This window comes from Hibiscus syriacus, unplaced genomic scaffold (genome assembly GCF_006381635.1).
Source record: "Hibiscus syriacus cultivar Baekdansim isolate YM2019G1 unplaced genomic scaffold, ASM638163v2 tig00111506_pilon, whole genome shotgun sequence".
Taxonomy (NCBI): Eukaryota; Viridiplantae; Streptophyta; class Magnoliopsida; order Malvales; family Malvaceae; genus Hibiscus; species Hibiscus syriacus.
The window spans coordinates 100,054-232,279 of NW_024063109.1; the positions used below are offsets into that span (position 1 = coordinate 100,054).

At 33.6% G+C, this 132,226-nt stretch overlaps 13 protein-coding genes, 1 non-coding gene and 2 pseudogenes across 16 annotated transcripts in view; 7 read left to right on the forward strand and 9 right to left on the reverse strand.

Moving 5' to 3' along the window:
• The first annotated feature begins 2,712 nt into the window (after nt 1–2,712).
• On the forward strand, nt 2,713–3,378 carry LOC120164216 (pectinesterase inhibitor 9-like). The gene has a single exon (XM_039173975.1). The coding sequence runs from the start codon at nt 2,716–2,718 to the stop codon at nt 3,361–3,363; it is 648 nt and encodes a 215-aa protein (XP_039029906.1). The 5' UTR covers nt 2,713–2,715; the 3' UTR covers nt 3,364–3,378.
• A 4,771-nt stretch (nt 3,379–8,149) lies between these two features.
• On the reverse strand, nt 8,150–9,237 carry LOC120164220 (auxin-responsive protein SAUR36-like). The gene is made up of 2 exons (XM_039173980.1): nt 8,966–9,237; nt 8,150–8,863 (listed from the first exon to the last, which is right to left on the reverse strand). The coding sequence occupies exon 2, from the start codon at nt 8,837–8,839 to the stop codon at nt 8,330–8,332; it is 510 nt and encodes a 169-aa protein (XP_039029911.1). The 5' UTR covers nt 8,840–8,863; nt 8,966–9,237; the 3' UTR covers nt 8,150–8,329.
• Nucleotides 9,238–14,482: 5,245 nt separating this feature from the next.
• LOC120164222 lies at nt 14,483–16,457 on the reverse strand (annotated as a pseudogene).
• An 8,418-nt stretch (nt 16,458–24,875) lies between these two features.
• LOC120164199 lies at nt 24,876–26,388 on the forward strand (annotated as a pseudogene).
• Nucleotides 26,389–53,693: 27,305 nt separating this feature from the next.
• Nucleotides 53,694–54,633, reverse strand: LOC120164202 (zinc finger protein ZAT9-like). Its single transcript, XM_039173958.1, has one exon. The coding sequence runs from the start codon at nt 54,631–54,633 to the stop codon at nt 53,695–53,697; it is 939 nt and encodes a 312-aa protein (XP_039029889.1). The 3' UTR covers nt 53,694.
• A 5,061-nt stretch (nt 54,634–59,694) lies between these two features.
• LOC120164203 (cyclin-U2-2-like) lies at nt 59,695–60,636 on the reverse strand. The gene is made up of 2 exons (XM_039173959.1): nt 60,109–60,636; nt 59,695–60,022 (listed from the first exon to the last, which is right to left on the reverse strand). The coding sequence occupies exons 1-2, from the start codon at nt 60,564–60,566 to the stop codon at nt 59,830–59,832; spliced, it is 651 nt and encodes a 216-aa protein (XP_039029890.1). The 5' UTR covers nt 60,567–60,636; the 3' UTR covers nt 59,695–59,829.
• Nucleotides 60,637–64,664: 4,028 nt separating this feature from the next.
• Nucleotides 64,665–65,421, forward strand: LOC120164294 (F-box protein At5g51380-like). The gene has a single exon (XM_039174053.1). It carries the CDS (start codon nt 64,720–64,722, stop codon nt 65,419–65,421), a length of 702 nt encoding a protein of 233 aa, XP_039029984.1. The 5' UTR covers nt 64,665–64,719.
• Nucleotides 65,422–65,745: 324 nt separating this feature from the next.
• On the forward strand, nt 65,746–66,091 carry LOC120164204 (protein transport protein Sec61 subunit beta-like). Its single transcript, XM_039173961.1, has one exon. The coding sequence runs from the start codon at nt 65,754–65,756 to the stop codon at nt 65,997–65,999; it is 246 nt and encodes an 81-aa protein (XP_039029892.1). The 5' UTR covers nt 65,746–65,753; the 3' UTR covers nt 66,000–66,091.
• A 1,669-nt stretch (nt 66,092–67,760) lies between these two features.
• Nucleotides 67,761–67,863, reverse strand: LOC120164350. Its single transcript, XR_005519719.1, has one exon. It is a non-coding gene; the product is annotated as a U6 spliceosomal RNA (small nuclear RNA).
• Nucleotides 67,864–72,589: 4,726 nt separating this feature from the next.
• On the reverse strand, nt 72,590–80,927 carry LOC120164183 (GATA transcription factor 4-like). Its single transcript, XM_039173937.1, has 3 exons — nt 80,922–80,927; nt 73,286–73,504; nt 72,590–73,182 (listed from the first exon to the last, which is right to left on the reverse strand). The coding sequence occupies exons 2-3, from the start codon at nt 73,502–73,504 to the stop codon at nt 72,622–72,624; spliced, it is 780 nt and encodes a 259-aa protein (XP_039029868.1). The 5' UTR covers nt 80,922–80,927; the 3' UTR covers nt 72,590–72,621.
• Nucleotides 79,497–80,214, forward strand: LOC120164184. Its single transcript, XM_039173938.1, has 2 exons — nt 79,497–79,672; nt 79,876–80,214. The coding sequence occupies exons 1-2, from the start codon at nt 79,575–79,577 to the stop codon at nt 80,135–80,137; spliced, it is 360 nt and encodes a 119-aa protein (XP_039029869.1). The 5' UTR covers nt 79,497–79,574; the 3' UTR covers nt 80,138–80,214.
• A 4,293-nt stretch (nt 80,928–85,220) lies between the features above and the next one.
• On the forward strand, nt 85,221–97,150 carry LOC120164295 (pentatricopeptide repeat-containing protein At1g02060, chloroplastic-like). The gene is given in 8 exon segments (XM_039174054.1): nt 85,221–85,321; nt 85,402–87,024; nt 87,026–87,169; nt 87,171–87,548; nt 87,665–87,748; nt 88,562–88,872; nt 88,973–90,038; nt 97,135–97,150. Coding segments are annotated over 7 exon segments (3,600 nt in total). The 5' UTR covers nt 85,221–85,229; the 3' UTR covers nt 89,941–90,038; nt 97,135–97,150.
• Nucleotides 92,299–114,189, reverse strand: LOC120164246 (autophagy-related protein 3). Of its 2 annotated transcripts, XM_039174001.1 has the most exons (11): nt 114,172–114,189; nt 95,140–95,306; nt 94,874–94,944; nt 94,643–94,759; nt 94,394–94,560; nt 93,938–94,023; nt 93,786–93,837; nt 93,606–93,671; nt 93,324–93,451; nt 92,934–93,053; nt 92,299–92,598 (listed from the first exon to the last, which is right to left on the reverse strand). In XM_039174001.1, exons 2-10 carry the CDS (start codon nt 95,298–95,300, stop codon nt 92,951–92,953), a joined length of 951 nt encoding a protein of 316 aa, XP_039029932.1. In that variant the 5' UTR covers nt 95,301–95,306; nt 114,172–114,189; the 3' UTR covers nt 92,299–92,598; nt 92,934–92,950. The 2 variants fall into 2 exon arrangements, with proteins under 2 accessions (XP_039029932.1, XP_039029931.1); XM_039174000.1 differs by lacking the exon at nt 114,172–114,189 and having other exon boundaries at nt 92,299–92,588; nt 92,945–93,053; nt 95,140–95,442.
• LOC120164247 (ethylene-responsive transcription factor ERF035-like) lies at nt 102,367–103,358 on the reverse strand. The gene has a single exon (XM_039174002.1). The coding sequence runs from the start codon at nt 103,267–103,269 to the stop codon at nt 102,484–102,486; it is 786 nt and encodes a 261-aa protein (XP_039029933.1). The 5' UTR covers nt 103,270–103,358; the 3' UTR covers nt 102,367–102,483.
• A 6,067-nt stretch (nt 114,190–120,256) lies between the features above and the next one.
• LOC120164296 (transcription factor DUO1-like) lies at nt 120,257–121,615 on the reverse strand. The gene is made up of 3 exons (XM_039174055.1): nt 121,388–121,615; nt 121,038–121,287; nt 120,257–120,751 (listed from the first exon to the last, which is right to left on the reverse strand). Exons 1-3 carry the CDS (start codon nt 121,582–121,584, stop codon nt 120,257–120,259), a joined length of 942 nt encoding a protein of 313 aa, XP_039029986.1. The 5' UTR covers nt 121,585–121,615.
• An 8,901-nt stretch (nt 121,616–130,516) lies between these two features.
• The window catches only part of LOC120164262 (homeobox-leucine zipper protein HAT3-like), a 17,391-nt gene continuing 15,681 nt past the window's right edge, over nt 130,517–132,226 (forward strand). For both annotated transcript variants that reach the window (XM_039174020.1, XM_039174019.1), the window contains exons 1-4: nt 130,517–130,897; nt 131,259–131,563; nt 131,645–131,724; nt 132,222–132,226. The exon at nt 132,222–132,226 is cut by the window's right edge. In XM_039174020.1, coding sequence (XP_039029951.1) covers nt 130,750–130,897; nt 131,259–131,563; nt 131,645–131,724; nt 132,222–132,226 — 538 coding nt within the window. In that variant the 5' untranslated portion in view covers nt 130,517–130,749. The remainder of the gene's footprint in view (nt 130,898–131,258; nt 131,564–131,644; nt 131,725–132,221) is intronic.

The window sequence follows — 132,226 nt, forward strand, 5'->3', positions numbered from 1 at the left end:
AGGGAAAATCAAATCCTTGTAACTAAATTTTATTGTATTTATTATTAATAAATGGATTAAACGCATGCTTTAAAATTGAGGATTAGAAAATTGAAATAGCCTGCTCTGGAAACTGTGCCAACAATTTACCTTGACTTGGCCGTCTAAAGGCTTGGGGAAGGTCAACAAGCGGAAATGGGTGTGGCGCCTTGGAATCCCAACTAAGAAAAAGGGGTTCCTTTGCTGCGACAATTTCAACAGAGATGCTGAAGGGTCAAATTCTTTAGGAAGACTATAATTACTTAGAGTTTCAAAAATAGACCTTAAACTTTAGGAATTTACAAAAAAGTTTTGGCATTTTCAAAAATTAGAATATGACCCCAAATCCTTCTAAATTACAGATTTATCCTAGGAATTTCACACATTGAACAATTTAGTCCAATTGTTCTTTATTAATTACTGACTTAGTACTCAAGTTTTGAATTTATTTAATTAAACCCTATAATTTCGATTTTAAGTTGATTTTATTTTAAAATATGATTTAATTTGTAATCTCGATTTTGATGTGTGACAAAAACTATAAGAATTTATCCAAACTAAAACACTTGAACCAAGAAAATAACCTGAAGCCAGTGCGTGTTTCTCCGCATGATTCTCACTTGGTTGCTGAGATCCAATGACGACTGATGAGTGCTTAATATTGCATATATTTATTGTTATCTACTCCTTATTTTTTGATTGAATATTATTAATTTATCTTTATTTTGGGTTTATTTTGGACATGAGCTCTATTGGATTAATTAGCCCAAAAAGTAGTAGATTTTGGTGGTCCATATAGCATATTCCAGAAGACGATCAGAATTATCTTGAATATTTAATTGGAATTTACTTGACACAATGTTATCCATAAGATGAAGCAGAATTTAACTAGAAGTACAAGACTTAAATATTTATTTTTATCTTTTGTGATAAACTTTTTAGATTTAAGATTTTTAGTTTGATTATTTTATTATTACTTTTTTATTTAGGATTTTTAGTTTAATTATTTTATTTAGGAATTAGTTATTTTATTATAACTCTTGGTAGGATTTTTAGTTTGATTAGGAATTAGTCATAACTAAATTCCAGGGATTGAATTTGGAAATTAGTTCACAGAAGAAAAAAACAAGTTACAAGGGTTGGGCCTTATAGATTGTAACCGACAAGAATCACAAAGTAAAATTTATTTTAGTGATCGGAATAAATTGAGGCAGAACGAAGCTGGAGGCCATCTCTCATCATAACTATTTTCAATAATCTATTTTTCTTATTTTTAATTATTCAATTTATTTTGCTAAACCGTTTATTTTACTTTTGTTGTTTTCTTAGATCAATATCAATTTAAACCGATATTGGAAATTTCTAAGTCTATGCCGATCAATCCTATCTTTTCTATGCTACTTTCTTAACTTATTTGTTTGAGAAAAAAACTTTATTTATTTGACAATTTCGACGTTTTTCAACAACCGTACCTCTTGAGAACCTATGAAGTTATGATAAAGAAGTTCCAATATGAAATTTGGAATAAGGATTCAGAGATTCATCAGTTGCGCAATAAATTTATCTAACTTTTTAAAATTGGCTAAATGTATCTGACTTTTGCATAGGGTAGCTTTTAACGTGAAAATCTTCCAAGTTAGAAGGGAAAGTGGAATTGTGGAGGTGTAAATAGAAAGCGTTGCGAAGAATATGATAATTGATGAAAATGACCAAAAACCTAACGTTGGGCTAATACTCATGCCTGGCTTTTGGATTGCTGGCAGTGTCATTCAATGCCGAGTTTATATTTCGGAAATGAAGGTTAACGAGTAATTACTATAACTATGCAAAATCCTTTGTTCCAATTGTAGTAATTTGATAATGGATGAAGTTGACCAGAAACCCAAGCACTTGTTATTGATGTACTCTTGCAATTGTAGTATCAAGATAATTAACTCTTTATTTCACCACCAACTTCCTTTGCCTTACATGCTTAACCACTTTAACCCTTCAGAGTTGATTTATCATGATGTTAACGAATACTCAATCGATTGAATTATTCATATTAATCAAAGGATGAAGCTTGAGAGGGAATCTGATAAACATTACAGATATTTGAACAAGAAAAATATATGATTCAGGATATTGATGATAGATATTTTAAGGTTCATCTATTAGAAGAAAAAAATGACCCATAGGGTCATGCTTAAGTGTGGGTACTATCTTAATCTGATAAACATTACAGATATAAATTAGAGAATATATGGTTTGATGAAAGATATTCTAAGATTCATTCACCGGAAACAAAGGTACACCTTTGATTGGTTTTGTGGGTTTGATCTTTGATAAGACACTCAACCTCATGATCTTTAGGTGCCCCCACTTGCTACAGAGTCAAATAACTTATCTTGCGGTTGGCCGTGGGCACCGCCGCTTGTTCTCAGCCTCATGGCTCTCATATAATTCATTGTTTATTGCTCACGAAGCTCCAAATACTGCGCCGTCGGCGGCGTTTTAATATAATCTGACAGTCAGTTGTTCATAAACCATTCTTAATTAATTTATTCTACATCACTGTCTCGTTTCACAATTATTTGCTCTTAATCCACGTAAATTGCAAGCTACCAATGGCTTCGCATGTGCAAACCCCTAAGGTTTCTATATATACTTGTCCAACTTTAAGTCTTAATTCAATTCTTCAAGTATAGCCTTAGACCAATGGCTAAAGTCAGCCACTCCATAGTGCTCACCTTTTTCTTCATCTTTTGCATTACCGTTGGCACGGTTGAGTCATTAACGGATACCGGGAGACACTCTCGTCGTTCCCGAGCCAGGACCTTCATCGAGGCCTCGTGTCGGAGCACCAGCTATCCGGCCCTATGCATTAAATGTCTCACCGGACACATTAATTCCACTACTCCAAACTTGCAGCAACTGGCCCGTACTGCGTTGACGATGAGCCTATACCGAGCTCGTTACACAAGGTCGTACCTAGTGAATGTGGCTAAAGATCTCAGGGCAATGAAATCGAAGGAGTATCGACTGGTGAGAGATTGCTTGCTGCAGATAGACGATAGCGTCAACCAGCTTAGCCAATCGATCAGAGAGCTCCAGCGATTAGATCCCAAAGCTAAGATGACCGATGACATATTTTGGCACATAGATAACGTGGATAGTTGGGTTAGTGCTGCCTTAACTGATGCTAGCAGCTGCGTCGATGAGTTCCCGGGGCACAGGATGAGTAAAATGAAGGCCACCATCAAGAGCAAGGTCTTGAACGTTGCACAGCTAACAAGCAACGCACTGGCCTTATTTCACCAGTATAGTGCAAGGTATCGAGGAGCTGCCATTGAGCAGCACCCATAAGGTTAATTGGCTCGTTTTATGAAGATTTGAGCTTGCTTCTGTATGATCAATTAAGGTGTGAATATGGGGGTTTTGTTAAATGGTACTGGTATGTAAACAATGATTATGTAAATCTTAACATGCAAGTTCTGAAAATAAACGAAAAGCTTTAGGGTATTAATTTTTTAAGATCATATATAAAATGAGAAGGCAATTCAAATGAATAAATCTTAGATAGCAGCCTTCTAGTTGTAAAGAAGCCCCATAAGAGTAGTGACAAACCAACCCTATCTAGTTAATATCACTTTCCATGCATTTCGAGAAGTCAGCTGTCTGCAAATCACCCCTGCTATGCCGTACACGGTGCCTTCTGGTGACGTTGAGCTTCTGTTTCCAATAGCATAGCTATTTTAAGACACTTGAGAAGATGAGCTAAGGACTGATAATAGATGAAGACGTGTCCATCATGGTTTTCTTGAAAGCAACCAGCATAGATGAAGATGTGTGCTTTGACAAGAAGACCATAGCTGAGACAGAGGGAGAGGGAGAGGAAGAGAAAGAGAAATTGGAGCGTGGAGTAAAACTGAAGGATAACATTATCTATGAACCCTTAAAAGATAACTGTCTTCCTAAGAAGTGCGAATTGCGCATTCCTCAACATAATGTTAGAGTTTAATTAGAATTAGATCTGGCACAAATTGATTAAGAAAAATAGTTAATCTAATTTGATTGAAAATTGAATGTCTATTCTAGTGTACCTTAATTAAGGGTAGGAAACATAATTAAAGTAGACTCATAACTATGAAATTTCATGTGTAATGCAAAAATTATCTCTATAAATAGATATTAGAGGTTAGAGTCAGATGACAAGTTCACGGAAATTCCTCTTGTAGTCTTATATTTTCGATATTAGTCAAAATTCTTCCATTCTACCTGTGATTTTTCTCAATAGGATTTTTCATATAAAATATTGATGTTTGTTTTATTGTGCGATCACTATGCATGTTATTATGCATAGATGATGGTGTGAATATTTAGACTCTCTATTGCAATGAAAGGATAGAGAAAATTGTTAAATTTTATGTTATGTAAGGTTCAATAATTCTTGAAGATAAAATTGTTTTTTTTATGTGTTAGATGATAACATTATTAGTAAGCACGTCTTGCCTAATTCAAATAAAGGAGATTTTTATGTTAAACAAAATAATTATGGATATAACGATTTTAGGAAGCATAATAAAATTCAATTTCGTGAGTATAATGAACTTGAGAAGAAAAATATAATCTAGTTCGTCACAATAAATATTAATAACGAAAAAAGATAGAGTTGTCATTGATGATCGAGCATGTGTTGTTCATAAATACTACTTGTAGTAATAGAGTTGTGAGCAAAGTTGGTGCTTATGATGACTTTACCGATGTGAAGACTAAGTTATCTTGTACATTAAAGTTTGGGCAAGACTTGGTCTCGATTGACAATAATTGTTGAAAAATGCATTTTTAAAAGGTTTCGTGGAAAAAGTGAAGAATTTGTTTGTCGATGTGAAGATTTGATTTTTTTGGGTTTTGGTGTTCCATCGAATTTAGAATTTTGTCTTAAACTCTTTGTACTTTTAGAATTTGTGTAAAGGTGGAGATTGTTAGAGTTTGACCTGAATTCAAACTATCTCAAACTGATTAGAAAGAGTAGGAAACCTAGTTTGTTCGAAAATGTGAAGTCTGTTTTATTTTATGTTAATTGAGAGTATGGAACACAATTGGAGTAGATTTATTTTCATACAAATTTTCTTTGTAATCAATTAACTATCCTTATAGATAGACACTAAAGACGGGAGTTAGATGACAAGTTGTTCATGAGATCCCTGGCAAAATCAACGAGATAATGCGTTGAATTTTTTTTTTCACGAGATAGTGCCCTCGCCAGATTAATTGCTCAGATAGGGTGATCTCTACAGTCCCACGTCTCTGGGGGTAGGTCGCCATGCACGCCCAGCGACCTACCAGGTCGCCATGCACGCCCAGCGACCTACCAGGTCGCCATGCACGCCCCAACACGCTGGGCATCCGAGACCATCCGACCGAGGCCATCCGACCGATGCCATCCGAACGAGCTATGCGAGGGCATCCGAGGGCAACCGAGCGAGCTATGCGAGGGAATCCGAGGGCAACCGAGCGAGGGTAGGTCGCCCGGAGTGCATGGCGACCTACGTAGGTCGCCATGCACTCCGGGCGACCTACCCTCGCTCGGTTGCCCTCGGATGCCCTCGCATTGCTCGTTCAGATGGCCTCGGATGCTCTCGGATGGCCTCGGATGCTTTCGGATGGCCTCGGTCGAATGGCCTCGGATGCTCAGCGTGTTGGGACGTGCATGGCGACCTTTGGGGGCTGCATGGATTGCATGGCGACCTACCTAGGTCACTGGGCGTGCATGGCGACCTGGTAGGTCGCTGGGCGTGCATGGCGACCTATATGGGGACTGTAGAGATCACCCCATCTGAGCAATTAATCTGGCGAGGGCACTATCTCGTGAAAAAAAAAATTCAACGCATTATCTCGTTGATTTTGCCTGAGATCCCTATTGTTTTCTTCTATTTTCTGTAACCCCCCAGACCGATGCGGATAACCCGATCCGAACCGGGGTGTCACATTTGGGCCACCGGAGCGACCCACTGTAAAAATAGCAGAAAATTTCAAACTTTTTAAATTACATGTAAACTAATAAAATCAGTTGTCACTATTTAAAAATAAAACAGATTTCTAGACTCGTATATAAACACTATGACTATCATTCTCTTTTAACATATAGTTTCATTTCAAATCCTTTCTTTAGGTAGCAATATACAAATTGTAAAGGAAGAAGCATATGTTCTTAAAAACTCTAAATTGACACAGGGCATGGCTTTGGGAAAAGCATCACGTCTCCATAAATGAATCCATACATCTAACGTTTTATTACGATTACAGATAGCTTCTAGACTTTTTTGATGTTATGAACGCCCATTCAATCTTTTTACGTAATAGACTAAACCCAGAATCATCTGCCAATCTGATCCGCAAGAACAAAAACGTGCATTTAGTTTTTCAATCATCTTCTCGATAATACAACGATGACAACAAACACACGTGTTTATTTCTCCTATATATAGTTAATGCATGAATAATAAAAAATATCTCATAAACTTATCAAATAAATACCATGAATGAATCTACAAAATTGTGACGGAGTTTTACCGCTACATGGATTTGATTACTGGTTCCACTATAAGGTTTGGCCACTACCAGATGTCCTGATCGGTACATTTATGGTGACAACCACTGTCACCCCCTTTTTTTATTATTATTTTGAAATATCTAAAAATAAAGTTTAAAGGTTCAATAGACTAAGATCAATTCAGTATAATTTTCAGAAATTAGCCATTCATAAAAGAAAAGTATTCCACCTTTGCAGAACTAACAAATTAACTTGTTCATTTTTATGAAGTGAACTTTGGCCCGTGGGGCAGAGTTTGCCTGGGAAGAAAACCCTAAACCAAATTAGGATGCCATAATTCTTTTCTATCTATCGCCTATCAATGCCGATGGAGCTCTAAACATACCAGTTAGCATCTTTCAATTGATGATTGTTTTATCTGCATTTTAGTCTAGCTGAAATTTATAGTGTCAAGACTGGTTATAAAGTGGCTATCCCTGAGATGAAAGGACGGTCGCCCTTTAAAAATTTTAAATTCTCTTATAATTTAGATATTTTCTTTGTATTTTTATTTGGTAATCTGTTTTTACATACTAAAATTTTGTAAGTTCATACCCCCAAACATAAAATCTTACGTTTATCCCTTATCGTCCCTTGTTTCAGATGTTCATTCTTGGTTCACTAAAGGTCCATGGGGAAACTTTGAGCTGGTGAGCTACTGCCAAACATAAATCTATTGACGTGGGTCTATAAATGGTCATTTCTTATTCTTTGATGTTTGATCTTATTTTGATTAATGCATTATGTTAGCTTCTTTCAACAAATAACTTTTTGGATAAATGCTAATTTCATTACCCAAAGCAGCAAATATCTGCTACAGTTTTTCAAAGCAAACAAAGCTTTACATCAGACATCTAATTTTCAATTTGTACAAAGAAAAAATTAGCTTTATCGTTCTTAATCTGATTTTCTTTCCATGTCCCTAGACACTAGCTGGTGATGACAGTCTTAAACAGATTATCTATTAAGGAAAGGTAAGCTAAAATGAAGATTTCAATTGACCTACAATGTAAGCTTTTGTTGTAATAGTATAGAGTCTAGAGATCATTTGTTTTATTATTGTGAATTCTCTTAAGCTGTATGAGGTGATATATGTAACATCCTTGTTCCAATTTCAAAGTCGAAGAAGTCTGAGGTTGCAATTAAGGTTGAGACATCAAATTCATGAATCTCTCAGGCTTGGAGGACATGTTCTAATAAAATATAACCTATGTTAGAGACAAATCATCAATAAGGATCATAGGTTGTGGATTTGGTTCATTTAGAGGATTCATAAACTCAATTGACTCATCAATATTTTTTAAAAGTTATAAAAAAAATTGATTGTATTAGTCATATACTAATTATCAAAATAACAAATTTTAAATTTATTTTTTAATATATAATTAATATCTTCATCTCTTATACGCAACATGCATATTACACAAATTGCTAAAACTACTCTAAAGAATGGACTTCCGCATAATAATTATCAACATTATCTCGACCAAAATCTTAATTTAGTAAATCTCCCTGTTAAAACCACACAGCAGAAATAATCAAATAAGAGTAAGATATTCTCTATAAATGTACGCCTGACCCATTACAATAAAAGTATTTATAAAAGTAAGATGAGAAAATGTAAAAAATTCTACTTTTAAAACCAAAAATCCCTGAAACATCATTATCATAGTGACTGAACATAATTATCGTCTTCATCAACAATTTTTACCATCACTACCGGCATCGTGTAGCCTCTCAATGGTAGTGGTGGCGCTTCCACGCGAATTTCCTTACACCGGTTCCGGTGGCGATACGGGTCTGAACTCTCTCGAACTCCGAGAACCGGCAGGGAATGGTGATTCCACCTTGGTGACTAAACCCATACTCCTCTTCAGCTTCTCTCAATAGCTCGCCGAACAAAGGGTGGTTGAAGTAAACAATCGGCACCAAAACTCTGTGATAGTCGCCGTCTTTCTGGCCGACGTAGATTGCCAAGTGTCCTTTCGGAACTTCCATCAGCTTCTCGTTGGTTGGGTCTTGACCGATATGAACGTAACCCGCCCCGGGTTTGGCAGAGCATATGGATTTAGCCCCTTTAGCCAAGCGGCGACCCCAACTGATGAGCTTCGAGACATGGTTTGAATTAGAAAATGATCCTAGTCGTGTCAGGCGACAGTACCCACGTGGGTTTCGAGCTTTGCGGAAGAACCATCTCGAGATCCGGACAAGTCGTTTCCCGATCTTGAAACCTCGTATCTTTCTCATGGAAACGGGTACAACGATAATAAAGAGAAGAGCTTTGGGTTCTGTGTAGCTTTGTCGCTGTTTGTTTGGAGCGTAGAAGAAAAGAAATTGGTTAGGAGAAGTGTAAAGGCAAGGGGAAAGAGGGTAAGGCAGAGTTCAGAGAGAGAAGTTGGTGTATTTGCCATCTTTATGCCTTTCCACAACCGAGAATTTCATTCGGAAAATCCTAGATGTCTTGTTTTCTCTCTGTTTAGGCTGCCTCAAGAAGAATCTTATAGGTGTAGAAGCAGGGGAGATGAAGGAGCTGCCCTATTTATAAATACTAGTACGATTTAAACCAAAGAAAACTCGGGGGTGGGAGTCAACAAGAGGAGGAAACGGGGTTTTGAGAAGGGGCGGGGCAGTGGCAGGCGCAATCGAGTGTTGAAACTTGGAAGGAGAGGATTTGTGGTTTAAATAACAAGGGAGGTTTAAATCATATGTGGCTGCTGCCTGCGGCAACTATTATTCTGGTTAATAATGAGTATGATAAATCTCATATTTTAATTTATTAAAAAGTTTTGATTTTTATAATTATTTGCGTGAAATGTCGACATTCGTTTGGAATATAAAATGTTTGAATTTTATTTTTTATAATAATATAATTATAAAATCGTATTATTATTTATTTATTTTTTAATTATTCATAATATATAAATATATCATATAAATATAATTTTCAAAATAAATTTTAAAAAAGAATAACACTCTTTTTTATAATTAAAATCATCAAGTAGTTTATTAAATTTATTATTTAAATTTATAAAATTAAGATTTATCATTCAACTTTGTTATTGATTTGTATATATTATAAAATTTTTAATTTTATCAATTATAATATTAAATTTTAGTTTTACATTTAATTATATCATTTTACTGTTAAATATGTAGCAAGAAGATAACATAGTCAATAGTTACTAACGTGATCTGTCACCAAAACAACGCTGTTTTGGTATAGTTATTTTTATGTCTAAAATGTAGTTTTAGACAATAAATTTTAGGGGTGTACCAATTTCGTCACTAAATTTTTAAACATATTACATTTTTGGCATTGCACTTTATGGTCGTTGATTGCGACCAATCATTGATCATCTTCCGTAATAATATTGTTACCAGAATATTTGTATTTCACTCATCTCTCCTCTCTTAAAATTGGTTTTCCATGAACACCATTTAAAATCGATGAAATTAAACAAAAAAATTGTCATCTTTTTAGATGTTTGGAGGTTTTCTTAGAATTATGACATTTGGGATGTTTGTTCAAAATTTTGAATGGTGAGAAACATTATTTCAAGAAGATAAACAACATATCTCAAAACTAATCTCATCAAACGATCATTGGAAGATATCGGAGTATTAATACGTCAAACTTTTAAATAGATATTCGTCAATTTTGACTAGGTTTCATGGAAAACAAATCTCAGGAGAAGAAAGATGAATGAAATTTAAACATTTTGGAATCTATCTTGCAACGAAAGACGAACAGTGACAGTCGATGATTGGCTGACGCTAACGACGGAAAATTGTAGTGCTAAAAAAAGTAAATTATTTAAAAGTTTAATAACAAAAATGGTACACCCTTAGAGTTTAATTCCAAAAAGAAAACTGTTTAAAAGTTTAATAACAAAAATGATACATTCCTAAAGCTTAGTGCCTAAAACGACATCATTTTATACATCAATAATCATCACTAAAATGACCTTGTTTTTATATGATAGGCTAAATAAATAATTGTTAACATTGTCATCATCTTGTTAAGTACTTCATATTTTCACTATACAAATAATAATTCTACAATTTTTAAAATTAAATTGGACCATTTTCAAAGAGTAATTATTAAATTAATTAAAATAAATAAAATTATAAAAAATTGATATCTCAATTTATCAACACTGATAGAAGAAATAATAAGAGGGAATGTCTCTTCTTATGTGAAAGCTTGAGAGGGCATTAACATATTTCCAGTATTGAACAGATGTTTGTTATCGATTTACGAAAATTTTACTCCCTCGTGTATCACGATTTTAAATTATTTAATACGCACTAATTTGCCACCACAACAATGATTCACTTCAATACGACACTAATACAATATCTATTTATGAACAAGACTTTAAGGGACTAAATTTACAAGTATTTTCAGTAAAACAATATCCATTTATTACTTACTTCTACTTTGAGTAATAATTATTTTCAGTAAAACAATATATATATATATATATCGAATATCCATGACACAAGACGTAAGACCAGCAATTAATTATGGGTCCATTAATCAACCCAAAAACCACCATCATTCTCTTAAATATATAATTATATTTTTTAATTATAAAATTAAATTTGATGATAAACCAATTTAAATTAAATATTACAAAAATTAATATAAATATTTTTTCAAAATTATTTTTTAATTATAATAACAAATTTTAAATATAAATATTATTTAAATTTGAATTTACTTTATTCAATTAATCTGTGATAATTACAATATAGTATTTATTTAAAGATAACTCTTAATTATTTAATATTGAACGCTGACATCATTGACACTTATAATGCTCGAACTTGAATATGAAGGAATAATAATAATTTTTACTGTTATTTAAATTTGGTAGTAACATATTTTCCTTTTTTTTTTCTTTTAAAATATTATATTTATTTTAAATATTTGAAAAACTTTGGGCGGTGGGTGGGGTTAAAGTGGCCGTACACCGTATTCATGAAAAAAATGGGTCCCGCTAATGGAATATCGTGGTAATAAAAACAAAAGGCCACAATGCTTAACAATCTTTATCATATTCCCCCACTCTCACAATCTTCTTTTTCATTGGTTCTGACGATTGTATGATTATCTTGACAACATTAAAGGAGGACACGACATCTGATTTTTTTTAAGCGTTTAATTTTATTCGATTTAAGGTGTTGAATAGACTAATAATATTAAGAAAAAATTGTATAATTTAAAGTTTCTCAAATTTATTTTTTGTCTCCAGAGCTCCAAATGTCCTTGAACTATATAAAAAATTATGCACGTCCTTATTTTCTTTATTCGGTTGAGTATTCAAACCGATCAAATAAATTATTTAAATAAAATGCGACTATTAACTTTACTAAGTAACAATCAATCTTGATAGTATAACAATCAACGTAGAAGGATAACGTGACAAAAAAAATTTAATTAATATTTTAATTAAAAGTTCAAAAAGTTAATAATTTTTCAAACTTCGAGTGTTTCTTTAAGTCTTAAACATAAAATTATAAATTCAAAAATGTTTATAAATATTAAAATAAAATTATTTATATAATTAAGTACAATAAAACATAATTTAAAATTTATTGAAATAAAAAAATAAAACATGTCTTTCAGAAAAATAAAGAAAAACATTTGAATATTAAAAATTAAAAATTCAAACTCAATTTATTATCGTTCTTCAAATGTATACGATGCCCGTTATCTTTTATAATAGGATAGAACCTTGTATGAAATAGTCGCTGCAATATAAGATTGATTTCATTGAAAATATATTTAAAAAACGATAATAGATTTAGAACGACGAGAGTCGGATTTGCACAAAGAAATTCAAACTTTTAAACCTTTTATTTTTACAAAATTTAATATTTCAATTCTTACATTTTTATCGATTTCAATAAATTTATAATTTTAATAACTTTTAAATATTTAAATATTTGTTAGTTATTAAATAATTTTAGTTTATTTAAAAATATTTTTGAATAATTTTAAATTTGTGTATTTTTTATATTTTTTGTGCTTAAAATAAACTCTCACGTTTTTCACTTTAAAAAAAAATTAATTAAATCATTACACCACATCAACATTTTTGTTGTCTATAACGTAACCAAAGTTGATTATTATGTCAACAAGATTAATGGTCGCACCAATCACACCAATATAGTAACGTTCAACATTGATCAAAAAATCTTTTTGATTCATTTTATCAATTAGAATATCCAATTAGATGAAAAAAGACATAATTAATTTTATTAAATAATTGGAGGTCATTTTAAACCCTAAAACCTTTATTTTATAAAGTTTGTACATATAATAAATTTATCACCAATAAATGTAACTTTTTAGTTTGTACATTTAATAATTTTATCGTTGATCAATGTTTGATGTAGTAGTAAGATATATAAACATTTGATAAAATATATTTTATTAAAAAAATTAAATTTATTTTATAAATTTTATTTATATACTAATTTTATTATGGTAAATGTTAAATGTAATAATAAAATATATTATGACTTCAATAAAAATATTATTTCAAATATCAGAGATATTATTACTGAAAGCCATGAACCGAGCAATAAAACATATGTGAAGAATAAAATAATAATAATTTTATGAATAAATTAAAAATTACAGATGTTTATATTAAAAAATCATCTTACTTGAAATTTATTAATTTGATATTTGTGGATCAACTCTTTGTTCCGTTAGTTGTTATATGTACGGAGAGGCCTGTACTGTACCTGCATGTTACGGATGAAGCTCTCGAGTGCTTCCAAGGGATAAAAGAAGTTGCTAACATTATGTCACATAGCTTTACCGAGCCATAAAAAAATAGTTTTTACTGATCCATCAACTCATACCAAAACTTCACTTTGCCCTATTACTCACATTCTTGAAGATTAAGATTTTTTTAAAGAATTTAATAAGCTGTGGAGAGAGGCTGGCGTTCGGTTGAGGTCGAAGGAGGTGTCGCGTGTATAGTCAGTAAGCTCATCAAGCCAAAGCTGGGTCTCTCTGTAGTGGGTCTTCATCTTCAAGAACCGATTTGGACTTGAAAATTGCAAGAGAAGGGGCTTTAGTTTTTTTTTGGCACTGTTTAGTCGGCTTAAATGGATTAAAGTAATGGACATCCTTCCAAGGAGATCACAATCACAGATAGAGCAATACACAATCAAGCAAGCAGCTACAATTTATATCAGACAGGTCAGAATGGTGGACCAAAGTAAGATATCATTAGGTGGAAGAAACTACTTGGGAAACCAAAGGAATCTAAGAAACAGACGAGAACACTTGTATCAAACATGACGTGCAACTATTAACACACTTCATTAAAGAATTGCTCCTACACTTGCACAGAAAGGCCTCCTGATACAGACCAGAGAGAAATAACCGAGCACTAGTACTCGTATAGCTGCAACTTCCAGATGAGAAAAAAGCAAAGTTTCACAAGAAGAAAAGGCAACCAAACACCAGTAAATCCATAATCTTAGCAACATAGATAAGTTTACAGATACATCAAATCCAAAATCTTAGCACAAAAGATTAGTAAATTACAGATGCAAGAAAAATATCGGTTCATGCATATTTGTTTCAAGTAATACGTGACTCGAATATGATGTCCCATTGGACAAAATAGCATCAAAAGAACATAAGAAGATAATTTGCATCCTTCAGATTGGAAAGAAAGGTAAGATGAGTAGATAGTAAAACAAAGATTTGCAAGAAAAGAACAGTATTAATCAATAAGATCTGATTCAACTGATTCAAGAAAAAGCAATGAAAGTGAGTCTAGAACCGATCAGAAGATACGATCCAAACAAGTCATCATGCCAATCTAAAGCCATTAAAGAACTCGACCGCATTAACGTAGCAAACTAGCAATGCAAGTTTGATCAACATATTTGCTTTAATCAGAGACAACTTTGAAGTGGAATGATACATAGTCAAACTCTGTAAGTAACAACTATGTAGATACACATATGAGGGGGAGTGCTTTACAGTTTAAAGTGATTTCTAAATCAAACTCACACGAGAATTGTAAGAAAAGAAATTTACAATCTGCTGATGCTGTTAAGCATGGGAAGATAGCCAACAACAAGTGAAGATTCCAGTTTCTTTTAAGTGTTTACACATCTTCTCGAAGATCATGGTTTACCAACAATCTCGCCCTTTTGAGGATTGCAGCCAAACCAAAATAACCTTTCCTCCAGAATCCACTTTAGAAAGAAGAAGATTTATTGTAACTAAATTCTCTACATGGTGCAATATTCGAGCCACTACTCTGTACATTTCAAACCATTTAAATAAACCAGAGACTGAATCACAGTCCTCCCAATTTTAAACCCTGGAATCACTGTGAACCCCACTTTCACCCTATGTTGGCCAGGCGAGTTAAGTCTCTTGGTGACATCTTCCATGTACATCATTGAGAAATCAACTCCTCTTTCGACTCGAAATATCTCAACCACGGGATCAAATGAAAAGGCCAGCTTATGAAGTGTCCATATTGAACAAGCCATGCTAACAAATGACTCGTAGAATATGCTCAATGACCGCCATGAATTCAGAACAGCTTCGTTTTTATCCAAATTGCTAAATATCGAAGACTCCATGGTGGGATGGATAAGCTCTTGATACTTCTTCTCACAAAATCTTGAGTATTCACAATTCTGGTCCCTACTCAACAACTCCATAGGGTTGCTAGATACATGCTCGAGTAATTGCTTCAATGAGCAAGTAGCATTATCCCCAGTACACAGAGGTTCATTCTCACTCAAACCAAACCCTTCAACATCGAAACCCCCAAACATTCCCAAACAAATGTAGGACAAAAAAGCAAACCTATTGTGCCCTTTCTTCGCGTAATCAATATCAGGGTAAATCGAATTGGCCACCAAATCAAGCTCCCAGCCAGCTTTTCTCATCAAACCAATCAAAATCTTACTAAACTTATGTGTTGCTCTACAAGCATCATGCAAAACAGATTCAAAGACCCTAACAGTTAATAGAACATCACAAGCTGAATTCAAATTACCAGACAATTTTCTTGATAATTTCGTGTTAGCCCACTGAATCTCAGCTAATTTATTCCTCAAAGATGAGACTTGATTGTCCTTTTCATCAATCTCTTCTTGCAAACGGTTTGAAACTGTTTCCAAAGTTCTCAACTTGCTTTGATTCTCTTGCACTTGAGCTTCCAAGCATGACCCAAGAGATAACCCAGCTTCAAAATGGGGATTCTTCGAATTTCCCGAAAGAACCGCTTCAAATCAGACAACCTTTGAAGATGAGAAACCAACGCTCTATCAGCGGATTTCACACCTTCCTCCTCGAACGGCACGTGCGAAGTCTGTAAGTGAAGATAGGAAGCTTCAAAGGAAGAAACAGCAGCAAAAACCGAAGAAACGAGCGAATTGGCTATCTGGGTATCGATGGTTATGCTCTGGAAACAGTTATCAATCGAGGAAGAGGAAGAAGAATTCGGAGGCGGGTCGGGCTTGACGAAGACGACTTTCTGGTCGGCGATGAAGTCTTCGGTGGAGTCGAGGAGGGAAAAGCAGTCGGATTCATACCGCCGGTTTTTGTCGTTGTCGTCGGCGAAGAAGTCAAAAGTTTTGGTCTTGAAAGCCAACGCGAATTTCTGAAACATTTCAGAGATTTGTGGGGGTTTGGGTGTTATTGAAGATTGATTGCCATCCATTTCTCCAATAGAAATGGAAAAAGAAAAAGAAAATACTTGAATTTCCGTTGGGCTTAGTTTGCTATACGAAAGAGAGAGAATTGTTTGGTTTTGTGGAGGAGAGGGGAAGACTGTTGTTTTGCTTTTAGTGTTGTGCTTTGGATGCCTTGGAAGGCAGGCATGTAATCTCTCTATATCTTCTTTTTAGATTTTAGGAGATATGAGTAACGGTAATAAGGCGGAGAAAGGCTAAGGTGACAGCTGACTGTGTTTTCTCTTTTTGTTGACCCATGAATCTAATCAATTTTTACTTTTTTTTTTATATTTAAGTGATTATAATATAATATTTATTTATACTTTTTTTAAATCATTAATTACATACAAATATTTTTACAGATATAATAACTTGAATTTAAGAGTTTTAAAAAGAATAACATTTTCTTAACTACTAATGTTATTAATGGGTTACGATTATTTCCTTTTAAATGTACAGAGTTTGAAGGTTGACTTCAAGTTAAGGCAACGTAACTATGGAAAATAGCTTTTATGAAGGGGTTAAGGAAGAATAAACTTTTAATCTAATATATTTTATGTTTATTTTATGATATATATTTATGAATATTGTTTTTAATATACAATTAACTTTTAAAAATTAATTTACTTTTTTTCATTAAAAATATAATGTATAACTCCATGTTGAATGCAACCATAAAAATGGAAGTCGAACATTGATTTCATAATAATTTTGAGAAATGAAGCAACACTTGCTTAATATAAAATATGATTCTTGATTGTCATTGGTATTAGGCTTAATATAAAAAGAGTACTTAAATTATATCTCCTTTTAAGCATTTAATTTTTTTTATTAATGTAATTGTTTAACGTTTACGATGTTGCTATTTTAAGTGCTTGATCCGTTACGGTTGTAAAAAATCTATTAAAATCATTCAACAATCAATATATGACCTATGGTCTAAGTTTTAATTTCCTTTAATTTTTTAAAATCATATTTAAAAAAAAAACTCCAAATTTTCCCATTTTTCATAAAATACCTCAAAATTCATAAAACTCTTAAAATATCCTTAAAATCTCATTGTCGACCATCATTACCGTTGACGATCACCCGTTCACCTTTCAACTATCATTTGTAGCCTTCGCGCAACCCCCACACAAAGGAATTTGGGTCTTGAGGTTTATGATTTAGATTTAGAGATTTGAGTTAAGGACTTTAAAATTGTAAGGATTGAGGCTACGATAATAGAATGATCGATCAACGATGGGTGGATAGACGATCAATGGTGACAATAATGATGAGAATGCTAAGGGTGGGGATTGATGCTTTGGAATTAAGGATTAATTTTAAAAAAAACATTTAAGGTTTATTTGAAAAGTAATAATAATTTTAAATTTTTAAGAATAAAAATTTATAAATACACAATGGATCAAATTTTGAGTATAAGTCTAATCATCAATTTATACATTAAAAGTTGGTTCCTATCTAACTCAGATTATATTTAAAGTGTGAGATCAAATTATAAATGTGTGTCTCTATTGTATGAAAAATCGGATTCAAAAATATTTTTCAGAATGAACATACATATATTAATAACATATTTTTTTAATTGTATGGGTTACAAATAAAATTTAAGGTGGACACAATCAATAAAATAAATAATTAATATAATAAAATTTATATTTTAAGGTAGGCATTTACATATCCTAAATATAGAATTAATATTTCATTGCATATGCTTTATTTAAATGATCATAAATAGAGGTGAGCACTCGATCGAGTCAAGCCTAAAAATTTTGAGTTATTCAAGTTGACGAGTATTATTTTATAACTCTATCTTTATTTGAAATTTTTTCGAGTTGAGTTTATGAAATTCAAGTTGAGTCGAGTTCTATTTAAATTTAATTGTAAATATTCATAATGTTACAGTTCAATTTAATTTCAATTTAAATGATTTTTATAACCATATATATATATATATATATATATATATATATATATATATTTCTTCATTTTTTTCTTACGTGATATACATATATCATGCATAATTACAAGGCTAGACTCGTACTTGAAAATCAATCCACTAATCACTAAAAGTTTCCAGTTATTTGAATTTTAATATTTTAACTCAACTCAAATTTGAAATTTTATTGAGTCGAATCAATTCAAATCGATGTTTTTAATGTTGAATCAAGTGGAAAATTTTAATTTTTTTTAAATCAAATCGAGAATCGTAATTCTTAAACTCTAACTTCTAATTTTTTTGAAATTGATTGTTTATTAGAACTAATTATATATATATATATATATATAAAGATAAGATCTTATTATACAATGTAAAATTCTTTTAGTTTTACACAGTTTTAATACCAAATGATAAGTAAAAATAGGTGGCTTAAATTAACAGTAATAAATGAGAAGATATTAACTAAAAAATGAGTCAATCTGTCATATATTCACTCATCTAACAGTTATAAATATATATATAAAACTAAAAATTTATATAAGTAGATTTTAACCCTATATACATTATTAATATAAAAAGAAACGAACGGAGAAAAGACTCCATCAAATGACTCAATTTGGGAAAGTTTGAATCATCACATCAAACATGATATCGAAAAAGTCACCAACTAATATTCCAAATTCAATGCTTAGCTAACTTTCACCTACGCATTTTATTCCCCATATCATCGATATAACAACCCTCATAAATTTGTTTCGAATAATTTAAAGTGATTATAAAAATATATATTTAAAATTTTATTAACTTATTGATAACGCACACAAATTTCGTAAAGACAATTATTAGAATCTAAAACTTCTAGAGACGATAATATTGTTTTTTACCACTGAAGTCACATATGTTTACAACTCTCGTAAATTTATTTTGACGTTAAAAATACAATTATAATTAAGAAAGCATGAGATTGAAGTGAAAAAAAAGTGCAGTTTGAACAAACTCTTACTGTTAGTGAAAACATAGAGCAATAGAGTTGGTACTTAGCAGTAACTCAAGCAATAAACTTGGTTTTACAAGTAGGTTGGGGTTTCCTCCAAGTAAGCGGTTGATTGTAAACAAAGGAATATCTGTTTGGTGAAAATTTTGAGCCATAATTCGCAGGTAGGTTAAGGACACGGTTAAAGACAAAGGCTGGTAAAAAAACCATGAAGCAAGGGGATCATGGAACAGTTTTCATGATTGGATTGTTGGTATATATACGAAATCGGTACTAAGTTTAAAATGGCAGTTAATTATGTACAAGTTAAAGGATTCCGTTGCCATTTGAAGTTGTTTTGTAATTATAAATACAAACGCAAGTGGCAGCTGCATGCAATGCTCGGGTTGCTTCCTAACGTTGAACAAATTCACACCTAAGTTAAGATTATAAGAGATACAATGAGGGTCATAATCTATCACGTGTGACAGAGATTTCTGATAATCTTGTCTTACACATCATGGTCTTCCTCTCATTGTTAGCTCACTGACCCTGAATTTCTCAAAGCTTCCATTTTAGTTCAGATATGAATTAATTCTCAAAATTTATCAAAACTTGTAATCCATATACAACCAGAAAGCTTGGTCTGATCCTATTCTTAATGTTATCAACAAGGATGGGACACTAAATGAGGTTGTTGGACTGTAGTGTTGCCTTGATCGGTTTGAGACATGGAAGGCACTGTGTTCTGATCTTGAGGAGACCGACTTAGCTGTGAAAAAGGAACCCCACACTTTACAAATACCAACATCTCAACGTGGCGGGGAGATAATAGAGTAGAGCCACTAGTAATCAAGCAGTGGTTTGTAACCCTTAGCTGAAAAGGCAGGCTCCTCGTACAGTTGAAAAGGGAGAATTGATTATTATTTCTCAAAGATTTATATCCATTGGTTAGCAAATATCAAGGATTGGTGCATAAGCTGACAACTGTGGTGGGGACACAGCATACTTGCTTGGAAAAGACTGTGAAGAGGTATATAGACTATATTTGCTGAGCAAGCTCTTAAGAAGGCTGGTGATTTTTTTCTAATAATATGTGGTAATTATAAGAAAACATTTATATAAAATCTTTTTAGTCATATACAACATATACACACATTATATACGTAACTGCTGACACTCGAGATCTCTAACACTCCCTTCTACCATTAGGTACACTCAATAGGTTGTTCTTAAGGCCGGTGAAAAATATGGAAAAGAAATAGAAGTTTATCAGGATCCTTGACCCTTGGTTTTCAAGTGCTTTGTGGTCATTCAGTACTCTTGGGTGGGCAGATGAGTCGACAATTGTAAGCACACTGCATTTCTGTATGGCCGCTATTTGTGACAGAATCAAGCAGTCAGCAGAGGGGGCTAACCTAGTTGCTATTGAGTGAAACTGATGATTCAAGGACTTGTCATTCCTTGTTCTCAGCTGCAAGGCATGCATATTATTGAGAAGCTTTTGGAGCTAATTTTCTTCATTTTTTGGCTGCTCATTCGGTTTTCAAGGCTTTGTCTTAATTAATTCGGACTAACTCGGGTCGCACACCTCATTTTAAGGATTTGATACACACCGTTATATGTTCCTTCAATATTATGTGCCGTCGTTGAGTCTTGTAAGAAACCATGTCGTTTCACTGTTTAGGGAAAAATGTACCGAAAACCGCTTAGGCTACCTCGTTCCTGGTTATGTAGTGAATGAAATTAAATGTTGTTCGTGAGCAGCGATTTCAGAAATATTTTTAAGAGTGTGTATGTATATATTAGTAACATAATATTTTATACAGATAAACACAAATAAAACTTTAGGAAATAATGAAAAGGAAGAAAAAATTTTGAGCATTTAAACAACTTAGAATCTTGGAAGTTTTGTACGCATGCAATCCCAGTATGTTGTAGCTTAATTTGGAAATAGTTTTATTCAGAATGCTACATGAGAATCAATTTTGTCGTGCTTCGAGTTTTTGTGATAATATAATGAAGGCCAGAAAAGTTTACCATGACTGCTCCTTCCACGCATCTGTTTTTTTTTCCTTAAAAAAAAACCTTACATTCCAAATAGATGGATGCAAAATTCCCAAGGCGACTGAAATTTTATCATCCATGAATGAGAAGAAAAATAAGTGAGGCATAACCATGATCATAACACGACGTGAAGCTTCGTTTTCCTATTAGCTTACGAGATTTTGTTCATACTTTATTGCATGTTTTACATCAAACTATGCAGGTTAATGAAGATTTACTATAAAACCCGTGGATTAGATTTAAAAGGAAAGCATGCAAAATGGGAAAATCAATCCTTTTAACTATTCATTCATTTTTGTTCCTTTCTTTATTAACCATGGACGATTGTCGGTGATGCAGCTTCTTGTTAGCCAAGCAAGCTTTTACCATACCACTAGATATTAGTAAAAGCATGAAGCTCTCTCTCAGACACATATTATGAATGTCCTTCTTCCTCCTCCTCCTTTTCAATTTTTTTCTTTAATTCATCCATCGTTTATATTAATTTGATTAAGACCAATAAATAATTTATTCATCAACGTCTTCTATTTTACATCTTTTTTTACAAAAAAAAAAACTATAATATGGTTTATACATTTAAATTTTTTTTTCTTGTTTCTTTAATTTTTTTCTTTATTATGAAAATAGTGAAAAATATTATTGTCAGATCCAAATTTAAATTTTATTTTTTTGTATTTATTTTTTTCCAAAGTTAGATTTGTGTCATTCCTCAAGTGGATGATGTTAGATTCTTCTCTAACATATTTATTTTCCTTCCATTTAGTGGGATGTTAATAGGATGACGTATTATTTTATTAGAGTAATTTCATTTCGAATAATTATTTTACTTGATATTTTTTTTGTAATAATTTATTAAAAATTAAATTTAATATTATATGTCAAATGTATAATTGCCATAATTATCTAGTTTCAAATAAATGAATTTCGAGTAAAATTAAATGATTATTACAGATTGTATTGTGTAAATTTAGATTACGACTTAAGATTATTATAATATAAGACTATTATTACTGTGTAATATAAGATATAATCTTATGTCATCAGTGTTGTTGTTAAGCCCGAACAGAAAGAACACATGTCCAAAGTCCATAACTAAAAATTGTAATTTATAATTAATTATTATTTTAGCTGTAGATTTGATTATAAATAAATTTTAACCATTATAATTATTTAACAGTATTTTTATATTTTTATTTATATGATTTAAAAAAATTAAAATCTTATACTTCCACAAATTTTAATACTGTTTTCTTTTTCATAATAATTTGTATAATAGATATGATATTTCTTTTAGAATTCACACTGTTATAAATAACTTTGTCAAATGAATTAATATCGACTTATGGAGTTTTCAAATTTATCAAAGTTGCGTATTCTCATCTAAATATTTTAATTACTTATCGAATCTTTTTAACTATGTCAGTGATAATTGCATATGCATAAATAAATTTTTCGAAGTTAAATTTATTGAAAATTTATTTGAAATTATCATTGTCGCCGAAAATGTTGAATGGTCTAATCATTTTATGCATTAAGAAAATTACATTAGACCATATTAATGTAGACAAATTTTATTCGTAATTTTACGTTTAGAAATATTTTTAGAAATTATGGAGTGAGTAATTGGGGTTTTAATATTTTTAAAATTATTTATTTAAAATTTGATATATTTATTAGATAGTTTGTCGAGTGTAATAAAAATAAAATTTATAAAAAAAATTAATTTATTTTCACATATTTTAAATTTTAAATTTTAATAATTATTACTAAAAGTCTAATTTTTAAATTTACCCTTAAACAATATAAATCTAAATAACGGACTTGCAAGTTATCTCATTTAAATATTCATAATATAAGATTACATGTATAATGCTAGATTTTTATTTAAATTTTTATTTTAATATTTTTATTAATTTAATCATTTTCAAATAAAATCTAAGTCTAAATAAAAATAAAATCAAAAGTATATTATTGTACATACTCTAATGATTTGTTTCTAAATTATTTAATTATGATTATAATATTATTTTATTTTTAATATAAATTTATAATAAAATATACAATTACTTGTCTCAAAATATCTTAATAAATATAATCAAACCAAAATAGTATTTTTATTATTTGATAATTAAAATTTGATATTGTATAAAAACACATCATGAACATGAGATAAATTTATTAATAATATGTGTGGGTGTGTGTGTGAAAATACCTTAAATATAAATATATTAATAATCCTTAGTTTACTCTTTGTTAAAAAATTATACTAAAACTTTTTATATAAATTAATAATGAAAACTTAAAATAATAATTTACTTACTTATTTTTAAGAAAAGAATAGTTGAAATGTATAAAAATAATTTAAAGGTGTTATTTTTTCTTGAAGCTTTATGTACACCAAGTACAGGGTAAGGGATAAGTTTTAATTATTGTATGGGCTCAATCACTGTTAGAATAGTAAAAGAAATAATGGAAAAGGAAAGGAAAGGAGGTGATTATGATAAGGGGATGGTTTGATGGTGCTTGGGTCAGTGGCAGTGCTGCCGCTGCAGTTGGCTGCTGTTCTTTCGTACCATTTTTGATGCCATCTCTCCCCTCCTCCTAACCCTCTCTTTTGTCTCTATCCCTATCCTTTTCTCTTCTTTCCTAATTTCATCTATAAACACCTTCTAATTATGGCCGACTAATCAATTTCAAAAATTTTAAAAATTATGTTAATTGGATGTAATGGGCTTTTGTCATGTTTTCATATTGTAGTTAGGTCCATTTTGACAATGAATTAAGGTTTTTTTTAATTAGTATAGAGTAAGTATAATATAATATTTATTTGAGAGATTTTTAATTATTTGATAATTAATATTTAAATATATTTATAGATATAATATTTTCAAAATCTTTAAAAATAACAATAATGTACGAATGAATTCGGTGATTTTCACGGAAAGGGAGGGTGATTTCATGTAATGGAAACGGGCACTAGTGATTGATGGATTGGAAACATATGTCCCAAAAAAAAAATTCTTTCTTTTATATCGTCTATGCCTCCAAATTCATCGTCAAAACCACTATTCATATCAGCCTCTGACCGCATGAACATGGTTTTTAACTATAAACATGAGATATATTAAATCCATGCATAATGGAAACTAAAAGGGCAAGATATTCCATAATATCAAAATTGGGGTCGCTTTCTAAACCCCCCCCCCCCACTTGAATTTTTTCCACCGTTTTCCCACCGAGAACTGAGAAAAGTTTGGGGTTTATGGTCTGTCATTTTGCGCCAAGCACAGGAAAGAGAGGAACTCAACCATCCAGAAAGAACCAAATGGTTAGGTTTTTAGGGTTTTTGGGACATGGGCTTTTAGTAAACAGCGATATGATAACAAAAACAATGATATTTTTTCATGCATTCTACTCCTGGCGTCCCATTTTCCAAGCCCGCCTGTAATTAAAATATTGATTTTTTGTTTGTAAATAACCTTGCTTTACACTATGTAGACTACAATGATGTACAAAAGAAAGGCAGTGCACCTCTTTAAATGAGGCCAGCCCACATTGCAGCAGTTGCCAGACGCCGTTTCTCTTTCCTTGTACCCCCTCCTCTTCTCTCTCTCTCTCTCTCTCGCATCAATAATGGTGAGTCCACCCTTTTCTTCATAAGCTCCTCACTTTCTTCAAAATTCAAGCCACAAAACCATGGTAACTGTTCCCTTTCCGTGATTTTATATTTCTGGGTTTATCTCACTTTATTTGTTACATATGAAAAGCTAATAGAATTAGGTTTTTTTTACACAACAGTTGTTTTCTTCACATCTACCTCGTTGGCTCCAAGTTCTTCTGACAGAGAAGTTCTTCAATGCTTGCATAATTCATGAAGATGCCAAGAAAAACGAGAAGAATATCTATTGTTTGGACTGTTGTATCAGTGTTTGCCCTAACTGCTTGTCCCCTCACAGCTCTCACAGACTCTTACAGGTCCCTACTGACTTCAAAATTCACTCTTCTTTTCTTCTTCTTCTTCTTCTTCCTTAAATGTCTTGATGAGAGACTCATTGGTCTTTTTTTTTTTTTGCAGATAAGAAGGTATGTGTATCATGATGTTTTAAGGTTGGATGACGCAACAAAATTAATGGACTGTGCTTTCGTCCAAGTAAGTCATAATTCAGATATTAAAAAGCCTTCTCCCTCTGCATGCTTAGCTACCCATGAAAAGTCTTTGCTTTAAAATTCAAATTATGCAATCACTTCTTCTTATTAACAAAAGGAAGCTGGAATTTCCAGAAAGAAGAAAGAAGTGGGCCTGTTTTTGTTGTTATAGTTCAATGACACTGCTTCTTTTATGTATTTAGTCATACATAACAAATAGCGCAAAAGTGATATTTATAAACCAAAGGCCACAAACAAGACAGTTCAGAGGCTCCGGCAACTTCTGCAGCACCTGCGACAGAAGCCTGCAAGACCCTTATCTCTTTTGCTCTCTCTCCTGCAAGGTTCCTTCTTTTTTCCTTTTCATTTTCCTCCATGACCCCATAATAATTATTTATTTTTATTTCAAGCAGGTTAATTATCTGTTAAGAACCGAAGACGGGGTTTCGAAGTTCCTGTTCGAGTGCAATTTCTTACCTTTATCTGAGGCGGGGTCGGAGGATGGTTTGGTGACACCCGACTCGGTCCTCGAGCCGTCTGGTTCCAGCAAGACATCTTCCGGGTCTGGTGCGTGCGGCGAGGTGTCGCTCAATTCCACCGCCACGACAGAGATCGTGAGAAAGAAGCGGAGTAGCTTAAAGCATGTCGTCCGACATGCCCTCCGACAGTATCCGAAGTTTCGGGAAGTTTGATGAACCGGAGAAAGAAAACTCCAACGAGCTCCATTGTATTGAATTTGTTTTTCTCTGGATCGACAGAGAGAAAGAAGATAGAGGTAAGGGAGTTTGGGACACTGTTGGTATTTTGTAATATTCCATTTTCAAAAAAGTTTATTTACAGATGAAATGTTAAAAAAGAAGAAAAAACCATCTCCCAAATCCCAATTTTGTTCATGTAAAACTCTCCTCTCTCCCATTGCAAACAATTATATTTCTCCGTTTACATAGTTATATATATGAAATGATGGAAGAAAATTAATTACAAATCCAAGAAAGGTCTCTTTCTGGTTCTTTTTTCCTCTTCGTTTTCCCCGGACAGAATAGGGACAAAATTGGAAGCTAAAATTAAGCCAATTTTCAATAATTTACTGTTCCCTTCCCCCAATGTATTGACTTGACTGGTCTATAAACACTAGTTTTGCTTGGAACTTGATATGCGTTAATGTAGTGATGAATTTTTACTTTATTTAGGGGGATCTCTTCTTTTAGCCTATATTTGTAGAATTATTAGGCTTACTACTTTGAGATATGTGTAGACCACTCTTCTACAGTTCCTCAGACACGTACTGTTTATTTTCTTGATTCTTTTCCTTTTTAATTATTGAGATCTCCTAATTAATATCAGATTCAAAAGTTGGCATCTTTTCATGAAATTTTCCAGCAAAATTTTAGCTTTTTGCAGTGCAATTGTGTATTTAGCCAGCTTAGATACTACTTTTTTAGTTCACTACTCTTTTCGATTGTTTAATTTTTTTTAAAAAAAAATTAAACCCTCTTTTCTAAAAAGGCAGGACAAGAACTCAAGATTAAATTTATGGCACTTGCATTCAAGATCGACGGCTATATCATTGACAAAAATTCTCAGCACATGGGATCAAGTTGGAGCCATGAAAAACAGTTATAAGAAATAATTACTTTTTTGTTTAACTTATCTATTAATAGAATAATTTACATCAGGTGATGTTGAAATTTAATATAAGATGATTTTTAATCTAATTTCCATTTATAATAATAAGATTCGAATATTAATAAATCATTAATTGTTTGGGGTTTATGAAGGGTGAAGGTCTCATCAATTTGAATGATTAGTAAGTTATATCCAGCATGTTCCGTCCTGCCATGTTTTCTACAAATTCCAATGGACCCCTTGAATAATGTTTGCATGTTCCATTTCGAATAGCATTATCTATATTTCTCTATATGAGACAGTCACACTGGCCATTATTGTTTCCCTCTTCTATAAAGATTACACCTCGGTCCTTTTCTTTGCCCAAAGTAAATATTTCATACAAATCTGATTAAGGATTTCATAATTGAGCCGGACTAAATTCTATCAGTTGTGTTAATCAATTTTTTTGTTTAGTTTGCTGAAGCCTTCATATGATAAGGACAAAAGGAAAATTTGAGGCAAATGATCTCTCGATTATATGATATTATTTTGTTAAATCTCCCGATTATTAAAAGTTATAAGATAATTATCAAATTATTCATATGTTCCAAATTCATCTTTTCTGTTAAAAAATTAATGATTGTCTGAACTGAATGTTAACTTACTAAATGAGATATGATTAAATTTAAGTTGTATTTTGTGGATTGAATAAGTGCTTGAAATATTATACAGTCAAGTTATTGTTTAAAATATTATATCGTCGAGTTAGTGCTTGAAAGCAATGGTGGTGTCTATAGACATTTAAAAGATGATTTTATTATATCTCAATTAATAAATTAACATTCAGTTTAAAACATATAAATAATTAAATGATTATTTTATAATTTTTAATAGTGAAAATAACAAAATAGCAGCGAAGACCATTTCTATACTTAAACAAAATCGTAAGGTAAGAGAGGAGGATTTTTTTTTGTCACCTGAAGCAAGGACAAGTGTTTGGAATTTATTGACCCTCTCCTGCTGTGGGCTACTGCCACTTATACGTATTGGCATTTTGTCATTTTCTTCACCCTGCAAATGTACACAAGTTGATCAGAATAGGGTTTGATTTTTGAAGCATGCCGACGTTTGTATTCGAAGAAGCAAGGGAAAAACAAAAGCAGTGAGCGGCAATTCCTGGCTTTTATTTCACCATAAATATAAATGGTCCCGAATCGTAGGCCTTAAAGCTTTTGCTTGCACAAGTGAAACAGTTGATCGCCATCAATCTAATATTTGTATCAACATTTATGTGCTTGTAAAAATGCCATTGCTAGGCGTCGTTGATTGTTCAAAATCTCTGACAGGAAAAGGAATGAAGAGTGAATCGATTCTCTTTTGCTTCACACAATCTAAATATGGGTCCAGAAGTTACAGTAAGGTTGCCTTCGCATCGGCTGCCGTGTTTACACTATGGCTAATGTTGGATCAAATACATTTCACACCTCACATATTTTTTAGCTCACTGTGATTGACTATCCTGCATACTCACAAGCCAAATCTCCAATCACCTGTAAAAAACTACACATTAGGGTTAAATTTTAAGTTAGGGGACATATGTTAGACGTACAATTGATGGACAATTACCGAGTGGAAGTGACTGATAGCCACATCCTGACAGCATGAAATGAGCTGCCACCCATTCTAAGAGTCAGATACATAGAACAGAGAGACCACTTGGGAGGAATACATTATTAGATCATAAACTTGATCTATTATAGAGTATAAATATAAACCTAAATTAAATTAATGTCATTGTTTACATCATTTAAGTAAAGATGTCATTGTTTACACCATTAAAGTAATGATGACATTGCTTACATCAATTTAATTAAGTGAGAGTTACGTATTTGTTGAATTTGTAATGATTTAAATTAGTTTATTTGTGTGGTGCAGAATTATTCTTGAGTAGTATAAATACCCCTCCCCATTTTAGTTTTAAGCATCAAGAAAAATTAAGAGATCATAAGTGAGTGAGAAACAAAGTTTTATAATAGTGAGTTGTAGTTCTTGGTTTTGAGTGATAGTGCTCTTGTAATATTTGTTTGAGTTTCAATAAAAGTTGTTTGTGTGAGTGTTTTATTTCCAACAAAGTGACATCAGAGCGAGTTGGAAAGATCGAAGATCTCGATGAGAGGAATCTGCTGCCGCAAGAATTATCTCAATCTAAGTTCTAACGTACCGCCACACACACCGAAACACTGCTGCCAGAAAATCAAGTCATTATATTGAGATATATGACAATGGTATGACACCATTCCAAGTTCTGACACTAAACAACAACAACTACGACAATTGGAGTATCAAAATGAAGGCACTTCTTGGATCACAAGATGTGTGAGATATCATAGAGAAAGGCTATGACGAGCCTGCAGATGATGATGCTTTTGCTACTCTTACACCAGATCAAAAGATAACTTTGAAGGATTCAAGAAAGAGACAATAAGGCTCTCTACCTCATCTATCAAGCATTAGATGATGATGGTTTTGAAAAGATTTCAAGTGCAAGCTCTAGCAAGGAAGCATGGGAGAAGCTGCAAACCTCTTACAAAGGATCCGAGCAAGTAAAGAAGGTCCGTCTCCAAACATTAAGAGGTGAATTCGAATCCTTACACGTGAAAGCATCTGAGTCTATTTTAGATTATTTCTCAAGAGTAGTAGCTGTTTTTAATCAATTAAAAGAAATTGTGAAAAGTTAAAAATGTGAATAATAGAGAGATACTTCGTTCGTTAGATCCAAAATTTGAGCACATTGTTGTGATGATTGAAGAAACTAAAGACTTGGAAGAAATGACGATCGAGCAACTCCAAGGATCATTGCAAGCATACGAAGAGAAGCATAAGAAGAAGTATGAGTTTACTGAGCAACTCCTCAAGCTGCAACTCAAGGATATGCATGAAAGCCAACGCAATGATAAAAACCAACGTGGCCAAGGCAGAGGTAGAGGCCATGGACGAGGTGGAAGTCGAGGTTGTGGACCAGGCTGGAATTACAACAACAACAATTCCAACAACAACTATAAGAAAGGAAAAAACTCAACACGAGGCCGTGGAAAATCAATCCGAACTCAATGCATGACAATCTCAAGTTCGATGTTATAATTGTCAGAAGCTTGGGCATTATGCTTCAGAATGTAGAGCTCCCAACAACAAATTGAGGAGAATGCCAACTACGTGGAGGAAATGACAGAAGGCAAAGAAACTCTTCTTCTAGCACGAAAAGAAACTGATGGTTACCAAGCAAATTCCTGGTATCTTGATAGTGGTGCAAACAATCACATATGTGGAAGGAAAGACATATTCGTGGAGCTAGACGAGTCAGTAAGCGGAAATGTTTCATTTGGAGATGATTCCACAATAGCAGTGAAAGGGAGAGGTAACATTCTTATCCGTTTGAAAGATGAGAGACATCAATTTATTTCAAATGTATACTATGTGCCCAATATGAAAAGTAACATCTTAAGTTTAGGGCAACTGGTAGAGAAAGGTTATGATATTCATATGAATATTTATAATCTTTCTATAAAAGATGATAAGAATAACTTCATTGCTAAATACCGATGTCAAAGAATAGAATGTTCTTGATCAACATACAAAATGATGTTGTAAAGTGCCTGAAAGTTTACTACAAAGATGCATCATGGCTTTGACATCTTCGATTTGGGCATCTAATTTTGGAGGTCTAGAGCTACTATCTAAGAGGAGTGGTGAAGGGACTACCTTGCATCAACCATCCTGACCAGCTTTGTGAAGGGTGTCTAGTTGGGAAACAATTCAGGAAAAGTTTTCCAAAGGAGTCAGAGCCAAGAGCCAAGAAGCCACTCGAGCTCATCCATACCGATGTGTGTGGACCGATCAATCCAAATTCTCTCGGTAACAGTAACTATTTTCTTCTCTTCATTGATGATTTTTCAAGAAAAACCTGGGTATATTTCTTGAAACAGAAGTCAGAAGTTTTTGAAGTCTTTAAGAAGTTCAAAGCAGTAGTGAAGAGAGAAAGTGGTAGAAAGATCAAGCCATGAGATCCGATCGAGGTGGAGAATTTACTTCCAGGAGTTTCAAGAGTTCTGTGAAGCAAATTAAATTCGTCGACCAATGACATTCCTAGATCCCCCAGCAAAATGGTGTGGCAGAAAGAAAGAACAGAACAATCATCGACATGGCACAAAGCATGCTCAAAAGCAAGAAACTACCCAAGGAATTTGGGCGGAAGTAGTAGCGTATGCAGTCTACTTGACAAACCGATCTCCAACAAGGAGTGTATGGGGAAAGACACCACAAGAAGCAGGAGTGGAAGAAAGCCTGACATTTCCCACTGAGAACCTTTTAAAGTATAGCTCATGTTCACGTACCAGACGAGAGAAGAATGAAGCTTGATGATAAAGAGAGAGTTTTATCTTCATCGGCTATGATGCTAAGGGCTACAAGTTATACAATCCAATAATAAGAAGTTCTGATTAGTCGAGATGTGGTCGTCAACGAAGGAGGAGAATGGGATTTTAACTCTCATACAGATGACTTCAATTTCTTTCCTCAGTTTGAAGAAGATGAGCAGACAATGAGGGAACAACTAGATGAATCTCAACAAGAGCTTGCAACTCCACCCACTTCACCAACATCAACCACTTCACCAATATCAACCACTCAAGGAGACTCATCACCTTCGTCATTGTCAAGTGGGAGTCAAAGTGAAAGAGTTGTGCAACGCACAAGAAGCTTAGAGATCTCTATGAGGTAACTGAACGATAAGAAAATCTTACATTATTTTTTCTGTTGCCGATTGTGAACCAGTGAGCTTTCAAGAAGCGGTACAAGAAAGAAATGGAGAGATGCGATGGACGAAGAAATCAAGGCCATCGAGAAGAATGACACATGGGAACTTACCTCACTTCCCAAGGGACATAAGGCGATAGGTGTCAAATGGGTGTACAAAACAAACGCCAAAGGAGATATTGAAAGGCACAAGGCGAGGCTAGTTGCTAAGGCTATAGTCGAAAGGCTAGAATTGACTATGATGAGGTATTTGCTCTTGTTGCTCGATTGAGACTATCAGACTAATCATTTCTTTAGAAGCTCAAACAAGTGGAAGATACAACAGATGGATGTAAAGTCTGCATTCCTAAATGGAGTTCTTGAAGAGGAAGTTTACATTCAGCAACCATCAGGCTACGAAGTCAAGGGCACGAAGACAAGGTGTTGAAGTTGAAGAAGGCTCTTTACGGGCTAAAACAAGCACAAGAGCATGAAATAGTCGAATCGAGAAGTACTTCTAAGAGAATGGCTTCAATAAATGTCCCTACGAGCACGCTCTATATATCAAGATCAAAGATTGAGATATTTTGATCGTGTGCCTCTACGTGGATGATTTGATCTTCACCGGAAGTAACCCAAACATGTTTAACGAATTCAAGGATGTGATGATGAAGGAATTCGAGATGATAGACATGGGGCTCATGGTGTACTACCTTGGCATTGAAGTTAAGCAACAAAAGGATGAATTTTTATTTCACAGAAAGCTATGCAAATGAGATATTGAAGAAGTTCAAGATGGAGAACTGTAAGAAAATAGCACACCGACAGAATACGGGATCAAGATGTCCAAACATGAAGAAGGCGAAAGTGTAGATCCAACATTCTTCAAAAGTTTGGTGGGAAGTCTACGCTATCTAACTTGCACGAGGCCCGATATTCTTCACTTAGTTGGATTGGTTAGTCGCTACATGGAATCTCCAACAACCACCCATTTTAAAGCTGCATAAGAAATTCTTCGCTATCTGAAAGGTACATTGACTTCGACTTGTTCTATTCAGTTTCCAATGATTACAAGCTTATTGGATATAGTGACAGTGATTGGTGGAGACATAGATATCGAAGGAGCACTACTGGATTCGTATTTTTAAGAGATATTGCGTTCACATGGATGTCAAAGAACACCAATTGTCACATTGTCCACTTGTGAAGCGAAATATGTTGCTGCTACCTGTTTGGTCATGCAATTTGGCTTAGAAATCTATGAAGGAGACAGGTTTTGATACAAGAAGAGCCTACCAAGGTTTGTGTCGACAACAAATCAGCCATGCCTATCAAAGAATCCAGTATTCCATGATCGAAGCAAGCACATCGACATTCGCTACCACTATATAAGGGAGTGTGTTGCAAGAAACGATGGAAGTAAATACGTGAAGTCACAAGATCAAGTTGCCGATATTTTTACCAAGCTACTGAAAAGTGAAGACTTCATAAGATTAAGGAACTTACTAGGTCTCAAGATCAAGTTTAAGGGGGGTGTTGGATCATAAACTATCCATTATGGGAGCCTAAACCAAACCCAACTAAATTAATGTCATTGCTTACATCATTTAAGTAAAGATGTCATTGCTTACATCATTTAAGTAATGATGTCATTGCTTACATCAATTTATTAGGTGAGAGTTAGTATTTGTTGAATTTGTAATGGTTTAAATTAGTTTATTTGTGGTGTAGGATTGTTCTTTAGTAGTATAAATATCCCTCCCCATTTTAGTTTTAAGCATCAAGAAAAATTAGAGCTTCTAAGTGAGTGAAGAACAAAGTCTTATAAGAGTGAGTTGTAGTTCTTGGTTTGAGTGAGAGTGCTCTTATAATATTTGTTTGAGTTTCAATAAAAGTTGTTTGTGTGAGTGTTTATTTCCAACATACATGTGTATCAGAAAAGGTATGACGAATATTGTGAGCTTAGGTTACATTATAACCACTGTATGCAAATTGCTGATGTGTAATGGGTGGTGTAAATAAATCAAGTTTAAATGAATATAATTATTTTATATTTATTTTTTTATCTTTTAAAGTATTATATATTTTTTATTTATTTAAAATTTAGTATATATTTTTTTTTATTTAAAAGATGTTTGTGGTTTTAAAATAATATGAATTATGATCACAACACAATATAATTATATCATAAATTTTCAGATCAACTAATTATAATATTGTCGCAGCACAATAAGAAATTCACATCTTGACTTTTAGATATGAAATTATGTGTGATGTTGCAACGTAATAAAATCTCTAAATGACTCGAAATATAAACTCCATTGATAAAACACTCCAAGTTTTCGGAGTTTGTAAAAGTAAAAAAATATTGAATAGTACTAAACAATTAGATACTTTTGGACTATTTATTTGTTATTCATTAAAATTATGTTTTTTTTTTTACTATGAAAGTAAAACAAGTTGAACAAAATAAAAAGCAAAGCGACCATTCGCGCTTCAAGCATCAGCTCTCTCCTACAAATGGCGGTCTGTTCTCAAGCAACAAAGGTTGGAGTTCAGATGGTGGTCGTAGGAAAAGCTGGCTGCCAAAGGGGTTCCCATGCGATCTTGGCCATGCTATCCGCAATCTTATTTCCTTCTCGCAGAACGTACCTAAGTTCCAATCTCCATTCAGGTCGGAACATTTCTTCATATGCTCATACCTTTAATACTATTCCTAATACCTTTAAATTTGAACCATGCTCATAGCGAGAGTGGTAGTAAATTTAGCGATATTAAGAGGGGTTGTATATATATAGCTACTACTGAACCAGCTGGTATGGAAGATAGGGTCATGCAATGGTGGTTTTAGCGATATTAAGAGTGGGTTGTATATATAGCTACTACTGAACCAGATGGTATGGAAGATAGGGTTTCCCATGCAATGGTGGTTTTAGCGATATTAAGAGTGGGTTGTATATATATAGCTACCACTGAACCAGCTTCATATTTGAACATCAGTGCAAGTCCGAGAAATATACTTACTTGTACAAGATGTAATTCAGCATGTAGCAATTCGTTGATGCTTTGATCACCCGATATTGTCCAATCCGAACTCTCACTCACGATGCATTAAGTTTTTAATGTACCATATGAAGTTAGTACCTACGACCCTTCAGCTGATATAAGAAATAATTAAATAAGCCCAAGTTCGAATCCATCAGTTTAACTCCTGGGATTGACCTCTGGCGAATCAGCCGGCTCATTGTTTGAAGAGCCCAGATTAGGCTGTTGTCATTGGTGTGGTTTAGAAGCTTCTGCAACTAAATTGAGACCCCAAAACAAAGTTACATATTATTATTTCCACATATACATGTCTCTAACATCTAATGTATTTTAGGCATTGCTCGTGTTATTGTTATTAGTTCTAAATAAGTTTGGATTTTTCTCTAATAAATCATATTAGACTATGGTGCGAATTTTGAGGAATTAGTGATTATATTTTGAGAGAGTTTTGTTGAAATCGTCTACCTCTTTTTCATATACAAAATTTTCAATTAGGTCATCATTCAAATCCAGACTGTGTTTTAATGTTTGTTGATTAGAGGTATACTTTCACTTCAACATTAATCTCAAGGATTAAGATATTATAACGAATATTTTAATAAATTTCATATAAAGAAGGAATGACAAGCCGAAATTCATTTTTTTTCCTACTTACATATTCAATTCACTAATAAGATGTGTAAATATTTCATTAAGGAAGCAAATTAGCACTTTTAACAGAGTTTATAAGGTTGGAAAGGCTTATCAATTGCAGTAGATAATTAATTTTTACCTCTAACGAAATCTATTGTTTGAGTAATGGTCTTTACCAGTAGTATTTGTTTATAATTTTTTTAATTACTACAATGTACACACATACATATGTTGTTGCTTAAATTTGAGACCTTTAACAAGAAACTCCCTTTTATTATTGGAGCCGCTCGATAGATTCACAAAATGATATAGGATTCAAATAAATAAAAAATATAAGCTAGGGATTAAAATATTATTTATTAAAATTAAAGGATTAAATACGTATTTATCCTAAATATTATTAATAGAAAGGACTAAAATAAATAAATCCACAATTAAAGAACCAAATTATAAAGATCTAAAATTAGGTTCAGTGACTAAATATAAAGTTTAAAATTCAGAGGACTGCGGAAAGGATTTAACCTTTCTATAATTACGCACAGGTCCTCCCTTAAACGACGCCGTTTAAGAGAGGGTATAAATACCCTAGGTTGGCTGGCCCTTCGGGCCAACATCTCATTTCTCCTTTCTTTCTTCTCTCTCAAACTGAGAGAGAGATTCTCTCTCGCCTCTCTCTAGGTTTCCCTCACCGGAGGGAAACCGGCAGCCATAGGCCACAGTACTCCGCCGCCGGCCACCGCCGCCGGCCACCGTAACGGTGGTCGGAATTCACCAAAAACACCCCAAATTGTAGATCTAAATGCCCTAAGACCGATTCGGTCTTTGTTTTCTCTAAAAGACTCTAATCGGAGTAAATCTAACAAAACCGAAGGGTTCTACCTTCTTAACGGTGGTTTGGCAACGTTTGGCTTCCGAGGGCCACAAAGGCTCAAGGGTAAGTCTTCTTCTTCTCTTTTCCTTTGGTTTACTGCTGTGGTTGTAGACTGGGATCGTTGGTATAGCTTATTTTTTTTCTTTCTGTTTTTTTTTTTTTTTTTTTTTTTTGTTTCTGTCTCTGCGGTCTCTGTTTTTGTCTCGCAGTGTGGTGGGGCTTTTAGCCACCACGGTGCGGTCATCGGACCGGTCCAAAGAGAGGGCTTTGGTGAGTCACCGGACTACCAGTGGTGACTCACCCCGTAGCCTTGGCGTGGACGGCCGGCGTTGATCTTCTGGAGCCTTCATTCGGGACGTGGCAGCGGCGGAGGCGTCGGCAGTGGGCCATTGGACCACTGGCAAGAGGCGGCGGCGGGATCTGGAAGCATCAGAGGCGGCGGGGTGTGGCTAGGGTTTAGAAACCCTAGCTGAAACCTTACTAATTTGTTAGGGTTTCTGGTGGTGGACCGGTTCTAGTTGGCTTGTAACGGGCCGGTCCAGTTGTAATATTTATTAAATAATAATAATATATAATAATATATATATTAATAATAATAATAATATATAATATAATAATATAATAATAATAATAAATGCTAATAATAATAATAATACTAATAATAATAATATTAATAAATAATATAATAATGATAATAATAATATTAATAATAATAATAAATATAATAAAATGGATAAAAAAATAGTATCTTCAGCTGCCCCTCTTTGCTCTTTCTTGTGTTAACAAGAAAGGGCAAGATGAAAGATAATAAAATTTTTATCCATTTGACTTTACTTTGATTAATGGAGATATTGAGTAATTCTTTTCTCTCTCCAAATAAGTTCTTCTTATGAACTCTCTTGCTGGGGATGATGATGACCTCCTTTCTGTGATAGAGTCATTCAAAGGTTGAATAAACTATTGATGAGTTTCTTCTATTATGAACTTTCTCTTCTTTCTTTCAGATGATATCAAACAAGGTTGAACAAGCTCTTCTCATTATGAACTTATTCTTCCTTCTTCAGATGAGTTCTTCTCATTCATGAACTTTTTTGGCCATGTTGACCATCAAATGATGAATTTAAACAAAAAGTTGAACAAGTTCTTCTCATTATGAACTTCTTCTTCCTTCTTCAGATGAGTTCTTCTCATTATGAACTTTCTCTGGAAAAGAATGATCCACCAAATGATGGATTCAGGAAAGGTTGAACAACTTCTCATTATGAACTTCTTCCTTCTTCGATGAGTTCTCTCTTATGAACTTTCTCTGGAAAGATGATCCACCAAATGATGGATTCAGGTAAAGGTTGAACAAATTCTTCTCATTATGAACTTCTTCTTCCTTCTTCAATGAGTTCTTCATCATGAACTTTCTCTGGAAAAGATGATTCACCAATGATGGATTCAGGTAAAAGGTTTGAACAAATTCTTCTCATTAGAACTTCTTCTTCCTTCTTCAGATGAGTTCTTCTCATTATGAACCTTCTCTGGTAATGATGATCCACCAAATGATGGATTCAGGTAAAAGGTTGAACAAATTTCTCATTATGAACTTCTTCTTCCTTCTTCAGATGAGTTCTTTCATTATGAACCTTCTCTGGCAATGATAATCCATTAGATGATGGATTGAAAAAAGGTTGAACAAATTCTTCTCATTATGAATTTCTTCTTCCTTCTTCAGATGAGTTCTTCTCATTATGAACCTTCTCTGGCAATGATAATCCATCAAGTGATGAATTCAAACAAAAAGTTGAACAAGTTCTTCTCATTATGAACTTCTTCTTCTTTCTTCAGATGAGTTCTTCTCATTATGAACCTTCTCTGGCAATGATAATCCATCAGATGATGGATTTGAACAAAAGGTTGAACAAATTCTTCTCATTATGAATTTCTTCTTCCTTCTTCAGATGAGTTCTTCTCATTATGAACTTTCTCTGGAAATGCTGATCCATCGAATGATGGATTTGAACTTTGCTAAAATCTTTGAAATTCCTGTCAAATATTCAACATGGATAAAATGAATGAAAATGCTCCTATTTTGCAAATGTCTAAATATGATGCATGAATGTTGATGCAATCTTCGTTTAACTTCAAAATGGTGAACTCGGTTTTCCTCCACTTCATCATTTATTGCCAGGGTCACCTCTGGATATCAGTGTAGCAACTTATGCTATCAAGCTTGCATTTATGAAGAACCATCTGATCAACTTGTATCTTTATGTCTTCTTTGCTTCATGAAAGTTTTAGAAGAATTGTTTCATTTGTGGAACTCTTGTCATAGTCAGAACTATGACCTTGATGCCCCATTTTGTCTTGGATAAAACCAACTTTCTTTGCTTGGAGTTGTGCAGAAATCTGATAAAGCTTTCATCTTTGAAAAGAGAATCTGTCATCTTTAAAAAGGGAATCTATCATCTTTGAAGAGTGTAGATGTAGATATGCCTGACTCAGCAAGGATTAATTAGGAGAGTAGAGTCTGTTCTGATTTGACTCTTGAAACACATCACAAGGAAGATTTATTCCAAATTTTTTTCATATCTCCACATATAATCAGATCTCGAATAAGGCAACTTGGACCATATCATGTCGAGATGCTTAACAACAACTTGTCGTTTAATTAGTTTCTTGTGGTTAAAATTTCAGCTCTCCATATGCGGAAAGAAATCTTCATCATATCTCATCTTATAATCTTGAAGTTGAAAAAGACAAACTTCATCTTGGATCAAAATGGAAACCATATGATCACAACATTGGTTCATCATCATAATCACTGGGTCGTAAAACATTTGATAACACATTATCATCTCATGTGGCTTCTGCTTGGATGTAAAACATTTGACAACATTCATTCTTTCTTGTGGTTTCTGCTAAGATTTCTCATCATTGAGGCTCTTTTCATGGTGTTCAAAGTTTTTGTATGATGTCATAAGACCACTTGAGAACAAAACTCAATGGGGATTCAAGTGTAATGATATGACCAAAAGTTGGTCAATTCACAAGATATGCTAGTGTGAATTGAATAGGAGACACTAACTGATCTTGATATCATCTCGGGCAAAGACAATGTGATACTGATCACGTTTTCTTTCATAATGAGAATTGTAGGAAGTAGAAACACATCCGCTATAGGATTTATGTACAGAAAGAGGTCATGAATTCTTGCTGCTGGGGATAAAACGCACATGATAACCCAAAATGATAAAAACTCAGTTCTGCCTTGTTAGCAATAATGACCCCAGTAACAACGGGAATAACAGTAATGTAAGTGAGTCAAGTCTCAGAAGAATGTCATCAAGCAAGTAAAAACTGATGTGAAAACAACTTCATAATCCCAATAGTATGGTTGAAACTAACTGACAGGAACCTCAAAGAAATATTTTCAATTATCACTGATACAGAGAATGCAAAATTCACGCTGAGATCTTGAGGAACTGAACCCTGGATCGAGTAGTATCTACTGGGGACCATTTTTATCTCTGTTGGGTAGATATTGTTCAACAACAGGACCCTGATGTAAGTGTTTGATGAATGAAGAAATTATGTATAGTCAGCTCAACTGTCACTGTTTCATCATTTTCATTCTTCATACCTTTCTGTCTTATTGTAAATATTTGTTCAAGTCAAATCTTGACATAGGATGATGTGGGCCTTCAGCATGCCCCAATATTTACTGATATGAGCGTTCAAACTACATCACATTCTTCATTCTGATTGAAAGGGCTTTCAGCATGCCCTGACATTTGTTTCTTGTTAATCTGAGCCTTCAAAATGCCCACATGGATCTGTCTGAAGGAACCTTTAAAATGCCTCAACATTGGCTGATACAGATGCTAAAGTGTGCTCAACATTACTTCTTGTTGAGATGAGCCTCCAAGAATGCCTAAATATTCATATTGTTGTGAGCCTTCAAAATGCCCCAATATCCTATTTCTGGTGAAAATGAGCCCTCAAGATGTCCCACATGAAACATTTCTGTCTGAAATGGGCTTTCGAGATGCCCAATATTCTGCTTATGATTTACTCTTACTGTCTGTTTGACTGGAATATCATGATCCTCATGAGGTCTAATTTTGACAATGCACTGTTGTAGGTATTTGTAGATTTATTCGTGCCCCAAATCTGTTTATCTTGAATGTTCTTATTATGGTGTCACTGAACAGCAGTATTGTCAAGTAACTGGAGGAATTCTCTTTATGTTGTCACCAACTTTAGAAGTACTCAATCATTCTGACGGAAATGTCTGAGATATGTGTCTTCTGAATGAGGTGACCATTTTCTGAATCTAGAGGGATTTAATCAGATAGAGTGGTAAAATAGCTTGGTAATCCGTTCCAGGCTGACACAGTGGCTTATCATCTTTCAGTGAAGGCCATCTCTGAAATATACTTTTCTGTGGGAGAGAAACCATTTATGCAAACAGTAATACGATGCAATACAAGACTACGTATACAGTGATACAGGCTCTTCAAAAATCCACACCCATGCAACATGTTGATTCTGATAACAACTCATCTGATTATGAAGCGATCTTTCAGGATGGTTTCACATATATTGATAGTTCTTCTAATATCGAGGAAATCATGAATTCTGATTCTGATGAGGAGAGTAAACTGTTATACTTGACAAAAATGGGATTCTCAGAGGCTGAAACTTCAATAACCATGGAGAGATGTGGTTCAGATTCATCAATTGCAGAATTGACAGATTTTTATGTGCTGATCAAATGGCTAAGGTTACTGACGTACTTCTTATGGTAGAAGATAGGAAGCCATTATGCAATGATCCCAATTACAAGCAAAGGCAAACTTGGGCTATGATTTGTGGAAAAGGAAGAAGCAGAGGAAGCTTGAAAAGAAGCTTCTCAATGAAGATGATCATGCAGTTCATCTTTCAATTCCAATGACGGTTCTGGGGTTCCTACCGAATCAGATCAGATAACTCAAAAAACACTTCCAGAAGATGCTATTGAGTCTCCTTATTTCTACTATGAGCAAATTCATCTTCCAATTCAATGATTGGTTCTGTCCAACCAGATTAGATAACTCAAAGAACACTTCCAGAAGATGCTATGAACAAATTCATCTTCTAAATTCAATGATTGTTTTGCCAAACCAGATCAGATAACTCAAAGAACACTTCCAGAAGATGCTATGAGCACATTCATTTGTTCCATTAATGTTTGGACTGGGATATCACAGTACTTATTCGATGTAAAGCCAGAATTTGTAGATTCGAAGCATTTTCATGCTGTCACACTGAAAATAGGCTATATTCATAATCTGCCAATTAAGAACAGAGTTTCTCTTATTCTGCTTCCTCCATGTGCTGATGCTTTTCCATTGACAAAGAAATGATGGCCTTCTTGGAATCCAAAACAAAGTTGAACTGTTTATAAACATGTACAGGAAGTGCCAAATTGACAGAAAGGATCTGTAAGGTTCTTGAAGCTTATGACAATGAGCCACCTTAGAGTGTCCAGAAGTATGTTCTTAATGAGTGCTAAAAATGGAATCTAGTATGGGTTGGAAGGAATAAAGTTGCTCCACTTGAACCTGATGAGGTGGAAATACTTCTAAGTTTCCTTAAAAACCATACATAAGGATCTGTTTAGAGACATGTTTCCCAGTGATATCAATGTCCTGTTTCCTTTTTGCTGGAATCAGTGCTGCAAAGATCGCCTTCTACTGTCTTAGTATATCTTTGAAAACAGAGGTGCAAGAACTGAATGGTGATCGGTTGGAGCAATTGATGAATAGATTTGGCGGATTCGACCTTGTTGTCGGTAGCATCCTGTGTAACAATCTTACCGGAAGCATAAACATCATCAAGATGAACTAGAAGATTTTTTTTTTTTTGGTGCATTTTCTTGCAATGATTGCTACAACAAACTGTCTCTTCTGCTGCTTCAATATATCCCACTCTTTTCGAATTATGGAACGGTTTAGTTGACAGTAAAATTTGTCATCTTCAACTTTTGGAATCCTGTAACCAATGTTACCCTATATAAAAGGCCTATAAGGATAGATTCTGTTCCAATGTCTTATTCTGTGCCATAAGTCCTCAAATTCAAATTCAGCAATCTTCTGAAGGACATAATGAATATCATCTTGACAAAGAAAGTGATTGACATAGAAGAAGTAGCAATGATGTATCAAGACTTGAGCCAACATCACGGTATAACCAGAGTGCAGGTAGTGACTTGTTCATGGTTCTATGATGTAATCTTCTAGAGAACATGAATTGATGGTTGGGGAAAATAATCTGTTTGGTGATGCTTATCGCCCTCAGCATGAGATAAACGATAATCTTTCTTGATGGATTGTTAATAATATCATAGGAGAGTGTCACAAGTTTAATTCTCCAGACTTTCTGACTTTTCGGACCACTTGCCTTCAAAAATGTGAAGTGCTTCATTATTATGGCCTCGTTCATTCTTTTTCTATAACAGAGATAGAACATGCATCAACTTGCTTCAAGGACCTTTCTCATTTGAGACTGCCCTATTTGAAAATGTTTTTTCCTCCTTTGTTTATTGAAGAATGAAAGAATTTTACAAAGTATTGCCCTTCTCAGGTTCACAATAGAATCAGATCATAAACAATTAGTTTAATAAATATCAAATAAATCAACTACACTTTTAAATCATTCAAAAATCATAGTCCTATGGCAAGTGTCAAAATTATTGACTGATTTGAGGTGTAAGTTGATTCTGATAAAGTAAGGTCTCTCAGGTTCTCAGGTTAGTCCAGCATATATGTCTCTTTGGGCTAACTTGAAGAAATGATTGTTATGCTCATCTTGTAGAGATACTTCTCGTTGTTATGCTCATCTGGTAGAGATACTTCTTGTGTCTGACTCTCAGGAACATCTTTGGGATGTGTGGTGCTTCATTAAGAGGTTAAGATCGTCTCTTATGTCGTTGTTGCACCATTCAATATTCGAGCCGCCTTTTCAGGTTTTCAACTCGAATCCTCCTTTGGTTTCAAGATGTTATTTAAAAATTTATATCTTGAACCCACCTTTATCATTTTTCATATCATGCATTAAAGATTTTAAAAACTAATTTTTGCAAATAAAAATCAATCTTGGAAGGCGGAATGAATTCTAAAGATATCATCTTTTACTTAGAAACCCATGTATGATTAGAATGGACTTTTCAGGTACGTAACGTAGGCCATGGCTTATGGTTATGAAAAAAAGGGATAAAAAGGCCCAAATAAGTGTTTAAGGGTCATCAAACCAAGGATCAATTCATTCTGATGCCGTCAATCTTGTTTTGTTTGACTTGGATCTGCCTTGCTGAGGAATTTTCCATCAACTGGATCCCTCTAGAGTGCCAAATTTTGGATTCATTTCCATTTTCTCATATCTCCAGCATTTCTTGCTTTTCTTGTTTGTACTTGATCAACCTTGTAACTTGAGGCTCAATAAATCACCCATCTTTATTCGATTTTCCTTTTTCTCTTTTTTTTTTCTTTTTCTTCTTCTTCTTTCTTTGCTGGATGAGTATAATACTTCAATTGCTTTGAGCACCTCTTTTTCCTTTTGCATTTTGGAGGTTTTCCATTATTCTTGATTGGATTGATCTTCAAGCACTCTGTATTTGACATACTTTGTAGTTCAAAACTTTCATGACTTCATGGAAACTTGTCTTCGTAATAAAACTGTATTGACAATCTTTATTCTTGTGAGCCAATATCCTTTACCTTGCCCCCTAATGTAGAGGGTGATCCTTGGTTAGGGTTGAATTAGAAAAAACATTATTCAGGCTCAAATGGGGACAACAAAGGATATATATATATATATATATTAAAGGATAAATGAAACAATGCCGTTCATCATCTCATACACAGAAACCTTTGTAAAAAGAGGTATCCACAGGGGGATGAATATTCAAGATTAACTTTATTTACATGAAAAAATGTAATTAATGCATGATATATTATTTCAATCAATCACTTTCCCCTTCTTCTTTGAGTATGCCCTAATCACTCGAAATTATCATCAATGAGTTGGTCCATGATGCCTCATCTAGTCTCTTCTTGCAGTAAAATTCACGAATAGTTGAAAGTTTGGGTCTTTTGGTTTATGATGGTTTTGTATTTGGAAGGACAAATGTGTGACTTATAAAGTCATGTATATGGTGGAAGTAGTATCATCAATCAATCGACTCTACCCGAGAAGGTAAACATCTAGAGTTTGTGTCTCAAAAACAGGTAGAGACATTTCTTCAGAGTCTCAGATAAATGTAGTGTCAGGATTTGGTTTTGGTAAAGGTCGAGTAATTGGTGTTGGATGGGATATGGAAGATATTTTATCACTTGCCAATAGATCTATAACTCTTGCAAATTTAAAAGAATATATAATCTACTTGATACTCAATAATCTCAAGATTAAAACTTGATTCTTTGCTCATAACCATAAAAACAACACATATTTATTTATTACACAAAAGGCGGAGAAAGGAACAAAAAACATATTCAAACAAGATGCTGAAAATAGAAAGTACTACAGTGGTAGATAACATTTCCACTTGTTTATGCATCATTATTCCTCTAATGTTAGGTGTGTACTTAGCCCAGGATTTTTATCCTTATTTGCCCCCCATTTCTTGATCATTTCTTGTGTCAAGACTCCCTTATCAACGAGTGTCTCAATTTCTTTTAACAGTGACCAACAATTCCCTATTGAATGTCCAGATACTCCCAAGTGAAAATTACAGAAGCTATTTTGATCATAGCAATGAGCATAAGGACTTGGTGACACCTTCACCAATCTTGGTGTAATGTATTGACCTTTAACAAAATGAGGGTACATGTCTGAGATAGATTCTTGAAACACCTTTAGAGCTTTTCTTGCTCGCGAGGCTATCACTTTCTTTGATTGTTCTGAACGAATGAATGCTCTCATGTTATTGAGGGGGTTCTGCATGCTCATTTCAGCTATAATTGGGGTAGTATTAACCAGACTCCTTAAGTTTCCCCTTGCCTTACTGGTTTTCAGAAAATCTGATATAGGTATCTGAGGTGTCTTCTGGGTTATATCTGCTTCATTCTTTCTTAGACCTATAGGCCAATCTCGAATTACATCCATGGGAGCCTTTTGATTTCTTTTCCCATTTTCTTGTGCCTGATATTCTTCGTAAGATTTGGTTATATTAGTTTTTGTTGCAACAATGGTTTCTGAACATTGAACCTTAACCCCTTCTTTTATTTTGCATTTTTGAATTGCTTGCTCTAAAGGGTCTTGGAAATTTCCCTTAAGGTTACCAGGAACCTTAGCTGAACAATTTGGAATTCTAGTCTGATTTATCCAATGAACTTCCTTATAGGTCCAATTCTCATTTAGAGGCCATTGTGATTGATCAAGTTGTGGAGTAATTGATCTGGCTGAGAGCATTTTTGGATGCAACTTTTCACTCGAACAGTGGAATGGAGGAAATTGAAATCCCTGCACATTCTTTTTCTTCTTGATCACTCTATAAGATTTGGCACCATGTTTAACTGAATAAAACCTCACTGTATTAACCCCAGCTTCTTTCTTGACTTTAGTATTGTCAGAGCCTCTTATCTTGCCATTCTTGATAGCCATTTTGATGATTTCTCCAATTATGATGATGTCAGAGAAATTATTAGGGACAACCCCTATCATGTGATTAACATAAGGAAATTTTAATGTGCTGATGAACAAAGTAGTGAACTCTTTTTCAGTCAATGGTGGATGTACTTGAGAAGCAACGTCTTTCCATCGTTGTGAATATTGTCGAAAGCTTTCATTACACTTCATATTCATGCTTTACAACATTGTTCGATCAGGGGCCATATCAGTCATGTGCTTGTATTGACCCAAAAAAACTTGAGTTAAATCCCTCCAAGAACGTATTGGAGTACATTTTAGCTGATTATACCATTTGGATGCAGACCCAGATAAACTGTCTTGGAAACAGTGGATCAACAATTTTTCATTCTCTATATAGCCAGTCATACGACGACAGTATATAGTGATATGATATTCAGGATATGTGGTCCCATTATACTTCTCAAAATCTGGAATTTTAAAATTTGGTGGGAGAATTAAGTCGGGGACCAAGTTCAGTTCTTTGGCATCAAACTCATAAAATGACTCAACCGTCTCTCTAGAAGTAGTACAGAATTCATTTGGCTTTAACCCAGAAGCAGTAAGACAGTCAGTAGGGAATGAAACTCCAGCTTGATATTGTTGTTTCTTAACAGTGAAGTGAACTGGTGATTGGATTTCCTGACGTACAGAGGTGTGCTCAGGAATATGAGCAGGCGTAATACCCAGAGGATTTGTGGAGTTTTCAACAAGATTCTTTCTAGCAATCAAATGCTTCTCAATCATTTCTTTCATATTGTTCAGTAGATCGATCTGAGAATTAGCTTCGATTTGTGCCTACTTGCTCCTCAACTCTTCCTGTATCTCTTTTTGCTCTATCTTTAATTTGGATAGAATATCCTCAGTTTCTTTAGACATTTTTCTTGTGTCGTGCTGAGCGTTCTTGCTTCAAGGAAAAACCAAGATCACTTCGTTTGAAATCCTTATTTTAATGAATGAATGTTTTAATGTATTATGACATAAAAATGCAAAGATGCCAAATGTAAATGTAAATATGTGAATGTAATAACAAGAATACAAATTGTGCAATACAAATGCAAAGATGCCAAATGTAGATATGCAAATGTAAAAATGTAAATGTAAATTATTTAAAATACCAGAATAGGACATCCAGTTATATTAAGACTGCCCTTTTCTTTGATATTGAAAATAAATAAAAATTATTATTTAATCAAATATGTTTTAATGCATGATGTAAATTTAAAAATGTAAATGTAAATACAAACGTAAAAATGTACAAATGCAAAATACAAATGCATGTATGAAAAGGTGTTACTCAAGAGTGATCATCTTAGAACAGATTTCATTGAACGCAAAAGTTTCGGTACATCAAACAAAACTTTACATATAGGGATATTTTTTATTCCTAATTTCTCCAAAGCCAAATTAGTTTATCAGCTTAAGGGACATATTGTTTGTCTGGACTGCAACTTCTTCCATGACATTCTCCTTCATCTTCTGTGTCATTTCTCGGAGTTGCTCATTTTCCCTTGTAAGAGAACTTTTCTGTCCAAGAAGTTCTTGAACAAGATCTTCATATATGTTGCAGCTCTTTTTCATCTTGGTGACCCCTGTTATCCATTCTTCTGGGGTACCTCCTAGGCCAGCATTTTGAAAGGCTTGACTGATCTTCTGAAAATCTTCATGCATGGTTTTCATTTCTGTGCTCAATTTCTTGTTTTGGTCGTTCAAGTCCTTCAAATAATATGCTTGAGCTTCATAAAAATCTCCACTACTCTGAATGCCCTGACTGATGCTCTTACCATAGATTGCTTTTGGTATCAATCTGGTAGGATCTTTGTTTAATACTTTTGGTATTAATATAACCGGTTCTCTATGTACAGAACTTCCCTCGATCCTCGTAGTTTCTTCAGGACGTCTTTCCTTGGCCGCGTCATATTTTGTTCGATCATAAAACTTTTTATCCATTTATGATTTCTTTCCAATTGATGAACAGTCTTTCAAGTCAACACCTTTTGGTTATGCCATGATCATGCAATGTAAACAAAAGAAATCAATATAAACATATTAGAGTAATATAACATGCATGAAAAAAATAAGAAAAAATAGAATAATTAGTACCAACTATAAAAATCTATCTATCAATGTATAAATCTTAACCTCATGCTTTCTAGTTCCATGCTTTGTTTGGAAAAATTAACCTAACTGCATGATTTCTAGTTCGCATGCATTTATTCAGGAAAAAGAAACAAATTAAAAGCTAGAGTTTATTTCTCCTTTGTGCATATCTACTGACAGAATTTCGGCATGGTTTCAGATCGGGAGAGTTTCTAAGGTTTTTTATATGCAGGGTTTCAGATCTAGGAGTAAAGGTACTCGAATTGTCCATGTTAGTGCCCCCTTAGGCTGCTAACCCTCAATCCTAGTCCATTACATACTAAAGTGGATCGAGTTCAATTCGAGGGGATACATTTCTCTATGCCTGACACGGAGAATAAATTCTCACGAAGACATAGAGCATATGAACCCCGGAAGTTAATTGCTAGGTCTGACACGGAGAATAAATTCTCACGAAGACGTTGCTTTCACTTCCACTTAAAAGGGACAACTCAATTATAGAGCTTTATGTTATGCAATGCAAGTGTTGTGTGTGAGGAGAAATGCTCAAACCTTTGACATAAAAATAAATACTGAAATAAAATATTTGCAAATAAAAATGAAATATTAATAAGAAAATATATACATATTATGAAAATAATAAATATATAAAAATTTAAAAAAAATCATAAATTAAATATATAAATTTTAATTTATAATTAATAGAGACAATTTATAATTGATTTTAAAAGTTTGACCGGTCCCCAGCAGAGTCGCCAAGCTGTCGTAACCGGTTTTCGTCCGGGCATGAAATATTTATTTTAGTGGGGAAATTGATGTTAATAAATAATTTTTGAAAATAATTTGAGAGTCGCCATCGGCCTTTTGGGTCAGGTAGGTCGAATACCTAAAAATTTTCTTTTAAAATAGTTTTTAAGAAAACCATATTTAAAAGATGAACTGATCTGCGTTTTATAACCAAAAATTTGTTCTTTTTAATAAAAAAGGGGTTCGTGGTCGGTTACGTTTAGGGAAGGATTAGCACCCCTACAACGCCCAAAATTGGTACTTTTTAATTATAAATTGTCTTTATTTAAAATTTAAAAAAAATCAAAAATATATTTAATTTATTATTCTATTATTTCAAAATTATAAAAAAAAGATATTTATTTATTTAAAAATATCAGAAAAGAACTTCTAGGTACCTTAAGACAGCTCTTTTCTTTGATATTGATAAATATTAATTTAAATAATATTGTTTACTTTTTAATTTTAAAATATCAGAATAGGACATCCAGTTGTATTAAGACTGTCCTTTTTTTTTATATTAAAAATAAATATTTTAAAAGTTAATATTTATTATATATATTTATGAATATATATCAAAATATTTAACAATATAATAAAAGAATAATTCTATTAAAACAATATATTTAAAAACAATAAAATAAATTAAAACATATAAATGACTAAATTGCAGTAAAAATAAAATTAAAAAATCTAATTCATAATTAATCAAAACTATAGGGATTAAATATGTTATTTTTTTATTTTTATTTATTTAGTGACTAAAATAAAATCATCTAAAATTCGGATATTAGATTCAAATAAATAAAAAATATAAGCTAGGGATTAAAATATTATTTATTAAAATTAAAGGATTAAATACGTATTTATCCTAAATATATTATTTAATAGAAAGGACTAAAATAAATAAATCCACAATTAAAGAACCAAATTATAAAGATCTAAAATTAGGTTCAGTGACTAAAATATAAAGTTTAAAATTCAGAGGACTGCGGAAAGGATTTAACCTTTCTATAATTACGCACAGGTCCTCCCTTAAACGACGCCGTTTAAGAGAGGGTATAAATATCCTAGGTTGGCTGGCCCTTCGGGCCAACATCTCATTTCTCCTTTCTTTCTTCTCTCTCTCAAACTGAGAGAGAGATTTCTCTCTCGCCTCTCTCTAGGTTTCCCTCACCGGAGGGAAACCGGCAGCCATAGGCCACCGTACTCCGCCGCCGGCCACCGCCGCCGGCCACCGTAACGGTGGTCGGAATTCACCAAAAACACCCCCAAATTGTAGATCTAAATGCCCTAAGACCGATTCCGGTCTTTGTTTTCTCTAAAAGACTCCTAATCGGAGTAAATCTAAACAAAACCGAAGGGTTCTACCTTCTTAAACGGTGGTTTGGCAACGTTTGGCTTCCGAGGGCCACAAAGGCTTCAAGGGTAAGTCTTCTTCTTCTCTTTTCCTTTGGTTTACTGCTGTGGTTGTAGACTGGGATCGTTGGTATAGCTTATTTTTTTTTCTTTCTCTGTTTTTTTTTTTTTTTTGTTTCTGTCTCTCCTGCGGTCTCTGTGTTTTTGTCTCGCAGGTGGGTGGTGGCTTTTATAGCCACCACCGGTGCGGTCATCGGACCGGTCCAAAGAGAGGGCTTTGGTGAGTCACCGGACTACCAGTGGTGACTCACCCCGTAGCCTTGGCGTGGACGGCCGGCGTTGATCTTCTGGAGCCTTCATTCGGGACGTGGCAGCGGCGGAGGCGTCGGCAGTGGGCCATTGGACCACTTGGCAATGAGGCGGCGGCTGGGATCTGGAAGCATCAGAGGCGGCTGGGTGTGGCTAGGGTTTAGAAACCCTAGCTGAAACCTTACTAATTTGTTTAGGGTTTCTGGTTGGCTGGACCGGTTCTAGTTGGCTTGTAACTGGGCCGGTCCAGTTGTAATTATTTATTAAATAATAATAATATAATAATAATATATATATTAATAATAATAATAATACTAATAATAATAATAATAATATAATAATAATAATGCTAATAATAATAATAATACTAATAATAATAATATTAATAATAATAATAATATTAATAATGATAATAATAATATTAATAATAATAATAATAAAATGGATAAAAAAATAGTATCTTCACTATCATCGTAACCTAACTTAATAACCATATTAGATAAGTTTTAAGTGCTTGAGAAAAGGTTAAGAGAGTATTACGTTGGGTAAACAACAATTAGTTTTACGTTGGATCAAATTGTGATATATTCTCTCATATTTATTAGTTAGTTTCTTTTTGATAATTTTATTAGTTTACACTGTTGGAATGAATGATTATGATTAATAATAAGAAATGAAGAGAATACTACAAAAAATGAATTATCCTTAAATTTAAAAAATTCAATCTCAATTATTAAATTTACTTAATCCAATGATAAAAAAATAGATAAATTTTTAAATTCTACGCTATATAAGTGGATCATAACTTATACTCCCTTAAGTCGTGGGTTCTAGACACACTAGGAGCACTTCCTTTCCTTTCCCTAGAGTTCCCCTTCACCCCTCCAGATAGGATTATGATTAAATTTGAAATTTATCTTAGCTACATATTTTCACTGATCCAATAGTTCTAAATTTATGTTAAACTAAAGATTTTACATTGTGTAAAGAATCCTAACCCATTATATATATATATATATATATATATATATATATATATATCACCCATTTATTTAGATTATTATCCAATTGAAATAAGTACTTAAAATATAATTCTAATCACTTTAGACTCGATCATTATCTATGTTGTTTAGGAAGGCGTGAAACAACTAAAAAAATGCCACATAACATCATCAAAAAGTGTTATGTGACAAATTTTTTTTTTTAAAAACCATATATATATATATATATATATTAAATAGTCTGAAGTGATTACAAGTAGTATTTATTCATAATTTTATTAACATATTACAACACATGCACACTCTGCAAACACAACTGAACAAACCTGAATACTTCAGAGAAAACAACAATCCCATGGATTCTAAAATTTATATATATTTTAAAGTTTTTAGTTTATAAATATTTTGAGTTACTTGCCACATATATTTTTACTTTTCTTTGTAATTTATAAATTTTATATTATGAAAATTTATGATTTAATTTTTTATAGTATCACATAATATTTTTTTATTATATTAAACAGTAAAAACAACATTGGGTTTCAAAATTATTATGAATTATAATTTAGGTATATGATTTAATCAAAATATAATTTAATTACCTAATAAAAAAGTTGGTACATTCTGATGGTAAGTAGCAACATAAACAACGGTGAATGCTTGAAATTTGCAGCTGCCAATAAAGCTGATCCCCCGAGTCCAAGAGCGCATAGAACCTCTTGTAGCTAAACAGCAACGTAATTGACCATGTAGCGGTCACAGGTTGCCCATTTCTCGTAATAAGCATCAGACAGGTGGCTTGAAGGGAATATGAATGGCATGGGAGCATATGGAAGTGAATTCAAATGACAAAATACAAGGCAATTCAAGGATCAAATTGAGCATCTTGTATAATGATAATTTTTGCTTTTCCCGCTGCTTGCTATGAACAGAATGGAGATCACATGTGAGACACAACCACTGATGATGATGATGATGCAGTGTTTGTTAGAACCTTGATGATGAGAAAGAACAGTGGAAAAGGATCACCATTGTTGACCTCCGATGGTCTTTTTGAACTCATAAGCCGGCGATGCCAAATCAAGTGGATGCCTTTGCCTTCCATTTTTCTCCTCCCTTTTAATTCAAACTCCCAACCCCCACCAGTGGGACTGTTACTTAATTAGACTACCAAGTAGCATTCACTCCCTTTTTCTCTTAATCTTTCATCATCATTAATCCTTTGAAATTTGCAAGTGTGTTTAGCTTTGGTAAAGGGACCAATCCCCCCCCCCCCAATTGAAATGGTCCAAGGAGAAAGCTCGAAAACTAAAACCCTCTTGCTTCAAAGATAGCACTTTTTCATGATTGTCCTCACTCCCTAAGATCTCACTGGTTTTGTAGTTTCAAAAAGGATTGCCTCGTAGATGAGTAAGTTCGTATCCTTGAAATTTTTAAATTTTTACATAGTTTTGATATTTTTTAAATTTTACTAATTATCTAATTTTGTAGTCCTGAAATTTTATAATTTCATACTTTATAATTTTTAATATAATTTCTTAAGTTTGTATTTATAATGTCACGCCCTCAGAACTTTCAAGCCCTCCAGACCCAAAGATCACGACCCATGACAATAACATAACATTTTATGTCTATCTTAGTCATCCTTATTTATCACTTATAAGGGTCCATGAGGCAGGTCCAACTGCCATGGCTTGGAATTACTTAAAGTTTGGAGGCATGGGCAGCCCCCCCTGCTTGCCAACAATTAAATGAAAAACTAAAATATCCCATAACTTAAAAAGACATTAATTACATATTTAATGAATGTAACTGAAGTTTTAGGGTAATTGCTTTAGCCAAGTTAATCCAGACACATTCTCTCTGTAAAAACAGACAATGGCAGTTAACTTTTCAATGAAAAAACTATAAACCCAGAAGCATTGTTCGAATTTGGCCCTTCATTAGAGGTTTTAAAAGGCCATTCAGACAGTTACAAGTTAGAACAGAGTAGTTTGACCATAACAGACAGGTAAAAGCAACCAAAATTATTTACCTTTGGATCAAACATGGTTGTCAACCACCAACATAACATTTGTTCGACTATTTCAGCATTAGAAACCCATCGTCTTCATCGTTATCGTCATCCACCGGAGCAGGAAGATTAAGGTCTATCAAATTAACTGCCAACTTTTTGGAACTTTTAACGAAGGTTTGGGTTGTTGCTGCTGCTGCCACTCGACCAGTTACAATATGTGATCTTTTATGTCCTCCAAGAGCTTGTCCCGATGAGAAGACTCTATAACAAACAGGACATTCATGTGTTTTCTTTTCCGTCATTGAACGAGTACCCATATTTGGTGGTGCCAACTCTGTTTCGTGAGCTTTGATCTTTTTGTGACTCGCTCTGTGCCCACCCAGTGCTTGGTACGAGTTGAAAGCTCTGTTGCATGTTTCACATATGTACTTAGCTCGGGTTGTGAAGTACTCTTCTGGTTCATCCGTATCTTCTTCAACATCGTCATCTTTATCTACTTTGATTTTCCATTGGTCCCTTGAAAGCATCATGAGACAGAAAGCGACATCTTCATCATTAGTGGTGTCGGAGATGGAACTCACCGGTTCAGGCTCCTCCCAAGACTCTGTTTGACTCGGTTGGTTGGTTTTGACTTTAAGCTTCCTCGTTTCTTTATATTGCTCTAGTGTTTTCCAAGTGCGTTTAGATTGCCTCCGAGTTGGGTTCTTAGACGACTCGGTCTCACTTTCTCTGGCTTGAAGAACAACCGAGTCAGCATCAAAAAATTCAGGGTCTACTAAGCGAATACTTCTCTTTGGATTCCCTTTAAGTCCATAAAGTTGCTGTTTTTCCTCCCCTTCTGTTGAAGATGATGAATACGAAGCTGCCTCAGACTCTTCGCAGACTTGAGTCGGTGGTGCTTTCGGAGGAATTGGAAGATTCAACATGTTAGACTTCATATGAGTGCCCAAAGGTGTTCCATTTGGTAAGCTTTTCAAGCAAAGCTTACACTCGTCTTTCTCCATTGTCAAAAACACAGAGAAACAGAGTTCAGTAACAGATCAGAAGTAGATGTTTCTGTTTATGTATGTCTGAAAGTGAAGGCTGTGAGTTTTTCTTGAGGCGGAGAGTTTAAAAGAAGAAAATAAAGTAGGTGACTAGCATTCATCCATACGTACCTATACACAGACACAACGAAAATCTCAAAATAATAATAAAAATATATATGGAAAATAAGTTTTTTTAAATTAAAAGGGTAATTTACTCTGTTAAAGGGAAAATATGAATAAATAATGATTTAATGAAAGCGTATGCATGAAGGGAGAAAGAGCGACACGTAACATGCGAATACTTTGCCCGTTTATGTAAATCATCACATGCCGAAACTGCCTTTTCTTACCACTACAAAAGAACTGGTTTATTAACAGGAAAAAAGAGAGGAGATTCCAGGAATGAAAACCGGTGGCTCTTCAATTTGGAACTGCTTGTACGATGTCAAAACAGAACTGTCTCCGCTGAGTTTGATGTAACGATGAACCGCAATATGAATCCAGCACTGTCAGTGTTGGAGGCGGATCGCCCTTGTTGGTTATTTCCATCACATATAGTTTTATATACTGTGTTTGAATTAACGACTTTATTATTAACGATGCAAAATTACTAGGTTTATCGTATTCATGCATTAAATATAAATTTATATAATGATTAAAATAATATTAATCTAATTCAGAATTAATGTCAACTGTGTTCGGGGTAAACTTTCCATTAATTTTGTTGAAATGTCATATCGAAATGAAGAGTGGGGGAAATGGGCAGGAAACAATAACTAACTTGTCACTGGGAAAATTGATTTCTATACGGGCAGTAAATGCCGTTTTCTTAGGGCTTGAAACACTCGGTCCCTGTCCTATTGCTTGTCCAATTGGCTGACTTCCCATGTGACATGCGTAATGTTTTCATCGACCATCGCCCCAACATCATCTCGAAACTGCTATCAGATCATGTTTTGGATCTGATAATCACTGAAATTGATATATGCATTTCAAGCTTACCATACTTTGGAATCCACAATTGCAATTAAACCTTAATAATATTACAGGCTAAACTCTTTAAACACTGCATTTAAATCATAATCTTAGAATACCAAACTAAAGTTGGTTGGTTTGATTTAGATGGACAAAAACAAGACACTTGTGATAATTAATTGACCATTCATTCATGTTCTAACGTAGGGCAATTCAACTGTTGTTTTCTCCTTACAGATACGAGTCATACAAGTAACTTCCATGCATGCTCGTAGTGTATACTTGGATTTCTTTAGGATAAACTTAACGATGACAAATCTTAGTGATAAACGTAGTATTAGATTTGGACGCATTCCCTGGTGTCGTAATGATGGGAAAGTTTCGTCCCAAGAATGAGTAAAAAAGTATATTATACGATCAGAGATCACATGAAAATAAATAAATAAATTTTCAAGATACTGATTATCAAAATCATGAGATGTTGATGTAACTCGTGAGCTATGTTGTATACTTGTCGCTGGGAATTTAGTGTAGTCACACACAAGCCATGGATTTTACAACAAGAAATAGGCTCGCTGATTTTCAAAGGTGGGGCGAATTCCAAGTTTGAATTACACCACAAGAAGGCTTATTCAACTTCAACGGAATTTTGGACTAATATCATATTTGGTAACTAATTACTTTTACAAAGTATATAATATAATATTTATATTTTAAAATGTCTACTATGTACTTTGATAAAATATTAATAAATCAAGGGGAGGGAATGAGTGAGAATAATCGTTACTTAAAAATTTAAAATGATAATATATTTTATATATTTTCTTTGTATTTTTTATATTTAAAATTTGTCTTCATTCTCTAGAATTTTAGAAGTTTGTTCTCTCTGGAGATGGACACATAATTTAATATTATGGGATGAATTTATAAAATTTTAAGGGACTAAAATAAATTTTCAATAGAAAATATATATATAAAAAAGATTTGCCCCCTTCGATCCATCCTTGTTCCCTCCCTATAATTTTATAAGTTCGTTTCTCTAACATAAGATCTCGCGTCCTTCCCAAGAAATATTAAATATGATAATTTTATTTTAATAAAACGTCTAATGTGATATATATATGTATACTTTTAGAATGTTCAAGCTGATACTTATATTTTTTTTTATTGAAATGTCGAATATAGTACTTGAACGAGGGCAACCGTAATTGGGACCTGCCCCAAAATTTTGAAAAACCAACATTTACCCCCTCAAAATTTTAAAAATTCTAATTTGGCCCTCTCAACAATTTAAAAAATCTTATTATATTTTAGATTTTTAAAATATTTTACATTAAGTCTCCTCTTAAAATATTAATTTTTTTTATTAAGTCTAAAATTTTTTTAAAAAATTATTTGAATCTTTTTTAAAACAAAAATAAATTTTAAAACAAGGAGCAACACATTTATATTTGGATTCTATCCAAACAATTAATAGATGATGGAGAATGAAGATATACGAAATCTAAGCGTTCAATGTCAGATTTGTGGATTTTAGAGTGTTTTTCAATTTAACAGACACTAAGATCACGTTTATGAGGACGAAATAAGTGTAATAAGAAATTTTGAGATTCATTGGTTGCCATAGAAGATGATAAACTATGGTTGAAAAAATAGCCAACGCGATGGTTGGAATCCATGTTGGTTTAAGAAGAAGAGGAGAAAAGGAGAATGAGAAAGAAATAAGAAAAAAAGGAAAAAAAGATTTTTATGGACCCAAAATGATGTTTTGACGTAAATGTAACTTTTCGTAAAGATTCAAAACAATGTCATTTTGATGTAAATTATCATGTCATCACAACTTTTATGACATAATAGAAAAAAATCAATCTTTACAATTAATAGATCAAATTGAAAACTTTCAAAATTTAAAAACTAAAATAAGAGTAGTATTAAAATTGGGTTATAAATTTTACAATTTATCTTTTAAAGGAAAAAAAGGGTGGTGACAATGAATGAATTTGAATTTGACAACAATCAACTGAAAAAAAAAGAAGGATAGAAATGACGTAGAAGTGGCTACGGAAAGCCGCCACCGCTTCAGTTGACGCAAAAAATTTGTGATAACTATCAAATGAGAAGTAAGTGCGACAGATGTTTTTTTCTTCCATTTATATTTTTGAAGGGAAATAGGCTTTTTTTTAGTACACAAAGGTAAAAAGGATCTAAGCTAATTTACTATGTTTCTTCTTCGATCGTTCATCAATAGGTTTCCAAGGAAAATATGCTTTTTAAACCTACATAATGTGTTTATAGTTTTATTTATATAATGTCTATTATAAGAGCAAAATTAGGATTAAATATTAAGGTTTAAATATAAAAATTAATAAAATGTGGGTTTGGCTTAGGATTAGAGTCTAATTCCATAACTAACCAAGATCTAAAAAGTATTTCAATTAAAAAATGGTGTCCAAAACTTAATTTGTCTAATTTCAAAGTTTACAAGGACATAAAAACTAATTAAAACCTAAAAAACAATTAATTGTGACTTAATTTATCTAATTTTAAAAGTAGTAAGAATCAAACTTATTAAGTGGTCTTAATAGTAAAAGATAATATTATTCTATTTAAAGGACTTGAATTTGAGTAGATGTGTCTGTATGGTGTGTTGTCAACAAATTAAAAAGAATTGAATACATAATACCTTATAATCACCTCAAACTGTTTAAAAAACTGATAAAATTATAAAATGTAAATATACTTAACAAATAGAGAACCAATATTTAGTTTACTTAATTTTAAAACTAATAGTTACTTAAAAATGAAGTCTAATGTTTGATAAGAAAGAAGGAAAAAAGTCCAAAACCAAGGGTTAGTGTTGATAGGGTTCAGGGTAATCGTTTGAAAGAAAATGATAATTTGAGTTCAAAGGTGCATGTAATCAAAACTATAAAAAAAATCTAATATTAACTTTTCCAATCCTCCTTTTTTGGGTAAAAGATATTTTTATATTTAATAATCATACTAATATTAATTATTTCAGATTTGAATAAAAAATTAAATTAAATATAATTATGAGTATTCAAACTAAAAATTTTATTTAAAAAGACACTGGACCCAAGCGGCATCTTGTGTATGTTGATACATTGATTATCTGTTGAATGTTTCAGAGTTGAGAGCCCAATCAAATGGTAACAGAAACCGATTTAGGGCCTGAAAGGTCCAGAGCCCTTCAGCTTGGTATTTAGTGCAAAGGCCTTCATTCTCATGTTAGTGCCCAAACTGCGTAGAGAGTGGAGACATTGCCGCCTTCCTTTTAACTCATGTCACTGTCGTTTTCTACAAACCAAACCTACCTTTTGTCTATCTCTAAAATCCTGCTCGTGATACATTATATTATTAATAATTTCGGAAAGATGATTACTTTCTTTTTATATGCAAAATGGCCACCATTTTTTGTCTCAATGCCAAACCCTATAACCCAACAATATTGAGAGAAAAAAATGGGAAAAGATATGTCTTTGCTGGGGGAATTAAGGCCGTACATCACCATCGTTATTCGTTAGTGGACTAACTCTTTTAACCTACTGCAGCATCTCAATGATTAATTGTTAAGCATTATTTGCCTCATGTTTATATGCTGAACAAGTGGGCTAATCGCTTCATGATTTTAATTGCAGTTTGTGATGGAGGCTTTACCTTTTGCTTTAAATAAAGAGTATAGCTTTGTTACATAAATTTAATGTTCTTCATCCCAGTTTTAACTAACTGCATTTTATTACATCAATGAACATGTCATTTTCTGCTTTAAGTTTAAACTACTCAGAAGTTGACAGCTACATTAGCCTTAACAACTTCAAATGTACATTAATGTTTCTGTATTCTACTCTTTCACTCATTTGTTTCATTGGTATAGGTCTTAACATATTTCAATTGTTTAACAGTTTATACTCGTAATTATACGGATATATTTTTGTATTTATAACTAGTCTTTATTGTAACTTCAGACAGACCATCACATATATACATCAAATCTTTACAAAATAAAAAATAAAATAAAAAAACAGAGAATGACTACTCCGCAAGTCATAACACCATTGCAAAACCAGAATGGGGAGAACGAAAATTCCCTGGATGATGTAATTATTACAACAAAATACGAGCAATGGAGTTGTGTCTTGTTTCTTTAACCTGTCTTGATTTGATTTCTTCAGCACATCATAGAGTCTTCTCGATGTGGTATCCTCCTCCAATGCTCACTTCCCTCTCCAAGTGACTACAATAACTCTCGAACACACTCACATTCACATGTAACTTGAAATCTATCAAGAATAAAAATTCAACCTCCAACTTATTTAGTTCCTTTTTTGTCAATCCCCCTACTCGAGCAAAGTACGAATTCCTGTAGTTCCTGCTCCACACGAAACACCAATACCATTAGAGCATTGTACTGTAAAAAGATACTTTTACAAGAGAAGAGGGAAAAAAAGCACTCACGTGTCTTCAACACACTTGGAAGCGACCATGATGATGGTTATGAGAAGCCTGTGTACGTTTCTTGCATCGATACGAAACCATGGATTTGCTTGGCAAAAGCGATCGATATATACGTATGCGACTACATAAATGGATGGTCCGGCTTTGGTGTACTTGAAGATCCTTTCTAGGTAGGATTGAATTGTCATGTCTGGTGTCTGGTGGCAATGGAAAACTCTGCTTCTGAAATCTTTTGTGAATGCCCATTTACAGTTGTTGGAAACCCTTTGGTTTCTGGCCATTGTTCTCTCGATGAGAGAAGCCAGGACTGAGATCACCAATGGGGTGTTTGCATCGTTCTGATAGGAGTAAGAGTAAAGATCTGATCGAAGCTTTCTTGGAGAGGTTGTAAGGGAAGATGCAGTCATTTCTTTGAGTTGAAAAAGACACAGGGTGTGAACTCTTAAAAACGAAAACATGAAGGGATACACATTCTGTGAGGTTTAATGAGGGATATATAGTGGGATTGAGTTGGTAATGTAAAGAAAGATGGGACAGTGAATAAAGAAAGACAGATGAAATTAGGTTGGGTGATTTTGGAAGGTGGGTGGAAGCCAAGATTATTATAGGTATAATTAGAGTTAATGATTCCGCCATATGAAGCCGCGGTTGAGAGTAAAGACAGAGCAGCTAAGCTTGATGAGTTTTGTGTATCCTTTGGTCAAATACAGAAGAGGTGACCGACAGGGCGATGAAGGCAAAGGATGGGCAACGAATGATAAGAGCAGCTTCGTGTTGTCAAGGTTTGAACCCATAAAAACAAGACGGCATTTATTAGTATAGCTGTTTCTTTGAAATCCACAAGTAAGACTCGTGTGTTTACACAATTGCACTGGCTTTTCTTTTGGTAGCTATTTTGAAGACTCAAGTCTCCAACTGAACTCCTCCTGTGCTACCCATGTGCACTGGCTTTTCCATTAATTAACTAATTCAGATTAGTGACTTTCCGTCCCAGTTATCTCATTCACAATATTAATGCTTAAACTTTTGACTTTACTTAAAGGACCTAATACTTTATCTCACTAAATCAACTAGATTTTTAGTGGTGTTCCTCTAATATTTAATGTCTAACTATCAATGTTTGTAAAAAAAATATGTCATCTAATAAATATATAAAAAGTGATAAAATATTTATTCTAATTATACTTTTTAAAATCTTTTAAATCCCTAAATTCCTAAAAAAATATCATGAAACTCCTAAATTACTAATCCTAAGATCCCAAAATCTCCCTTTTTGGTTCATCATCGTTGATGAACCTTGGACCATCAAATAAACCACCATTGTTTATGTCTTCCATTGTCAGAGTCTCGTTGATCAATCTCTCTCTTACCATCTTAAATCCCTTTAAATTTTGTTCAGTCATTCACCCATTGGTTTGTTGTTGACAACGAACCTACAATGTTACCTGAATTAAATCGACAGATCACATCACTTTAACTTACAACTATCTAAATAAATTTAACAAATTAGGGATTAAGAATTTTGTGCAATGATGGATGATTCATCCGTAATAGAATGTGTTTGGGAGATTAGAGATTTCAAAGTTATTTTTTCCGAATTTAGGGCTTTTAGGTGTTTTAGAAAATCGAAACATTTTTATTTTTAAAAATTATAAAAAAAAATTAAAAATCAAATTATATATTATGTCATATAATTGTTGGATAACATATTTTATTTTATTAGCACTAATAATTAACTGTAAAATGATAATAAAATAAGAAACACTTATTTTAATAAAAAAAATTGGTCGCATAAAGTAAAAAAATAAATATAATTTAGACATATTTTGCACATTACTTGAAGCATGCCGACACTAAATTCACCTTATCCTTCAATTGGTATATTTGTTAAGGATATGAATGTATTTTAGAAATTCAAAGTGTATCTGAAAATATCAATGATGACATGTTCACTAATAAGTGGTGGTAAGGAAATACAACCATTATGTATTATTATACCAATTCAATACTGTATATAAAATATTTTGTACATATGCAAGCGGCCAAACCCTAAAATATTGGAATCATAATAAATCACTATTGATTAGATTCTCAACATCAAAATCAAAAAATATAATATTAAAGTAAAGAAAAAACGTTTTTTTTAATAATTTATGATGATTGTAAGGTAGAAATTATTTAGAATATATTTTTAGTCATTGACAATACACATTCACATATACAATTGCTTAAACTTAAGATTTATAAAGAGAATACTATTTCTTTTAACTGTTGAGATTATTTAATAGGTTTATGAAAAAAAAACAATTTTAAACTAATATCAAATGAAATCCTAAATTTCGAAAACTATACGAGTACACCAAATAAAGTTGTCAACGATTTAAGTGTTCACATCTCAATGTCAATCCTTTTTTGTTTATCAATAAATGTCAATCCTTAGCGATGAACATCTCTCTGTTGATTTATAAATTATAATGTATGAAAAATATGCAAAGTTGTAAATAAAAATATCTTACCAAATAAAAATCATATAATTTGTAAATATTAAATTATAACTCAAGTGATAATTTGTAAATATTGTGAGTTTGAATACATTTAAGTGTACATATTAATTAAGGTTAAGAGTTTGAGATTGTAGGAATATAATGAAATTTAGGTATCATTTGGTCCACCAGAGCAATATCTTACCAAAATTTGAGGCTAACTATGAACTTCCAAGTACAAATAACCCCTTGACGTTGTTTTGTGTTTAATTTATTTATCAAAGAGTTGGAATATGTTTTGTTGAACCGACACTTCCATGACCAAAAAACAGTATCAACCAGAGGCGGACCCAGGAGCCACTTCAGGGGTTGTAAGAGTCCCAGAGGTGGTACTTTTGAGGGTTGACACTTGGATTAAGGGTGACACTTGTGGAGGGTTTGCTTGGGATACCCCGGGCACCATGGAGGTCCACCCCTGGATGAGGGGTTGCCCGGGATACCCCGGGCTCCATGGAGGTCCGCCCCTGGTATCAACATTCGACTCCAAATCTTGTATGGACCACCATTTATTAGAAAACTCAGCTCATAGGATTCATCAGGGATAGGGAGAGGACGACAAAATCTATTAATCAAAATCAATTTAAATAATAATTTATTATTTGTGACTTTGAAAATTATGATTATTTGAATTAAATTCTATATTTTATTTTATTATAATTTACTTTTATTTTTACAATATGAAAATATTTAACTATCAATACAAAATATAGAATTTAATTTACTTGGAAATTTAATTTCTAAAAATATATTTATAAAAAAAATTTAAAATTTTATTAAAAAAATATCAATACAAAATATAGAATTTAAACCTAAAATTAATATTAAAAAAATTGACAACTGAGGTTAAGTTATCATAAACTGTTTAAAAAAAATTAAAAACCGAGCTGAATGTAGCATAAGAGTCGAAGTGTTCATTATAAATATTTGATAATTTTATTATCAATTAGTAAAATAATCCAGATTAGATGTTTTTGAACACCCTGATTAAGATTCACAATGTGCGGCTTCTTGGGAGTGAAAGCCTGAATGAAATTTGCTACAACTGAGACCGATAGAACTTGGCTAGCTAGGCCCAACCTTACAAACATTGGCCCAACATCACCCGCTGCACAAATTAGCAGAACATGCATGTGTACAGGGGAAGTGGTGCTCTCTTGACAAACAAACACCATCTCAACAGCCTTAACCCGATAATTTTCAAATGTTTTTTTAATATTAGGAAAACAGATGAAAATTTCAAAGTATATTTTCATTGCATTTGTCCATGGGAAATAAATGGTGCATTATTGTTTTATAATAAAAGTAGGTGCATATAACAAACCTAAGTGCTTCCTACAGATTGCATGGTTTGGGCATAAAGTGTGCACCATAATTCGGTTCACGGAAAACATGCCGGATTAGAGTTTGCCAATTTCTGTTGGTCCCGAAAGGATTATCTTCTCAAGTTGGGAACTTTGGTTGAGCTCTTCAACTTAAACTATTTGATTGCGTTTTTGTTTTTGCATGTAAAAGCTGCAAATTATACCCAGTGTCGTAATTGCATGGATTTGGATTTTATCCACAAATAAGGCTGGGTTTCTTATGAACCACAGGTTACAAGCGACAAATTTTAAAGTACACCACCAGGCAATTATTATGGTAATAATTACAAAATACAAAAATGTTTCTTAAGATTAGTTAGATTCAAATTTATGTTTTGACTCTGTTTTTTTTTACCCGCAGATTCAGAAATTTATAAATTGGTCTAAAATTTTAATTTTTTTTTAAAAAATAATGAGGGTGCAAAAAATTTTATTCTTTCTATTTTTCTTTAATATATTATACTAAATTTTATTTTTTTCCCTTAAATAATGGGATGTATTCGCCCTGACTCTTACAGAAATGTCATATTCACCAGAATCCACCAAATCCACACAAGACAAACCCTAGTTCTAACTTCATCCACCCTCATTAACTTAAGATCTTCTAACTTAAAGCCACGAGGACACCAATTTGCTTAATAAGTTCTTCAATACCAAACATTTAGTTTCAGAGACCAAACACTAAAGCATGTTATTCACAAGCCAAGATGCACCAATATTTCCACCGTCCTCTCACCACCAACACCTCTCCATCAACTTCTCCACCATCGGAGCCTGATTTAACATCCTTTCACCCACTTTCCTTCGACCGCACCGCACCAGATTACACCTCCCTCCTCTCCGACGAACTCCTCCTCAACGTTTTCTCCAAGCTTCCCATCTCTCAACATGTCTCCAATTCCTTGGTCTGGAAACGCTGTTTGTACCTCCACGGCCGGCTGTTGCAGTCCCTTAAAGTTACAGATTGGTCGTTTGTTACTTCGGGTCGGGTATTTATCCGGTTCCCCAATCTAACCGATTTAGACCTGGTCCGTTCGTGTATTGGGATGTCAAGGTGTTCCAGCACTATATTAACCAACACAATTATGTCGGTTCATGTTGATACTGGTTTTACTCTCGACGGACTTCTCGAAGAAACGGCGTTGTTGCCGTTGAATGAAATCGACGGAGGGCTTGCAACGGTAGCCGAAAAGTACCCGAATTTACAGAGATTAGTAGCGATTGGTGCAAGCGAACAAGGATTGTTAAGAATAGCGGAGGAGTGTTCCACATTGCAAGAATTGGAGCTACATTGTGGCGGGGATTTGGCTTTGAAGGCCCTTTCGGGGATTAAAAACTTACGGGTAGTGAAACTGATTGGGTTCATTGATGTGTTGTATAACTCGACGGTCAAATTTCGATTGCTTTGAATTGATTATATATTGTTTCTTCACAATTTAATATGAACTCTGATTTTAATTTTATTGATTAAATCGTAATGGAGCTTTGTGAGGTTTGGGTATCTTAGCCACCTCTAAAAAAATTATTTATTTATTTATTTATTTATCTCATCTGGTCTTTTTTGAAACTTTCTTTTGTTCCTGCTCACAAACTTGTATCTGAAACTCAATTTTGAGTCCAGCGAAAATAGTACATGTGATAAATAATTGTGTTCAAAAGTATAATGGAAATGCTGAATTCGGAAACACTATTTTTCTATATGTTTATCTAGTATTGAGAACCGAAGTTGGTTGCTACAGAAATGGCAACTGGAACAGCACCACCAAGAGGAAGTGCAGCAGCAGCTGCAAACATGCGGAGGAGGAGAATGACGAGCGGTGCTGGTGCCTCGGGAGGAGCTGCTGGCACAATGCTTCAGTTTTACACAGATGATGCTGCAGGACTCAAGATCTCCCCAAATGTGGTGCTTGTCATGAGCATTGGTTTCATTGCTTTTGTTGCCATTCTCCATGTCATGGTCAAGTTGTATTTTGTTCGTAAGGAGTAGAGAAACCTTCTTCAATACCTGTATCAACAGTACCAAACTAAGTTAAGTGTTGTGTTTTTTCCCCTTCCAGTTTTGCTTCACAAATGGATTTTCATTTGATTTCTTCTCAAATCTACTCGCATTGGATCTTAGTCCCTTAGCTTCCTTTGCTTTCATAATTTCTAATTGTAATTTGTCAGCAAAGTTGTTTTTTCTTCTTCAAATTCAAAACACGTCTCAAAACTAATTTATGGACATCAAATTTTGTAACAGGGTAAAACAAGCAAATCCATGCAGTTAGGCTATGAAAAGAGATACAAAAGACAAGTCCAATTTCTACACAACAGATTGAATATTAGCATACATAAAAGTATACCTTGCAGCTTATAATTTGATAATTAAAACAGGCCTCATGGACAACACATGTAGCTGGGATATTACTAAGTTGCCACCTTCTTCACATCAGAAGCCATCCCCCGTATCCTTGGCATCAAATGTCCGGATCCAAATGATGAACCTGATAAACCGATTTGGCTTTGAACCACAAGTTTTCCTTCGACATTAAATCAACTTATTCAAATATGACTGCAAATCTCTGGGATCCAAAGCTGCCCATCTGGAACTTGGTTTGGAAACTTCATGTCCCCCAACGCCTGCGTTTGTTTCTATGGATGGCTTTTAAGCAGCGATCAATGACAAATGCTGAGGTTGTTGTCGCTCTATTGCCCAGCATCCTCATTTCCCATCTTGTTTTGCAGCCATGGAGACAACCGTTCACACCGTAAGGGATTGTCGATGTGCGCAAGCGGTCTGGATGAAGGTTCTTCCTTCTTCTCTCATTCATAATTTTTTTAAGACTAGTCTTGACTATTGGTTCCTCTCCTGATTCTATTGCTACTAGAGGCATCATCTGGGCGCGCTACTGCTATGAAATCCATAGTCTCGTGAGTTCACCCGGGATCCCATCGCTGCTCCTGCTTATTGGCAGCACCCTTCTGAGGGCTGGATATGTTTAAACACAGATGGGGCCGTCTCCTCAGGTACTGGTATTGGCTCTATTGGCGGCATCTTTCGTGACCATGAAAGTTCTTGGATCTTGGGGTTCAATAAAAGGATAGGCACACAACCTCTGCAGGCTGAATTGTGGGCAATCCTCATTGGTTTACAACTTGCTTGGAGCTATGGATTTGAGAGACTTATCATTCAAACTGATAATGAAGAGGCTGTCCAGCTGCTTCATGATCCTAATGCTAGAATGAGCTCTAATTCCCTTGTTCGTGCAATTGATGGCTTCGCCGCAAAAGTTGGGTGACACGTTTTTCTTGGACTCCATGTGAGGGTACCAAATCTGCTGATAAAATAACTAAACTTGACAATTTCCAAGACCACAACGTACGAGTTTATGAGGAGCCTCCTACGACCCTACTGCAATTTTTAGATTTTGATAAACAACACTTGATGTAAAGCTTTTAGCTATTGTTTTCTCTTCAATTAAAAAAAATGATTCCACAACCCATTTCTAAAGAAATCAAAGAAATCATCTATGACAGATCCTTTAAACATAGCGAAACAGAAGTAATTAATATTCACTACAAATTACCACCTATCAGATTTATATAATTATTATGAACCTACAATGAAAAACCCAGATGCTAATTCAGCAAACTATCTCAAATTCCTAAGTAGTGAATATCGAGATACTCACAGTTCAAGAGATTTGAGAAAAAACCAACCCAGATTGTAATTCGATGGAATCAAACCTGTAAAACTTCAGGGGAGAAAAAAAATTTGGACCATTTCTCGATTTGTGCGTGTCATCCTTGCGCAGGGGCCATGCTAATCTTCTCTGTATCGTTCCAATTTTATCGGATGTCCCCGAAGGGACACAATACGGAGGCTGCTTGATTATTATAAACCGTTAGTTTTCTTCTTCCCTGTATGATGTGGGACATTTAGTTGGTTCCCAACTTATTCATGAACTAGCCTATCTCAACTTTACGATTTCCTAACACATGGGCTGGCCTAGACTTGGGCGTCCCACAAAACAAAAACCATGGGCTTGTGGGTGTCGTTGAAGAGTCAACCGGTCCAAAAGTAACATAAAATCAGATGAATTTTTTTATTAAATATCCCAAGTGTCTATCATTATTGTAATAATAATCGTTATTATTAATAAACGTAATAAATAACCAATTATAAGTAGGGTGTGCAAAATTACTCGACCCGGTTGACCCGACCCGTCGACCCGCCGACCCGGATCTAAAAAAACCGGGTAATTCTCTAAAAAAAATTATTCGGCCCGACATTTCCCGGGTCGGGCCCGGGTCACAAAATCTAGTTTTTCCGGGTATCCGATTACCCGAGTACCCGGTTAGTTTTTATTTTTTATTTTTTATATATAATTATATAAAATATAATGAATTATTTATATTATGGATTATTATATTTTGTATTTCGAACTTTTAAATTTTATGTTCGGATATTAGAGTATGTAATTCGAAGTTTTGAACAATTTGTGTATATATATTTTTTAAATTAATAATTTAAAAATTAAAAATTAAAAACTGAGTATCGAGTACCCGATTACCGGATATTCGTAACATCCGGGTCGAGACACGGGTCGAGAAATCATCGACCCAAAAATTTCGATACCCAAAAATCAAATATCCGCCCCGAATTTACACACCCCTAATTATAAGTCATTTATTAATCAACCTAGTCAATTGTCAAAATCAATCATGTTGGGAGGATATTATATATATTATATTTCCTTTAGTAACGTAGGATTCTACAAACTGCAATGCTAAATTTACTTGTAAAGTTGTACTTCATTTTCTACCATGAATAATTAATACACCAACAATGTAGGATTAGATTATATATGAAAACTTAAATGCCCAAAATTATCGAAAATTCGTGTCACTCTTATCTGATCTTAGTTTTAAATCAGATAAGAAGTACTCTATTCAGATATTAGAGTTGTGTTGGACCCAGGAACAAAGCTATGCTTCGTCCCATGGCTAAATTTATGGAATATAGAGACCGTTTTGTAAACAAATCAAAGTATTAAGGGCATGTGAACAAAACAAACATACTTCATACATCAAATAACATATTTCCAGTGTTGGACATTTTGTGTCAATACCTTGTTTCGGAGTATCGATAGTGACAAAGTCAAAAAGTTTAGATTACAATATCAAACTTTTTAAAATTAATGTAAAATAATATTTTTAAAGCTATATCATTTTCATTTTCAATAAATTTTCATATAAAATTTACGAAATATTTTGTTTTTAAAAAAAAAAGTAAACTACACATATTCATTAAAGTTTGAGTAAATTTTCGCTTTCTCCATTAAAATTTTAAAAATAATGAATTGATCACTAATATTATCATTTTATAATAAATCAATCACTAATTTTATTGATTTATAATAAATTGATCATTCATTGTTAACATCCGTTAATGTGGGTCACGAAATACTAACATGACATGTTAAACCGATTTCTTTATCACCTTTTCACCATGTTGAACAAAAATTCATCAACTTTTGACTTATTTTTTTTAACATATGCCTTTTCTCTCAATTTCTCTTTCTCTTTCTCTTTCTCTTTCTAATAAAGCAAAGCTTTCATGCAAAGAGAAAAAATTCCCTGTGAGGAATACAAAGAGATGAGAGGAGCTCGAACCCGCCTTCGTCACCTTTTCAATCTTTGAGTGCCCTTTCGACAAGTACTTCTCGAAGCTTAGACAAAAAGGTGTAGGTTGAGTGAAGACGGGGGACTTTCTGAGTCTAGTGCAGCTTGAAATTAAGAGGAACAACGCTGGTTTTTGGCTTCCATCTTCTATTTTCCAGTTCCAGGTCCAAAATAATTGCTCCAAAAATTAGCATACACGGTTCAAATTAATAGCAAACATAGAAGAACTGCATGGTGTTAATTGCATTGTTTTCAAACACGAGTTTAGCACTCTGTGACAAATGAGTTTAGCCTTCTATGCATTGTTTTTAAGTTATACCCGAGCATGTTCCTCGTGAAATAAGCAAATTATCGAAAATACAAAAAATCGAAGTAATAAATCTGACAACGGTCTCAAATAGATGAATTCGGTTTTGTTTGGGAAGTATGAAAAGTACCTCCGTTAAAGCATCTGATGGTCCCAGTCCCAATAAGGGCATTGGCTTATCCTATCTTAATGTAGGAAACAAAAGATGATAACCCCCATTGTCAGAACTCGCATAACTCCGGGAACGGTGTTCACTGTGCCCTCTCAAGCATTGCATAAATCCAAGACAACCCAGAAAATCATATATGGCAACAAATAATAAGCATTGACAGCCTAAGACTAGCTGGAAGCATTGCACCTATAGGCTATATGCATAACTTTCAAATGACAGAACCACCGATAAAAGCTTACATTTTCAAGAAAAATCCTACATGAACGGATCTATAAAGAAAACCTGAGAAACCTATAATTAGGGAGAATGAACAGTCATAAAACGATTTACAAGTTACATTGGACTCGATGCCTGCATGATTTAGTGACTTCTATCTCAAAGCTAAAATAACAAGTTTATTTATCCTTTAAAACTGCGATCCTTTCCTGATCCACAAGGCCTGTAAAAGATCACAAGCTCGGTCAAATCCTTTTTCCTTCCATGAAAGTAAATTTCATCGGCATCAACAATCCTATTCCTTCTCGGTAAACAAATCCCCTTCTTATTTCATGGTGGAGCGTTTCATCTCTAAATATAGCTTGCGATGGAAAAGAGAAGATGGAAGTCAAAAACCGGCTTTGTTCCTCTTAATTTCAAGCTGAACTAGACCTACAAAGTCCTCCGTCTTCACTCAACCTACACCCCTTTGCCTAAGCTTCGAGAAGTACTCATCGAAATGGCAGTCAAAGATCGAATAGGTGATGAAGACAGGTTCGAGCTCCTCTCATCTCTCTGCATTCCTCACAGGGAATTTTTTTTTCTCTTTGCATGAAAGCTTTGCTTTATCCCTACATTAGGAGAAAGAAGGAGAAAGAAGGAGAAAGAGAGAGAGAAAGAATATGTAAAAGAAGTAAGAATGAGTCAAAACGTTGGCCAATTTTTGTTTAACATGGTGAAAATAGTACTAAACAAATTAGTTTAACATACCACATCAATATTTGGAGACTCACATTAATGGTTCTTATAAATCGAAAATATTAGTGATCAATTCAATTTTTTTTAATTTTAATGGGAAAAACAAAAATTTACTTAAACTTTATTGACCATTTTTGTAGTTTACCCTAAAAAAAATTAGATGGTCAATAGACATTCTATTTCTGAACGTGACTCCGCTTGTGAGTATTGATATTCTTGACTTGACGTGGATTTGCACCTGATATGCAATTTACATACGTGATATTATGTTTATATTACCTTGATGTGGATTTTACACACTTAAAGAGATTATTAATCCCCTTTAGAGGTCAACAGTATCTCCTAAATGAATGGAAGTGCGGCTATCAATGTACCACCCTGAAGGTTTTAACAATATATATCCCTTTTACCTCATAGTAAACACAAGGTAACAAGAGTATTATATATCACAAATTTTAACAACTAAACAACCTTGATATTGTAATATCTACATTCAATCCATCTTTTCAAAACTTGAATGTTATTTGATATAGTAGTCCTCTTTTACTTGAAGCATACCAACATTATCTGGATGTTATAGATTGACTCAAATGCGACTAATTATAAATCTTTTGGCTTGCATTGGAATTAATTTAGAAATCTGATTGTGGATATATTTCATCTAGGCGTTGAATCATATGTTATTGTTGTAGTGTGTTGATGAACAGTGTTATCCCTCCGATTATGCTCTTTATTTGAAAGCTGATTGTTGCTATTTGGGTTTAGTGAGGAAGATGAATAGATGGAAATTAGGAAAGAGGAGCAGCAGAAAAAAGAGAGTTTTAAAAGAGGAGGGTGCATATAAGAAGAAGGATTTTGAGACTAATATTCAACATTACACGATAACAATGGAGCTTGATGATGAGAGTGTTTCGTACATCACCAATTGGGGTGCTGTTTATTTGGAAATGAGCAAGTATGCAGATTACTTCAAAGATTGAAGATTGTGACAAAGCTATTGAAAGAGGCTCTCATGAGTAGACTGTAAAATGATAGCACTGTGAATGGAACTGCTTTGGTGATGACGGCAAAATGCTCAAAAAATTATGAACCAACGATATATATATATCCAACAGTTAATTCCACCCCCCCCCCACACACACATTTCTGTCGTATTTGATTTGATCTGATTCCTATATTAATTATCAGTCATACTCTTTATTTAAATGGACTCTTTGTTCCGAAGGTACACGTGAAAGGCGAAAACCCAAATTTCGTGGTCCGTTTCAGCTGCCGATGCGTTGCGGTGCGTCACGTGGAAAGTCACTCGTAACAGTTGTAACCCTTTCATTTTCAATGAGAGTTAAAAGAAACTGGTAGCTCAACTGAAACCCAAGCTAAATATTTAATGACTTTTGCCCCCACTTTTACTTGTTTTCTCAAAACAAAATTCCTAAAAAAAAAAATAAAAACATCAAAACGGCCTCGGAACGCTGCTACCCCATTGAACGTGATTACAATAACTTTCGCACGTCAGCACACCTCAAAGTCACGTAGTTGACGGTGGTGCTGACGACACACCTGCTGCTCCTTCTGCCTACGCAGCTCCAACACCTTCCGGTGGGAGTTCGAGTGTTGGCTCAGCACAAATGTTGGACTCGCTGCGGGTCGGTATTCCGGCACAAGACGACCCGACTTATAACGAACCCCACATGCGTTGCACAACGTCTTTGGTCCTAATGGCCCCGTCCGCCACTGGGGTGTCTTCTCTGACGCGCAGTGAGAGCATCGTCTCACCCCTCCTTCTGCCGCTGGGGATGTTTTACGCTGCTGGATTTCCCTTTTCGTCTTTGACTTTCCCGTTAAAGTAGCCGCTGTCGCCGGTTCCGACGTCTTCGTCTTCCAGTTTGTTCCGTTTAATGCTGTTGTTGTTACCGCTCTGGACCGCTTGCTCCGAGCTTTGCTTAAAAACGGCGAGTGATGATGATCATTTCTAGGGTTAAAGATTCCGGGGAGCGTGTACGATGGGAAGTCGGTGAAGGAATCCTCTACGAACTGCGACAACCACTCCAGCTCAGCCACATCATCATCACTCTGTAAACAAAAAAAAAAAGAACAATTTAATATCATGTAACTAAAAATAAAACTAGAGAAAACGTAAATGGAATTAACCTGGAGCAAAGTTGTTAAACCTTACGGGAAGGCAAAGCTCGTGTGTAAAGTCCATGGAGAAAGTGGGAGCGACGGCGGAAGCGGAGGAGGAGGCGGCGGAAACGTCGCTGAAAGTGATTTCAGAAGGAGGGAATTGATAATTGTTGGTGGAATCGGAAGCAGAGGGGAAAAACTCATCGTTGGACAAATCCAAGAGATCATCAATATCTGTTTGTTCCGAAGTTGAAAGCCCATACACATCCATCTTTCTTTCTCTCGCACACACTATACACTGAGTCCTTTTTCCCTTAAAAGAAATACCCAGAGAGGGTGAGTGATTATTATATGGATGGGAAGAGGGAGCAGAGGAACGTGCAAGAAGAGTATTGTTTTCTTTTTAATGGGATTTGTAATTTATTTATAAAACTAGAGAAGAGATTGTAAATGCAGCCCTTCATGCATGCATGTGTATGTGTAATAGTTTTATGACATAATATATACTGTGGTAAAAGTAAATAAATTAATTAATACTAGTAGTAAATAAGAACAAATACATGGATGGTTGGCATGATGGAGAAATGGGTGGCATTTCCACTTGCTGTTACTACTGCCCAAGCGCTGGGCAATTCTGGGCATAAACCTATACTCAGCATTGCTTCTAGATCTTATATTATATTATATATCTAAGATTATTTCTCTGATTACCTAACATAAGTATGTTATTGTTGATGGAAAAAATTAGAGTTTTGACGGGACATTTAATTATTTTGATTTTGATAGAAAATTAATAGTTTTATAGATATAAAAAGAAAAGATAGACAAGTTAAAAAATGATAAACAATAGTTTTAGAATAAGAGATATTTTAGAAAGAGAGAGATCCCCTCTTTAACTTTGTATGAGATTTATATATGGGCCTTAATGTCAGTGTCAATCCTATAGCGATAATGATTATTTGTAGGTTAACAAGATGAATAAACTTAGTCATCAAATAGTAGATTTAACGTTGATGAGATTATACTGGTCAATTAAAAAAACTATAGTTATTAGAAGATATGAGATTTTAAAAACTCTAAAAATTTTAATAAACAAGAGATTAAGATTGAAGTTACAATAAAAGAAAAGATACAACAGTTATCATCAATTGTAGTCCAAAAAACTTATATAATTTAACTTAATGGTTTAATAAATTAAATAATTAAACCATATTCACTTATGAAGCGTACAATTAAATTAACACGTGGGTTCATTAGATAAAAAAACTAGTAACAGCCATTAATCGTAAATAAAGTAGACCTAAACCTATTATCCAGGTGTACAGAATTTATTGAGCGGTTTCAGTAGTTAAAAAGATGTTATTTTTTCTAGATATTATAAGTTTAATCTACAAAATATATGTAAGTTATCAATGATTTGATTTTTTTAATAGGTACTATTTTATATATAAAAAATATCCCGACGTCTACCTTTTCATTTAGGTTATAAAAACAAACATTGTATCACTAACATTTACTCAAACACATTGTCCTTTCAACGTTAGTAGTCAGAGTTGTTCTTTCATTCTGCAACTACTCTGAATTTTTTAAGCTTTTAAAAGTAGACAAAGCTATGGAAGAGAAGAAAAAAAAAAAGAGTGGATGCAACTTGGTGGACATATATATTATTCACAGTTTCTAGATTTACATGAAAACTAACATAAGTAAATGGCTTGCTTCATGCTGAAGAGATATATATGTATGGAGGCTGGCAGGCACTGCATGGTGATGCAATGAAGTTGACTGTGATTTTATTGTGCCCCACACCCACCATTCTTAAACACCGGAGGGAGAAGAAGAGATTTTTTTAACCTAATACTATCACCGACAACTGCCATTTCTTCATCTTACTTCCTCTTTTATTTGTTCTTGGGAATGGCAATTATAGGAGAGAAAATTACTAAGTAGTACTTAATAGGAGGGATAAAATAATTTTTAGTCCTTAAATTTTGAGATTTTTTTAATCTAATTCTTATCTTTTTAGTTCACATTGAACTTTAAACTTATTTTTTCACCTTCTTTTTAGTCGTTTTACTGATATAGTGTTATTGCTATCTGCGAATTTCTAGTCCCATGAATTTTTAAGTATGCGAACACACGACTCATGCAAACCTCCAGATATGCGAACATACGATCTATGCGTACTTCCAGATATAAAGAGCATATCCCATGAACGACCAGCAATAACCACGTATCAACCACCTATGATCCCCGTGAATACATACCGCGTGTGATCATCAATGACCGGGCTTTGATACATGTGGTCTTATTTGATGACGAACTAGTTTAAATCATCACTTCTTAAGACGTCCAATCAATACTAATGTCACAGTAACTCTTGTTCAACATTCGTCAATGACATTATAAATAATCATGCAACATAGAGCAAGGGAAGATACACACTTCTTCTCCACAAAAAAAACCATACCCATACTATCAGAGTAATCATTCGACCACCATCTACGGAGTTGTCAACTTTATTAGTCAACAAACGTAATACTAAAATATCATATCATCAAATTAAAAAATTAATATGAATTAAAATAAAATTTGATTAAATTAAAATATTGTCAAGTTTAAAGGAGTAACCTAAGGAATTAAAATTGGTTTATCCCATAATAGAATAAAAGATTGAGAGGCTAGGGATAGACAGATGAGCAAAAGATGAGAGAAAATGATGAGAGTAGTGGTAAGATTGGTATAAGAAGTACGGCGGAAGCACGAGACATAAACTTTGGTGATCCCAAACCAACGGCACGTGCATAGCCATGTGGCTATAACCATAAAAATTATACTAAACTGCTGAGTGCATAAAATAATATACTCCCATGTTATCGTATGACGAAGTTATAAACTTTGTAATAAATAATGTATGTTATTAATAGAGTGGTAAACATGGATGGAGACTGGATTTTATTGACGAAGAAATGGACTTGGGCTCGGTTTTCTGCATTTTTCTGTAGATATGTGAAGAATACTGGGTCTGGGAGTTTAAGTTTTATTTGCGGTTCCGAATATGTGAATATCCGATTCGAATAATCGATTTTTTTATCGGATATGAATTATAATTTTAGTGATTCGAATTTTAGGATTAGATAATATCTAATATCTGAAAATGTACACCCCTAGTTGGAATATATCATCTGGCATGGGAACAACTTGATGAAAGTGTATGATCCTTCAAACAGAACTACGGCAACATTGAGATCGCCGGTTTCAACGGGTGGAAGACTGAATTTTCTACCTATATAGACTTGCGTTAGTTTTAAATTTTTAAGAATCATCTTTATTATTAAATCAAATCTGAATTAATTTTAATAAATAAATTGATTTAATAATTTTTATCAAACTAAATCCTTCATTATTAATTAAATTTGTTATTTTTAAGTGTAACTTATACAAGGTTACTCAAATTTGTATTAGTTTTTGAATTGTAATTTGTATTACTTTTTGAGTTGTAACAAAACATATTATTAAAATTTTATGATTTGTAAAAGATTTTCTTGAAATTATAATTTAAAAAAAAATAATTTTATAGTTTTAAAATAAAGTATGTACTTTCATATATTTCTTTTTTTTAGATTTTTAGAATGTTTGTTTAAAAATATTAAAAAAATACTAAAATAAAATTATAATTAAAACTTAAAGATCAAATAAGATATTATCCATTACTTTGAATGTGTCGTAACATTAACTAACTGCAACTACAATACATCCATTTTGTAACAGAATTCAATATCTATTTTATTACTTTAAAAGATTAAGTACCTAATAATTTATTTTGGAATAGTTTAATGATTACTCTTAATGTTTTTATAGTCGGTCTTAGTATATAACTTTATATTATTTATAAATACGATAATAAAAACAATTGAATTATAATTTTATATATTTATTTAGTAAAATCTCAATGTATTATTAATTAATTGACAACGTTTAATATTATATATTATCAATATACTAATATAAACTAGTTTTAAAAAATTTATATTTTATGTATTAAAAGTGTATAATGTTATAGATTATAAGTGAATTAAATTTAAAAAATTTACTTTTATGATGTCATCATCCGGTGTATAAAGTACATTGAATATTGTTGATATATATTTTTGATAATATTATTTGGACACGTCATAATTAAGGTGTCATAAATAAAATAATGGATATGATGAGTTGAGTGTTGTGGATAAATTTTGGACACAATACATTGTAATTTATGGATAAGCTTTGATTACAACATATTTTGAAAGTGTTGTGGATAAAGTACTAGACACAACACATTTCGTATTATAGATAAAAATTTGGACACGACATGTTGATGGACAAATTTTAGTCAATACAATATGAGTGTCGGGCATAAACTTTGGACATGACATATTGAGTGTTGTGGATAAAATATTAAACATGATACATTTAGTGTTAGAAAAAATTGGCAGAATTTTTAATTTACTCTGTTTTTAAGATGTCATACATAGTATGACTTGGAGACTTAAAATATAAATATTGTAAAAAGATATTGTTTTTTATTTTTATTTTCTTGGAATACAAGTGTTTACCCTTTCTAATCAAATAAGAGGCGTACGTACTTAGACTTAGACTTACAAGTCTTTCTAATCAAATAATTCCAATCTCGTTAATCATGTTTACACAAGTCCCTCGTTTGTAATATATGATGATTGTCGTATGTTCTTTAAACCGGCTATAAATAGGGATGAACATGAGATCTGAACCCGACAGGTTCCGATCTAATAGGATCGGGTCGGATTTTTTTTAATTGGATTCGGTCGGGTCGGTTTTTAAAAGGTGATGTTTGGTTTTGGGTTTAGGGTGAAAAATACCCGACCCGACTCAAAAAATATAATTTTACCTTATATATTTAGAAATAATTATAATAATACCCCTTTATATATTATTTTTTTCAATTAAATCACTATCTTTATTGAATAAAAATAATATTTTTATTATTTTGGGTCGGATAAGACATAATTCGGATTTTATCTCAAAAAGTTAGGTCGATTCGAATCGGATGGACGGTATATATTTTTTAGGTCGGGTCAGTTTAGCCGAAACCCAACCCAAACCCGACCCATGTCAATCCTTAACTATAAATAGGATGTGATTGTTTTATTGGTGAGGTCACGGTCTAAAATACTCTTGACAAATTCTCGTTAAAATCACTACTACAACTTGTAATTTACACCGTTGTTTTAATTTACTTACCATTCACCGCTTTTATCGCCGTGCGTTTGTCCTCCAAAATCTACCCCTTCTTCCTTTCCACGATCTCTATGTGACATCCCATTTTACAAGTCAAAACAACCTTATACAAATATACACTCAGAATTTTTGTAATAACGGTGGTCGGTGGGAGAGACCGAATAGAAAAGGAGCAAAGAAGGGGTGTAAATGAGCTGATTTTGAACGATTAAAATTATTTTGTGTTGGTTTGTTTTTGTTTTTCGAAGGTATTTATGTTCGTTTCATGTTTAGTATCATATTCATGTTCGTTTATTTATTTGAACATATTTTATTTTTGGATGTGTTTGTGTTCGTTCGTTTAACGTTCGTGAACGTATTCGTTTAACGTTCATGAATATACTCATTTAATGTTCGTTTAATGTTCCACAACCAACACTCTATTTTTATTTATTTGCAAGTCAAAGGAAAAATGATAAAATTATGTCACTAGTCCTTAATTTTTTTAGACTTTACATTTTGAACTCCAAAATTCATATTATATTTAATATAGTTCATATCTTTACTAATATTTAAAATAAAAGAGAGAGAGAAAATAATTGAGTAAATAAACTTATAAATAAGTCGATAAATAAGCCAATAAAAGAGTTTATTTATGAACATAAACAAATAGAACACACTTATATTTGTGTTTATTAATTTATTAAATAAACATAAAAAATATTTATATTCATTTATTTAATTTAATTAACAAACATAAACCAACGATTAGATTTATTTATATACAGTCGTAGAAACAGCCAAACCAGAAGAGGACAAAAGATGAGGAAAAAGAATAGTGGATTACGGCCCACACAGGTCATAACTGTCATTTTAATCTCTCTAACTGAAAACAACTGCAAGCAACTTGTGGTCTACCTCTAAAAATACTAATTTATTATCTCTATATAAAAGAAGAATAATGTGTTTCTACACCGACTCTGAAATTCAATCCATCACTCTTAAAATATACATGTGCTTCTCTCCTAGTTCTCTTTCTTTCTTGTGCCTTTTTTCTCTCATCGACCAAATCTTCTTCCTTTCTCCAGAATCCAACGCCGTCAATAATGGTGGATATTCAACCTGTTTGCTGCATGTGCGGTGACGTCGGTTTCCCTGAAAAGCTCTTCCGCTGCAACAAATGCCTCCACCGGTTTCAACACTCGTATGGATCTTTATCTTTTTCACCATCATAATCCATCCATCTCTATGTATACACTCATATGCATATATCACATCATCATCATTACGATGGGGAATGTTAGCTACCCTTAGTTCATCATCACTATGTATGTATAACCATATATATGTGCCCCCCCCATATTTCATGGGTTGAAACTTGAACGATTTTTTGATTAATTTTTGTAGGTATTGCAGTAACTACTACAGCGAGTTCGCGGAACCGGTTGAACTGTGTGATTGGTGCCAGAGAGAAGAAAGAAACCCAAAGCAAGGAAGCTCTTCAAAGAAATCATCAGTCTGTAACGAAGCTGGAATTATGAATCGATCGGAGTATTCTGGTGACAAAATCAAGCAAGAGAGTGGCGATCACAAAGGAAAGAGCAGTGGAACCCCTTCTCCAAGGCCTACGACACGCAGGTACAAGCTTCTCAAGGATGTGATGAGTTAAAAACACTTGAAAAATAATTAAAATAAATGGTTTATGTCAAGAAACCATCGTGTGTTTCACAGTAGCAAAACATGTTTAAAAGTCGTGTTATCCACTGTTTTCCTTTCAAGCTTCTATCCGTTTGTCTCCGGTGCTTATATTAAGGGCTAAAGTTTGTAAGATTATGTATGCATGAATGACGAGATATAGTTTTTTTGTACATGAAAATGTTGGATCAGCTAATCATAATAAAGACTGAATGCTCAGAGAACCACCTAACAGATGCTTTGGATGTGCAACTGATCCGAGTGTTTATCTTTATCTAGATAATATAGCTAGGGTTTATTTCAAGGCAATAAGGGTTAATTGTGATGAGATGCAGCACCTTCATTTCTTTTTCCTAATTTGTTGTCTGTTAAGGAGAATTGAATGCACTTAAATGGTTGTCCCATGGCCAAAGAATTCATAGTACCAAAAGCTGCAAAAGTACTACAGATTCATTGAAAGACTTTAATGGCTAGGCCCTCCATTATTATGGATATTTTTTTTCTTCTTTTTTGAAAGGAAGGAATTGTCAAAACAGCTTTCCTTGAACTAGACTAGCTAGCAGGGACAGGAAAAGGACAGTGAGAATTTATTTGAGTAAATTGGAGCACCTATGCCCTTCATTTAAGTCATTTGGTGTTTATATTTCTTACTATTTGTATTGTACTGCATTGTTGTAGTATCAAACCCCCCTCAAGTACAAAACAAATTAAGCTGATAAGGTTCCTTGCACTGTATTATGAGAAACCTATAAACGAACCCATATTTTCTTTTTCTTCTTTGTACCTTCTCTTCCATGAGGTTTGGTCTGACTCTCATCATGTGAGTTTCCTGTTTTGAAGAAGGGAAAGTTACCATTAATGAAACAATCATGACTGGATTATTCTATTGTGGATATACTTTTTTTCTTTCTTTCCAAACAATCAATCATGAATTGTAATCACATGGTCGCAGCTGCTTTCACTAGCTCTCTCTCTCCCACCTTCCATTGTCCTACTTACAAGCAAACCGTTCCAATTCTGGGAACTTTGAATTGAAGATTAACATGCAACTGTCGAATCTTGATTGCTATGTGGCTTATCTCAAAAGATGCTTCTTAATTTGTTTTCATCGATTTAATTTTAAAAACAAGGTTGTTCCTAGGATTGCATGTGAGCACGTCTATCATATTTCGGTTCTGGGATATTCATATGTTAAATTCCTTTGGTTCCAAAATCCAGTATGGTTTGAACAAAAACGAAGTTGTCAGGGTAAAAAAAAACCAAAGTTGTTCGGTAAAAAATCATTGTTTCTATTTTCTTTTTAATTTTTCTTGTCCACGATCATAAAAAGTGGAAAACTTTAAATTTTATCACAGGTATAATTGGATCCTAATCTATATATAAATAAACACTCGTACCCTTAAATATATAATGCTCAAACCCAAGACCTAAAAAGAGAACAATAAATCTCTTAACTATTGAGGTTATTTGGTTAATATTAAAATTTTTAATGGTTAAGATTAAAAAAATTTAAATTGGGGATAATCAACTTTTTTTATTATAAAATTCTTGTCTTTTTTAATCGTTAATCTCAACAATCTATTTTTATTTACCCAATTATTTTTAAAAAGTGTAAACTTAAAATATTTACATTATATGAATCGATAATATCTCTCTCGTTATATATAAAAGTTATATAATAAAAATGAGATAATTCAGAATAGAAAAAGTAAGAAATAGTGAGAAACTAAAATAATTATGCTTATGGTTTTAGAAGAGCAAAATCCGGAGGGGTGAATAAGGATGCATTTCTTTTTCTAAAAAGAAGTTTATTATTTATATAGTCTTCTAAGTTTTTTTCATTTAATTTATAATTTGTGTTTTTAGGTATTTCTCGAAAACTTGATATATTGAATTAAGCTTTATTAAATTTATTTTGGGCTGACTTTGTTGGAAAAATAGATTTTTATAATTATAAGGTATATTTTTTAATAGGTAAATGTGAAGATTATAATAAAAAATCATAGTTTTATATTCTATTTTATGTAATCTTTATTACAACGATATATTATATACTTAAAATGGTTGAGTGATAAATTCTATGCTAAAAATGATTGAATGATGGATGAGAAATTAATACTCAAAGTAAGTTATTTATGAATTATATTGAGAAAAAAATTAAAAACTTATATCTGACATTGATGGGATACCAAGTGTGGAATGTACAAGATAAGACTTTACCTTGCATGCAGGCATAGGTGGAAGGAGCAAATTGATTTCAATCTGAGCTTGATGAGGTTAGGGTGCCCTCGCAAGATGTGAGCGACACGAAATATTTCTCAAATGAGAATATACACATTGACTCCTTAATTCTCGAATATTTACTACTTCATTAATCAAACTTTCAGACAATTATTCAATATGAATCTCATATTTAAACAGTGTGAACACAAATTTCTTCTTCTTCTTTCAAACGTACTATTGATATACTTGTATTAGTCGACCAATATTCCCCAACACCGTAGGAGCGGACGAATCTATCTTAAATAAAATTTGTATACAGACTTCAATGACTCTTTTAGTTTGATTCTATGACTACCGATGAGTAAACGATTTTTACTTTGTCCTTATTTTTTCGATTCAGTATTTATTATTATTTTATTATATTTTTATTTCTCAAATCTAATATTTTATCTAACAATATAAGTTGACGGGGAAGGTTTTTTTGGGCTAAATTACAAATTTAATAATTGAACTTTACTATTTCTCTTATTTTACTCACTATCTTTTCAGTTTTTTCAATATTAATAACTAAATTTTATACATTGATTTTTTTTGTCACTAAACAGTAACAATAATTATTTTATCATTATTTTTATATGATGTGTCATATTTTATAAATATTTTAATATCACATAAGATTATAATAAAAATAAAATTCTAAATTTTAAATTATACTCACAAAATTTAGATCTAAACCCTAAACCCCAAATTATACCCCAAACCCTAAATCCCAAATTATACCCCCTACCCTACCCTCACCCATGATAGCCTCATCCTCCCACCGGCGGATGGTGGTTCATCAACGGCCACACCTGTGGGACGGGTACCCGAGAATGTATTGTGCTCCTTGTTCGGACTTCGTCCTTCTCTTTTTTTCCTTTCTTCATTCGATGCTTTTGATTGCTCTCCTTGATTGCTGCACTGTTTCATAATTTGGAATTTTTAAATTCAACATGCATTTTTAAAGCAAACAATGAATGCCCTTTGAATTATAGTGTCGTTGCCCTGTGAATTCAACATGCATTTCTGATGCAAACAATGAATGCCATTGGCTGGTCAAATCTTTGTTATGGTTAAAATTCATTGATATCTTCAGCATATGGTCAGCCCGTTCCTCAGTTAAGTTTGAAGCTCGGTGAGCCACCGTTCATCGGTGGAAGGGTGAGAGTTGTAATTTGAGATTTAGAGTTTTGAGGTATAATTTGGAGTTTAGGGTTTAATTCTACTTTTTTATTATAATTATACGTGGTATTAAAATGTTAATAAAATATGAGACGTTGGTAACAAAAAGAAACCAATGAATGGAGTTCCGCTATTGAATTAAAAAAATTGAAAATATAACGAGTAAAACAGGAGAAACTAAATTTTGTAATTTACTTTTTTTCCTTGAATAGCATGTAAATTGGATACACCTCCTACACGGAGTGCTCCAAAATTTCTTTTCAGGGTAAACTATACATACAATCCCTTATTTTCGATTCTATCGGTTTTGGTCACCAGTTCAAAAAAATGATTTTTGATCTCTTACGTTATCGATTCATTTGATTTTAGTCCCTCGGTCTTTAGCTCCTGTTAACTCATTATCGGAAGTGATACGTGGAAATTAAAAAAAACAAAAAAAAACACGTGTCTTCTTCTTCCTCCTCTTCTATAAACCTGAGCAGACAAGTGAGGAAGCTTGGTCCGCTGTTATGAACTTCTTTTATATCACTAATATAGAGTTTGATGAATTTTAAACCAAAGAAAAAAATATGCATGCACATTTATATATATGTTATGTAATAAAATATTAATAAAAGCTGCAAAGAGGGTAGTAACCAAAGCTTGCATCAGTTGTTAGAATATCAGTTACCAACCGAAGCTGCAACTTATTAAAGGCTTTGGTTAGAATGTGAAGTGCATTTTCTTGAGGTTTTTCAAATACATGCAAAGTACCAAAACTCGACATTTTAAGTATTTATGTTTGCCTTCTTTTCTCATTATCATTGCTCTACTTCTACGTACATACATATGCATATAAAAGAGAGAGAGATCGGTGCAAGTATTCCCTGAGGTTGGGGTCACTTGGACTGGGGACACCAGGATCCTCCATAACCTGCATAGAATGTAAGGGAAATTGATCATTAAAAATTAAAAAAAATATATTTTCAGATTCAATGATCTTGGAATTGATAATGTTGGTATTTTTTGTGCGAGTAGTGTTATGATCTTGGAATTGGTTTCAGATTCAATGAGTATGCTTTGATGACATTGTTCTCATGCTTGCTTCTATCTTGAATTTGTCTCTCAAGAACAATCAAATGTTTATATATTTTAATATCGCTGTTGCTTTAATCATGTTGCTAAAATAAATGAAAGGCTTATACCTCTTTTGTTGTTTGCTATTTCTGGTATACTCATTCTGTAATGGTTAACTTGAATGTATGATTATTAAAGGAACCTTAATTTATAACTCAGAAAAATGAGCATGGATTGACCAAAGAAGAAGAAGAAATATCTTTTTTTTTTATTGTCACATAACACTTTTATTAATGAGTTAATAAGAATAACAGTCGAAATATTAAAATCAACCGGAATAATAACTTATGGAATCAAAATCATTTTTCTTTGAATTAGCGACTAAAATCGATCGGATAATAAAAATAGGAACTTTCCCTATAGTTTACCCTTTCTTTTACTACTAACACTGTTCTTCACTTATCAGCCGACGGCTGTTCCTGTCTTGGACCTCTTGGTTTAATTACTTCTATACGAAGTGAAAATCAGCTAACTGATGAAATAAATTATGTATTATGGTAATATTTATGTTCATGGAAGTGGCGCTTAATCCTCGTTCTCACTATCGGGCCGGCAAGCAAGTCTTTCTCTACCAGTCTCCGCTTGGTTTTGTTCTCCGGTAGGTCTCACTTTTCCTTCTATTTCCTTCCATTTCTTTTGGCTTCTTCATAATCTCTTCTCATTTCAAACAAAAAATAGGTGCTTCTCCTCTCGTCGAATCAATATCCATGGCGATGATGGCAGCCATGAAGTAAATCAGGGATTGGTGGGTGATGAAGCGAAATCATCCACCAAAACCAAGGGGGCAAAAGTTATGGCTCGTGTCATCAACTCCACGCCATGGTCAAGTGAGCTTGAATCCTCTATTTCATCTCTATCTCCCTCTCTTTCCAAAACCACCGTTTTGCAAACACTCCGCCTCATTAAAAACCCTTCTAAAACTCTTCAATTCTTCAACTGGGTTCAAAAAATGGGCTTCCCTCACGATGCGCAATCATTTTTCTTGATGATTGAAATATTGGGTAAAGGGAGAAATCTCAATGCAGCTCGTAATTTACTGCTTTCAATCGAGAAAAGGTCTAATGGGTCTGTTATGCTCGAGGACAAGTTCTTTAACAGCTTGATAAGGAGCTACGGAAGAGCTGGGTTGTTTCAAGAGTCTATCCAGGTTTTTGAAACAATGAAAAGCATTGGCGTGTCTCCTTCAGTTGTTTCATTCAATAATCTTTTGTCTATTTTGCTTAAAAGAGGACGCACGAATATGGCAAAGAGTGTGTTCGATGAAATGCTTAGCACGTTTGGGGTTACTCCGGATGTGTATACTTTTAACATTTTAATCAACGGGTTTTGCATGAATTCAATGGTTGATGAGGGGTTTAGGTTTTTCAAGGAAATGGAGCGATTTAAATGTGATCCTGATGTTGTTACTTATAATACGATCGTTGATGGATTGTGCAGGGTGGGAAAGGTTGGAGTTGCCCACAATGTGGTGATAGGTATGAGCAAGAAAAGTTTAGATTTGAATCCTAATGTTGTTACTTATACTACTTTGGTTAGAGGGTATTGTATGAAGCAAGATATTGATGAAGCTTTGGCTGTTTTCCAAGAGATGATCTCTAAAGGCTTGAAACCAAATAAGATTACTTATAATACTTTAATTAAAGGGCTCTCTGTGCTGCAGAAGTTTGATAAGATAAAAGAAATTTTGGAGGGAATGGGAGAAGATGGAAGATTTACTCCGGATACATGCACTTTCAACACACTAATAAATGCACACTGCGACGCTGGGAACATAGATGAAGCTTTGAATATGTTCAAAAGGGTGTCAGAATTGGAAGTACAATCAGATTCAGCTACTTATAGTGTTATAATTAGGAGTTTGTGTCAAATTGGGGATTTTGAAAAGGCAGAGGAATTCTTTGATGATCTAGCCAAAAAGGAGATCCTATTAAGTGATGTAGGTTGTATGCCAATTGTTGCGGCTTATAATCCCATGTTTGAGTATTTATGTGGTAATGGAAAAACTAAGAAAGCTGAGAGAGTGTTTAGACAGCTATTGAAAAGGGGAAGACAAGACCCTCCTGCTTATCAGACTTTAATCTTAGGGCACTGCAGGGAAGGCTTGTTTAAAGCTGGATATGAGCTCTTGGTGTTGATGCTGAGATTAGACTTTGAACCTGGTTTTGAGATCTATGATTCACTGATTACTGGTCTCTTGCAGAAGGGTGAACCTCTTCTTGCCCACCTGACCCTAGAGAAGATGCTGAAGAGCTCGCATCTCCCTCAAACATCTTCTGTTCATGCTATACTGGCAGAACTTCTGAAAAAGTTGCGCCCAAGAAGCAGCTAGTTTGGTAACTCTAATGCTGGACACAAGAATTAGACTGAATATCATTCTTTCGACGGAGACTGTAAAGTTGCTGTTTTCAAGATGGATGCAGGATAAAGCTTTTCAAGTTCTTGTATTACTATGATAATGGCTATATGGTTGATATGGAAGACTTGGTTTATTTCCTTTGCCAGAGCGGAAAGCTTGTAGAGGCGTGCAAGATGATGCAATTTAGTTTGGAAAAGCACCAAACTGTTGATATTGAAATGTGCTGCGAAGTCATAGAAGATCTTTGTAACAACAGGAGACTTTCAGAAGCATTTGGTTTGTACTATGAACTGGTGGAGAGGGGAAAACATCAACAGTTGAGATGCCTTGACAATTTGAAAATGGCATTAGAAGCGGGAGGAAGGTTAGATGAAGCTGAGTTTGTATCAAAGAGAATGCCGAATCAGTTGCAGGTTAACAACGCTTCTCCAAAATTCAGCATCAGGATGCCAAAATTTCGGCCGCAATGATTCCTTTGGAACTTCTTCATAATTTGATTCATTTTCCAGTGTCAAAAAGTAGACCAAGTATCTTAACCAAAGGATTTTTTTTTTTGGCTCATCTGAAGTATTGACATTGAAATAGGTGGAACCTTCAAGATAGGATTCACTTCTTAGTTCTTCAAAACTCTAATATTGGACCACTTCCAGCTATGTTATGTCTCATAAGGTGGGTTGATACCTTAATCCCTTGTTTCAACGAGATGATGAACTGTATTATCTCGTGCTGCATAAGATGCTGTGTTGTTTTTGTAAGATATAATTATGTTAACATTTTGACCTATGTTTCACACACAGAGTCCTGCTGCCTGGGCTCATTGCCTTTTCCCAATATCTTTCCCTTACAATTACGAAATTTCATAGATAATATCCCAGAATATAAGTCCTTTTATACATTGTAGGTGAACTTGTTATATTCATCATAAATTTCATTCATAATTATAATCTAGGAGAATCAGGTTGCAGGAAATCAGGCATATCATTGAAGCCAACAACGAAACAGTGTCGTGCAGTTGAAATCTTATATAAATCCACTTATTATGAGAATCTATTCTTCTGCAGCTTCCCAGACACCAAAGAAGGATAGGATTCTCCCAAGTTGTCAAGTCTTCCGACTTCAAGGGCTAAAATTCAAGTCTACTAGTGGTTTATTTATTTTATTGTGCATGTAAGTATTCGATCCCGATATACTTTATTTGAGAATATTGTAAAAAGAAGAAAATGAGAGGGATGTGGTTAAGTAGATTTTTCCAAATTTCCGTTTTGTTATTTTATTCATTAGAAGAGGATGAAGAAGGGTTTCCTTACATTTAAGTTGTAAATCCTATATTTTCTACTCATGCCAAAAGCAAGTGATGTTTTAAATTACAATTAGTTAGGTGGATCTAAAGAAGTTGAAGATTGCTGTCTTGGGAGCTTTCAGACTTCTAACAACCTTTGCCCCAAATATTAGAAAGCCACCTTTTCATGATAGGCTTTCTTGAAACCAAACTCTCTCCAAGAACAAGCCAGCCTTTCCTTTATATTCTTTGCTCCTGAAAAATACTTACATTATTAAACTTTTTCAAAAGATAAGTATCTTCTTTCCAGCTCTGCTAGAGATGTCAAAGACTGACAATAACAATGCTCCATGGCACCGTCTCAAGCGTGCTTCCACTCCAGGGAAGGCAACAGTGCTTGCCATTGGCAAGGCCTTTCCGAGTCAACTCATTCCTCAAGAATACTTGGTGGAGAGCTACATACGTGATACAAAATGCCAGGATGTCTCCATCAAAGAGAAACTGGAACGTTTATGTAAGCAAAACTCTCTGTTTCAAGCCTCTGTAACTACGAGCATTGATTAGCACTACTTGTTTGAAAATGATATAATTAGGTTTTTGTTTCTTTTTTGTAGGTAAAACAACTACTGTGAAGACTAGGTACACAGTGATGTGCAAGGAGATTTTAGATAAATACCCAGAACTGGCAACTGAAGGTTCACCAACAATCAAACAAAGGCTTGAAATAGCAAACCCGGCAGTTGTTGAGATGGCATTGCAAGCAAGCCTAACTTGCATAAAGGAATGGGAGAGGCCTGCTACTGATATCACCCATATCATATATGTTTCTTCCAGTGAAATACGTTTACCTGGGGGTGATCTTTACCTTGCTAGCGAACTTGGCTTAAGAAATGATGTTAACCGGGTAATGCTCTACTTTCTTGGTTGTTATGGTGGTGCCACTGGCCTTCGAGTAGCCAAAGACATAGCTGAAAACAACCCAGGAAGTCGGATTCTGCTAACTACCTCAGAAACTACCATCCTTGGTTTTCGACCTCCAAACAAAGCACGCCCTTATGATCTTGTTGGTGCGGCACTTTTTGGCGATGGAGCAGCAGCGGTGATCATTGGAACCGATCCAGTAAAGGGCAAAGAATCTCCTTTCATGGAACTCAGCTATGCAGTCCAACAGTTTCTGCCAGGGACACAACACACCGTCGACGGGTGCCTTACTGAAGAAGGCATAAACTTCAAACTTGGCAGAGACCTTCCGCAAAAGATTGAAGACAACATCGAGGCATTCTGCAGGAAACTCATGTCAAAGGCTAGTTTGACAGAATTCAATGACTTGTTTTGGGCAGTTCATCCTGGAGGACCGGCAATACTTAACCGATTGGAGAATACTCTGAAACTGAAAGAGGGGAAGCTAGAATGTAGCAGGAGAGCATTGAAGGACTATGGAAATGTGAGCAGCAATACCATATTCTATGTCATGGAATACATGAGGGAAGAGTTGAAGAGAGAGGGAGGGGAAGAATGGGGGCTTGCCTTGGCATTTGGTCCTGGAATTACATTTGAGGGCATTCTTCTTCGCAGCCTGTAATCCACATGCCATTCACATTGGGAAGTTACCTTTACTTTGTTTTCTAATTGTTATAATGCCAACAGCAACTTATTAACTCTCTCTCTCTCTCTCTCTCTCTCTACATATTCATATATTGTTTTTTATAATTATATGTATGTATATGATGAATTCTCTCAAGTTTCAATTTCTTTTGAACTGGTATCTATTTCTTCATTATTTCATCCAAAATAATTGACTTATATATATATATATATATATATATATTTCTAAGCAACGAGTCGAGCAACAAAATTTTTTAACGAGCACCAGTTGAATACTGTCCAACTTATGATCAACTCGCTCTATAAGCACATCTAATCCTATACGGACATCAATTTGCTTTCTGAAAATTTAAAATAATATTATTTGGAAAAGTATCCGCACTCTTGTATAGGGTATTCATTATCTTGTAGATGGTATGCCTTATTTAGATAATTCTACCAACTTTGAAGGCTTCCAAACATACTCAAATGACTTCTAAACTTGATTCATACATCTGGAACACTTAAAAGGAACCTTAATTTTTATGGAAACATGTTAGAATCGTGCAATCAAGAAATTAAAATTTAGACCTCTAAACATTTTATGTAATATCTTTAATTTAATCTAGTCAATACTCATATCGGTGATATTACATTGATTGCTTAAATAATATTAACAACTTAATTAACCCTAATTAGAATAACGGATAGTTAATTAATCGTCATTATATTCCTAGTGACTAACATGTGAATGTTTCAATATTTAAGGTCAACAACGAGAATGACATATAATTATTGTAAGTTAAGAGGCCATGTGGGGTGCATAAGTGAGAGACCACATGCATAATTTGACTATTTTAGGTGGTTGATGTCGATATCATTCTATATATTCATATTGCATAGATACAATATCGATATTTTTAGATAATATTAATACACATTTAAGGTTTTAAAATCATTATCTCTTTGTTGGGTATTAATAATCTTAGATATTATATATAATATATGATAGATTGATAGTATTATATATGATGTTTAAGTTAAATAATATGTTTCAAATACTCTCGACTAAAAGCTTTTACACAAGTAAACATGTAAAATGTGAATTATATGCTAAAATGGCTATATGTACATATATGTACGTATCACGTACTTATATGCTTAAATGAAAAAGATAATATTAAATAATATATATAAAAATTCTTTAAAGCGATTGAATATGTTTATTTTATCTTATAACTTGAATGGTATGAGTATGACTATATAATGATTAAATTATTATTATTATTATTATTATATATAAAGTATTTAGGAAAATATAAAATATAAAAAAATTACTATTATGTTTTCAATTAAAAATATGATTAAATAAATGATAATAGACTTAAGTTCACGAGTTATAATTTAATATTTTTTTAATAAAAATATCTAAAATTTATAATTTTTAAATACATTAAATTTATATATATTATAATTTATTATTTATTATTTTACAATTTGTGATATAATTTTTTATATTTAATTTAAAATTTTTACAATTTATAATTTATAATTTTTTAAATACATTAAATTTTTTATATTTAATATTTTCCTATAGACTACCACATCAATATTATAACAAATATGTTAATAAAAAAATCAAATTAATTTTTTCCGCAATTTAAGAATTATATTAGATGTAAAATGAATTCAAGGACCACACTATCATTATTATTATTACTACTATTATTGAATTAATTACTGGTATTCAATCTATTGATTGATTAATCCAAAGGCAGAGGCAACTCTCTCAACCCAGTTTGCTCCATTCGTAAACACCAAGATTCAAACCCTTGACATTGCTTAAGGAATCTAATACCTCATCCCACTAAGTATAAAATAGCATTTAAAAAGAAAGAAGCAAAATCAACAAAAGAAAGAGGATGGCGGACGTAGTTTGCATCAGGAAGGGAGGACGTTTGTGGATGGAGAAGTGCCGAGAGAGGTTGACGGGCGGATTTGGAGGGAGGAAATGATGGGATAGGTGAAAGAAGAACGTGACAAGGAAAGTAAAACAGAGGGGGGGGGCAAATGATGAGGGGAGTGCCCGGCAGCCAGTAACCAACCCGAAGGCTGGTACCTGCACCGGCGGGTCTGATATCTTTGTTTTCTAGTCAGGTGGATAGGGTTTTGGCTTTTAGGAAAAGGGATGAATTTATATTTACAGTCAATGCATTACAAGTATCGAGTCAGAGATTTGATGAAATTATTAATGTCTTGGTCAATAAAATACATTCGTGCTAAGTGTGAGACCCTCTGGAAATCTTTTCAGCTTTGAGTGTATGCATACTTCTAATGGTTCATACTCAACAATTCCAGAATAAGTTTGACACGTACATTGATATCAAATACTTTTTGTGGAACAAACAATATTCCCAATAACAATGATGAAAACAAATTTCTGTTTCAGTCTGATACCACCAGAGGTTGCATTTACAAGTGCGGTAGCACTGAGTAGGGTACATGAACAACAAACTATAATGCAAACATCATCAGAACTTGTATTTCAGTCGAGCAAAGAATTCGAGGAAGGGTTATTACCCTGCACTAGGTACACATTTACAACCAGTGGCTTCCGCATTACAGGTATACCAGATAAAGAACCAGCTGCAAATTGAATAGATTCCAATAAAAAGAAGGATTCAACTGAGTCAGGTAGCAAGAATGAGGAACATATATAGTACATACACAAAGATACTTCATAAAAATTTTGGGTTTAAAATCTCAAGACCCCTTAGGTACTGCTGGACTTCCAAAATTTTGAGCATTGCAGAATTAAGTGTGGGGGTCACGGATAATAATTCCTTGCTTGGATATTACAAAGCAGGTTTCAGGTGGTACACCAAAAGATAAAGAAATGAAGGTTTAGCCATACTCATTTGTTGGAATTCCAGAGGCTACAAATTTCAATAACAATAAATTGGATCGAAAGCTAAGAAAGCCTTCAGTTATTGATGGTTTACCTCTAATTAAGTGCTGGTGCTGGTGCTGCCAAGATCAAAGTCCATGGTGTAGTCATACTCAATTGTTGGAATTACAGAGGCTACAAATTTCAAGAACAAGAAAAGATACCTGCAATAATTGAGTTGAAAATTCATGACGAAAATGTCACACCATGTCAAAACTGAGAGAACTGCTATACAGCAACAATTGAATTAGTTGCAGTAATCCATCAAAAAGTACATCCATACAGCATTTTTAAGAGGATTAAGAGAAATATGTTGACTGTTATTTCTAAAGGAAAATTGTGGCAAATAGTTATCGTGCTGCATAGATGTTTTCTAAAAGGTAAAAGGGTAGATTCAAAGCAATTTGGTAGTAAATGAGGGGCCAGAGTCTTACTTATCAACTTCAGGTTCTACTCCACGTGACATAAGCACATCAATGATCTTTTTCATCACGGCACCATGTCTGCATGGATGCACAGATGCATGCTTCCCGGGTAGATGAGGATGGTCCTCAATAGTAACCTGAACCCGGGTAATTCGGGATAGAGTAAAAGACATATTCAAAATTCATTTAGGAGCATGCGGATAAAATAATGAGATGAGAAAATTAAAATCCATACTCCTGCCCATTAAAAATGAATGAGAAAGAGAATCTAAATTAATGAATATGGCATACCGTTTTGTGTGCATGATCCTGACTAACATCCTCCAGAACAAGCTCTGGTTGTAAAAGCATCCTCGACTATGACCAAATTCAGATTTCAGACGAGGACAATGATTTGCAGCCAAATTGATAAGTTTGATATTTGATTCAACAAATATAAATCATTATAAATAGGAAGCCTCCAACACCTACCTCATCATACCCAGTAAGCCACACACGAGGAGTTTGATAGTATTTATCATACCTAAAAAAAGATAATGTCCGGCAAGTTTGTGTTTTCATATGAAAATGCATATTCTGAAAATAAATTATAAGGAAGTTTGTAGGCACCAGAATTGCCTTACGTGATGCTGACGTCATAGGTTCGGGTCCGTAAAATATTGTCATCATCAGGTTCTTGAGCAACAAGATATGTCGGTTGCAAAGTTGCCTGCATTGATCAGAGTCAGACACATCATCTCAGAACACAAACATTAGAACCTCTAAGGAGGGAATAAGAAATTAGAATCAATATCCATAAGGACAGGTTTATTAAGCATAAATCTATAATATCCCTGCACCTAACCGCAACATAATCGTTCCTTTCTGTCTCTCTATTTTCTCCCACCCGCCCTCACCCATCTTAACCAAGATATGTAATATTAAGATAGTACAGGACATAGGTTGATAAGCTTAGAACTTCGATACAAGGCTAATCTACATCAATTGGTTACAAAATGGAAAAGGAGAAACAAAAATAAAAACCAGTTGCCCAAATAGATTTTGAATCTCAGAAATCAAATAAATTTCTTAACACTTACTGCATCAGTCTCAACAAGATTGTCAGCTTCTTCATAATCAGCCATGTCGGGTATATCATCTTCATCTTCCCCACTCCCAAAATATGAAGGTATTGATCTTACAGTTTCGTTCTGTCTGATTTCTAGAGTCTCCATTGAAGGCAGGTTTTCCTCCACATCACTTCTATCTATCAAGAAGATGAGTTGTGTAAAGCCCAAATTTCCATCTTAGAATCCAAACAAGTACAATCTCAAAGAGGAAGATAATACCTTTGGGTTTCCCATGAGTCGCCAACCAACCATCATTGTCTTCATTATCAAGAAGAACCTCTCCTCCAGCAGCCTCATATTCTTCTTCCACCGATGCAGCCCTCCTTAGGCAAGGGACTAACCGCGAAATGATCAAATAGTATTACCAGTACTAATGATTATTTATAATTCAAAGGGAGAACAATAGACCAAACAAGAAAAGAAAATCAAGACAAATGGTAGTCAATTTACCATTTCTTGTAATCAAGTATTGCTTTTCCGGTGGTAAATAGGACTTCCTCTTGCTTGGCTCTCCCGATTCCCTAACATTCACAACAATCCACTGAATCAAATTGTTATACCATGACTCATGAATCTAAACTACGATTTTACCCCAAAACACTAACCCGTTATAATCGATATACGACAAGAAAATAAAGATTGATTCAGATAAATATAAAACCATCAAAAATAAGTTACAAACTAAAGCACATATATTGATAGCATGGAAAAGATACCAAGACCAGGTAGGGCATTTGGAGACGAGATTATCACCGGCCAGGATGAACTCGGAGACACTCAGAACTCCTTTCTCTTTAAAAGCAGAGACGGTTCGGGGGCCTGTAATTCTCTCCACAGTTCCTTTGAATGCTTCATGAATCCTCTGAGAAAGTACCATGTTTTTCGAATTTTGTAATTCGATTCAATATACAACCAAAGGAAAGACGAAAATCAAAGCCCTAGCGATTCGATCGAAGTCGAAGATTGAAACCCTAAAGATCCGTCGGCCGACGTAGAGACAGAAAGGGGTTATCGAATGCTTCTGCGTTGAGGTGTTATGCCTGGGTTGGAAAAAAGAATACGCTGTGACGTGTGATTTCTCCTATCCGTGAGACCATTGGCCCACATTCCTAGTTTAAACTCGATGGTTTGTTAATGGACGGTTCCGGTTGTTTAGGCTTAAGTGTTAGTTACGTCTCTCGATTAAAACCTTTGTCAAGCCTTAATTTCTTAAAGAAAAATGAAATTTCAAAAAAAATATAGTATTAAAATTTCTACAAAATCATTCGTTAAAAAGTAGAGATTATGAATGAATAGATGCTCAAGAGGTCCTTATACTATAAGATTATGGCCTCTCTCTCAAAATAAACAAATCAATTTAATCCTTGTATTATTAGAAAGTGAGGAAAAGGATAGTTGGTGAAGGTGTTGAATACATTTTCAATAAACTATTCAGCCAAGAACAATTCCGTCCTTTTCAAATCAAAGGGTGCTAGATCGAGAATGGTCAATCAAATAATTTAGAGTAATGTCTCAAGATTAAATATCTCAATAAAAATGGCTATCCCTTTTTCCCATATGTATGGGGTAAGAGGGAGGTAAGATAGTAGGCTATCCGCAACACCAGGTTGAGAGCAGCTTCCGTAAGAGACCTCCGAATTATGAAATGCCCTAAAATCGTTTGATCCGTGTGATTTAAATATTATATTGATGTCGCCCATTTACCTTCTCATTCGGATTTTATATCAATTGTGAGCTCTTCATGAAAAGAACCACCAGATATAGACGCATAATTTTATATTATGAGGATAAACTTCTAAAATTCTATAAGGGGACAAACTTGAAAATTTTCAAGAGGATGAAAACATATTTTCAATAAGCACTCCCGTACAAGTGCTTTTCCAGAAAATGAGAAGATTAAAGGGGTGTGTGAAAGATTTCAATGTGGAGCATTTTTACGGATGTCTCTTATAAGGTTAAACATGCAGAAGCGATAGGAGCAGGAAAAACTTCAGTTAATGAACCTTTCTACCGAGTACAACGGTCTAGTATATTAAAGAAGAAATTAAGGTTTAGGATCAGTTATCTGAATAATAACTAAATAGAAGAAATTAAACAGTAATAAATTAGACAGTGTCGCGGAAGGTCTTGTTATAGTAGCTAATAATTTGTTGTCTCTGTAGGCGATTCGGGCGGAGTAAACGAGACGGCGACAGATTGAGACAGCCTAATTTAACTCCTTTCCTCTCCCTCGATGGCTCATGGCCACCGTTATTGTTGATGTGATGCGATCTTTTCGGTACACTTTACTGAAAATTCATTTGTTATTACAAAAAGTTCATTGCTTTTTAAATTATTTATAAATATAATATCTTTATTTATTAAAATAACAGTAATTTTATAACGTAAGATCAAAACAGATGTTATAAAGAACCTTTTCTAAAGAGAGTTGTTTTTTCATAATGTGTCTTTGTTGGGACGAGTTCATGTACTTTATGTTGGTAAGTATGGTTTTCTATACAGCAGTGAAACGATACTATTTATGATAACAATATTTGACAATGACAATGGCTTCCCTCCTATGAAGGTCGAGTGTAAGGAGAGTTTTTCATTCTAGCCTAGCCCCTATCCACTAGATACAAAATTTCATGACTTGGGTTGGGACCACTTACGCCAATAATATCTAGTTTATCCAATAAATTGTGAAGATGTATTATTAACCACATTAGTCCTCTTTATTTTAATTTAAGTGTAATATTAAAACGAACCCCAACTTTATCTAAATGATCATTTTAGTCCATGTTCTTTATTTTTGGAGTATTTTAACTTTTAATGTTTTAATTTTTTGTCAAAATGATATGTGTTTGATAAAAATCATTAGTTAACTAAATGTTAACACGTGTTATTGTCGTGACATTTTCACACATGCTAAATAATTGACGTGCCACATGTCATATCATTATCTTTGATTATATGCCACATGTCACATAATCATCTTAGGTGATATTACATATGTAATATCATCATGTTAGATGATGTAATATATGTCACGTCATCACATTGAGTGACATTACATGTGACACATTAGTAATTTAACGCATGTAAAATTATTACGTTAGTAATATGCATTGACTATTAGTCAACTAATATTTTTCATCCAACATGAGTCATTTTGATCGAAAATTAAAATGCTTAAAATTAAAGTGTTTAAAAAAATAGAGACCAAAATGATTATTCAAACAAATATTGAGGAGCTAATTTTATCATTACACCTTTAATTTATTACTTGTCTCTCTGTAGGACGATAAAATCTTCAAAGTTAAAAAAATTTAATATTTTTAGTTACGTCTTTTCTTACTCTTAAATTAGATGCAGAATTACCCCAAATTGTTTGCACCTTTAGTGTCCGAAGCAGCAAAAGCATGCTTATGTGGACCCCTAGAAACTTAGCTAAAAACTCACAGTTGGACACATTGATAGTTGGTCCCATTACACTTTACTATTTTGGTGCTACGACCAACATATTACTGGCTAGCTAGTAGCCTGGCGAGTAAAAAAGAGTTGTTCTTAATATATACAAACTGTGTATGATCGTAACAAGACGTATATTAATATAAAGATTTGCTAGTAAGTTGATGTCGGCCATATGTTGAAATGATTGCCACTAATTTTTAAATAATCCCGATTTAGTCTAGTACGCATATACTGCTGGGGACCTAATATTCCAGCTTATAAAGATCTGCAACTTAAACTGGAGATCAGATGCCTGTAAAACAATGCTAATTATAAATACATTAGTTATATATATATCTCGTCACTAGGAACTTAACTAATCACTATCATGATAAACATATTTTAACATATACATGCACATAAATAATCTGAGATATACACCTTATGATCATAACTTACATACAATAAGATTTTCAAAATGAGATATGAACACATGACACCATGCTAAACACACACAAAATACCACATTTACATGTCACAAACTGTAAGAGTTTCGGAACAAAAGGATTACATTTTAAAGGTGATTGAAGAGATTTGTGACTTCAAAAATGTGATATGAATCAACTTCTATCCAAACCTATCTCATGTGAAGACATTAAACACACAAAATGAATTTTAGAAAAATCAATGAAATAGTTGTTACTCGATATTAGGGTTGGGCAATGAAATCGAGAAAATCAAAAAATCGATCCGAACTGAGCTACGCGAATTGGTTCGAATTTTTATTTTTTGATTTGGTTTCAGTTCAGTTTAAAAATATAATGATACAATTTGATTCAATTTCAGTTTTTCCATATGGAAACTGTTTGTCCAAATCAAACCGAATTAGAAAAATAAAAGAAAATAATTATCTAAAACAAATTTATTTTGAATTTATTATAAGACAAACTTAAATAAATAAATCGTAAATCTAATAATATTTTTATGGATTTAAATTTATATATTTGTACTCAATTCAAAATTTCAGTTTGCTTTATTTGGATGTTGCGTTTAAAAAGTAGTGGACAGTCAAAAACCGATCGAACAGAACCAAACCAAATAAAAAAACCGTAGTTTTTATGCCATTCGGTTTAAGTTTCGATTTCAATTTTTAAAAACCTGCAAAATGTGATTCAATTCATGTCTTATTAAAAAGTCAAACTAGACCGAACCGAATGCACCCCTTTTCGATGCATAACATATGACACATATAAGCATACATTTAAATCACAGCATATTGGTTTAGCACATAGCATCAATATACATGGCATCATTATCATAACCATCACATTTAACACTTGATTCATTTCAAAAAGGGAATATGTAAATCTAGCACCTCCACATCAAAAAAGGATAACTATGATATATACATGGATCTCCTCTTTACTGACATCACGCTTATAGCAATTAGCAATATAAGATTTTTATTTTCAACACTTATCAACAGGCTTACATGATCAAAACACTAAATTCATAGTCAAAACACATATGAACTACCTTATCACTTTCCATGTTAATCGAAGCTCCATTTTTTTATTATTGATTTTCATAATTAAGCACATTTTTAAGTAATTTACATACACATATGGCATCATAACACAAATACACAACAATAGAAACAACTATGATTACAATCACATGATCTAAACTTACTATATGTCTTGGATTATCGATTACACGACGACTTTCTATTTCCACTAACTTTGGAAGTTCCTACCATCTCTTGAACTTTAAATACACATTCAAACACATTAATGACATAATCCAACACTAATTTTATAATCAAATCTCAAAATGAATATGCGTAAACACTAATTTGGAATTCAAACCTAGTTCCATCAAATTGAAGCTTGGCTCACAAGCTTTCTAAATATGTATTTAGATTACACGTGCACTAAAGAATTTTCTTTGAATTTGGACTTTCTCTCTCTAAAAATATAAGGGTTCATCAATAATGTTTTTGAGTGTTGTGGAGAAGATGAACAATTGATGGAGAAATGGGGATTAGGGCAATTTGGATTCGTTGGGTTAAGTTCAGGTTTTCTAAGGATGGTGTTTTCAACTTTTAACATTTACATATATTTATTTAGTATATAAAATAATTAGGCATATAATTTTAATATACAAAAACCTTCCTAAAGTGACTGATTTTCACCAACAACCAATTGGTTTAGTGGAATGGGACACTAGATTCTTTAAGCAATGTCAAGAGTTCAATCATTGGCGTTTGTAAAAGAAGCAAACTGGGTTGGGAGTGTCGCTCTTGCCTCTACAGTACCCGATCTGAATTAGTCAGTCAATAGATCATATATAAGTGATTAATTAAAAAAAGAAATGACACATTTCCAACAAATTTCACTAATTAAAGTTTAGGGCTTCGCATTCTTATTTTCATTCAATTTGGTCATTCACGTTTCATTTCACTTAGTTATCAATAAATTCTCGAAACGGATTATTATTCAATCTAGGAAATGTTCGTTTAAAGAATTTGTCGACCTTCAAATTTTAAAAACTATCGGTTCAAAAATCCAAAAACGTTAGAAGAATATTTGGTAACCCCATTGAATGTGATATAGAAAGCTTTTCAATATTGGATTTGGTTTTAGAAAAACAACGTTTTTAATATTACTTCATCCGGCATGGTTTTATTCCTTAGGCGGCTAATTTGATTTTCTTATGTTTACATTTTTTTATATATTTGGATTTAGTTCATGCACGAATTTATTAATCATATCCTAGACCTGTTAAAATTTAAATTCAAAATATATAATGGTATAAAGATGTTAATTGTTTACCAAAGTTAACACTAATTACATTAATTATTCGAGTCATTTATTAAAAAATACCATTTTCTTAAAATATGAAGTGTTTAATTTGATTGAAATGAAAATGCTTAGGTAGCGTTGTGATGGAAGCGTATAAACATCAACTTTCTAGTTAACATATAGCTTACCATCCCCATCATGTGTTTCCCCAAGGTGAAAAGATGTTGAGAAAATTACAAAGTATGTACATCTGGCTCACAACTAATGAAACGTACGCCAAATTGTCACCTATATCAAATTTTCAAGGTGTAAATAGGAGAATAAGTGACATTTTTATTTTACTCCACTAATAATAAATGAATGTCCTTTGTTTCCATATATAATGGGGTAAGGAGAGGTAAGATAGTAGGCTGTCCCCAACATTAGGTTGTGAACAGCTTCCGTAGGAAACCTCCGAATTATGAAAGTTCTTGCTGTTGATACGTGACACTAAAAAGTTCGAGCTGTTTTCAATAAAAGTCTCCTAGGACTCGTTAAATAACAATTTGTATTTATTTATTTTTAATAAAATAATAATACGTTAAACATGTTTTTTAATAAATATTAGTGCTAAAAAATTCTTCCTCGGGAGTCGTAAGATTCCAAGGTGGTTAACTTCTATATTATTGTCTTTTTGTGGCGTTGCATTTTATTTGTATTACTGAACGTTTCTATAATAAAGAAAGAGCGAACCCAGTTCCCAATAATTCTACCTAAAGACAAAAATTTAACCCAAATTATTAGGTACTTGGTGGGTCTATTAATTTATGAGACTGTTTACCCTATATTTCGTCTCTTCTGCCCAAACTTTCGCTTAATTATATCCTAATTATATGACGGGAAATAGAATATAAGGAGATAATGACGCTGATGTGTCATTTGCCACTTACAAAATAGTCTTTATCTTTTGGGGTATTGTTGCCCTATACTTCGCCACAATAACACACCCTTTGTTTTTGCCAAATTTCAATATTTAACTTAAAATATGAATTATTTTAATAGCATGGGGTGATTTTTTTGTAATAATTAACAATGTATACACTTTACGGATGCAGTTATTCGAATCAATAATTTTAATGAGAAATAACAGTCCCTTTAACAATTGAGACCACTCAATAGATTCGAAAATTCGATTTTTTCAACTTTGAGAAAAACATTAGCTAGATTATGCTTTCACTTTGTTTGGGAATCTCCCTTTGGTTTCTTTTAGATAAATGTTGGAAAGAAAAAGTGACGATGTTGGGCAACACCATCACCTTCTCACCAATTCCATTTAAGAGAAAGAACATGATTTTGCCTGGATAACATTCACCATACGATGAATTTGGGTTTGGATGTTTTTTCCAACCTATAGACAGACATGTTATCTTTTTCTTTTTTGTTCAGACATATAACTTTAGTTTATCACTTTAGTCTTTAAAGTCAGTTGAGTGGAAAGTTCCATTGCAATAAGGCATTTTTGTTGTTGATTTTTAATGAGGTATTTGCTGCATGGATACTTGCTCATACGAGCTTTTACTGCAGTGAAGTTGAAAAGTAGAATTTATCGTTTTTGGTAAACAATTAGAACAAAGAACAAAAGTTGGGTTGAAGTATACACTTAATTCCATGTATATTACAGTGGAGATTTAACCTTTTTTAACTCTCTGAACTAAAGTAGAAAAGACACAAATTTGGCTATTCAAAAGAAAGCTGGAATATTATTTGTGTGAAGAGATGAATGATTTTCAAAGTTAGAGATATTGACCATGAAAATGATTACATTTACTGAGATGATGTGACCTTCTAGTAGTAATCCCAGGAGAATGGCTCCTCGATCCGGAACCTAGAATCGACTTCACATATTTGCCATGCTGATGAAGAATAAGAGCAGAATCCGTCGCTTCTGTCCATGGCACCGGTCATGAGATCGGGCAGATCAAACAACGAATCGTCATCATTAATGGAGGGTGAACTTGATGACTCGAGTATGTTGTTGGATAAATGCGAAACAGGAAGTTCTTCTTGGCTTAGTCCAGCTTCAGTTCTGGCCTCGATGCTGCAGTGTTTTGTCTCGAGAAATGTCGCGGCGGCTGCTTCCGATGCGGCTGCTTGGATGTCCTTGGGAGACGTACTGACAGGGCGTGGAAGCTTCTTTTCAAGTTCAGGGAAGTTAAGGTAAGCCGAGCTACCCTTGATGGCAAGCGCAGCTACATCATGAGCACGAGCAGCCATTTCGGCTGTCGGGTATGTCCCAAGCCATATTCTCGATTTCTTCCTCGGTTCTCGAATTTCAGAAACCCATTTACCCCAGCTTCGCATACGCACCCCACGGTATGTCGCAAGCTTGCTATCATTATTACCACCACTCCTTTGTCTTTTCTTGTTCTCGTTATCATTTTCCATGTCTCCAGCTTTCTTTGACCTTTTATCAGCTACACACGAGAATGTTGTGGAAGCGGAAGAGGAAGAGGAAGAAGAAGAGGTGGCGGTCGTGGTGGTGGTGGTAGAGACGACGGAAGAAGAGCTAAGCAAGTTTTTAGAACTACGAGAAGCATCATTCTCGATGTTGATATCTCTGTCCAATTCCATGAGAGATTATAGGCCTGGTTGTAAGTAAAGTAGACTTAAAAGAGAGAATTTCAGAGTGAATGGCATATACAATAGTGGTCTCTAGAGGTATTATACGACTCTTAATTCCCCAAGAAAATTCATAATCATGCAAGGAAAGCAAGAATTAAAGAAGGCTGGGGCCCCATGGCATATATAAATATACAAAATTCAGTACAGCTCAGCTAATTTGTTTCCCATGTGGCAAATTAAAATAGGATGTATATGCCTGGAACTAGAGATCATTTTTGTTGTTAAGCCAAATCGTGAATTCACGCTTTGCATTTTCTAGTATTTCTACCTAATCCCCCTTGATTATAGCAAATTTCTACTTTCCCATATGCAAAAACTTTGAACTACTTTTGGTCTTTAACCGATCATATATACCTATCTGCACTATATTCAGAGAGAGACCAAGATAAGATTCTATGCTAAAGCAGGACAGAAGTAGGATTAAACATTGGGTGGGCCTAATTTTCTTTACAATGAAAGAACAAAGTATTTAAATATAAAAATTGAAAGGAGACAAAAGTCTTATTTAACTAATATTTAAACTTAAAATGATCTAAAATGCTATAACACCAAAAATTTTAGAGGGGACAGCAGCCCCTCCCACCTCCTTATTGGCTCCCTCCCTGTTCTATGAGGTTAAACTTATAAAACTTTAGGAATTACAAATATATATTGTCATAACCATTTTTTATAAAAACAATTATTTAATATTATTTTTTAAAAACAATTCTGACTTTAATTTTGGAAAAATTGGTGATTATGGATTAATTAAAATTAAATTGAAAATGAGTCGCCATCGACCTTTAGGTTAGGTAGGTCGAATACCTAAAAACGTCTTTTAAAAACCATTTTAAGAAAAATAGTTTTATAAGACAAAAAATTTGATCTACGTTACCAAAGATTCATTTAAAACAGGTTCGGGAGTCGGTTACGTGTGGGGAAGGATAAACACCCCTACAACGCCCAAAATTGGTACTGTGTCGCTTACACATTGTCGTAATGGTGGAAATTACGAATCGAATATAAAGTTAAAATGTGATCCATTTATTGAAATATAATTAATTTTCTTCGAGTTAATTAATGTTAGGGAAAATTCTTTAATTCGAAAAGAAATATCGAAATTAGCAATCTTCCATCGAAAAAGTTAACTCGACTATTTCTTGTCTTTAAAGAATATTCTCTCATCATTCATTTAAAATGCGAATTGAATATAGAAAAATCGATGTTTACATACAACAAAATAAATTGATTAACTAAAAAATGAATCGAATATAAAATGTAGAATGAAGATCGATAATTTGCATGAAATGAAATAAACTATTATTAAGAGACATTCCTTGCAATGTTCAACTTAAAATGAAATGAATTAATAATTAGCAAAATACAATTGATTTATTTCAAGTTCGCATTTGGTTTGAATGTCATATTGGATTACATCACTTCGATCAAGTGGTGCTTTCCACGCCCATTCTATAAATCGATTTTCTTGAAAATAATCGCAATATTTAAATAAAGAAATACAATGGGAGTCAATATAAATAAAATATACGAAACAAAATATTTAACAAATAAAGTTAAACATATTAATTCACATATGATATAAATAAATACATAACATAAAAAAGTACATACAAAAGGAATTGACATAAACACAAATCAATATTAAAATTACCAAATAAAATGATTAAAAAGTAAATATTTATAATAACAATGACTAACATGGTAATAACAACTTAAAGAGCTAAAACAACAAAAATAAAAAAAATGGAGGACTAAAATAGTAATTACATAAACTTAGGGGCTAAAAAAAAGAAAACACAACAACTAAAGGGATGTAAATAGCACAAACATAAACTTAAAGGACTAAAATAAGAAAAACATAAATTTAAAGGACTAAACAGTAATTACGAAACAAACAGAGCCCAAATATAAAACATTAAAATACAAGTACTAGAAACCAAAATAACCCAAAAATATTATTAAGGACTAAAATAAAATGAAAGTAAAACATGCAAGCCATATTAGTATTTAACCCAATATAAAAGCAGTGCCCAAAACACATCAGAATCAAAGTACAGGGATTATAAACATAAATAAAACATGTATTTATTTTATATAGTAAATAATGACTAAAATAATAAAATTAAAAATATTATGCCCAAATTCAAATATCCATAACAATACACAAAACACCAGATCAGTAACCAAAATGAAATAATTACAAACATTGTTCCCAGAATTAAACATTTACAAAAAATAATATAACCATACTAATAGGACTAACAAATAAATATAGAAAAATAAGTACTTAAAATAGAATAAAGCAAAACATTTCATCATGATTAAACAAAAATATTACAAAGCCCGGGGGACTAAACGTGTAGTTAATCCACACGTTGATAACACGCATGCCCTGACCCCTCTAAACGACGTCGTTTTGAACAGTGCCAAAACGGCACCGTTCTGACCCGAGTACTTAAGCCCAAAATGAGGCTTCAACTCTCATCTCCCTCATTTGCCTCTCTTCAAAAAACAGAGGGGAGTTAGAGAGTTTTAAACTCTCTCAACTCCCCCAACGGAGAAAGAAAAAAACCCTCACCGCCGGTGGCGCCTCACGGCGGAGCACGGCTGCCCACGGTGACCGGAGAGATAAAATCACCAAAATCTTCCTCTCTCCACCCTCAACTCGAAACCTGAACACGTTTTACCCTATAAACACCCTTAGAGCCTCAGATCTAAAAGGGTTACCTCTCGAAACGACGAAACGCCGGCGACCCGTAGGCTTCTCGACGAGTTCTGACCAAGGTAAGGACCCTTTCACTCTATTTTTTTTAGTTGTTGGTTCGAATGGGTATTTTTCTTTTCTTTTTTTTTCTCTCTTTTCTGGAAAAACCGAATGAATCCTCCTCTTTTTCGTTCTCCCTTTATTTCCTTTTTTGTGATGGATTTGATGATGATGATATCTAGAATAGAGGTATGGGTCTCACTGATTTTGCAGGATAAAATCCTGTAAAAATCGGGACTTAGGTTATATTTTATTTTGGGGTTTTCAGACTTGGGGTAAATTTGATACACTGTTGATGACATTTGCTTCACTGTGTGACCAGATTGCTGATGACAACCGGCTCGGGATTCACCATCGGCGGCTCAAGCATGGCTGGGAGATGGAAGGCCAAACAGCTGTGGCGGTTGGTTGTCAACGGCGCGGCTCACGCTTCTCTGGGAAGCTGGAACATCGAAGGCGGCGGCGGCTGGATGATGATATGTTCAGGGTTTAAAACCCTAACCTGGGGCGATCTGGGCCGTTCATCATCCTCCAGATCTGACGGTAGATGTTGGAGGCGGCTGGGGAGATAGGGTGAAACCCTAGCAATGTTGGGTCAACTGTTTGGGCCGGTTGTAATGGGCTTTGGCCTGCCAAAATATGTAAAAATATAATATTAATAAAATAATAATATAAATATAAAAATAATAATAATAAATATATAAATAATAATAATAAAAAAGACCCGGACAAAAACGGGTGTCTACAGCTGCCCCTCTTTGTACATTCTTGTGTTAGCAAGAATAGGGCAAAGACGACAATACAACACGTTTTTGGCTGGTTCTCTTTCTTTTGACCTAAAAATTGGATACTTGTTTGTTGGTAGGGGCGACACTGCTCATACGTGATGAAGAGTTCGGGTCGACTAAGGGTGACTCGGTTCCTACGTGATGAAGACATCTGGTCGAAGGATGACACTACTCATACATGATGAAGAGTTCTTGGCCATCTCAAGGTGATAACACGGTTCCTACGTGATGAGGACTACTGGTTATCTAAGGGTGACCCGGTTCCTACGTGATGAGGAAATCTGGTCAGGGGATGACACGGCTCATACGTGATGAAGAGTTCTGGCCATCTAAAGGTGATAACACGGTTCCTACGTGATGAGGACGGCTGGTTATCTATGGTTGACACGGCTCCTACGTGATGAGGAGATCTGGTCTGGGGATGACACGGTTCCTACATGATGAAGACGGCTGGCCATCTTTAGGAGTTATGGTTTCAAGAGAAACCAAATTAAAGATTTGTTTCAAAAGAAACAGACTCAAAGATTTGTTTCAAGAAAAACAAGCTCAAAGATAATGTGTTTCAAAAGCAACTGTCTCGAAAGAGACAAAATTCATTTCAAATGAAACAACTCAAAAGATGACGTTTAAAGGGAATTGTCTCAAGCGAGATAAAATTTGTTTTTAAGGGAAACGTTCTCAAATATCTGTGTTTCATGGGAAACTGTCTCAAATGAGACAAAATTCATTTCAAGGGAAACGATCTCAAAGATGTTTGTTTTGTTTCAAGGGAAACAAATTCAATGATGGTAAATTTTGTTTTCCAAAGAAACAAACGCAAAGATTTTTCTCAAAGAAACTGTCTCGAGAGAAACAAAATTTTGTTTCCAAAGAAAGAGATTCAATGATTTTTTTTTTAAAAAAAAACATTTTCATAAGAGACAAAACTTTGTTTTTCAGAAAATTGTATCTTAGTGAGACAAAATTTTGTTTCCAAAGAAACAGACTCAGATTTTTCTTCAAAAGAAACTGTTTTAAGGGATAAAACCTTGTTTCCAGAGAAACAAACTCAAAGATGATCTTGTTTTAAGAGAAAATGTTTCAAGAGACAAAATTCGTTTGAAGGGACACGACTCAAAGATGTCATTGAAAGGAAACTGTCTCATGCGAGACAAAATTTGTTTTAATAGAAACGATCTCAAAGGTGGGTATTTTCAAAAGAAGTTGTCTCGAGAGACAAAATTTTGTTTCAAAATAAATAAACTCAAAGATTTTTTTTCATAAGAAATTGTCTTTAAGAGATAAAATTTTGTTTCAAAAGAAACAGACTCAAAGATGGATCACATCTTAAGTGAGACCAAATTTGTTTCAAATGAAACAATCTCAAAAGTTAGTTTTTCATTAGAAACTGTCTCAAGAGAGACAACATTTGTTTTTAAAGAAATAGACCCAAAGATGATTTTGTTAAGAGAAACAAACTCAAAGATGAACATATTCAAAGATTTACTTCGAGAGAAACTGTCTCAAGAGAGACAAAAATCATTTTAAGAGAAACAGATTCAAAGATTTTTGTTTCAAAAGAAATTATCTTAAGAGAGACAAAATTTTGTTTCCAAAGAAACAAACTCAAAGATTTTTGTTTCAAAAGAAACAATCTCAAAGATTTTTTTCACAAAATTGTCTCAAGAGAGACAAAACTTTGTTTCAGACTCAAAGATTTTTCACGAAATTGTCTCAAGAGAGACAAAACTTTGTTTCAAAATAAATAGACTCAAAGATTTTTTTCAAAAGAAACAACTCAAAGATTTTTATTCAAAAGTAACAAACTCCAAGATTTTTGTTCAAAAGGAACAAACTCAAAGATTTTTTCAAGAGAAATTGTCTCAAGAGAGACAAAAATCGTTTTAAAAGATTCAAATATTATCGATTTTGTTTATATGGAAATAATCTCAAAGGTGTTTTCAAAAGTGTTTATTTTATTTCAAATGAAACAATTTCAGGATTTGTTAAAAGGGGAAACTGTCTCGTGCGAGACAAATCAGCTTTGAAAATCTCAAGTGATATTAATTTTGCTTTAAGTACAACAACCTTGAAATTTGTATTATGAGAGAAAATGAATGTCTCAAGCGAGACGAAATTTGCTTTATAGCATAGTCTCAAATGAGACCAAAATTTGTTTTTAGAGAAATTGTCTCTAGCGAGACAAAGTTTATTTTTGAGAAAACGATCTCAAGTGAGATCAACTTTGTTTAATGTGTAACAAATTCGAAATTTGGATCTCAAAGGGAAAAGGTCTCAGACGAAATTTGTTTTGAAAGAAACAACAATCTAAGGTGAGATTAATTTTGTTTTAAGTGAATCAAATTCAAAATTTGTATCTCAAAGGAAAAATGTCTCAAGCGAGACGCAATTTGTTTTAAAATTCTCAAAATTTGTGGAAAAATGTATCAAGCGAGACATAATTTGTTTTAAAGAGAAAGTTGTCTCAAGCGAGACAAAATAAACTTTGTTTTTAAGAAAACTATCTCTAGTGAGACGACACTTTATTTTTTTTTAAAGAAAATAATCTCAATAGCTCAAAGTTTGTCTATTGATTCCTGCATGTTGAGGAAACGTCTTCAGAGGATCTGATTGTTGACTTCAGGACGCCAAATCTGTGGATGTCATTATTTCTTCAAGTTAGAGATATCTAGTCATTTCCGAGCTTTGATTTCCTGAGAGATCAAAATGATGCATTTTGAATGCCTAATCTTTAATGTTATGATGTCATGATGAAGTTTGTATTTTATTTTTCTTCAAGAGAGGGAAACTCAAAGTGTATATTGCACATGATGATAAATATTTAATGCAGAGATGCAAACTTATATAACATATATGTATGTGTTGATGTATGTATGTATGCATGTATGTATGTATGTATGTATTGATATATGTTTGTATTGATGTATGTATGTTGATTTGTGAGGGGAATGGTTGTTTGTGCAGTCTTCATTCTATCACTGACTTAGTTTGTCTTCATTTCCACCATGGTGTACTCTTGCACACCTTGACCTGAGATAATTTGTTTCCTTGCCCCAGCAAATTTTGCCCCAAAATAGCTTCTCTTGCCCAACTTCGATTCTGAGCTTCGGAGATATATTTGTTGAATTCCAAGATATTTCCGGAGAGATTATCTTGTTTGAAAATGTTTTTCTTCTTCTCGAATTTTCAAAATTTTGAAAAATATTGCCTCCTTCTAAGTTTCACAATTGAAGCCAATCATAAAACATGAATTCATTGGATATCAAAAGAATCAAATGCTCTTTTAATCATTGATAGTTACAAATCTTTGACAAATATCAAGATCGACAGGTGGGTTTAGAGGTTGGCTACCTAAATTCTAAGATGTGTTTCATCCATTGGTCCTCGTGAAGGTAATGACATACCCCTCTTTCTTGATTTGGCATTTTAATCGGAGGCGAACAAAATGACACAACTAGCATAGTCAATTGCTAAACTCTTTAGAACACTTTTGTTTCAGTTCTCTGAAATCTTCAATTTGTTCAAGCTTCGTAGACTTACCTAGTCAAGGTAGTGCAGAAATATCGGTCTAAAAACGAGAATTCTGAGTGCTTGTGTGAAGTCGACTATAACAGGCGTTCCTCAACTCCCTTAGTCCATATTCACCGAAACTCCTTATTTAGTAAATTTGATTTAATTTGCCATTGTTTGGCTAGCTGAATTCAGCTTTATTGTACATATATTTTATAATTGCCTTTATCAGGCTAGCTGAAGGATTCATGTCGTCACAAAGTCTTCGACTTGACAACCACAGTAGAGCATACACCGGATTGCCAAATACCCGATCAATGTCATGGTTTGAATGTACTCTATTCATAAAGCCAGGGCTTTCGAGTTTCCTCTATTACCAATTGCTTTAGCGGAATAGCTCAGCTTTATTGTATACATATATATGTTTTTGTTTGTTTATTTACGGATTCCATTTCTTAAGCTCGCTGAGGACAACCTGTTATAGTCTCGGTGTTTGTTGAAGGTCAGAAAATCTCATCGTTAGAGTTCAATTCCCAAGCAACTGACCTAAACTAGATTCATCTACTTGACCATTCCATCTGAGAAGATTATGATCATCATTGAACGTCATAAACAGAAATAATAATCAATTAGTTTTGCAATCTCATGTGCTAGTTGCCCCATTTTATCCGCTCCTAACACATACCTGAATGCCAAACCCTTTGATTGACTCTTTATGTGAACAGAAAACTAGCTCGGTCCCTGCAAGAAAATGGTATGTATTCTGGTGTACCTCTGGATTAGGATCAAGGGGTCATTGTTTTGCAGGGTTCAATCTTGTCATTTGTCAAAGATTTACAACCTCAATTATTAAAATGATAATCAAAGAATTCAAGATTAAAATTTGCTCATTGTCATTTTTTCAAAAGGAAGTATTTTATTTACAATGTTCGAACGTCAAGTGACTTACAAAAATTTAAACATAAGAAGAACAAAAGAAAAACAAATTCAAACAAGATGTCATGCATGAGAATGCAACAAAATCTCCTGATGGATGCCCCGACCGACTTCCGATCAGAATGCCCCATTACACATTGAACGTTAATGTCCCTGAATCGATCAGATCTTGGACCTTGCACTTTAATGCCCTACAATTCTCAGTGGTATGCCCTGAGATCCCAATGTGATAGCTGCATATGGCATTAATATCATGGCCTTCAGGATATGGGTCAGTTCTTGGTTTGGATTGAACTGGAATCACCAGGTTGTTCTCAATTAGAGCTGGGAGCAATTCCTCATATGTCATCGGAATTGGATTGATGCATGTCTTTTTACGAAAAACATTATGAGACACGGTCCCCAGATTAGTTAAATCCACTAGACTGACCTCAGCTCTTTCCTCAATGTCAGTATGGCTAGTACCACATATCTGGCCATTCTTGATAGCTCTTTCAATCATTTTTCCACACATGACGATATCAGAGAAACTCTTAGTGGCAACCCCTATCATGTAATCAATATAAGGAGACTGTAATGTATCTATGAATAGAGTGATGAACTCTCTTTCAGTCATTGGTGGATGCACTTGAGATGCGACATCCCTCCATCGTTGAGCATATTGTCGGAAACTCTCATCACTCCTCATCTCCATATTCTGCAACATTATTCGATCAGGGATCATATCAATCATGTGCTTGTATTGGTTCAGAAAGGTACTAGCCAAATCTTTCCAAGAGCGGACTTGAGCACGACTCAGTTGGTTATACCACCTAGAAGCAGGTCCAGTCAGACTATTTTGGAAGCAGTGGATCAACATCCGATCATTTTTAGTGTATCCAATCATCCTTCGAATAAACATCGTGAGATGGACATTAGGGCAACTGGTTCCATCGTAATTTTCAAACTCAGGCATCTTGAATTTGGGCGGGAGCACCAGGTCAGGAACTAGCACTAGTTCTATTGCATCCATCCCGTTGTGAGAGTTTTGTCCTCTCATTCCCTGAAATGTCTCTCTGCACCACTGTTTCAAATTCTCTGGGATCTCGTTCTTGACTCTTCTCGTCGCTTGGTGACTAGGAATCCTGTTGGACGAGATAAGTGGTTGTGAATTAGCCTGTGCCTTCACACATTCAACTGTTTCACGGGTCAAGGAAATTTTCTCTCTGCCTTTTCCTTGGTTAAGCTCAGCCATTTTTGCTACCATTTGGCCAACTATGTCCTTTTGGTTTTGCAAGATACGATCCACGGTGGTCTTTTGCATCTGCTCCATTTTAACCTCCCACTCAGCTTGCATCTTTTGTAAACTCTCTTCTAGCTCTTTCTTCAGTTGCTCGAATTTTGCATCCATTCTCAGTACTGTGTGAATGCAGTTGCACAGTTAGAAGTGTTTCCTTAAAGTTTCCCGCAAGGTATGATTAATGCATGTAACAATGCTTAAATGAATGTTGTGCAAAATGTAATGATGAAAATGCAGATGCAAAAATATTGATCCTAACGACAAATATTTTAGAACAATTTTCACCAGAGATAAAAGTTTTCACATTACAAGACAGTCCAATTTACAAACATGTCTTCGCTTAGATGGTGATCCTAGAATGGATCACTGCTTCATCTCGGATCTTTGGAACAGATGCCCCTTAATGCTCAGTAAAACTAACTTTGTTAATGCCTAGCCGGTACTGAAGCCATTGCGTCGCTCTTTGATGTGTAGCGATGACATGATTGTAAATAAGAATCTACTGCTGGATTACTTCTAGGATCAATGGATCACCATTCCAGTCTCGAATTATGGACGATCTTCGAGCAAATCTCATTTTTGTGTTCTGAGCTTCTTTTTAGCCTTCGGTGCATGTCTGTGTACGTGACTGCTTGATTGAAAACTTTTATCTCTTCTTGTGAAGATTTTCTCATGGATATCCCCTTGCGGATCAACACTTCCCGCATTATGTCATGAAGATGCAATGTAATGCAAAGAAAGATGAAAAATGACACAAACAAATGAGAAAAAATGAGTTAGTAACACAAACAAAATAGAGAAACGAGTTAGTGCAAGCAAGATAATCAATATAGTTAAAATATGTTATCTACAGATAAATATAACACCTACCCGTCATGATATCTACCCGAGCATGCTTTCAATAGATAACAATCCTACCCGGACATGCTTTCTACCCACAATTATCTATTTTCAAGAAATTAGTCCTAACCGCATGATATCTAGTTCGCATGCTTTTATTCGAAAAGAAAATAAATTCTACGAACTTAGCAAAATATAAGGATTTAGAAACGCTCCTCCTTGGTGTACACTTAGTTTGGGTACCTACTGACGGACATAGGTTCGATATAGCTATACCTAGGGTGACCGTTCTACGGTTCACTATATGCATGGTTTTGGCTCTAACTGGAAAAAGGGACTCGAATTGTCCTTGATGTCGGTGCCCCATTGGGCGGCCAAACCCTCTATCCTCACCCATTACAGGTTTCAAACGGAACGAGTTCAATTCGAGGGGATTCATTGCCTTATACCCGTACGAGGAATAAATCCCTACGAAGGTATAAGGTATGTATCCCATGGGTTATTTGCTAAAACTCATACGAAGAATAAATTCTTACGAGAGTAAAGCATTCACCCCGACTAATTTGGATCGAAGCTCGTGTCTAGAGCTTATGTTATGCTAATGCGAGTGATGTGTGTGAGGAGGAACATACCTACATTCGACCCAAAAACAAAACAAGAAAAAAAAATGATAAAATCTTGACAAAGCTGAAAGCCAAAAATAAAATGTTAGTATGACAAAAACGAAGCAATTAAAAATTTCAATAAACGGATCATAAGTTAACTATGTACTCAAACTTATAATTTCCACTAAGACGACAATGTGTAAGCGACCTACAGCTTGACTCTCTAAAAAAAATCTCCTCAGCAGAGTCGCCAAGCTGTCATAACCATTTTTTATAAAAACAATTATTTAATATTATTTTTTAAAAACAATTCTGACTTTAATTTTGGAAAAATTGGTGATTATGGATTAATTAAAATTAAATTGAAAATGAGTCGCCATCGACCTTTAGGTTAGGTAGGTCGAATACCTAAAAACGTCTTTTAAAAACCATTTTAAGAAAAATAGTTTTATAAGACAAAAAATTTGATCTACGTTACCAAAGATTCATTTAAAACAGGTTCGGGAGTCGGTTACGTGTGGGGAAGGATAAACACCCCTACAACGCCCAAAATTGGTACTGTGTCGCTTACACATTGTCGTAATGGTGGAAATTACGAATCGAATATAAAGTTAAAATGTGATCCATTTATTGAAATATAATTAATTTTCTTCGAGTTAATTAATGTTAGGGAAAATTCTTTAATTCGAAAAGAAATATCGAAATTAGCAATCTTCCATCGAAAAAGTTAACTCGACTATTTCTTGTCTTTAAAGAATATTCTCTCATCATTCATTTAAAATGCGAATTGAATATAGAAAAATCGATGTTTACATACAACAAAATAAATTGATTAACTAAAAAATGAATCGAATATAAAATGTAGAATGAAGATCGATAATTTGCATGAAATGAAATAAACTATTATTAAGAGACATTCCTTGCAATGTTCAACTTAAAATGAAATGAATTAATAATTAGCAAAATACAATTGATTTATTTCAAGTTCGCATTTGGTTTGAATGTCATATTGGATTACATCACTTCGATCAAGTGGTGCTTTCCACGCCCATTCTATAAATCGATTTTCTTGAAAATAATCGCAATATTTAAATAAAGAAATACAATGGGAGTCAATATAAATAAAATATACGAAACAAAATATTTAACAAATAAAGTTAAACATATTAATTCACATATGATATAAATAAATACATAACATAAAAATAAGTACATACAAAAGGAATTGACATAAACACAAATCAATATTAAAATTACCAAATAAAATGATTAAAAAGTAAATATTTATAATAACAATGACTAACATGGTAATAACAACTTAAAGAGCTAAAACAACAAAAATAAAAAAATGGATGACTAAAATAGTAATTACATAAACTTAGGGGCTAAAAAAAAGAAAACACAACAACTAAAGGGATGTAAATAGCACAAACATAAACTTAAAGGACTAAAATAAGAAAAACATAAATTTAAAGGACTAAACAGTAATTACGAAACAAACAGAGCCCAAATATAAAACATTAAAATACAAGTACTAGAAACCAAAATAACCCAAAAATATTATTAAGGACTAAAATAAAATGAAAGTAAAACATGCAAGCCATATTAGTATTTAACCCAATATAAAAGCAGTGCCCAAAACACATCAGAATCAAAGTACAGGGATTATAAACATAAATAAAACATGTATTTATTTTATATAGTAAATAATGACTAAAATAATAAAATTAAAAATATTATGCCCAAATTCAAATATCCATAACAATACACAAAACACCAGATCAGTAACCAAAATGAAATAATTACAAACATTGTTCCCAGAATTAAACATTTACAAAAAATAATATAACCATACTAATAGGACTAACAAATAAATATAGAAAAATAAGTGCTTAAAATAGAATAAAGCAAAACATTTCATCATGATTAAACAAAAATATTACAAAGCCCGGGGGACTAAACGTGTAGTTAATCCACACGTTGATAACACGCATGCCCTGACCCCTCTAAACGACGTCGTTTTGAACAGTGCCAAAACGGCACCGTTCTGACCCGAGTACTTAAGCCCAAAATGAGGCTTCAACTCTCATCTCCCTCATTTGCCTCTCTTCGAAAAACAGAGGGGAGTTAGAGAGTTTTAAACTCTCTCAACTCCCCCAACGGAGAAAGAAAAAAACCCTCACCGCCGGTGGCGCCTCACGGCGGAGCACGGCTGCCCACGGTGACCGGAGAGATAAAATCACCAAAAGCTTCCTCTCTCCACCCTCAACTCGAAACCTGAACACGTTTTACCCTATAAACACCCTTAGAGCCTCATATCTAAAAGGGTTACCTCTCGAAACGACGAAACGCCGGCGACCCGTAGGCTTCTCGACGAGTTCTGACCAAGGTAAGGACCCTTTCACTCTATTTTTTTTAGTTGTTGGTTCGAATGGGTATTTTTCTTTTCTTTTTTTTTCTCTCTTTTCTGGAAAAACCGAATGAATCCCCCTCTTTTTCGTTCTCCCTTTATTTCCTTTTTTGTGATGGATTTGATGATGATGATATCTAGAATAGAGGTATGGGTCTCACTGATTTTGCAGGATAAAATCCCGTAAAAATTGGGACTTAGGTTATATTTTATTTTGGGGTTTTCAGACTTGGGGTAAGTTTGATACACTGTTGATGACATTTGCTTCACTGTGTGACCAGATTGCTGATGACGACCGGCTCGGGATTCACCATCGGCGGCTCAAGCATGGCTGGGAGATGGAAGGCCAAACAGCTGTGGCGGTTGGTTGTCAACGGCGCGGCTCACGCTTCTCTGGGAAGCTGGAACATCGAAGGCGGCGGCGGCTGGATGATGATATGTTCAGGGTTTAAAACCCTAACCTGGGGCGATCTGGGCCGTTCATCATCCTCCAGATCTGACGGTAGATGTTGGAGGCGGCTGGGGAGATAGGGTGAAACCCTAGCAATGTTGGGTCAACTGTTTGGGCCGGTTGTAATGGCTTTGGCCTGCCAAAATATGTAAAAATATAATATTAATAAAATAATAATATAAATATAAAAATAATAATAATAAAAAAGACCCGGACAAAAACGGGTGTCTACATATATAATTTTAGGTGATTAAAATATATGACGATTTAAATTTTTAACAGTGATTCTTTTCACTCGCCTTCTTCAATCTATTCCTTACTGAATTTCACATGAACTTGTCAAAGACCCCACTAACAGTCCTTTGAATTTCACATGCATGTATACTTTATTTTTCTTTTTCATACTTGAGCAACCTACTTATCAATTACATTTTGTTTATTTCAAAGGGTCACCTCTTTTGTTGAACACCGCACATTAAAAATCTAGTGGTTGGATTAAACAAAATCGGCCAATGGAAATCTTACCAATGTGATAGAATCTGCAACATTATGTCAAACTGCTTTCAAAACCAGACATGGAAAGCAAACACGTGGTTGTGTTACGAAGGAAGAGGACAGTTGATCTGATGCAATATAAACAGTGCTTAATGAATCCTCCGTTTTGTTTAAGTTGTTAATCATCATTTGAAGAAGGTATTAAGGGAGAGGACATGACCAAAGCAAGAACGGGGATATGCTTTTTTCTTGGTTACTGTTAATTACGATGGAACACACATGAGGCCACATGCCTGTGGGGTCCTTGTAAGCAATCTGATTCCAGATTTACTATTAGCTAGCGACTCAACTAGGCAGGAAAAATATCCCATTTTTCTAATTTTCTTTTCTTTAACTTTTCTCTCAAATTACAACCTGTATTGAGATAGAAAGATGGAGACCAGATGATTCGAGTTTGCTCATATTTTCCTCTCTAACAATCGATCCTTTGGCTGTTTGGGGTTATGTTTTTTTCAACTGGTATGCATGTTAAATAAATAATCATCTATTAAAAATATGAATCGAGTAATATAGATATAAAAAACGTGATATGTTTATGTTGCTACCTTCATCTTTGTGTCTTGTCTGCTCTTCTTTCTACAATATTTGGGGTTGTAAATTGACCAACAATCATTTGTCTAGTATCTCAAGGCTGTAAAATTTGACTAATCACACAGAGAAATCTTGTAGGGGACCCTTTGTCTTCATTGTGCACTTTAATTTCTTCACACAATCTAGAAGCAATGATGAACATTCCGATGAGATATATAGCAGCCCCCGTTAAGGGCACCTGGACCACCAATGAAAACATTTTAACACCAACATAGAGTTGTTCCTATAATTGTTTTAAGGAGTCCAGACTCCAGGGCCTTACCCCCATCAAGCTAATTTTTTTTCATCACTCACTAGTGCAAACGCAAATACACTGCATGTACGACGAGTGAGTTTATTTCTTGTCTAATTGCACCATCAATTATGAACTACCATAGCTTTTTAGAACTACCATCAATAATGGACAGATCATCGTTTAACCACAGGCAACTGTGTCTCTACGTTCAATTTAAGATGGGTGAAGTGTTTACTGCTTCCACAAACCCATTGTTCTTATCAACGATTATATATTTTCGTATCTGTGTTAAGAAAATTTATTCAAATAATTTTATAAAATTTAAATGGTTAACATTTTCTAATACTATCACGCCTAACATCTAGGCCAACCCATATCTAACCGTCCACAGAATTTTCGGCAAAACTCGAATAGTTTCTAATTCTGCAATATGAGAAGAAAGTTGTATTCTGACACGAGAGGGGATTTTTAAATGATGCAATTAAAAGGACAAACTAAGCTGCAATATTTGTCGGATATAATGTAAGTTCCTGCCCCTGCATTGTCCAATCCAAACCACCCTAATCGATGTTTTCTTGTATAATGTGCATTAACAAACTAGTTAAATCAAGTTAATTTGTTTTGCATACTAATTATTATAGATATTTCAACAAATAATCTAAAGATTCTCTCAAATCTTCAGTATAGCTGGAAGTTTACTGCAAACAGAGGTGGATTCACATGCAGATGATCTGGTTGCTTCTTCCTTTCTTAATTCATAATAAATAATTTCCCCTTTTGTTGCTTTTTTCTTCTTCTGGTTACTTGGTGGAAAAGATAATTCATAATTTCCGCAAAAGAAATTGATATTATTTTTCTTGTTTGTCTTTAGAAAAGATAGTCTCACACACTTCTTTTATTGACACAATTATCAAATAAACTAAAGTAAACCGCCATGGCTGTAACGTAGCTTCATCCATGGAGGTTTATTCAGGCTTTCATAATTAAAGACGGGCGGAAAGTAAACCAAAGTAGGGCTATCCATGTCCGCCATCCAGTCTTCGCCTGCATAGAATTTTATTCAGGCACCTGACAAAAGAAGGAATATATTTCTTTTTCAAATTGAAAAGCAAAGGAAATATCAATACTGAAATTAAAAAATATGTGAAAATGGGTCATAATTATCAAAGCTTTAGAGTTGGCTCTGCCTAAAGAGATTCCAATCAATATACAATCAATCACGTGTTTCAGAACATACATGAATACTTCTAAAAATATAACAAGTAAAAGCTAAAGGCAGAATGGTGCGTTTAGCTAAGAGGTGACCAACAGTCTTTCAAACGTGTTTGACCAACTTTTGTCTTAAAAGGAATATTATTTTATGTCGAAATTTTAGATTCTAACAGTTATGTTTGTAGAGTTAATACCTCAGGTAATTCTAAAAAACAAAAGATAATCTATTTATTTCATACCTCTTAGATAAAGTCATTTATTCTTATATTTTTGTTGTAGTCATTAAATTATTTTTTGATAAAATTATATCTAAAGTTATATTTTTTTTATTTTAATTACTTTTACAACATAGAGAATGATCAAGTAGATTGAGTCAATACATGTTTGGATGCTGAGAAAATAAGAAAAACAATAATCTTCAACATTTTCTTTCAACATAAGATCACTTTATAAATTCCAAGTCAACTTAAATCTAAAATTAAAATAATATATAAAACTAAAACTAAATTGATCCAATTTAAATAGACTGGGCCACGACCCGCCAAACTCACATTTGTCTAAAAGTACTGATCATCTTCCTGCGTTATCTAGAGTCTAAAAATGCCAATTTTATTTCTATTCATGTACCAAACACTTGATATGTCATTGACTATACACATTAGCACACGAATGAAACATCAAATAAAATACAAGGAACAAGTCAACATTGTAACTAAAGAAACGTTAAACAAAAGTCAAATTTACTTTGCCCTAGCTAGGATTACTCTGATGGGCTCTGCAGCGGCTCCATCTGATCAAACATGTCAGCTGGGAAATCATCGAAGAATGCATCTGGGGTCATTGGGTTCTCAATTTCTTCTTTTGAACCAAACCCACTACTTGTCACTGCTTCAGCAAATGTCTGCTCCATGTTCAAATTTCCACTGTCAACATCCATAGGACCAAACACTTGAGAAAAGTAAGGGTCCTCGAATTTAGCCAAAAGGTCCTGGCTTTCTAGTGGTAATGTGAGGCACGGTAGGGGCTGCGGCATGTGTGGGAAGAAAACCTGAGATTGAGCCTCGGCATATAGGATTTTCCTTCGAGACATAAGCTCAAGCTCAGCCATGTTTGCATCGGTATACAACTTTGGATTCACAAGTTCCTGGAATTGCTCCAGTTTTATAGTCGTCTGAGAGTTATCAAGGTAAGATGGTGAGCAAGATTGTCCCTTGGAGTATGATAATTCCTCCATTGATGAGCTCAACTTCGGAGCCTTGAATTTGACCCAAAAAAACAACATAACCATCACACACACACCATAAAAAAGGATTAAACATTTTATCTAAACCACTCAAGATTCGCTCTTGTTACAGAATAAACTATGATGAATTGACGACACTCTTTAGTGTAAGTGAACAGAATTTTCCTAATAAATATTATTCTTTGAGTCAATTAATCAAATGCATTGTGTGGAATATTATAATTAGAAAATGAAAAAAGTGATTAAGATAGATAGCCCCAGAAACCACTGGAAATTGAAGAGATCGGAATAGGTTTACCTCCATAACAGGAACATCATGAAAGCCAGGGATTTGCATTTTTACTTTGAGTGATCTGGAGGAGGAAGAAGAGGTTGTCCCTGAATTCTGCAAAATCCTAGCCAGTCTCTTCTGCCTACTGCTCCAAAAATTCTTCACGTCATTGTCAGTCCTCCCGGGCAAATACGTAGCAATTTTAGCCCATTTGTTCCCAAACTGTGCCTGCAACTCTATCACCACCCTCTCTTCCTCTTCCGTAAACTTACACCCACTACGAAGATTCAAACAAAGAAAAGGAGAAAAAAGAAAGAAATGCATGTAAATTACAAACAAGTAGTAGAAAATGGAAGTAACAGAGTAGTAGGGTTTACTTCTTCAAGTTGGGTCTAAGTTTGTTAACCCAACGAAGACGACAAGATTTGCCAGTTCGTTGCAAAAGGCCTTTGGATCGAATGGAGCTCCAGTCTCGGGGGCCGTATTTCTTGACATGGTTGATTAGTACATGGTCTTCCTCGGCCTTCCATGGCCCTTTCCTTATCTGACTCGTCTCTACTCGCTCCCCTTCCATTGCCCAAATGAAACTACACGAGGGAAAGGCGCCTTCTCTTCTCTGTTTGAAGGATTTTGGATAATGAATTTGGTCTGATATATACTTATTTTTAATCTGAAAATCTTCTTATAAATTGGACTCTTCTTATCTTTGGTTTTTTCTCTTTCTTTCGGTTAAGACGGTTACTGCCACTATCCTCCGCCAATCTCCCCACGTTCCCAATTTCCTTTTTCTCTCGTTCAAACATTGTACCTAATTTACATTTATACCCTCCGCCCCTTCACATTTTTCATCATCATCGAAGCTTGAAAGCCTGTAATTAAACCTGCTCTGGGTCCATAGTACGGCTCGGTCAAGGTTTGGATTTAGATATTTGACATTGGTCGGCACATTTTTGCTTAATTTAACATTGTATTTTATTATCTTCAAATTAGAAAAATGAGTATTATGAATTGGTCGGGTACGGACCTGAAAAAAAATTAAATAACTGGAGTTGAAGAGAAGTTTAGAAATCTTATAAATCCAAATCCTCTTGTCTTTTTTCTTAATTATTAATATTTAATTTATTAATAAATAAATTTGAAATAGAAACAATCTTTCTAATCTAATTTATCATATTTACGTTATTAAGATTGAAATAGGAACATCTTATTAAAGTAACTAGTTGTCAATGGTAGAGGTGAACATGGGACCCGAATCCGACGAGTTCCAACCCGACCTGATCGGTCGGATTTTTTCAATAATGTTTTGGGTTCGAGTCGGATCGGATCAGTTTTTTTAAAGATTGTGTTTCGGGTCGGGTTTAGGGTAAAAATACTTGACTTGACCTGACCCGAGAAAAACATATAATTTTACCTTTATATTTAAGGATAATTACAATAATGTTATTCTATATATTATTTTTTTCAATAAAATCCATATTTTTATTAAATAAAAATAATATATTTTTAATAAATATATTATTTTAGGTCATATCGGGTCGAGTTCGAATTTCATCTCAAAAAATTGAGTCAAGTTTAGATCACGTGAATAGTATATATTTTTCGAATCGAATCATCTTCGAGTGAAAAATGTATAATTTTTAAATAATATCAGGCTAACCAAAAATCCGACATGATCCGACCTATGCCCTTCCTTAGTCAATGGTCTTCTTCTTTAATGTAGCCAACAAAACGTAGTGACTGGGTTTGCAGAGGTGCAAGGAAACATATTTTGCAGATTTGTAGTTAAAATCCAGTACAATCTGGAGTGGTGTACCAAGGGTCATCGAATTCATATTCTACTTGGATTTTGCTGCTCTCGTGTATCTACTAATGATTGAAGCTGGCAGCCATTGTTGATCTTTGAGGAATCAATAACAATTAAATACACAAACATGTTATGATTAAACTGCGAAAAAAGATATCCCATCATTGCTGATGTTACCTTAAGCTGGCACTGCCAGGATCCAAATTTTCATTGTATCTACCATCATTTCATTCATTTACAAATTTTATGAACAAAGATGCTACCAAGTTGGAGTTTAAATAGTATGAATAGAGTAACGTAATGATTGTTTATTTGACAAACTATGAAACTACTGTGGTCTTAATTATATTTCTTTTTTTACATATGACTTTAAATTGGTCATATCATTTTATTTTAAAATATTCTATAATTTTACGTTTAATTATTAAATTAAAACCCAAACATATAAAAGTGAAACTATTATTATCTAGAATAGTGTTAGGACTAGAAAGAAATAAGAAAATAATGGAAAGGTCGAATGGTAATTTACTAGGTTTAAGGGTATCCCAATGATTGAGGTGTCTCGTGGAAATGGAACAAGATGACAGTGCACAATAACAAAAAGGTATGGCCACGTGTCATGTCCCACCCCCTTCATGCGTGGCAGGCTGCACGTGCCTTTCCACGTGAATCCTCTCAAACTTTGGCTGGCATTTTTATATTAGATTTATTGTTGATGTAAGTGTACAAATTATATTTAAAAATAAATTTAAGTGTTTAAAGAATTTTTTATTAGAAATAGGTGTTTAACATTATATATGTTATATATTTAGGTGTCTAATATTTTTAACGTTATATTTTTAGGTACTTTGACTATAACAGTTGTACAAAATACTATTATCTTACATGTATCGAACATAAAAAATTATTTTAAAAAATGCTTATAATTAAAAATTATTTAAAACATCCCCAATATTTATTGAAATTATAAAAAAAACTCAAAATCCTGAAAAATCCTAATTATAATCGCTCATCACTGTTAGCTACCACCAACGTCGTCAATCGACCAAAAACCCGACGACGTGCAGCTGCCTAAATCTCCATCGACTAATTCCTCATGCTTCATGTTGTGATTATAACGAAAAATTAACGATCACAGTGTGGAGAAGCACTTTCAGCCGATCGCAAAATCTTATATTTACGTGGTCGTTGGGTGTTCGATTGGTCGTGAATATAAGGGGTTTAAACCGTCCGGTGGTTGTCCGGTCAAATAACGTTGGGTGTTTGACATATTAACGACGTTGGTGGCGACAGGCGGTGCTAAGGGATTAAAATTAAGGTTTTAAGGGGTTTTAGGGTTTTTTTGTAATCTTATAAAATTTTGAGCTTTTAAAAGAATATATTATAATTTTAAGCTTTTTAATTTAAATAAAAAATTAAAATTTTATAAACATGACACTCGTTATTTACAATTGAATTTAATAGCCTTATAGTTCAGGCACTTAAAATTGCAACGTTGAAAACGTTAGGCATCTATTTTTAATAAAAAAATTATACACTTAAAATTAACTTTAAGTATAATTTGATGACTTATTTTTACTTTAATCTTTTATATTAATATAAAGTTAACCTTGTTTCCTCCCTTACCTAAACACTATAATAGCCTTGGTAATCATAGTGTTGGCTATGCTTAAGATGCATGAGCTTTGCCAATTGCCACTAATAATTTTGTGCACACGGCCGCTAAATCGATCTTCTCTAAACCACCTTTTAAGAAAATAAAAAGAACATATAATAAATAATTTTAATGGTAAAAAAATATTATATTCTTAAAAAATCTAGAATTCGAATAATAATATATGTGAGATATATAAATTATCAATAATTAAAAAAATTAAACATATACTATCTTATAATCATACAAACTATTCAAAAACAAACATATAATTTAAAACATGATTTATTGATAAATAAACTCTCAATTTTTTTTTTTGTTCTTGGTTACAAAAGAAGAGCACTACAGACACAGTGTATAAATCAATTTAGTGGACCAGCCCTGTCAAGGTTGAGCAGGCGACGAATTTCGTGAGGTGGGTGTTGGAGAGGCAACAGTCTTAGCCTCCCATTTCGATATACCCTAAACTTCGAACTGTAAATTTTAAACTTAAAATCTAAATTTGTATACCCTAAACTTCAAACTTTAAATTCTAAACCTTAAATATAACACATATCATTCAAATAAACATGGCTATGTAAACTTTAGTTTACACAACATGTGTATAAGATAATTTTTCATACACAATTACTCTAATACAAGATTTGCTTTGATTTGATTGAAAATATGTTGGAGAAACAACAAATGAATTGAGCAGAGAATAACGAAGAAGATTTTTCTGGTGAAGAAGTCCGATTTTTAAAGATAAACATTTTTATATTTTTTAAAAATATTACTGTTTTCAATCAATTTTAGATTTTAAAAATATTGTTCAGTTTGAGAATATTTAATGCTTTTTATATATTTTAATTTATTTTTTGTTATATATTTTTAATACTTTTAATAAATTATTAATTAAAAATAAATAAACTCTTGAATTTTTTAAAATAATCAACCAAAGCTTTTTATCATATTATAACTAATATGTTGATTGTTACGTCGACTATATTAATGATTGTGTCAAAAAAGTTAAGTAGTTAACGATTGTGTTAGTGCAATAACAATCAATAATGAAAATTTTAATTAATTTTTTTTGTCGAGGTCTGTTATAAAACCCAATAAAATGGGAAAAAAATAAAATTATAATTATTTTTGGGTAAATTACATAAATATCACTACCCTTTTAAGGTGTTTTTATTTTTGTCGCTAATTTTTTTTAAAACTTATAATACTATCATTGAACTTTTAATTCGCTTTAATTATGGCCACTATCATCAACTCCCGTTAAGAAATGTTGATAAGGAACATAGGAATCATCTACTTTCCTAAAAACCTTACGTTTCTCATACTAATGTCAGTCATTGCCTCCTTTCATCTGCAGTCTCATTGTCTGGTGTTTTTTTATTATCATCGTCACTAAACACAACGCTTATCATACTCAAAAGTTTCATAATCATTTTATCCAAATCTCAATACCAATCGAAACTTCCTCACCATCAATGAATTCTTCCATACATAATCGTCGACATCAAAAACCTTTGAAGTGTAGCAACTTCATCATTCCTCTAAGGAGGGAAAAACTCTAAGTTCTGATAAGAACTATAAGCAAAATATGCCCACTAATCAAGCTTAGAATTATCATTGTTCTCACAATCTCCATATCTCCAATCTCATATCTACCTTAATCTATTGAATCCAACAAAACAAAATCCTTAAGTATTTTATATACTTGTCAAAAGAATCACCATCATTTAAAATATAGATGAAATTATGGTAAAGCTCTTAAGAAATGACCATCCAGTTCAGTTGGTAGAGCACAAGGTTTTTAACTTTGAGGTCGTGGGATCGAGTTCCATGGAGGGCATTTCATAATTCGGAGGTCTCCTACGGAAGTTGCTCTCAACCTAGTGTTGGGGGCAGCCTACTATCTTACCTTCCCCTTACTCCATTACATATGGGAACAAGGGATAACCATTTTATGGTAAAGCTCTTGAGTATGATATATCTTCTGTTTAGTGAGAACAATGATCGAAAAACGTCGGAAAGTGATTGAGTAGGTGAAAAGAGGTCACAATGACTACCATTAGGCCGTGAAACTTGGGAATTTTTTTTGAGGGGGGAGAAGACGATTCTAATGTGCCATATTAGCACTTCTTAACGGCAACTGACGATAGTGGTCGTATGCGAATTAAAAATTCAATGACCAAGATGCAAACTCTCCAAAAATTCGGTGACTATTTATATAACTTATCTTTAATTTTTAAAAATAATTAGTGATTTTTTTAGCCCTTAATCGAAAAATATATAAAAAACCAAAAAACTTCTGCATTACGTGCCCAAAGAGGATCTTAATCATGATGATATAATGCTAAGAACAAGAAGTAAAAAAGATAAAGTAATAATTTGAATGTCTTCATCAATGCATCATCATTGCCTATATGCTGCTAACAAACATCATAATTGTTATGACCCTCACCACTAAGTTTCGAGAATTATAATGATCTTTGAACCAGCAGGAACAGCCATGGCCCAACAGAGTTTGAGTAACAAGAAAATATATATGATAGTATTAAATTGTAACCGTTAATTAACTAGTATAATGATATATTTAATCGTGTTTAATGATTTGATATGATCGTGAATCCAGGAGATTGTTAAGGATTAGAATTAGGACCAAATCACGTGGAGAGGGACGGTGCATGGTGGGGAAGTGTCGGCTGCTGCTGGAATCCACGATAGCGAGGAAACACACGTGGAACAGCTAGCTTGTGTACGTGAGGTTAACTTAATCATATAACCGACAATCTCCCTCATTCTCGAATCATTGTGCTAAGTTCCCAACCCCCCCCCCCCCACAAGTTGAGCTCATCTCATCATCAATCATCTTATATTATATGTTTAATCCCATAATCATGTAATAAAGATTTCATTATTTAACGGTTAACACAATACTAACTACTGTGTTTAAAGACTTCATAATAATTCATTGAGTGGTTTCAATAATTAGTAGAATATTGTTCTCTTTTGAGATTTTAGACTTAAAGATTTCATTATTTAACGGCTAACACAATACTATCTATTGTCTTTAAAGACTTCATAATAATTCTTTGAGTGGTTTCAATAATTAAGTAGAATATTGTTCTCTTTTGAAATTTTAGACTAGTAGTTGCGTCTGTAGGATGTATATACGTTGCCAATTAGTGATCAAAATAAAATCAAAATGTAATATTAAACATAATTTATAAAAAAAAATAATTGAATGATCAAAACAAAAATTAAATAATAGATAGGTGACCAAATATCTAGTTTACCCTTGATTTTAAAGCAAGTCTTGAATGTTTAACTCAAACATATATCTCACATTTATTAAAATTTCCTTCATCTAGATTACGGTTCTTAGAAGTGAATTTATCTTTATTGGTGTAACTGTTAAAGTAGACATTACACTTTAAGATTTGTACAGTTTTTAAAAATTTGTACATTCGAAGTTTGAAGTTGATAAAAGTTGACAATACTCTTATCAGAAACAAAAAAATTTATTTCGAAAAATATTTTTCCTGATGATCGAAAAATGCTCAAAGTAGATAGGAAAATCGTGTAGTAGTCAAAATATTGAGAGAGTAATGAGATAGTCTTTTTTGTGTGTGTTCATAACGAGCAAAAACGTTCTCTCTCTATAAGCTAAAAAAAATTAGATTCACAGGAACCAAGTGAATTTTGTGGTAAAAAAGTTATTGTTATACCTTAAATATTCGGGTTCGAGCACCATAGATGTTAGGGGTGTGAGCGTTTAATTTTGAAATGTTGAAAGTGTTTTTTTAAACATATATTATCTTGTACTTACCTAACTTATTTAAAAAAAAATAGATTCAGAAAACGTATGATAAAAAGAGAATTAATTTAAGCGGTTTACATTGGCTACTGGAAACCGTAAAAAGACTAAGTTATAATTATCCATAAATTGTTGAAATGAGTCATTTAATATACGCAAAAGTGTAAAAAGAAGATAGAATTTTGAGTCTCTATATATATACATATTTGAAGGATCAAAAGACATATTAACTGACCCTTATTCTCATATGTAATAGATTAAGGGGAAGGTAAAATAGTAGGCTGCCCCCAACGTCAGATTGAGAGCAACTTTTATGGGAGACCTCCATATTATGAAATTGAATTAAATTTAAAAGATTTCTCAAAATAATAAGTATGCAGTTCATCTATACGAAAACTGCATACATCCACCCCTACATACATACGAGAGACTTGTCCTATATTATTCGACAAAGAAGAGAATAAAATACTATAAATCGCTCGACAAGACTATTATCGCTCAATATGGAATTTTACATTCTTTATACATCAACAGAATCAAAACTTTGATATCAATTAAAATTTCGTTTAAATAAAATTTATCTTAACGTTAATATATTAGCCGATTAATTACTTTCAAACTTCATTTGGTAAGAGAATTATTTTTTTAACACATTTTAATATACGAATTAGTAATAAATATTTTTAACAGTTCTCATTATTTTATTTTAATAAAAAGTAATTTATTTATTTTAGGATCTGATTTTAACTAAAATGTACATTCCATAATATTCGTTTCAAATTTAAATTTATACGTATTCCTTTAAATATCACGACAGAGTATTGTATCAAAATATTTGATTTGCAGAACTTGGCAAAGCTGGGAACGAGAGTGGCGCGTGAAGTTTTGAAAGCTGACTTGGAGAAACATAAAATCCCGGAAAGAGAGAGGTATCCAATGATTGTAGTGGACAAGTGGGTGTCTGTCTGGTCGTGTAGAGGCAAAAGTGACACGCACGAGCGCCATCTTGGGACCATGTATCGACACGTGGCTAAATACCCACATGGCCGTGCACGTGAACTCATGTTTCCCTCCCACGTGACTCAACCCCCATCCTATCTGTTTCTTTATCCCTCTTTTCAACCCTTTCGGCCTTCTCTAACCCCCAACTCACTCAAAGCTTACCATGGTATCATCAAATAGTATGTTTTCATGGTAAAAAACCAAACTTTTTTATTTAGTTATTTGTGAAAATACGTGCATGCATAGATGGATCAATTGCACGTTAAAAGCAAGAGTTGATTCAAGCTGAAGCTTAAGCATGACTGAAAATTAATGATTAGTCGAAGTTGAAGGGATCCTCTTGTCGATGAGAATCAAGGCTTGTATGGGATTCAAAAAGAAGCTAGCCCTGCATGTGATGGCGCATATATATATTTCAGATTTTTACAAGATTCTGTAGGTGGTCGACTTTGGGACTAACATTACATTACATGTAAGATGCGACCCATGCATATTAAACAGTTTAAATCAGATACAATTTGAAATAGAAACAAACATAATATTTATTGTAAACAAGAATAAATTTTTAAAATTTTTAAAAATGAATTTAAGATAATTTAAAAATTTCAATATTCCATGTCAATCTATGATTTAAACATTTCTATAAATTGAAACTCATATTCTTCAGATTTAATAGTGCTTCTCAGAGTTTTGATTTTTGTGTGTGATAGTAGAGCCCTAAAGGGTACTTGATAGCATTCAAAGGTTGAGGAGATTGCTTTGCAAATGATTACCTTAATGATCTGGTTCTTTATTTACTTAACGCGCGTGGCACAGCGTGTGGGGGGTTTGCAGCATCTTTAGTTGTCCCATTAGTCAACGGTTAACGAGCGAAAAAGCCGTTTTTTAAGCCACGTCTTAATAGTAATAATTAACAGAGAAGAAAAAATAGAAAAACCCTTCGGACAAGACTTTAACCGTGGTTAAAAGGAATTAACTTTAATAAAAATATCTCAGTTACAAGTACCTTTTTTTCCGTTTCAAAAACCAGGGTTAAATCTGAACCATGGTAACCCAGGTTGAGTTAAGTCATGCAAGAGGAAGGAAGAAAATAAGCCATATATAATATGATTGAGTTGAGCCAATAGAGTCACTGACACAAGTCATGATTGAATCTATACCCATCTGTCTATTTCTCTGGCTCTGTTATATCTCTATATAAAGTCCCATCCTTACGCTGTTCTGCTGCACCAAAACCAAAAAGGCTGTTGTTAAGACCACCTCTGGCTGCTAAAGCTCAAGTCATTTTCTACCCTTCTTTTCTCACGCTTTGCGTTTTCTCAGAATCCAAACACTCGAGGGAGGGAAAGGGGAAAAAACCCAGAAAGGAGGAGGTTAAAAAGCTGAGAACTTTGGTCGGTTTTACTCGGGAAAGTTGAGTTTTTATTTTTCGTTTTTGGTTGGCTTTGGAAGACTAAGAAGAAGAGATATGGGTGATAATGATGACGGTTTGGGGTTGAGCTTGGGATGTGCTCAAAATCAGCCTTCTTTGAAGTTAAATCTCATGCCTTTAGCTTCGCCCCGCATGCAAAATCTTCAGCCCAGGAATACTTGGAATGAGCTGTTTTCGTCTTATGGTATTTTCTTGTCCCTTAACACCTTCGTTTTTGTAAAACGGTCGACTTTGAAGGAAACAATACTTGAAACAGTTTCCTAGTGTTTATGGCATGTTTTATGGCCAAAGTTTTTACGCTTTTCCCAGTTTTTAGAAACATTAAATAATAAGTCTTCCCATCTTTACGTTGCACATCCTTTGTATATTCACAAATAATCTTTAAACCTCAATACTGGACAGCATCGCACTGCTATTGGTTTTTTTTTTCTAGTAACTTGTTCCAACACCACGGTATTCACGATTTGCTGGCCATCGGCTCCACGGATTCAACTTTTTGAGGTTGATGAAATGAATATTATTATGATTCATGAATATGCATGCAGATCGACACTTGGATACAAGGTCATTTCATCGAGGAATCGATGTGAACCGGGCTCTCACAACTGTCGATTGCGGGGAAGAAGGTGGCGTGTCGTCGCCTAACAGCACCATTTCTAGCATAAGTGGAAAGAGGAACGAGAGAGAGAACGTGGGTTATGAAACAGAGGCCGATAGACCTTCTTGCTCTCAGGCTAGCGATGATGAAAATGGCACTGCCGGGGATTCCTCCAGAAAGAAACTCAGGCTTTCCAAGGAACAGTCCTTGTTGCTGGAAGAGACCTTCAAGGAACATAGCACCCTTAATCCGGTCAGTGGCATTTCTGCAATGGAATTTTTTTAGGGGTTGTTTTGTATTTTGTTCTTGATGGGAAATGTTGATATTGTGTAGAAACAAAAGTTGGCACTGGCAAAAGAATTGAATCTGAGGCCTAGGCAAGTGGAGGTTTGGTTCCAGAACAGAAGGGCCAGGTGAGTTGTCAAGGGTATTTTGGGGACATTGTGAAAGGGCAGTTAACCATTTTTGAAGCCTTGAAAGACCCTCTATTAATGGCTTTGATTAGGATAAGGTGTCCTATTTGGCTCATGAAAATCTTTTAAGGGATTCTGCTGTTGCTTTAAGTGTTACATGTTTAACTCATCTCTTAGAATTAATGCCCAAGTGATTAATGATCGTTCTGATATAGAATTAGAGTAGGTTTACCTGTTAGCCTGATGTCAAATCTTTAGATTCAGTAGGTTCTCAGGTTGGGGTTTGGTCATCAAATGTGATGAACATGACTGCAATTCTAGAGAACTGGTTTTAGCAAAGAAAACGGCAAAAAGATTTTCTGGGTAATTGTTATCTGGTGTTACTTTTTGTGGTGGTTTTGGTAGGTAAATAGATGTCTATAGGAAGAGCTAGGGGACCCCCATGAAACAAAATCTGGAATAAATTCTCTCAAATGCATGGATTTCAATTGGTGCAGGACAA

Coding starts and splice junctions, on each gene's coding strand:
- LOC120164203 (XM_039173959.1), bottom strand. CDS start 60,566: ATGTTTTCGTTTTTAAGAGTTCACACCCTGTGTCTTTTTCAACTCAAA. Junction 60,023..60,108: donor TCCAAGTGTGTTGAAGACAC/GTGAGTGCTTTT, acceptor CGTGTGGAGCAG/GAACTACAGGAATTCGTACT.
- LOC120164247 (XM_039174002.1), bottom strand. CDS start 103,269: ATGGAATTGGACAGAGATATCAACATCGAGAATGATGCTTCTCGTAGT.
- LOC120164183 (XM_039173937.1), bottom strand. CDS start 73,504: ATGGATGTGTATGGGCTTTCAACTTCGGAACAAACAGATATTGATGAT. Junction 73,183..73,285: donor CACACGAGCTTTGCCTTCCC/GTAAGGTTTAAC, acceptor TTTTGTTTACAG/AGTGATGATGATGTGGCTGA.
- LOC120164216 (XM_039173975.1), top strand. CDS start 2,716: ATGGCTAAAGTCAGCCACTCCATAGTGCTCACCTTTTTCTTCATCTTT.
- LOC120164246 (XM_039174001.1), bottom strand. CDS start 95,300: ATGGTACTTTCTCAGAGGATTCATGAAGCATTCAAAGGAACTGTGGAG. Junction 94,760..94,873: donor ATACTTGATTACAAGAAATG/GTAAATTGACTA, acceptor TTTCGCGGTTAG/TCCCTTGCCTAAGGAGGGCT. Junction 93,672..93,785: donor GGCTTACTGGGTATGATGAG/GTAGGTGTTGGA, acceptor ATTTGGTCATAG/TCGAGGATGCTTTTACAACC.
- LOC120164202 (XM_039173958.1), bottom strand. CDS start 54,633: ATGGAGAAAGACGAGTGTAAGCTTTGCTTGAAAAGCTTACCAAATGGA.
- LOC120164204 (XM_039173961.1), top strand. CDS start 65,754: ATGGCAACTGGAACAGCACCACCAAGAGGAAGTGCAGCAGCAGCTGCA.
- LOC120164294 (XM_039174053.1), top strand. CDS start 64,720: ATGCACCAATATTTCCACCGTCCTCTCACCACCAACACCTCTCCATCA.
- LOC120164296 (XM_039174055.1), bottom strand. CDS start 121,584: ATGGAAGGGGAGCGAGTAGAGACGAGTCAGATAAGGAAAGGGCCATGG. Junction 121,288..121,387: donor CTTAGACCCAACTTGAAGAA/GTAAACCCTACT, acceptor GAATCTTCGTAG/TGGGTGTAAGTTTACGGAAG. Junction 120,752..121,037: donor ATGATGTTCCTGTTATGGAG/GTAAACCTATTC, acceptor GTCAAATTCAAG/GCTCCGAAGTTGAGCTCATC.
- LOC120164184 (XM_039173938.1), top strand. CDS start 79,575: ATGGTGGATATTCAACCTGTTTGCTGCATGTGCGGTGACGTCGGTTTC. Junction 79,673..79,875: donor CTCCACCGGTTTCAACACTC/GTATGGATCTTT, acceptor TAATTTTTGTAG/GTATTGCAGTAACTACTACA.
- LOC120164220 (XM_039173980.1), bottom strand. CDS start 8,839: ATGAGAAAGATACGAGGTTTCAAGATCGGGAAACGACTTGTCCGGATC.